Genomic DNA, 144,179 nt, shown 5'->3' with positions numbered 1-144,179 from the left:
TTGGTTGGTTCATTTGCCCTAATTACGATTATCTGATACAGAATGGATGTGACACTTCCAAACCACTAGCTCAAGCAGTCTCATTAGGCAGGAAACCCTGCCATTAGTCTAATTTAAATAAAAAGGTGTGTTTAACACAGAGCAAACCCAAGCAGCCAGCCACAGAAATTCTTTTCATCGGATCTATTTACTTCTCTTTGATATTCAATATGATCTTTTAAGCAACAGGCAATTATAATAAGAGTTAAATGGTCCTCTAGTCTTTCAGGTAGAAGTCAGATTTAGAAGGTGTTCGGTTTTTGCAGACCTGCTAAATTCCTAGGCTTACACATTTCAATAGTTAATCACAAAGTAGCTAAAAACTGTACTCCTTTTTGGAAATATTAAATAACTACAGAGGATGATTTGTTATTTAAAACCTTAGAAAACGCAGCAGAGAGAGCAAGCTCATGAATTTAATTCTATGGCATCATTTTCAAAAGACAGGTTAATAATCGAGTGGGTTGTCAAGAAAGTGGGAATATAGAGTGTTTGAATATATTTTGTCAAATAAACATTCACTATTCGTATTGGCATAAAATGCTGAGACTGGTCGAGTTTAAACAAGAACACGGAAAACAGGTGAGACTCATAGACAGTGCATTTTAGACTCACTCTCTCTCATTTTGTCACTCAGATATCTGCATGTTGAGGAATATAGACATTTCAGCTGCTTCTCCACACTAGATCTGATCTTCAGAACATGGGACCAGCTCAGTTCCATGTGATGGTGGTGAGGTGAAGGTTCCCTGCTAAATCATCTGAATCTTAGTGACACTTAAAAAGAAGTGTCTCCTCCTCTGATGCCACAGAAAGATTTTCCAAAATGGAGGAACTAAAACTAAAAAAAAAAAAAAAAGGAAAAAATATAGATAGCTGTGCTTCAATGCTCCAAATCACACACTTACTACATTCGATCAGAAATAAATCTGACGGATTCTATGAACACATTGAACCACAAACAAAGTCCCTACTTTTTTAATACTTTCTGACTTGATAATAACACACAGTTAGTTCTTGGATCATAATGTTACAACAGCATTCTTTGCTTTTAATGACAAAGTGGCTGGAGGGAGTCCCATAGTCTCCTTAAAAGAACCTTATTAACTCTATTTAGGATCACCAAGCAGATGTCAAACTGCTAGCCCCTTAGTAACACGGCAGTTATCGATGATGGGCCTGGGAAGTTTAATTTCATGTATGCTTTCATATTACGCTCGTTATCATTTGCATGAAGCCTGTCTTTCTATTTCTGACTGAATTCCTGATTTGGAGAGAAGTGAGTCTTCATTCCCTGATCTTTCTCACAACAAAACATGTATCCAGTTAATCTTTATTGGTAATTTTTTTCTACACCTCATACTTTTTTGTTTGTATCTCTCCTGCTTTCCTGTCACTAAAAATTGGGTCATCGATCTTCTTTTCTCTTTATATATACCAGCTTTATAACATTCTTTAACAATAAAAGGAAAGTTAGGGTCAGTAAGATATCATTCCCTTAGAAAAAGAAGGGTATTTGATTAACTTTTATACCAGGGGCCTGAAAATGGAAGAATTATAAGTACACATTCAAGTTTTCTTGAGAAAATGTGATCCATGCTTCTCCATTGCTAGTAAAGGATAGACAATGGCTAGCAAAATCTTTTATCTTTGGTGGGTTTTGCCCAATTTAAATGATAAAAATTTGATTGTGACCTAACCTGATTTTACAGGAAATTATTTATTCAGATGCAGATGAGCAATTAGGGCACTGAAACTTTGGGGTACAGATTTAATACTCACCAGTAATCGTAATAGAAAATACTGTGCTCTCACAGCTTATTTTTAATTGCCAGGATCTAAAATAAGTTTGATTTGTTGAAAAAAACAAAAATCCCCCTAACTCTCTAATGGCCCTCAAACTATCAGTATTTTCCATAGAGATTTAAGATATGCTCATCCTTATTCTTCTAATGAAATCTTCAAGGCAACACTAAGAACATCAGAATCCTTTAAATACTAGCATTAGTAGGACCATGCGACATTCCAACTAGGCCGGCATGGGAAGGTTCGGTTGCCATAAGCAGCCCAGAGCACACCTATTCTATTTGTGTCCCTGTTGTCTGTCTTGAAAACCAGTGCCCTTAAAATGAAAGATTAATGAGATCGTCTTCAGCCTTGCTCTAGGCAATCACATTTATCCCTCATCGTTCCGCTTCCCCAGCCCTGACATTTAGCCTCTCCTTACACTGCTGTCTGATATTACAAATTGTGCTGGGTAATTTCCCAAAGCCAAAACGGGAGATTTAGAAGCACCTGGGAGTTCTGGAAATCTATCCTGTCAGTCATGAAATGCTTCCTATCCTGGCTTAAAGCCCAAGGGAAAGAAGAAATGAGTCTACGTCAGAGTAGTGAGACCACCACTAATAATAGAATCGTAAGACCCACAGAAGGAAGAAAAGTTTTCTTTATAGGAATTACTATCTTGACACCCTATAACTAATAGAAGTTGAGAAATTTCTTAAACATTACTTAACCTACCTACCTTAATATGACAAGATTAGTTTCAGCAGAATTATTTCCTGGAAAAAAAAAAAAAGGTTTTAGCTGGTAATTGATACTTCTAACCTTGGTAGTAAAGAAGTTTTTGTCTTAAAATTAAAAAAAATAAAAAACGGCAAGTGTGTGGGTGGGAATTAGCTAACTCGAGTCACTGCAATGCAGACATAAGTGCATTCCTTACGTGCAGGCACCTTCGGGGTTCTATATCCTCAACTCACCAAATGCTGGAGGAAAGGGATTTATATTAAAAATTGCTTATATATCTTTGGAACTGCTTATTTTGCTTGAATCAAGGAAAACAAGAAAGGCTCCACTCACGTTTTATTACCCCACTCCCATCCCAACCTATCTATCTATATATTTGAGATTTAAGCTAGTTAGTAGCTTGGAAGAATTATAAACTTTTATTTTAACAAAAACTTTTTTGTAGATTCTGGTTTATAGTAAACTTGTCTGATTCTTTTCTTCAAGCAGATGTAGAAGTGGGAAGAGGGGTCACAGGGTGATTCAGAGTCTTGGACACTGCCAGGCCCCACCTCGGTTTGACCAGTCAAGTCCAAGTGTAGGCTTCTTGATTTATAGAATCTCTTCACAACTTCCTAGTGAAATATCTTCTAGAAACAAGCTGAGGACTATTTAGACAACCAACCACTCCCTATGCCTACTTACCAACGGCAGTGTCCCCAAGTGGCAGCTGGACAAAGTGAGCTCTTGGCCTCTAACATTTGCCAGCAGGTCTGAGCCTTACAAATATTGGAAAGTTGACCACTTTATCATTTTCTCCAGAAGCAAAGAACATAATGGCTCAAAGAGGTTAATGAATTCTCCAAGGAAACACAGTTATAAAGTAATATTCCATAAGAATGTACATGGGCTGGAACTCAAAATCTTAAGAGCAATCTCAGGGTTCTTTGATGTCTCCTTTCTCACCTCAAATTCAGAGTCCTTATGCTTTCAGACAGGGATCTAAAAATATTATTCACACTGACTCAGAAGTGATGGAAACTTAATGTGTCTCCCTTGGAATGGATTATCATCTCCTTAATAGATCAGGACTCAAACCAGTTAAATCTGTAAAAATGCACAGGTAGATAACAGGTGGAGAAGGGTCAGGAAAATAAGTCACAAAATCTCATGAAGCTGATATACCTTTTCTATATATTTGTTAGGAAGTGTCCCATGGAAGAGAAATCTAGAACAGGCTAAGCCAGCAAGCCTGTTTAGCTTCTCGGTTCTATCAATGCCACTCCCCAACTTCAGGTTTCCAGGTCTTCAGTAATGGAAAGTAACAATTGTCAGTCGGGTCCACAGGGTGTCTGGTATAGACTGACAATCTCTCTGCCTTTCCGTCTGTCTCTGTCTCTGTCTGTCTCTGTCTGTCTGTCTGTCAGTCTGTCTGTCTGTCTGTCTCTCTCTCTCTCTCTGTCTGTCTCTCTCTCTCCTCTTGAATTGCCTAGTTTCTCTAGCATTACATATACACAGTCTGGGCTACACTTTGCATGGAGGTCAACTTATTCTGTGAATCTTCTGTTTGCTTGGCAAACGAAAGCTGTGCTATCCCTTGGGATTTGGAGCCAGGACACATAGGATCCAACCCCTCAGTTCTGATACTTCATCACCTTTGAGAAAGTCATTTGACAAAAACACTGTCCTTGACCAAACTTCTTTGGTAGTCTCCTCCGAGCTCTCTTTCTGACTAGTCCTCAACTTTAGGGATTCATTTCCTTCTCTGTAGAATCCAGTTTCAGCAAAAATCCTGCTAAATCAGTTTAGCAAGAATCCTCTTTCTTGATATCTGATCATCCCGAATATCTGATCAAATTCCTCATGCCCCATCTTTGGAATCTCATCACCCTGGCCTGCCTTAATTCATCAAGTAGGTTTAGCCAGAATCTCCCTTTAACTCTAAACATCCCTCTCAGGAATTCTTCACCCGCTGACATCCTACCTACCTCCCCTGCTCCTCGTCCATTATTCCCACTTATCCATGGAATTGGACTCAGTTTTATACTGAGGTCTCTTTTCCCCTATTACAATAGTTTCTGTTTGTTTATTTGTTTGTTTTTTTTTAATAAAATGCACATTCACTGCTTTAACTTCTGTTCTGCTCTGGTTTTCTTTAATCTCTTGGAGCATCAGTGTTTTAACTTGTAAAACAGGAATAACACTCTCTCTAAAAATCTTTGGTTAGGCTCAGGTGAGATAATATACAAGGGAGCCCTTTAGAAACTAAAAGGCATTACACGGTTTTTAGCTGCTATTGTCATTGCAGGTCCTTTTAGAATCGCTCAAAATTCAGAATATTTTGAATTAAAAAATAATAATTCAGCTGTAATTTGCCAAGAAAAATACATGTTGAGTGTTCTCACCACACACACACAAAGTGGTAACTATGTAGAGTGATGGATATGATAATTAACTTGATCGTGGTAATCATTTTACAATATCTATGCATATTAAATCATGACAGTGTACATCTTAAAAAAATAAAGCTTATTAGCTCCTGAGGAGAAAAAAATGTAATTATGTACATCTGTTCATTATTAGATTCAGTGTAGTCTGGGATAGGATCTCATTATTAAACATATTTAATATTTGTGAAGCAAAGTGGACTGATATTCCCATTAAGTGGGATAAATAAAGATTATCTCTAGCTTCATGACCATTTAGGTTTTACTCACAACTGAAATACAAAGACTTTCCATATTAATAGCTTTTTATATTTTGGAATCAGCAATGAGAAATTGGCAACCTGCATTCCCATGACTTCAATATTTAATGTCATTCCTTCTTGGAGTGTCCATGCAGATTTGAAAGAAAGCAACAAACTGCCTTTTTTGGAGAGTGTGGGGTGTGGTCTACCTAGGATAGCTCCAAAAGTTTCAAGAGCAATATCATTTTCCAATTAGAAATAAGAGCTAAGGAATCTTTGGGTTATTAAAATCTGATTATTCTTAACTCAAATGTGGCAATATTTCTAGTTTATAGTAAGAAGTAAAATGATGAAACTAATAATAAAATAAAGTAAAAAGTAAGTCAGACAGAGTAAGACAACGTTATGATTTCACTTACATGAGGAATCTAAAAAAAGAAAAAAAGAACATTTGTTAAATGTCTTATTGCGAGGGGCAATTTGTGAGACCTGTTTGTCAAGTCATATGAACAATGAAAAGCAAAAAAAAAAAAAAAAGATAAATCAGACCTCATCAAAACATAACAAAACAACAAAAAAAACTTTCGTGCATTAAAGAACATTCTCAAGAGATTTAAAAGGCTCCCTACAGGAAGGGAGAAAATAATTACAAATTATGTATCCGATAAGAATCTAATATCAAGAACAATGGAAGCTCCAAGAGAGAGATCTCTGGAAAATCTGTATGTTCGGGCTTCTAGACAAATATTGAGTTGCCACAACTACGTTATAATTAAAAACAATAAAATTAAAATAAAAGAAAAAAAAAGAAATGCTAAATAAGAAATGTTTTTTATAGTTCATAATTTTTAAATGCTTTTACATCCCTCTCCTCAGTTTGTCAATTCCAGAAAACCATTGTTCACCTAACAACGATGGAAATATCATCGAATCGATGGGCAGCGCTCTGCTTGTGTTTTCATTGTTCCTCATTTAAGCATCACCCCCCACTTTATTCTTTCTGGCTTTTTGTGTCTATCGTGTATACAAAGCATTTCCAAATCACCTCTGAAGGAAGTAGTTTGACATGCTAAATTAAATGAAGCTCCAGAGACATTTGTTTCAGGCAGCAAAACAAACTCAACTAGACAAAAAAATGCCGAGCCCATCAGATCTAAAACCATATTTCTCCTTGTCTGCATGTTAAATGGCCATAATGTAAATGAATGTGAATCGCTTGGCGAGCTGTGAAGAAATAAGCTGCAAATTGCAAAGCTGGCGAATGAATGTGGATATGGGTGGAATGTGATGATAACGCAATGGGTGGGGACCTGTGCCTTCATTAGAGAATCTCATTTCTCACTCATTTCATTTCCAGTGATGAAGTCCACTGAAACGGATCTCAGTAATTGCCAACTTGATTGCTACATCAGTTTAAGGGACATGAATACTGCTATTACTTTTTTTCCTTTCTCTCTATCTCTTCTCTCTCTCTTGCTCTTTTCGTTACATCGATGGGATTTTCAGGGAGCTTTCTGAAACTATTGGGAGGATCAGACTCTTTACTAGTTTTGACATTTCTATAGCCTGAGGGCACCAGTGCAATTTTCTCTTTTTACAATGAGATGTGATAGCATCACCAGATGATAAACCAGAGCTGAAGCCTTGGTACCTTGGATGTAACAACTCTTCCTGCTGCCAAGAAAAAAAAACAAAAATGGAAACAAAATTCTACTTGTCTAAATAAAGGTTCTGTAAGAAAAAGAAGGAGGCAATATTTATTATATATTACTAGTGATAGGAAATAGTCTTCAAAAGCTTTCACATCAAAGTTTCAATGTTTTTTTTTTAATTAAACATATTACAATTTGATAACCACACTAAGTAGATTTTGTGGGATTAGTTCGATAGTCAGTTTTTCAAATTAAACCAAGAGAAACAGCTGTGCTAGATGTTGACATCTGTTTCCTGTCATGCTAAGGAAGTATGTTAAGAATTGACTGGTTCGTAAAACACAAGGTACTACTCACTTTTTTTATAAGAATAGTCAGATTTCAAAATGGCTGGGGTAGCCCTTTTAAGATCTGTTGGTTAAAATAGGGGATGAGCCAGGTGAAGAGGATGTGCATTGATTATGTCTAGTGCTGCTACTGCTAGATTTCTAAGTGAATATAGGGGAAACCTAACACAGTCAGCTTGACAGACTTCTTATCTGGGGCATCACATTCATGATCAAATTCCAATTTGTCTGTGGGATTTGATCTTGCATCCCTATTCAAAAAAGGTTAAGGTAAATTTCAGGATGAGCATTTACTATCATAACTCCAATTGGTTAGACAAAAGAACTTGACCTTGTTGGCTATAGTGATCAGGTTTAGGACATAGCAAAGTTCAGTAGGCTATATCTGACTTTACAGTCAAGAGTGATTCTTTCTTACCTATTTTGGTTTGCTCTGAATTGTGTGACTTCAGTCTCTAACATTTTGTTCTTTCTCTTCTTAGAGTGGGCTTCTGGTTATGAAAACTACATCATAAGAAACACCTGATTCATTCAGAGTCAGGCAATTTCTCTCTCAAATTCTGAGCATCTACAGTTCTATGGTGTGATGGTTAATTTTGTGTGTTGGCCTGATTGTGCCATGGGGTGCTCAGACATTTGACCAAATGTTATACTGTGTGTGTTTGGATATTGTTTCTGGATGAGATTAAGCAGCCTGCTATCCCTAATGTGGGTTGACCTCATCTGATCAATTGAAGATTTGGATATAACAAAAAGGCTGAGTTAGAGGGAACTTCTACCTGACTGATTCAGCTGAGATATTGGTCTTTTCTTGCCTTCAGGTTTGAACTGAAATCTTGGCTATTCTTAGGTCTCCAGTCTGCTGGCTTTTGGACTGGCACCTACACCATCAGTTCTCCAGGCTGCATCAGATGTGGTCCATGCTTTTCAGAAAAAGTTCTCTCTCTTTTTAGTCACCTTAATTTTTATGCTCTGTGGCAATAATTTGGTATTATAGTCAGAATGGACATCTGGCAGAATATATAATAGTGATCCATTGAATTCATTCACTTTGTAGGGTGTTTAACTGGTTTATCCGAATTGATACAGAGAGTTGAGGTAGATCAGAATCAGAACGTGGGTTTCCAGATCCTTAAACCATAACTCTTTTAACCATTTTATATTGCTTCTTAGTGCTTAACATAGATATTTATTTGTTTTTCTCTTAAATCTTAGACTATCAGAGAAATCAATTTATATCTCTTAGTAAGATGTAATTAAGGAGAGAATGAGCTTGGACTCACAGTGTCTGAGTCTGAGTCTGGCTTCATTAGATGCCCCAACCTCAGGTTTTTTTTCTGTAAAGTAGAGCTAATATGGTCACTTCACTGTGTTTTTGATGTAAGGATGAATGGAAAGCATTTTACATTGTTTTAGAAGATCCTGGTCCATAGAAAGAGTTCCATAAATGTTGTCATAATTATTATTATGGCACTGGTATTTCTTTGCTCTGTTCAATATAGTATCATGATCAAAGATGAGGGCTTTGAGATTCCAAAGGGCTGAGTTCCAACCAGGTGTCTTTCCTCTCTAGGTGTGGAAATACAGGCAAGCCTTACTATCATTACAGAAACAAGACATATAGAACAAATGAGTAAATTCATATTTGAAAATTTCACCACGCTCATTGTTGGAAAAATTTTACCCATACCTACAATGACTGTGTAATTCTGCTTTTAAAGTTTATTTTTTCTTTGACCTCCATAGTCATGAGCAAGAACAGATTTACATGTTAGACCGCGCCTCTCTCTTAAATGTCTGCAAGCAACTGTTGATTTGGTAAAGACACTGCTTCTCAGGTGCAAGCGGCACATTGCCTTATCCTTTCTGAATAAGCTTTTTATAAACAAAAGTAACAAGTGGCAAATGCCTCAAGACGACAGGATCCAAGGATGCTAAATGGAGAGGTGTGATGAGGGATGAGCATTGGTACTGAGGATTTGAAAGGATTCTGAGTAGCACAGCCTCTACCTCTATTACTCTTCTCCTGGCCAAAATATTTTTTCATTACCAAAATAATACTGAAAATTCCCTTGTTGCGCCAGGAGGTCATATGGCACTGCTGTGAATCCATGTGATAATTCAAATTCTTACAACAGACTCCTTGCACATATAGAATTTGTCAAAGGACCATGGTACCACTACACGGACTCCTCTGAAAGGAATATATTTCAAGTGTGTAAAGAATCAAATGAAAAAGAAATCCAAAGTTTCCTTCATTCGATCTGATAGCAATGAGAACTCAGATTTACAATGGTCCCATTTTAAGCACCTTGCAGTCACTAGCCAGTTTAATCTTGATTCACAATTCTATGAGGTAGAAGTTATTAGCAGTCTATTTTCCAGATGAGAAAATTGAGTTAAGGAGAGGTTAAGTAACTTGCCAGCACCAATAAGTGGTAGAACTGGGTTCTGCTCCATAGTACAAATCCTAGTTTCCTAAGTCTGAGTTCTGTCACGTTTTGCTATCCTCTGGGCTGCAGTTGACCGTAAAATCCAAATCATTTGCAACTGACATTTCTTCTCATTGGCTGATTTCTAATGGGTCTTCTGAAAGGAAAGTTGAATTTCACTATCAAAATCAAAGCTCATCAGAAAATATCTTTCCTGATGCTGATACTAGCACATTCAATTATTGGAGGTAAGATAGAGACAACTCATCTATTGAAATAAGTTCCAGATTCACTTTTGTCTCCTTAATTCCTTAACTTTCAGACAATGTATTCCAGACTCTCAAAATTACTTTAAAAGAGCAAAATAAAAAGAAATCAAAGAGCTAAATCAGGGGAAAATATTGTTTCGGAGCTTTGACTTTAAAAAAAAAAAGAGCTTTCAAATTCGTTTTCTGGACTTGAGAACTTAAAATTCTTTCCCAATCAGCACCACATCTAATAAAATGAAATCAATCAGAGTCACCCCCAGAAGAGCTCATTACCTCTCCTTCTCTGACACTCCAGAAAGGAACTTTTTTCACCAATGCCAGCTGTTTCAGAAGCCTAGGGCCTGCTTCACCTCTAGGGACATTAGTTTTAACCTTTCGATCTCTTTGATTTTATCACATAACCACGTAATTAAATTCCACTAGTCGAGTTTCAAGGGCAGGGAGGCAAGGGCTGGGCAGTTCCATTTAGCCTAAGCAGATGGCAGACACTGCTCCTGGAACAGCATGCTCAAATTGCACGTTGTTAGCAGTTAGCGCGAGTCCCGTTAAACACATGCAACAGAAAGGTAGTCAGTTGCCTTACAGAATGAAAGCCTCTTCACCTGCTTCCGTGAGATAAGGTACAATGTATTTTTAATGTATACTTTTATCTCTGCTTGGCAGTAAAGATGGTTTCCACGTGATAACTGAACCATAAGGTAAGCAAAGCTAATGGGTCTAATTTGTAGACAGCATATGGACCCCTAGGTTCAAATTAATACATTCTTTCTTCTTCTGTTGCCTAAAGCTTTTCAAATGCTGAGGAAGAGCTTTCAGGATTGAGTTTAAAGACACTTCTTCAATTTGTTTAACTGTTGTTAATAGCCAGGTGTTATTTCAACATCTGGTAGAAGTCTGTTTTAAGATTTTACCAAGAAGAAGACACCAGCAACATCTCCAGCCTTGTTAAACTAACGATGTGTTGGTGAGGCAAGAGCAAAAATGAGGTTTCCTTACGCTGCAAGTATATCTGGAATTAGTACAGACTGTGGAAAGGAGGTGATAATATGAAATAAAAGCTTAAAAATATTCATGTCTGCCCAATTTTCCCAATTATCTGAAGTGTTCAAACCAGAAGATATATATGTTGCCTTATGCATAATACTGAAAAAATTCATCTGAATATCCTTTATCGGACTGCTAATTTTAATAAATGTTGGTACAGCAATAAGATAAAATATTATGTTCTGAAAGAAAATATTAGAAATATAAATTGGGATCAAGCAGGATTCCAACCTGTTTAAATACATTATCCAAATTTTATTTTTTAAATAAAGAATATACACACAGATGTGAAAATGATAACATTAGTTAGCTCTGAATGGTGAGATATAGGTAATTTTTATTTTGTACTTTATGAGTATGTTCTTTAGATTTTCAATAATAAATATATATGGCAATTATATTCAGAGAGAAAATTATTTACAAATTAATATTGTGGCATTTTTATAGCTGTCTCAAATCTATGCTATTATTTAAATGATCACAGACAAAAAAGTAGGTTCTACTCTACATAGAATCTTTGGATATTCTTTATTGCAGTCATTCCATCAGAAATTCATCATGGCAGTATTTAGCACAAACATAAATGTCGAGATACTTTTTTTTTTTTCTAATGTCCCTTGCATTTAGTGAATTCATTTCTTCATCAGATGACTTTGAAAAACAAGGCAATGTATGACACTAAATCAGTTAATACAAAATAACATTAATATGAGATCAGAAATAAAATTTTTGAATCTTATTCTCAATATCACAAATGACAAAGGTGCAGGTTTTTTTTTGTATTTCATTTCAAAAGAAAAATAGGCACGATTTTTCTGAGTTCTTCATTCTTTTTTTAGCCTGCTACATAACTCAGTCCCTGGTCTTTCCAAGAGCAGTACACAGGGAAGGATTCATACGCGTGGACTTATTCTCAAAACATCCCTGCAGCAGAGGGTAAGTGACAATCAAAGTGACTCTGTGGTTGAGCTCTTAACAGTGGCCACGTCTCTGTAGCTCACGGCAGGTTCCCTCCAAGGTGGCTTTGGTGAGAACACAGCATACTTGGATCTGAGTTGATTTTTTTTTTTTCATGTGTTTCTAAGAAAAGGCAAGGACTTTGAATAGCACTGTGGAGAATACTAATAGGTCCCCTAACAGAAGCATTTTTAGCTTTGCAAGAGGTTTTCCTTAAATCTCCAAAGGATACAGTTAAATTGAGATTCTACAGATCACTTGCTAGGAAGTTTGGTTTAAATGACTTAATGGAGCATCCTCAGTGACTCTACATAGAACCTCCGGATATTCTTCATTCAGGCATGACTAGCCAAATGGCACTCTATTGATGCCACCAGAAGATTTGTCTTCTAGAATGACCAAGTTGGTAGCTTTCCAAATTACATGTGTTTCTAGCAAAACTATTCTGTAATTTTCCATTTTCTTTTCTTTCCTTTTCTTTCTTTCTTCCTTTTCAGCTTTGCTTAAAACGTTCCATTTGTATATGTGACTCTGGAAATATCTTCAACCTATCTATGCAAGTACTCAAGTGGATCACCAACTGAAAATGTTATTTTTTTTTAATGGTTTCTGAGTTCAGATATATCACTGTAAATGTCTGGAATTCATTTGCTTCCTCACTTCCTGTAGGTAATGACCATTATCCAAGCCATTGCACATCAACCAACTTGGGCTAAAACCTTGACCTTCACATAATTATTCTCATGTGGTTAAAGAAACTTCCATTTACATCATAGAATATGACATTCCTCAAGCAGACAAAATCAACATGCTAAAATCTCCACAACTTCAGAGTTAAATGATTTTAAGGTGTTATTATGTCAATTACTGGTTAAAAAATACTTAAATCTCTTTTTTCTCTTTATTAAAAAGAGTTGAGAAGATTTGGAATGCTGAAACTTTTCAAAATAATAAAAAAACAGAATGCATTAATAATAATTTCTAGGTTTTTATAAATCACGAAAAGTATTTTTATATTAGCTTAGTTATATATGCATTTTGAACAACTTAATTTTATATAACTTAACATGAACAAAAACACTTAATGTTCAACTCCTTCAATTGGCTCACTAATAGATGAAGATGTTATTTAAGTTGTAGTCTAATAAAATACAGGATTTCTTCTTCAATTTTATAAAAGTTTTATAATATTTCATTAGGAGACTTTTAGTCAGAAAAATAAAAATGGCTTTTTTTTAATTAATCAGATGAAGAACATTATAAGAATTCTCAGAAAATGTTTTCTATAGCAACAAAAAAACCTACATCAAGATGGAAAATGCACATTGCTTCCAAAGATAAAAGAAACTTGCTGTCTTATACATTCATGAATGAAAAGGAAGCGTGTCAGGAAATAGAAGTCTTTCTCAAACAATTAGAAAAAAGTTGCTCCTCAGTATAGATGTTACTTCTTGTCAGAGTAGCTAATAGTGCTATTTAATGATTCTGTAAGTAATATGTCAGCATAAATCATTAAAACATCTTCTGAGCTAATAAGGTCATTAGAAACAGAATTCTGATTGACTTTCAATGTTTATGAAAGAATCTTCAATAATTTCAAATATATTTTCAGTAATACTTTCTTTTTCCTCATATCTAAGGAATATTTGATGTTTTTTATTCATCACTTTCCTTATAAACAGCTAACTTAATGATAATTATCTAATCTAGATTATGTCTTTGGTGTTGTTTAGAATCCCATATTTAATACAGAAGTCTTTTCTTTGATGTAGTATATGTGAGCTTTCAGCCTTAGTGGGAAATCATATATATAAGAAGACAGATGATGAAGTATAATAGCATATTTGAAATTCCCCCTGTTATCCAAGAGAAATAAGAAAGTATTGATGAAAGTATTGAGTAATTTTAGACATTATGTCAAGTATGCATGCTGAGATTTTCAGGAAACCGCTAAAAGAAATAAAAATAGAACATGTATTTTCCAAATCAGTTGAGGAAAAAAGCTCTTAAGAGACACAATTTAAACATAAAAATAGATGGGCTAAAAGTAAAAGAAAGAAAACACACAAGAAAATAGTCAAAAGAAAGCAGGTATAACTATATTAATTGCAATCAAAACGGAGTTTAAGGCAATAAAACAAAATATCTCTCTGAGAAATTAAGTGGGTCGTACGTAATTATAAAGGTAATATCTCAACAAAAAACATATAACTATTCTAAAATCTACCTATTAAATATCATAGAGTTTAAATATGATATGACCAATGGAAATTGACCCATGCCAATCATTTAGCACATTATCCCAATGATTGGTAGAACAAACATACAAAAAAAAAGGGGGCAAGAGATAAAACGGAGGTAACTTTACCTCAATCTAATAGAGTTACATTGAATTTTATAGACAACTATCAGGAAAAAACATTTGTTTCAAGCAATTGACCAAATTTTACTAAACCATAAAACAAATCACAACAAATACCAAAGGACTGATATTTTGCAGGCCATATTCTCTGACTTAAGTGAAAAGAAATTTGGAATAAGTAATTAATAATATCTATCTATAAAAAATGAAGACATTCCAAATTTTTTCTGGATCAAATAAGATATGTCAATCAAATTAGAAAAGTTTTAGAGTTGAATATTAATTTAAAATTACATACTAAAGGTGGAGGGAGGCAGCTAACTTAGTACAGAGAGAAAAATATGCAGCTTTATATTAAGAAAAACAAAATTAAAAAAATCAATGTAGAGAATATAGCCAGCTAACATTTACTGTTCAGAATATGTAGAGGATTTGAACCAATAAGGAAATAGGCATAAAATTGATGAACGAATAATAAATAGTTGGAAAGAAGCTCAAATACAACAGGAATCAAGGAAATATAAAATAAAACCAAAATGAGACACCATTTTCATTCTCAAGAGAGACATTTAAATGCTTTACAACAGGAAATAGCAAGGATGTAGAAATGAGAATGCTCATATATTATTGTTGGTAGTTAAAATTTATATAAACACTTAGGAGAGCAATTTGGTAATATCTAGTAAAGCTAAAGATAAAAATTGAATGCTCAATTTAGCAATTCAAATCCTAGATGTATATGCTAAAGAAATTTTCATATGTGAGAGGAGATATTAAAAGAATGTTTAATGAAAGATTTTATAATACTGAAAAATGTAAAGCTGGAATGTTCATCAATATGCTAAAGTAACATTTAAATTCTTACATATTTGTAAAATGATTTATACAATAAAATATTATACTGTATTTATAATGAATTAATTAAAACAACCCTTCACAAACATACTATTAAATACAAAAAAAGCAAAGTGTAGAATTATTCATAGAGCTTGAAACTATTTTTGTATAGATTTAAAACACGTAAAATAATACTGTATACCACTTTACTAATTGATACATGTAAACATAGTAAATATTTGAGAAAAGGGAAGAGGCTGGTGTAATAGATGAGAACCACAAGGGCTTCACCTACATTTTTAATATTTTAATGAATAAAAGATCTGAAGCAAATTTAAAATAATACTAAGATCAGGTAAAGCTAGTTGATGGGTACATGAGTGTTGCTTTAATTACTCTCTTTACTTTCCTGTGTGGCTAAATAATAACTATTTCCTAAAAAAAAAATAAAAAATGAAAAAATCCTGAAATAACAAAGCAGCAAATTGCTTAACCAAGACAGAAATATTACATTTTCCCTCAGAATATGATAAAGTATTCTACATGTGTATAAGGTGTACATGAAAAAAAAGAAAGGTGACTTATTGCCTTTGCCCAGGCCTGTGCTGTCTTCTTTGAAATTGTTGATAGAATTTGAATAAAGATAAACAAGGAAATCAAAGTTGACACAAAAATATTAATGTTATGAGATTCATTAGATTTTACAATGAGGAAAAGTGTGGACAATATCAAAAATTCTGATAAAAGAATTCATCTTGAAATCATTTGTTTAAAACTAATATGGTATAAACATGATTCTGGTTTGGGCTCTGAGATTTTTGTTTGTTAGGATCAACCTGGCTCCATCCCTGCACATTATTCAAAAACTTAATCCAATATACTTTGTGCCACTGATAACAACTGTAGTTAAGGAGTTCATGTGACACTTTGTACAATTTTGAATTAAGCCCTGCCTTGACACACACATATCTAACTTGGTTCCGGATTAACCCCTTGTTTTGAAATACTGATGTATGCAAATCAGAGTTATAGCATTTGCAACAGATTTTGTTATTCATTTCAAGCTAGTTCTTTCAGTGAGCTATTAAGTCATCAAAATTTGGGTCAAGTGATTTCTGCTCAAGTAAATTATTTCCCAGAATAAATACATGGGACCTTTCTGGAGAAAACTGTAGGATATAAATTAATAATTAGTACATTTCCAGAGTCTCACATCATGTCTAAAATGTATACTTTTACATTCATGATTCTGGAGCCAAACTTCAGAATACTCATAAGTCACATTGAGGTAATGGGCCTGATGACGGAGACAATACCAAAATTCCCCCCGAGATATGGAATTTTTGTTTACATCCGTTATGCAGTGCTGTTTGTGAGCAAAAGATTCTACATAGGTGCTATGAATTCAGAGGAACTGGTAAATCATAAAAGATATAAATTCTGCGTCTACTTACAGATGTTTTAAAATCTATTCATTCAAAAAAAATTATTTAGGTTCTACTATGTGGATAGTCTCTCTGCTTGACTGAACTTTAGACTGTCTTCTCGAATCCTATGTTCAACTAGGCCTCATCTTTAGGCCATGTCCTGGAGCCCACTTGGCTCAGTTGAAGCAAGAATCCTACTCAGCCAGTTTAGAGAGAGAATTTCCCACCCTAGATGTCACTCTGGCCTGTCTACCAGAAGTAGTTTAGCAAGAATTCTCCTACTGTTGATATTTCTTCTTAATAGTTTTCCGTCACTAACCCCTCACCCTGCTCCTTGCCTATGAATCCCTACTTGCCCTTGCTGTATTCAGAACAGCATTCAGCAATTATGAGGTCTCTTTTCCTCTATTGCAATATTTTCTAAACAAAACTCTATTTTAACTGCTTCAACTACTGTCAGATTCTGGTTCTCCTTGACAGTGCCAAGTACTGTGCTAAAAACTGAACAAAACAACTGTTGTCTCTGCTTTCATGGATCATATAATTTAATACAAGATTGACATTAAACACATAATCACAGAGATAAATGACCACTTAGCGTCAGTGTCCTTGATATAACAGTGGTAGCTGTTAAGAAAGCAGATAGTATAATTCTTATCTCTATCTAGTCAAAGGTTCAGTTCAAGAAATAACACATATCCTAGATATTTAGATCAGAAAGGAAAATAGGTGCCTGGAAAACTGTAGGAAGAATTAAAGGAGTAGAGAAAGGGGATTGCCAATAGAAATATTAAGTTAAAGAGTGTGTCCAAGTGACTGCCCTCTGAGAATTGGGTAAACACTGCCACACTGCTCGGCCACCATCCCTGTCACGACTGCCCTGGATACTCATGTCTCGATGAAATTTCTAACTGACACAACATAAGAAGGACCTCTGCCTCATTTCTGCCTTTCAAAATGTATGAGTATATCTTGTGGTAAAACCTACTTCCCACCTAAGCCTCTAACATTTTCAGGAAATGTGTTTTTAGGCTTACAGCTTTAGTGCAGACACCCAGAAGGACATGAGAATGGATGCTGAGAGCCAATCAACTACATCCAGTATACCTTTTGGCTACTCAAGACCCATAACTTAAACTATGAAAAAAAAAAAACAATTTTAATTTTAACATTCACCTGCCTATCACATAGCAACTATTCCTTATATAAATAGAAATAGGCTTATCTTCTCCCCAAATTTTATCAGTTACTGCATCCATGGGTGGGTTATCACCCTTCAGGTCCAGTCATAATTTTAACCTGATAGTCTGTAATGTGAAAACCAAATTACAAACATCACAATTTATATAAAATTGTAGGGGACAAGAAAAGAGGTCAAAAGGAGAATCAATACATATATAACAGAGCAAAGAAGAAAAGAGAAATAGTTATTAATTCGGTATTCCGTAACTGAAATAGTTATTAATTCTTTATTCCATAATTGTTATGGCACCTTTTACCCTCTTCCCATGCCCTTTACTTTTGATCTCATTCAGTGCTGTGATTGGTCAGGGGTATTTTTGCCTGGTGGACTCAAATCCTCATTTTTAAGAGGTCATTACCCCTGGTGATTCAGCCTGTATAGGATTGTTATAGTCTTCCATTTAACTTTTGAGAAAATTTATATGGAAGTACTAATAGATGCTTCTCGAGCAAGGATCTCCAATCCCCAGGCCTCGGACCAGTACTGGTTCGTAGCCTGTTAGGAACCAGGCCACACAGCAAGAGGTGAGTGGCAGGAGACGGAAAGAAGCTTCATCTGTATTCGTAGCTGCTCCTGAGGGCTAGCATCACTGCCTCAGCTCCTCAAATCAACAGGCATTAGATTCTCACAGGATCACAAATCCCTGGTGCCAAAAAGTTTGGGGATCACTATTCTACAGGATGCCCTGGGTCCCACACGTACATCTCCTTGTCTGTGTAGAAAGAACTCTATTTCTCCTTGATAATCAGAATCGACTGTGCTAGCCAATGCAGTTAACTTCTTTGCCTATGTGGTAAGTGATGTGGAAAGATGAAATTATTCATTGGTAATATTGGAGCTCAAAGGAATCACTGTTGTATCTTCTTGGAGGGGCAGCATTCTCCCTTTGAGTACTGAGACCTCTAAACCATCACAGCGCAGAGTCATGTGGGTAGAGAGTTAAATGTTGTGGTCGGTCTTTAATGAAAGGTAAGTGTCCCCTCTTCCAGTTCTAGCTCTTGATTTCAAGACATATACTTTGGTATAATTTGCATATGTTATATTGTTAGAAAACATTAAATTCTTCTATAGAATACATGAAAACAAAACTCATATGTGTTAGGTAAGTCAATAACTTATGAGATGTATTAAACATAGATAAAGTATGTCTTGTCTGTGTTGAACATAGATATAAAGGGATGGGAAGACCAAGAATCATCTAACACTCATAATATACTACATATACACGAGGCTCCAAGTATTCTTGACACACTAACTGTACAGAAAGCATATAAGCTACTCAAAATTTATGAGGTTGTGGCTCAGTTACACATTAGTGACATTGATCCTGAACCCATGTGTCCTGTGCCCATAAATGCAAATAAAATCCATAGCTGTTCATCCAGTAATTAATAAGCTACAGATTGGACCAGGTGTACATGTCTCTGTGCTTCCTGGGTAGAGTGTGTTGGCCCCAGACACCTTTCATCTCATAGGGTCTCTTTCTTAAACCTCAACTCTGGTCCTCATAACCATGCCATGAAAGGGGAAAGCTTAATTAGTCAAGAGGCAGAACCTAGAAATGTGTTCAAATCAAAATTCAACAGCTCACTTGCACCTTGTTATAAGAAGAATGTTAATTGACCACAATTTGTCCCCCTTACATCTTATCGTTTGTTTTAATTGAATAAGTCATCTGATCTGAGCATCATAATTTGGTCCATGAGCCTCTGGAATAGCTAAGGTAACTCACCATATGACATCTTACTGTAGAATAAAAGTATCATGTATTGGTTACAGATTATATATCTTATTGAGAAAGGGTATCCTCAACCTCCAAGAGTGTCTTTTCCATGATGGAAAGAATCAGATAGATTACTGTACCCCTAGTGAATGGTGCCATGTGAGAGTATCAGCATTTGTTCCTGAGGTTGGCAGCTTGGGTGCTCAGGATTGGCTGTACCAAATAGCCATATTGTTGAATCTACGTTTAACCATCATCTTTGCTGTCATGAACTCTTTCTTTATGAATTCATTGAACATTAAGGTGAAAGTAAACCACTTCTGCGTTCTTCACTTATTACGATAAAAAGAAAGACACTTCTGGATGAATAGCTGTATATAAATGTCACAACATTGATTTTGTTCCAGGAGAGACCACATCTTCCACAACAGCAGTGACTTTGATTAATCTTGTTACTTGGTTAATCTTCCATTTATCTGCTATTTTCCAAAACATGGGTGAAAGAAGCAAGTTAAGTGGGTATATCACAGAAATCATCACCCCTACACCTTAACTCTAGGAAGAGTACATGACTGTGACACTCCATTGTGAGAATTTATCACACCTGGGTCTTTTCTTCAGTTATATAATTTAATATAAGTTAAGTTGGGTTGGTTGAACATCTATTTTATTCAGAAACTTATAATGAGTAACTATTCCCTCCTAAAAAATGAGTTAAACAATTTTCCTACTACTATACTCTTGATGCTTATTATAATCATGTTATCTGTGTACTTGGCCATAAGTATTGTCATTTGACCTCTGTCACTCCAAGATTCCATCATTCCCACTGAAACATGGAGCCTGTTTCAAGGGCAGCATCTACATCTTCATCTCTATCTGAAAGAGTGCAACCCTCATCAATGTATTGCTAAATGCCTTGAGGATAGACATACCCTCTGGACTTTCTTACGAGACATAATTAGAGGTTAAAGTGAGTCATATGATAGATGAATCACTCCAATGTTTCTATCCTCTCAAGTCTCAGATTCTACAATATGCCAAGGAATTCTTTGCAACTCAATTTAGTTTGACATGAGCCATCATTGGGTCCAGGTTTCAGTCAACCAATCCAACAAGCAATTATAATCACTCTAGTCTGTGCAAGCACATTAGATGCAGACTACTGGGTGTATCCATATTGGTTAATTTGGACTAATGTGTTTATGATTTTTCTTATCTGGTGCAGCTCCCTTCAGATCCACTGCCACACATATTCCCCAAGTTTCTACTGATGAATAAAACAACAAACTCTTGCCATTTTTAAAACGTTTTAGCCTTTTCCTCCCAGTTTACACTTTGACCTCTCCTGACATATTGGAAACCAGTTCTAACTCTAGGTCTAAATGTAGTCCATGAAGTGGTAAGGCTAGTCATGAGGTGATATGGCATTTCTTACACATTAGCTACCAAGAAAGAAAGAACCAACTTTATACAACATGAATGAGAGGCCTCTACTGCAAGGAAGGCTCAGTGGGTTTGGACGTTCAGTATAGTCACAATAATCTAAAGCCGCCTAACATTCCCATTTGAATTCTCTGGATTCTTGATCCTTCCCAATCAATGCCATAATTTTTCAAGAGATCTGGTGAGGCTGTGACTCAGTCTACATTATAATTCAGCAATAAACAAGATCAGACACTATGTATCATTTTTTTGGCCAACAGCAGCCCTGCAGCTATAAGACATAAAAAATTGTGAGAAATGGTCATGGATGTTCCTTGGGCCTCTGAATTGCCTTGAGCAAAGTATTTAAAACTTTAAGCTTGTTGTTTTGTTTCTCTACTCTTTTCTGTTCAATCAGAATGAATTAGCCTACCCCACGATTATTATATTTATATTCCCATCATAAGATTCTATTGAAGAAATCACAGTCCACTAAAACCTTGACTTTAATAGGTATTTCATTCCAGGTGACCTTGGATAATAATTTCAGTAGCTGATTTTTTTTTTTTTTCCACTGCAAGCCAAGAATTACCAATGTTCCATTATGGACCAATCAGAGTGTCTCCTCCTTCATACTCAACCAGGTTGGGCAACAAATACCAAATTCATATTCTCGAATATGAGACCTGCAACCAGTTTGGGTACCAACTACTTTTTCTGGCAAGATAAAATACAAAAAAAAAAAAAAAGATTCCAGTTGTTTTAAGCAGAAGAAGATTTAATACAAATAGTAGATTGCACAAAATCAATGAAATGGCTAAGGGAGATCTGTGGGGCCATCTTCTAAACTGTTGTTCCAAGGACATTCTGCTGTAGCTTTTAGCCAGAAATCAGGGCTCTCCTGCTGCTGCCTCTTGACCCCAGTGAAGTTGGCAACCAGACACTGGAATACCGATGATGTCTATCCCGCCTGACTGCCTCTTACACTTGAGCCCAAATATGAATTGGCAGATGTCTCTACTTCACTTCTGCCATGAAATTTTTGCACATATGCATATAATTGGCAGAGCTAATTCACATATAGAACCTGCAAAGGAGTCTGGCAAATGTGGTTGGTTCCTTCTAGAAAGAAAGGCAATATAGAAGGAATTAGAAAACGATGAACACCAATCAGCCATATCCAAGGCTTTGCCTAAGGAGTTGACTCTCACAGTTTCCACCCCAGCATTAAATACTGGGTTCTCTTCTTTTATTCTTGGAGGTTGTTATGTTTTGAAAAGCCCTATCTTTTGTTAGTTTTCACATTACTAGATTTAGGTAGAAGTAAGTCATAGACTAAATACATTGTAGGGGGAATTAGGTTACTGCCACCCACACTGTGGAGAACTGCACTTGATGTCATACATGCTTCACACGCATTGAAACTTATTTAGTGCTTACACCACATCTACAAGGGAATCCTGGCTACAGTTTAAGCAACTCGCCCAAGGTCATATGACTAGTAAAAATCCAGGTCAAGATTTCCACACAGGCACCATATCTGTGCTGCAAAAAAAGCCTAAGGTAGGATCTGTGCTTTAGAAATGTTTACAAGAATTCTCGCAAGCTATTAGGGAGAGAGAAGAAGAGGTGGCTTTTAATGAGTTTGCCAGGCTGTCTGAGTACTTTGCTATGTTCTTATCAAGGCGCTTAAATCTCTTTGTGGAGACACTAGACTCTAGCAGAAAAGATTGGGCCTGACCAGTGAGTATTCAGCACATGTATATAGACATAGTAATATTCACAAGTCACGCTTATTAAAAAGTAGGAAATTTATGGCAGCAAGTGGTTCTGTAATGACAGTGGTTCTGTAATGAGAGAACTTAGTCTTTATTATTATTATTATTATTATTAATGAATTCTGCCTCTTCTAATTTGCTTCAGAAGAGAAGAGTCTCAGTGGCTTTCTCAAGGATTAAAAAAAAAAACCTCTTAATTTATCTAATACTTGCTACATATACTTTATTTTATTTCCCAAAGGAGGCTGGGTCATGATCTGCATTAAAAACTGGTAATACCATGATTCTAAATGTACTCAGAAGATTGAAAGGGTATTTAATCCAATGAGTGCCGTGTTATCCTGGTAAAATATATATTTGGGGAAATTAAGTGCTCAGCTTGGTCATTTCCAGATTTCCTTGACTTTACCTGCAGCATGGTCCAGCACAAGCTTACAGCGTAGTCAGCACTAGGTAAGAGTTAGATCATAATAATAATTGCAAGAAAATCTGAGTGAAGCAGTATGCTGCACCTAATTTGAAATCCTAAACCGCATGTTTAAAGCTTACTCCATCACTTCTTGTCAGATCTTCGCTAATATTTGCAGGGGGCTTCAGTTTATCCATATTTTAAATGAGTGATACATTTAATGATAGCAAAAGAGTCCATAAGTATAAATTCTATTAACACACATTCTAATCCTAGCCAATATCATAAGAGAAAATTCAGCAGCTATGCACAGGGTTAAGACAAATCATTGACTGTTACCATTCTTTGGGCACATTACAAAGTAAAAAAAAAAGGAAAATCAGAGGTCTCAGAGTTCCTGGGGGAGCCCCTCCTGCCACATGCATTATAGAAAGTAAATCTGGCACCTTGAATACATGATGGCCTTACTACTCATCCCCTTCTCATTCAGTCGACAAAATCTTGACAGGAGTAAAAGAGAATTGAATTCTCTTTCTGAAGTTGTTTATGGTTTTAGTATAAGCAGCTTTTCTTGAAAGCGGTTTACCCACATAGACAAAAAGGCATGCTCATAAACGGCTTGCCAACTGTTTAACTGAATTTGTCCAGGAGTATTAGGGCTAGAAGAAGGAAATAGGGTGACAGTAAATGAGAGTCACCATTTTCCCCAATTCCAGGCAATGACTGAGAAATTCTGTGGGATCCTGCAGATATAGTTAAAATAATTGGTTCATGAGAAAAAATTGTTACAGAGTAGAGACTGCCTGCTCTGGAAATTCTTTTGGTTTTACTTCAGTTTTTATCTATCCACAGAAGATACTTGTCCTAACATATCCATCTTTTTCATTGTCTTTTTCTTAGACATTTTTATTTTCACATAGAGTTGATTAATTTGGTTTTACTTGGCTTCAAAGAATTGAATGTTAACTATTTTTTTTCTTTTTTTGTACTTCGGGTTTTTTAATTTTTATGTTTAGAGTATATTAGGGATATTAGAAATGTGATGTTCATCTGAGAAGAAAGACTAAATATAGATTAACTAAATATAGATTTGCCATAATATGCGGCAAAGTTTAGATCTCATGTGCGTCATAGAATTAAACAGTCTGAAGTTAAAACACAAAGTTAATTTTACTTCCGTTTGTTCGATAGTAGGGAAACTATGGGGCTCAGTCTTACATTTTCATATACTTGCAGTCCTGTCTCTGGTGAAGTTTAAGACAGCCTTGAGCAGAAGTACTGTGTAGGCTTTAGCAGCTTGGGTTCCCAGGGAAGCAGACTCTGAGACAGAAGTTACATTGCAAAAGGCTTATTAAAAAGGGCTTTTACAATTGATACCTGGGTAGAGGGAGAAGTAAAACCACTATGAAATCTCAAGAAAAGCCAGAACTGAGCTTGCAACCCTTTTGCAAGATAACACGGCCTTTTAGATGACCCCAGCTTAGGCAAGATGTCCAGGCCTTCACACTCCCATGCCCAGCAGTCATCAGGTAAGGGTGGCCTTGGGAAGAGGATAGAACCTTGGTGGATGCTCTCTTCAGCTTCAGACTTTCTACCAATATCACTTCCTGGAATGTCAACAACACAGGCAAAGCTTGCTCTCCTCGATGCTGCTCCCAAATTTAGGATCCTTCCTGGGGGCTGTCCATTGTAATGGCCTGTGCTCCAAACTTCCACTTCTCCTCCCTCTCTCCATACTCAATTGTCTGTTGTTCCATCCTCTACTGGTAATTGTTATATGTGGATAAGACACAAATTCCCAGCTCCTATAATAATGACTAGTAAACTCTACCTCTGCAAATCTAGGTTAAATGTACACGTTTTGGTAAGATATTAAGAATCAAAGATTAAAGCTACTGGTGGGAATCCCAAGCAGAGTGGAGGATGATAAAGCAAAAAGTAGGAAAAATAGGGAATTTAAGCTCCTTTTAAATGACATAATTATACCGGTATATATAGTTAACCCTACTATTATTAATATTGGCAGATTACATTATTAAAAATTTATAAAAGTCTGTGCCCCACCAGCTCTTCCAGAGACATCCACAGAAGCTCAAGAGCAAACTACTATGTTTTAAAACTTAATTTAAGTCAAGCAATAGATGAATGTACCCAAAGTATGATAGGATTGGCTAATCCATCCTCAGAGCTGTCACTCCATGTCACATGAAACAGCATCTCTCTCTGAAGATCTCATGAAAGACCAGACTGTGAGATGTTTGTACTGATTACAGAAGTACAGGAAAGCACGTAGTTCTACCAGGAGCGATAAAAAGGAAAGAGATGGGAATGATGGAAGAAATTGGGTGGCGTTAAGGCAGTGAACGACGGCTATGCACTAGGCACTGTGCTGGTAACTTTAAATGAATTCTCATACCAACACTATAATATATGTTTTTATTATGCAATTTTAAAGATAAGAAACTAAATATTAAAGAGGTTAGTTATTTGGATAGAAAACATAGCTGGTAAGCAAATATGCCGATATATGAATTTCAAAGGCAATGTTATTTCCACCATCTTATATACCATGGAGATTCTTGAATAACTTTTAATAACAGCCATTCAATTTTTTATTTGTTATTTTATATTTTATTTTAAATATTTTAAACTACTTAATGTTTTTGATAACTTCTTGGTCTAGATGTAAATTTTTTCATATTTTCTAAACTAAACCTGATTACTTAACTGTACTCATGCCACAAATGATTTGTGTGTTTAAAGGTTTTATTCATATGTCCATGAAACATGCTGCTTATTTTTCCCTAAAAATGTATGTTACACCACAATTTACTTGCCTGCACTTTGATCACTCTTCTGTAAAACATGTTTTTTGTGGGGTTTTTTTGAATAAACATTTTATTTATGTCTTTCTTTCTTATGCTACTCTTTTGTTATTTACTTTTCAAGTTCCATTGCTTTTTTTTTAACTCGCTAGTAATTCTTTCCTTAGTTTAAGTTTTCTTTCTTAAATTATTTCAAAAACATGTCTCTAAAGTTTTGAATTTCCTTTGCTTTAGAAAAATAGTTAAGGTTAATAAGAATGTGTTTTTACCCTAGGTGACTTGACTTTTGAATTACTTGTACTTAAGCTGTATTAGGGATGTTCCTAACTGCCAGGTAGAATTTTAATGTTTGAAAAAATACTATTGAATAATTTTATAATATATATTTTAATAAATGCCTTTTAAAATGCTATTTTGGTCCTTTATAGAGGTAGTTTAATACTTTAACTTTAAAAAAAATTATTTTACTAATTCGATTGTATTTTATTAAATTCTTCTTATAGAATTAATAAACATTTTAAATATATTATCACGAAGAGTTAATAAGTGACTATCATAAATAACAGCTTGTAAAAGAAGTGAATAGATGGTAACCTCAGTCTGAGTCCTGAGGAGCACTTTCCAACTATATGATTGAAAGCCAATCATTTAAAATATCAACCATTATACTGTTATAAATTATTGGAAAGTCTGCATTATGTAATTATCTTTAATAAAATAATGTTTCATTATTAAATTCAGGTGTATCATATAATCAAGTGAAGCAATTATTTACTGGCAGGAATTCTTAGGCAACAACTATAAGACTAAACGTTTTGAAATTAACATTCATTGTTATCTGTTAAGCAATAATTTTGTAAATGTTTTGAAAGTCCTGGAAAAAGTCTTTTCTAATTATTCTAAAAACTTGTCCTTTATTTTTTAAGACCATAATTGTATACTTTTTCAATGTTCGGTGATAAGAAATGGCAGAGTGTAGTGCTGAAATCTGTTCTACTCAAAACTAAACCACAATTAGCATTTAGCATTTTCTTGAATATTCTTCTAATTTCTTTTCTGTCAAATATTTAAAGTTAATAGCTATTACATAAAAGGCCTGCAAAGAAAGAAGATGCATTCAATATTTTAAGAAATGATTTTGCTTTATATAATTTTATTGTAAGGAAATCAATCTTTGATGCTTTTTATGGAAATAATATATTTTATAAATATGTCTACTTAGTAATATGGCTTGAATTTCTTTAGTTGAAGGAAAGGTAATTGAGTTAATAAAAATGGATTTTGTTTCACTTGCTTTTCTTTCATTCACTTGTAATTTTTCAGCCTTAATGGATTTAAATGAATCCCGGTCCTCCACTGTTCAGTGGATATAAATTATCCCATTGACTCCTCACAAGTATTAGTACTCCATTTTACATATCAGAAACTGAGGCTTAAGAACATTAAATAATAGTACACAAGTACAAAGTAGGAATTCTTTGTGATTTCGCAACTCCTTCTTTTAATGATTAGGCATGTTGCTATAACTAATGGAGAACATCTCAGTCTTTATAATAAAGTTAATGAAATGAATGTTTGAATGCTTCCTGTTGTCTATCCCACACCCATCTTCCTGAAATGTATAAGAACGTAGGACCTAAATCGGCCCAATTAACTAAAGCTAAACTTCATGAAAAATTAACAAGGATGACAGAATTTAAAGTCTAAAAGAATTTAAGAAATCACCCAAACTCTTATGCTTTTGACTAGAAGAAACAAACCAGAGAGATGAATGGTCTTATCCAAGATCCAAGGGAAACCAGAGCTATGAGGCTTAATTTTTTGGACATTATTTCCATATATTTTTAGAAAACAGCTGACATCTATTGAGCACTTTGTATGTGTCAGGCACTATGCTGTATTGTTGCTGAGGTAAGTTTTGTAATTACCCTTGTGCAGATGAGGAAATTGAAGAATAAACATGACCAAAGCCTGAGGTTAGTATGGGTTGGAGCAAAGATGAATCTAGACAGCTTTGAACTCAGAATTAAAGGGATTCATCATGGTCCAATAATTTAGCTCCCCATCCAATATAGAAACTGCTATTCTTTCTCAAATGTGATAACCTCCATTACAAAGCAACTGGTTCCCTCTTATGTCAGATACATAGGTGGAATATACCGTATTCCAACTATGAGAGCTGATATATAAAATATTTAACAATAGAGAGATAAGGGCCAAGCTATCAAAATAGACACTAGCTCAAATGAAAGAAATTGTCTACAGACCACCAGAATGCCAATATTGATTTAAAACTGCCCTGAAACCAGTTAAACTCTGTAGTCAAAGACTAGAAGAGAAAGTCTTTTTTTCCCCTAGCATTCAGATATCTGATCTTCTGCATTTATTGAGCAAGGAAATACAAGATAAAAATGGAAATAATGCTAGTATAGGCCCCAGTGAGTGAGCTGCTTTGAGATTATTTTAACTACCATTAACAGAAAGTATGCAGAAGGGGGGGAAAAAAAAAACAGCCGATAAGGGTGCATGCCTCTTAATTACAACTAGATTACAAGATTTAGAATGGTATTGATTGCAAGAAGTAACTGTGTGACAGCTGGTAGCCTATTACAGCTGCATTGCAGAGCCATTAAAATCCTTTTCCATTTAGTTGCTACCATCCCCACTTTCTGTCAACCAAATGTGGATGTAGATCCTATGTTTAGTTGTGTAGTAGAATGAAATAAAACTTTGTCATTTAACATTAGAAATTTTTGAAACAATGTCGTTACCTTGATTTTTTTAAATGCTTCAGTTTCTCAGTCTTCCAAACACTCATTCTTGGAGACTATTTGATACTCATATTTCCTGAACTAATTTTCAGCATTAACCACCCCTGTATGTGCTCTGCAGATCTGGGGGGAAATCTGCTACACCACAAAGAAGTCTATTATCTTTTTTTTTAAGTGATGTCTCCCTCATCAGAAGATAGAGGCCCTGGTACTATTCTGTGCTACCTTGTGGGACCTCACTTCCCCAACTTTTCTAGGAAAAAAAAATGAATTGAAAAAATGGAAAAAACCCCGTCAGACTTGTATTGATAATAGTTGTACAGATGTGAGATTTGAGATGCTAATTACTTTTAAATAGATGATTCTTACATATTATTTTGACCTTAATACTCAAGTTTGATTTCATCACATGAAGTTGGCATTATGTCACCCCATGTTTGTGAATTGGGTTTGGCTCAAAATTACATGGTGGTTGATATTATTTATTCAGTCCCAGCTACTGTGTTAAGTGCTTTACGTGCCTTCAATTCTGATAACCACCTTATATGTTTGACTTCACTGTCTCCATTTACAGTGAAATAAACCAATGACCATAAAATTTAAGTTATTAACTAGGGCAATTGGCAGGTCAATGGCAGAGGCAGGTTTCCCAAATAAGTCAGCCTGATTCAAGTCTGAACTGTTAATAGTCACCACTCTCCATGGCCTCCTTCTTTATGGGACTATCAGTTACAGAATAGAACTATTTATTTTCTTGATAATAACCAAGATAATACAATGTGAACCTTTAAATGACATATGCCATATTTTAGATATAAGATGTGACACAGTGAATAATGACTGTCTCTTTTGATATTGCTGATGGAAACAAAAAATAATAATCTACCTCTGCTTTTACATGTGAAGAATTCATTTTGACTAGCAAACTGTCAAAATGTTTTACTTTGACTTTGTGTTTACCCATACTTTTCATGATGGTGACATTTAGTTCCAAGATAATTCTTTAAGATATTTCTTTATATGCCTGGCTCAGAGTTTTGAGGTTGTCTTTAAAATGTGAAAAGGATGTTCTTAAAATCATTTTAATAGTTCTTTCAGTGTTCCCTGTGGGTGTAGACATATCTTGATTCCATCTAAAGCTTTCAAATCAGATTAATGTATGGCCAACAAATCATCACAAAAACAAAATTTCTATAAAAAATAGTAATGGGTGACCAAGAGATTTTTAAGAAAATGTTCTGCTTCTTCTCGTAAAATTCATATTGTAATGTTTAGTCAAGGCTTATTCCACATAATTCAGAATTTTAAAGCTCTTTCTGAGGTTTATTTTTAAGTCATCCAGCCATAGGGACAGACAAAGTATCTGTTACTTGAGCTGCTGCTGTGGATGGGGACTTTATTTCAGAAGGAGCCTTCTATGGGGCTCCTTCTGAAATATCACTGTGGGGCCTCATGTGCTCCATTCACATTTTCTCCAAAAGCATGTACTGGGCACCTGCTGGGGGTGGACATCACACTCAGCACTGAATGACAGAATATACACTGTCTCCAGGGGGCCCAGAGGACAGGCATAAAATAGACCCATGGAAAATTACAATACATAGGTACTAAAAATAAAAACATTTTTTAAGTTATAGTAACTTCACCAGAGGAGTCAGATGATTGACAAGTGTATTCAAGAAGATTTCTTGGTGGGAGGAAGGGGTTGAATTGTATCTTGAAGGAGGAACACGTCACCAGGCAAAGGAGAAAGTGAATGTCATAGAATGAAAGATCTTGAACAAAACTACAGCAGTATGAGGAGCTTGAGATCTCTTGAAAACAGACTGAAAACTTTGTGTTTGTTTATTCATTTTAAATATGTATTTAAAATAGAGCACATAATGACTGAAGAAATACCGCTAAGGAATGCCAGGGAGAAGTGTGTGGTATGACATATATGTCACACGAACAGTTCGAATTTTATCTTGAAAATCAATAGTAATGTTTTTGAAAACAAGAATGCCACAGTCAGGCATTCTTTATAGATTATTCCACAGTGTGTAGGAAAGTTTGAAGTGGGGTCAGACTAGGGGAAGGGTCGTAACCATGTCAGAGTTAGAAGACAAACGGAAGCACACACATGTGAGCGAGCATGTAAGAGCTGGAATTAGGATGGTTGACTGATTATCTAAATGTAGGAGGATATGTGTTCAAAAAGGACAAAGAGGTGGGAGCAGCTTAGGCCATGTGTTGAAAACCAGCAGATTCTTGGAAACACTTTTGATGATACTAAGTTAACTCTGCTGGAAAAAAGTCTTATTCGGCACCAAAACTTACCAGTCTCAGCAAATATTTTCTGAATGAAAACAAAACTAAACTAATACAGGCCCATAGCACACAAAGAAAGAGTTTAGCAGACTCTGGGCCAGCACAATTTCATATTTGATTAGGAAAAGATTTATTCAATATGAAAGTTTAATATGTCATTGAAATGATAAGCACCTCACTGAGAGTGTATTAAAGTTTTCATCTAGTTTAGACTTCGTTATCAAGAAAATGGAAAATGGTATCATCAGTTGGTGTGTGTGTGCTAAAATGGCATCTGGTTTGGAGTATAGCATTATACATTTTTTATCCTTAACTTTCTGTGTAACTAATGAAAATAAAGCTTATATAATATCCTCTAAAGCATAACGTGTAAAGAGTATAAATGCAGAAACCAATTTGCTAATGTCCTAATAGGTTCTGACATATGAGCATCTTCAGCAGTATTTACAAAATACTTAGAGCAGCCTCTCAAGTAAAAAACAAATCCAATACTAAAAATAACCTGACTCGAGTCATTTTAATAGTTCTCTCAGCTCACCCTGTGGGTACAGACATATCTGGATTCTATCTGAAGCTTTTAAATCAGATAAATGTGCACCCATCAAATCAAATAAATGTGCAGTAATCACAAACACAGAATTTCAATTTAAAAATAGTAATGGATGACCAAGGGATTGCAAAGACATACATATTTTGAGGTTTATAAAAATATTCCCTTGATTCGTCACTAACAATAATATATGCGTCCAGAGTGAAGTTGTGTTATCTCTATCATCAAAAGTCTTAAACATGAACTAAGAATTTGACCTAAAGGCTAGTCAGTCTTAAGGCTGGTCAGTTTACTATGAGGCAAGAAAACAGTTAAGAATCCATGGAGTCATACTTGGGATTAATTCCTGACTCTGCCATTAACAGATTTTGTGATTGTGGACCAATCACTTCACTCCTCAGGAAGCTGAGTTTTGAAATCTGAAAAATTAAGAGAATGCACCTTACAAGGTTAAAGACAAAATGCAATCACGTGTATTAAAGTATTTGAAATACAGTCTTACATACACATGGGTGCTCAATGATTGTCAGGTGCCATTATTATTATTTTAGATTAGTTTCCATTCTGGTGCACTGTGGAAATTTAAGAGGTGGCATGTGTAATTACCAAATACAATTCTTAAATTTTCAAATACTTGGCATAATTTTAAAAATTTAACTCAAATTGAGTTCTGATTTTATCAGTGCATGATCACTGTTTCACCTTTTAAACACCAAGATCATCTAATATATACAACAGATGTGTCATCAAATTTACCAACAAGTATGTACGTTTCTTTTGTGACTTTAGATACTCTGTTGAGTTTAATGAGAATGTAAGTCATTACATTGGCTCTGAGACTCTACAATGAATTCAAACATGAATTTATTACACAATCTGTGAGCTCCTTAGCGGTGGAGTCATATTTTTCTCTGAATTCCCAGTGGAATCTAACAGTCCTCTGTAGGAAATGGATGAAGAGCAAATACACTGAATGAACAGATTTCTTTAGAAACAGGGTGGAGGAGAAGGTATGCTTGATTTGGCTAAGACCGTTTTTTGTCTATGAGACCACTGAACTCAGCCCAGGGCCTGGAACAGAGTAAGAGTTTAATAGGCTTTCTTGAATGAATAATATTTCTTGACTAAGGGTCTGGTTTCCATAGTATAAGGTCTGTAATTCTTGGTAAAAATAACCAAAAATACATTGATATTATCTCCCAAGTGTAATATGAATCACCTGTTACCACTGTCTTTCATAGTTAATTTTCCAGCAGAGAGTCTACAAATAATATTAATTTACTGAAGTATCACAATTTTAGTTCTTGATTCAATCTCTGTCAAATATAGTAATGAAATGACCAAGAGGGGAAAGAAAAAAAGGGTTCTGGAAAATCTTGAGATTAATTCAGAGTCGAACTTGAGTGTGTGAATAGATACCTTTTCATGAGTGCTCACTAAAAGTATGAGTGGACGAGCTATAAACAATTCTGAAGTAGAAAAGAACCATGGGAGTTCTTAAGGAAAACTGATGTTTAAAACCAATAGCATATATTATGAAATAGGGAAAAAGACTATCCTGATAACTGCACTGATATTTATCTATATACTAAACAATGTAGATTTAACAAATACAATGCAATATACAGATGATGTATTATTGAATTATAAACCTGACACCTATAATTTTATTAACCAATGTCAGCCCAATATATTCAATTAAAAAACTTATGTGTGTATATTTAAAAACTATTCATAGGAACGCACAACATAGATGGGAAATAAAAGAGAAGACAAAGATTTCATGTAAACTCCTCACATGAAATGATCAAATGGTCTTAAAACACCTAAGTTGTCCTCAAAGTAGAAGAAAATGAAAAATTCTATTACCTCCTTCATTCCTGCCCCACCTCCTGCATCATTGGAAGCTTCTCTCGGTTCTTTTTAGCACTAACAAATACTGGATGTAACCCAATAAACTTACTCAGATAAACACAATATGTTTTTCTTTTAAAATAAGCCTTTACTGAATATATCAACAAGGTACTGTATAGTGTAGAGTGAAATTTGTAGTTAACAAAGTGTGTGACATGGTAGGTCTCAGAGGATGTGTGATGTAGAATCTTCCAGCCCCTTGCAGTTCTTTGTCAGCGAGAACGCACTAAACACAAACCAGAAGCAAATCAACATATGGTTCAAACAATAACAAATCATCTGGGTTAGTTTCCAGTGAAGATATACTGTTATTACGAGGGACACGCAGTGGCAACACCTTCACCTTTGTCTTGAAAAGGTTATAAATCTTACATCTCATAGATATCTTTACAAGCACTCCAGCATGTGTGTGTGTGTGGTGTGTGTGTGTGTGTGCACATGCACACACGTATGTTTCATACTAGCTTAGAAATGCCTGTTGCGATGGCCTGGCTTTGTGCTCTTCTGGTGGATGAGCTGCTAAAACAAAACAAAACAAAACAAAACAAAAACTTTAGCAAAATAATCTGATTTGTATAACAACAGTATCATACATGTACAAAACTTTCTCCACACAATCAGTGACAAGCATCCCCCATTGTTTTTCGATCTGCCTGAAGAAATTAGAGAAGGAGGTATGCTACAGCTTCCTAAAGTAGCAATTTGACTTAAAAAATAAGAGCATTGGCAAGGTCTGACAAAACTAAGAACTAGAGGGCTTTCTGTTTGTTTTCTGTACATGTCTCTCCCATTTAACCACTCTTTTCTGTTTTGCTTTCCCACGCAGCTGGAAATGTAAGTCAGGAGCAACACATTTATTCTCTGCTTCTAAAGTAAAAGTTAATGTCTCCTTGTAAAGATTAGAGAAAAATGCTATAAACAGAGAAGTCAACGAAAATTAACCACTTCACTGTCCAAAGGTACAATGGGTTCTGCAGCTAAAGTCTGCTGGTCACATGCCTCACCTGCTCACTGTGGGTGGCAACAATATCGCCTTGTGTTTGGAATGGATGCTCTGCTCACAACATGGACAGCATGTCCTCAGTGGGGAAGGAAGTTCTGACTCCGGTGAAATGACTAAGACCATTATGATCTGCAGTAGTAGGAAATGGAGCCGTATTATTAGCTACTTCTTCAATACTCTTTACCAGACTGGTCACATTATACATTTTTTTATCCTCAGGAAAAAAATGTCTACTATATATTTCAACCAACATCCAAATAATTAGAAATTGCATTATTTCTCACAGGGTAGAATATTTCCCACTTGTTACACAAGGAAAATAGGCAGAGGAACACAATCCTTGTCTCTACATGTGATCGTCCCATGTGATAGGCTGCTAATGCATTTGCCAGTTTTGAGGAAAGCCCAGGGTCTGTCCACGATCAAACACTTCTTCCCAAACAAGCAGGTATTAATGACAATCGTGGATATGAATGCCGTCAGTAATATCTGTGTGATCATGCCTACGTCTTTTCCTTTTATAATTTCCTCTGCATGGTGGTCACATGTGATCTCAAATCACCTCATTTGGTCAGAGAGCAGCAAGCTCTTTATAAGCCAATGAGCATGGCTTCATTCATGGTCTTGGCCTGCGCCTTCGACCTTGACTCTTGACTAAAGACTTCAAAATACATAACGCCAGCAAGAGAGGCCCAAATATAGGGCGGATATACCAACAAAAGACAGTCTCATGACTAAAAATGTCAACCAAAGCATATCCACCACTGATGATTGTTCAGTGGTTTTCCTAAGACACATTACAAAATCCCATGATGTGCTTTTTATCATGGTGTAGGTGAGAGCCTCAGGTATGCTATCACAAATGGGGGACTGATTTTCATTTTAGTCATGCTGTGCACCAGATCACAATAAAGCCTGTAACTAGAGTCTATCTCTTCAGGTACACCTTCTAGCAAAAGAACCTTTTCAGATCATCCTAACCATTTCATATGGCTAGGTCCCCATTGTGCCACCTAAGTCCCAAATGTTCTGTGAATCCCATAAGACATTATAGAAACCTCCTCTCTAACCTTGATCTTCTTGGCCCAGAGCAAGATATTTCAGCAGCCAAATATCCCATTGGGGGTTATACACATAATACAAATAAAATGAGAATGATTGTTTTGTGGATAAAAGGCGGGGGGAACCTCAAAAGTCAAAGTACCATCATTTGAACACATAGTTTTATCTACACAGCCAAGGGGAAGAGGGTGGAAAGGAATTATCCAGATAAATACACAAAACCCCATGTCATTGTCCTGAATTTTAGATGGCTTTACTGCTACACCGATCACCTTCACAGATTGTCTTATTCCTTCACTGTGTGGACTTAGCTTTAAAAAGCAACAGCCAGAACTCACTAGCTAATAGACTAAAATGGAAACCAAAATCACTGTAGAATTAATTAATTCAAATTAATTCATAGCTAATTTCAGCTCGACTGACTGCACGGTTTCAATTCTTGTGTCTACTACATTATATCTTCAGTTATATTTTCTGCTTATTCTGAGGGACAAAGAAGATTAAAACTTTTAAGTCGGGGGTATATTATTAAAGAAAATAAAGCTCTCACTATAAAGAAAAACTTGCATAGCATTTATACCTAAACTTTTACAAAGAAGACACATCACAGTTCTATTTTGTTGAGAAAGAGAGAGAGAGCACAAAATGATTATGATATTAACTTCATGGTTCCCTAAAATAATGGCCAGTGGTAAAGGAAATATGCAACAGAGAGTGAAATGCTTAAATTTGATTTTGAAAAGTATTTTCCAAGGATGTATTTTTTAGATAATGTATGTAATCTATAGCCCTTCTACATCTAAGGGATGAAAAGCGGTAAATTATATATGCCTTCTGAAGACTGACATTGCTTCAAAAATATCTAGAATGAAGCACAGACATCCCTCTCTTCTCTATGCCCTTTGCTCTGTGCCCTGTTCTGTCAAGATCAGGGGAACAAACCCTGGCTCTCTGACTTCTTCGTTTTCCATCTGTTATCCTGTTAATATAAGATTGATTATCCCTCTCCAGTTCCCAAAGTAGAGGAACATCCAATATTGAAAAGGAATAAATGAAATTTTGAAAATGGGACAGAGCCAAGTCAGTCCAAGGTGGAAACTTGATACTGCCTTTTACAAAAATACATTATTTCGGCCAGCTTTGATGTGTCCTTACAGAATTATTACCAGTGAAAATTAGTACAATATTTTAAAGTGTCTAAGTGTATGTGAATATTTTGTGCAACCAAGACTGGCATCCATAATTGAGCAGAGGGGGAGAAAAACAAACATAGCATAAACAGCTAATTACGAAAATATATGTGAGGTGATTGGAAGACAAGAATTTGCAAGGGGATAAAGGTATTCATTCAAGCTATTTCAACATGATACTAATAAAAGCATTTGACATAGTATAGCAGAACCACTGGTCACTTGCTTTTGTCTAAATGGTGTCAATAATGTTTAAGTAACAAGTTATTTTAGTATATTCCAAACATTGATGCCTTGTTGCTCTAAATATCATGTTGACATAGCTGCAGTGAATCTACCCAAATAATTCTCATTATCAAAAATAATTCCATTCAATATAATCTTCCCATTATTTTATTAGCCTCTTCTAAAAAAAGTATTCTAGAATATATCTCTGTTGAATGTGATTCAACTTGACATACAATTTGAATAGTAACACTTTTAAAGGGAGTTTTCTTGCTGGGACATCATACCTGTCCCCGAAGATGACTAAAATCAGACTCAAGTCTCTAACTCTGTTATCACACAGGGCCAGGGAAGCGCGAGGAGTGATTTTTACGTCCCCGGTCAGAAAGCCAACCCCCAGGTTTAAGGGTCTTTTCAAAACTCATCTTGATTTCTTGATTCTGCCAGGTTGGGTTAACTTATCTCACAGGAACTGACTTCCTCATGATGCTTTCTCCATTTCCTGTTTTGGGTCAAATCAGGGTAACTATCTCCTTTCTTATATATTGGAATATCTAACTTTTCTTCCAGACCAGGAAGTATAGAAATAGCATGAAGATATCTGGGCCATTCCTTGTTTGACCCCTATTATTTACCCTACTCCGATGAGTCCATTTTAATCTGCCTTTTCATCTGACCAGCTCTAGGAAAGGAAATTTATTCTGACAGCTTCAACAGCAAAGTGGTCAATGTGCATCATAAGGAAGAATCACTCATTCTTCTGACTTGGCGTTGGGTTCTCTTTGTACAACCCTGTACAGTACTTCAGCAACTATTTTTTTTTTTTAAGATTTAAAAAGCAAAGAGTTACAAAACTGTTTGTAATTAACTTGAAATAGAAAAGATAGCACTTTTTTTTTAAATCCCATTATATAGTACACCGTATAAATTACAGAGTATTCAAATGCACAAATGCATCTGCGTAACATTTATCAAATGTAATTCGCGTGTCTTTATGTGCACACACGTGTGTGTTCTCAAGAGTCTCACTGTCCACCTTTCTAACGCTGGACCTCTGGCTGTCACGTATGGCAGTGCTCTAGGTCTGGCACACTGCTGTTGCAGTATCGCATGTTGTTGGGGATATGGCAGTCTGTGTAATTAATGCCCCCGTTTGGGGTGTAAATGGGCTGCAGTCTGAAATCTCCTTTAAGGAGCTGATCGTTATTTAAGGAGACGATCTGAAAGCTGGTTTCTGTCATCTCCAGGATGGAATTGTCCTTCTTCGTGCCCGCCTCGCAGTAGTCATCTTTCCGCCGGCCTCGGTTGTATTTCCACTTCTGGGAGGTGTAGCGCCCCTTTTTGTGCATGTGCCAGCAAAAGACGCTGAGCAAGACCAGGAGCACAAATATCACTGCGCCCCCGATCAGGCCTGCCAGCAGAAAAGGGGAGCCCATGCTGTGGGAAGTCGTCTGCTCGTGGCTGGAAGCAGTGTTGCTGCCATTGTTCAAATAGGAGGCATGGGTGGTGGCCTCGGAACAAATGGTATCTTCTACAGCTCTGTAGTTAAAAGCATCCAGTGGCACCAAACAAATCCGATAGGTGGATCTGGGCTCCAGATTAACCAGGCTCAGATGCTGCTTCTCACCACTGACGATGCGTTCCTGAACGATGCCCCCTACTAAACTGTGGCCCATTTTCACCCACGTGAGTTTATACGCCATCACAGTAAAGAGAGAGAGCCAGCCGACTTGAATCGAAGTGTCATTCACAAAATGGACAGACAGCTGGATCCGTTCGGAAATGGGCGGAGTCACTCTTTCTCTGCCATCCCAGTCCGGAATCGTGGGAAGCCTCGAGGTGGTAGGAGTTGGAGGCGTATAGCTTCTGCTGGGGATGGGGACAGAGGCTGTGGGAGGCTGAGTTGTGGGGAAAGCCGTACTCGGGGCTGGAGTGAAGAGAGGCAGGCCGGGTGTCGTGGTGGGACACGACAAAAGATTCATATTCAGCTCCCTGACAGCCATCCCCCGGACTTGTTCAGGACCTTGGCACATGAAACCTCGCACGTTGAGAGATGAAGGGATATATTTGAGCCATTCCGTGACCCACTTGATACTGCAGTCACAAAACCAAGGGTTATTCCGCGCGGTGAGCTGCTTCAGGTTGGAGAGGTTATCGAAGACCCCTTGAGTCAACATGCGCAGCTGGTTGTTGGATATATCCAGCCGTTCCAGCTTCCGGAGATTTGCGAAGGCTGTCAAGGGGATGTGGTTTATCTGGTTGTCCTGCAGATAGAGCCGGATCAGGTGCGTACCTGGGAGGTCGGGTGGGGGATGGGAGAGCGAATTCCTTACGATGGAGAACTCCTTGAGCTTGGTGAGATGGCTGAAGGTGCCCTCCGCAATGCCCTTGTTGGTCAGGAGGTTCCCGTCCACGATCAGACGCTCCAAGCTTGTGAGGTTCTGAAAGGCCATGTCTGAGATGACAGCGATTCGATTTTCATCCACTCTCAGCTCCTGCAAGTCTACGGGAAGCCCAACAGGCACACTGCTCAGATGATTCTTGGATAGAAACAGCAACTTGAGGCTCACAGCCTCCCGGAAGGCCCCGTCTTCCACCCCCACTGTGGAGATAGAGTTGTCATCCAGGTGTAGCTCTTCGAGCTTCAAGAGCTGGGCCAGAGCCGCGCGTGAAATGGTCTGAATGTTGTTTTCCTGCAAGTGGAGGACTCGGACGTTCTTGGGGAGGTTCATGGGGAATTCGTCCAGCTGGTTGCCATAAAGGTAGACCGTATGCACCGACTGTACGTTGTGCAGTTCCGCAGGAAATCCAGCATTATTAATTTGGTTGTTGTGGAGGTAGAGCACGGTTACGCCCTCCGGGATCCCAAGAGGCACTGAGGTCAAACTTCGCTCATTACAGTAGACAAAGATCCTGTCGCAGCGGCACACGCTGGGGCACGCCAGGATTTTTGACACTTGTGAGTAGAGCCCCAGGGAAATGACAAGCCAAGATTTCAGGAAAAAAGCCCCATGGCTGGGCCACTGTGTGGTCTGTAGGCCCATTTCTGAAGTACGGAAATAAAAACACGATGTGGTGCGGAAAAGAAAAAGAAATAAAAAAAAAAAGAATAGATAGCAAAACCCAAATGACTGACTGGACCGGGTTCTGTCAAAGTCCAGAACTCCAATTACAGGAAAAGTCCCAAAGGCTCGTGGTAAAAGCCTCCTTCTGCAGTCTCTGGTCTCATCAGCCTGTGTTGTCCTCCATGTGCAAAAGAAAAAAAAAAAGAGAGAGAGAGAAAGAAAATCAGTAGAGAAAATTTCCCACACAGGCAAGAAATGAAGCCAAGTTATCAGCAGTCAACCGGGGCCCAACTGGGCAGGCAGAACTCTCTTCTTCTGTCGTAGGGCAGGTCAGCGTTGATCAGACTATGAACTTCTTGGTTAAGGGAATCTGTTGTAGGAAAGTAGAAAGAAAGGAATCAGTTAAGGGTAGTAGTGGAAGAAATGCTGATCTGACTATGCGACTTTCAAGAACCATGAGATCCGGTCTAAATGACTAGAGGCAGGCCGTTGGCATTAAGTGATATTTTAAGTAGCAATAATTTAGTTGAAAATATATTCAAGAAATGAAAATGATTATCTTCAAAAGAAAACCCTACTGCTACCACTCACTATTAATGATTGTATTGTGAATTTTACAGTCCTAACAGTACCTTCTGGTAAGTATCTATGTGCATATCCAAACAAGTAGATGCCCCAGGCACACTGCTGAATCCACTGAATCAAATGAGGATGATCACCTATAAATCCAACTGGTTGCAGCCTTGTTTCAAGACGGAACAAGTGACTGAGCAACTAATAAAATTTAAGGGAAAAGATGTGTAATCTTCTCCAGTTATAAATAAATAAATGCAAAATGGGGATCTACAAAGTCATTTGAAAAGTTGCAGCCTTTTGATCTGATACTATGATGAAGCAATATAAATCTAATGTGCAGAAGCCCGTGTGAAGGCATAGAGAATATATTTTTCCTCCACTCTTGCTTCTTCTCATCTTTGTCTTCTTCTAAAATAGCTTACGCCCGAGTTACCAAGCAGAATGACCAAACTCCAGTCCATGAAACATCTCCCCTTATCCCTCCTTTCGGGACCTCCGGACACAGATGAGATACACCACTGTGATCCCTTTGGCAGTTAGTTGCCAATCTCATGACAGGGAATATATTATTTTTAAACAACACAACCGTCTTCCCATCTGTGAGTTTTTCCTGCTTTTAAAGAAAAGCTTTCAGGAAACTTTGAAATGATAGAAGACAGAGTTGGGGAAGTAAAGGCAAACCACAGATAGTAATCATGCCTTCTTTCTCCAGAACATGTTCCATCTGTTTTTAGATTCGAGAGGTAAAGAAGCTAATTGAAAGGTGCCAGATTTGATTTTCCTACAAAATAAGCTAACATGATAGGACATGGCAAGCTATAAGTCTCTTAATTCTCACCAATACCCAGAGACTGAAACAACTTATATCTAAAAGCACAGAGAAACTATTTGAAATTGTCCCCTTAGTTATCTTTAGACACATAATTTAAAACGGGGGAAAAAATAATAAGTGCTATTTAAGTGTCAAGGATATTAGAAATTTGTTCTACAATTTAAAAGATTGTGAACCATCTAAAAAATGCCTTTGATGACCAGAATGGTAAAATTCATATTTTATTTTTCGGGAACATTTAAAAGGGAATTGCCTTCCGTGCAAAAACAGATGGATGTGATGCTTTATAAAAATCAAGCATTATTTAATTTGTTAAACTTACAAATGTATGGTTTGACATTGAATAGGAGCCATCCTGTTCAAAATCCCTATATGCTTAAAGAATAATTTATAATACAATTAAAGGTAGTATAAGAAAACTGAGTTTAATGCCATCAGCTTGATGCCATCCTTAGTTCAGGTTTCAAATTTTCAATCCATCTCAATGTTCCCTAATAGCTTGCTACTCAAGAGTGATCCTTGGTCCAGCAGCATGAGTTTGATCTCAGAAGTTGCTGGAAACACAAAATCTACACGTTAGTGAGAACCTAGAGTATGCATATTAAAATTTGAGAAGCACTGCCTTTAACACAGTGCCATCTTACTCATCCAAATGTATTAATTTATTAAATGTAAAATAAGTGTAAGAGTATGTCAAATGACTCTATTGTGAAGAATAAAGGCATAAGGCATACTAATCACTTCTGTCCCCAAGAGATAGTCTCAAATTACATCTTATATGTAATGACATCTTATAGGTATGGCAGTATAATGACTATATGAGTCACTCAGCCACAGTGGACTCTTGAAAAATGTTTGAATGACAAGCACTAATGTCTGGTAAGAGCTTTAAGAGTTAATTGTAATCAGAGGAGCCCACTTTACAGAGCATAATTTATTTAAGGACAAAATACTTATCATTTACTATTTGAAAGAGGTAGGAAAATGAGACTAAAATAATAGAACCTAATGTCTTCTTGAGTATTTCACAGAAATTTTCCAAGTGTGATGTGAATGGAATTTCCTAAGTGAGGAAAATAGCTGTTCCAGGGTCTCTAAGTAAATTCTTAAGTAAAAGAAATAGGTTCTTACCTGTGTTTATACCCCAAGTTTTTAAGGCCTGTAAAACAATACACTAGTACTTGAGGATTACAGCATTTACCTGAGAAGTTAGTCAGCTAACAACCTCAAAGCAATAATCACTGAGAGTCAACAAAGTGTCCCGGATGGACCTGAGGACTCATTATGTATCCAGATTGTAAATTTTCCACTTGCTTAAGCTGAATCCTCTGGAGGAGAGAGAAAGTCCCATCAGCCAACCCTCTGTCTCAAGCCTTGAGCTCTTGCAGGTATATTTTATTTAAAAGTGATTCTTTTAGATTATGTAAGGAGAAGATGTGGTCCTGAAGAAAGCTCCTCATAAGGTTACAAGGAGCAAACTATGACTGTTTATCCATCTTTATAGGAAAAAAGTATCATCTAGAAGACCGCAATGTATTGATTGGCTATGACGGGTACGATTTTTTTTTTTACAAAACATATTCTGTTCTTTTTCTTAAAGTTATATATGGCAGTCTCCCTCCCTCATTTTTTTACATCCATTGTATTTGCAAAAATGTTAAAATATACCTATGTACAAAACATTTATAAATATGATTATATTACAGAAAGTTGGACAATTTTGAATTTGAAAACAAACTCATGATTTTTTTGGAACTTCTTGGGAATACCACAAAATAACAGTGCACAGCAGATATGTTCTCATCCTCGGATCAACAACAGCCTACATATGATGCCAGCCAACATACTGTATCTTTGTTCAAATTAGTGCAAGTATAAAATTATGAACATAGAAATTTTTTTAATTTTAGTAGGTTAAAATTTCCTCTATATTTTCATCTCTAAATCCTACTGAATACTGAGGGCAGAAATACTTTAGGACCTTAAGTAGGAAACAGTATTTAAAGAAAAAGTTGTATAGTGTAATAGTCAAAATCCTAGGCCCTGAGTTTTCATCTCACTTCTGACACCTAGTAACTGTAGGGTTTTGGATAAACTATTTAGCCTTTTAGGTCTTAGTCTCTTCACATGAGAAATGAGGATCATAACAGTTCCTAACTCACAGCACTCTAGAGAGGTTTAAGTAAGATAATATTCGTGAAAAATTTATATGGTGCCTGACATATGGCAAGGACATAATAATTATAAACTGTTATTTGTGTTCTGATACTGTTAGAGATATTCAAAGATATTCAAAGAACTCCAATATGTAGAGCAAAGTAAAATCAACTCAGCCTCAGCACTGTTGACATTTTGGGCCCATTTATTCCTTTGTTGTGGGGCTACCATGAGCACTCAAAGATGTCTCTAGACATTGCCATATATATGTCCTCAGAGTGGCAAAACTTCCCCAAGTCGAGAACCACTGACTCGTACCATCTTCTAAGTACCTTAGAAGGTTAAGATTATTATTCTGATTTTATAAAGAAAATTGAAGATAAGTTTCTAATAAACAGAACTTACAAATGCTCCTTTGCAGGGACGCCAAAAAAGCATGAAAATGCAATATGTCGTTCATTCACTTATTCGACTAATGTTTCTTGAGCACTAGAATGAGAATACAGTCTTTTGTGGAGCTGATGTGGTTTTTGGCTTTGTGAAGTTTAAAGTTAGTGAGGGGAGAGAAATGAATGAGCAGGGAACCACGGTACTATGGGAAGAGATCTAAGCTCAGGGCACCAGGGAATTGCATTACTGTGTGGACAGCTCTAACTTAGTCCACAGGGTATCAAAGACACTGCAGGGGAAGGACTTTCTATGTGACCATCTGAAGGACAAGAGGGTGCAAGCCAAGGAGGAGATTTAAGATGTTCTGCATAGGGATACAAGCTGGCTGAAATGCGAATGAAAAGGTGAAACTCAGCCCAGCCGAGAGAAGGAACAAAACTTTGACTGCACGAGACTTTCCCCCAACTCTTTGCTTCGCACTGAAGTAGTCCTGATCATAAACAAGCTCACGTTTCATGTGTAAGTCTCTAACTGCTGGGAATAAAAAGATTTTGCTTTACAAGATGAATTTCAAATATTGAGAGCAAGTTTTTTTTTCTCCTGTTTGTTTGAATGCTGCATTGAATATGTTTCCTCTCCAGGAAACTGGAGATTATGAAGAATGGCTTAATGGAAGGTGCTAGGTAAAAACAGAAATTTTCATTTAAGAGCAAAAAAACACAGTTTCTAAAGTCCGAGTGTAAATCAACATGCAACAAATGCACTTTGGAGACAGCAAGATCCTGGCCCTGCCAATCTGTTACAGATGACAGTAACAGCAGCGGTTATTCCAGGCTATTTTAACTCTTTTCATAGGAACTGAGCCTTAAAGCACACAAATCATGTAAAAGCTTTCAGACAAGTGTTTCTCTCCTAGTGCTGCCTAAGAAGGGTTTGTTTGTTTGTTTTTTAAATTAATTCCAGGAGCCTGTATTCCAGGAGCGCTTAATAAACTCAGACTATAAAAATCACAGTACAGAAAATAGGAACTGTCAATAAGCACTGCCGATTGTATAATATAATGATACTAGGACAAACGTAATAAAATCTTAATGATTCCAGCATTGGCTGCAGTGTGACAAGACAGCACAGTGCATGAAGTGATACAAATGAGAAAGCTAACCATGAAGAGAGATTTTCCCAAAAAGGTATCTCTCGTAGGGCAGTGCTCTCCAACCTTTTTTGCACCAGTGCGTCTATGAAAATCCTGATGATCTGAGGTGGAGCTGAAGCGGTGATGCTAGGGCTGGGGAGAAGCTACAAATACAGATGAAGCTTTGCTTGCTCACCCGCTCACTCACTAGCTGCTCACCTCCTACTATGAGGCCTGATTCCTAACAGACCACAGGTGCAGGACTCCGGGGATTAGAGACTTCTGTCCTAGGGTACATCAGACTTAGAGCTTCTGGAGTTAGGCAGTTTGTGCTTAAATTGGGACACACACAGGTGCAGGATCCATAGGCCTAACTACATTACAAATGTCTTTGTTACAATCTGGAAACACTAAAGCAATTTATAGATCTCATACACATTTCCACATTCCTGAAGATAGGTTATAAATACTGTTCATGCAACAATCAGGAGAGTTCAGTAGTTAGCTGGCCAAGATGTGGGAACTGGCAGAGGAATTTGAGGAAAATATAACAATAGACACCCCTTAACTTGAAACCATTTTTTCCATCTCATTCACTGAACCTCAACCAAGCCCTTTAAAGTTTCTTATTAGGCAGATATTTTTCTTTGCTAAAACAAAGAGAAAGAAAGAAGGAAAGAGAAAAAGAGGGAAGGAAAGAAAACACTTTATTTAAATAGCTGACTATTTTCTGGCTCCAGTCCGTCTAGAATCGAAAACATTAAAATTGGACCAAAAAAAAAAAAGAAATGCTATTCTCCTGGCAAACATAAAACTCTCTAACATATTTAAAGGATTGTTCTCATAAGATTTCCAATGCAGTTGATTCGAATAATAGGGATAAGTTTAGAACAAACAACAAATGTTATAAACTCAAATGCATAAACTTTGAAGACACATTAATGACTGCCACAGGCAGCTCTCAATTTCTTAACGCAATTTCTAGGGCGCTCCCACTGACCATCCCTTTGGTCCATTAAAATCTGCATAATCTAAGACTGCTAGACTGGGCCTACAGTATGTTCAATAAACCCAGTGGGGAGCAGAAACTGAGAGAATTTTATTTAGACAGCACCAAAAGGATTAAAGGAAAAAAAAAAGTATATGGCCCATACAAGATGAACCCCCTACGGCTCATATCTATATACTTTCGCTGCTTTTTAAAGGGTTAATTGAAGTTTGTTCATTCACACATTCATTCATTTACTCAAACAGATAGCGAGCACCTCACGATTCTTAGACTCTTATTTTGGGGAGAGAGCTTTCCCATCATCTGATCCAGCAATTCTCCAACCCTGACGGTCATCCAAAACACTAGGGGATGGTGATGGAAAACGAGGGTTTCTGGGTCCCACCCCTGCAGGTTCTGGTTTGACAGGTCTTCAAACAAGATCAGGCGTGTACAGTTTGTCAACTTTCCCCATTTGAGCCTGATGATCAGCCACTTTAAGGTTCGATTCCCTAGACACTCGCTACCAGGAATTCTTTTCAGGGCATTGAGACGACCAGTCCTTCTTTCTTCTAGATCAAACCAACACATGAGAAGTAGAGTGTTGGCATGGTGGTGTGTAAAGAGAAAAGAATTTGGAGTCAGAATTTAGCTGGGACCTCAGCTCAGCCACTCATTAATGGCATGACAATGGTCACTTGACTTAACCTCTCTGACTTTCATTTTTTTCATCTCAAGAGAGGATAATAAGCTGTGCTAATGAAGTTGTTGGGAAGACTGGAGATAATGCATGCAAAGTTAACAAAGAATGCCAAGTAGTGATTAAATATGCTCGATAAACTGTGATTTAAGAGAGAAAGAGATGATGCAGCGAGCAAGAGCTGGGCTCTTGGGACAGCTGACCTGAACAGTTTTCCCACTTACCAGCTATGCTAACATAGGAATGTGACTTTACTTCCTTGTGTTCAGGTTAACTCATAGGTAAAGTGGAGAAAATGATATATTAATCTCTCACGGTTGTTGTAGAACTATAATCACTTAGACTATCATCTAACACATGAAAAACATAAATTAATTATGTGCTGGCCGTTCCTATTAGCAGCTTAAAAACAATAACAACAACAGTGGAATACTACTCAGGCATAAAAAAGAATGAAATCTTGCCTTTTTTGACAACATGGATGGACCTAGAAGGTATTATACTAATTAAGTTAAACAGTGGAAGACAAATACCACATGCTTTGACTCACACGTGGAATCTAAAGCAAAACAAAAACACACTCATAGGTATGGAGAACTTGGTGGTTAGGGAATAGGGTTGAGGGGGACAAAATGGGTGAATGGGATCAACTGTAGGGTGAAGGATGGTAAATAGACATTTGGTGATGATCACTTCGTAGTGTATACAGATGTCAAATTACATGTCGTACCCCTGAATCTTATGTTATATGCCAATTTCACGTCCACAAAAAATAAAAAATTACAAAAAGCCTCCTTCTCCAGGGAGCTTTTGTCCTTAATTTGGTAGAGAGCCAGTTCTTTTGAATCCATCAAATTTCACTTTCTTCTTTCATTTACTTTTTTGATCACAGTTTTTTTCCTTTGGAGATATCCACATACACCTTCCCACCCATCAACCCAGGAAATATGTAGGCACATTGATTGGGCTTCTGAGCTCTTTTCTTTTCCTATGTAAATGTTCCATTTCTTTCATTTCTTCCAGACTCTCAGCAATGCTGATGCCTTCTCTGGTAATGACTTCTTGATATGAGTTGCCCAGAATGGAAAAGAATCACAATGTAGTCAGACCAGCACCAAGGACAGCCCAGCAAATGATTTAGGGGGTTGACGGGGTTGCCCATTCCTTTCTAGGCATGGAGTTACTAGAAAGATAACTATGGCACAGCCCCAGGTGTTGAGTAGAGGTTCATGTCGGACCAAATAACTCTTTGCATAAAGCTCTTTACAATTCCAAAAGCATTTCAATATTTCATTTCATTGAATCCCACAAGAACCCATAGGAAATATGTCTATCGACCTCAACTGAAGTCCACAGAGAAAAAACAATTTTCCTGAAGCCATAGAGATAGTTTGGTTAGAAGACGGTATTGTAAATTTTCTCTAAGGAAATACTAGCTTCCATTATGACATTATGAATGGTACTAAAACCAACACTCACTTCACTAAGCCCCTCCCCACTGCTTAAATTGATAAAACTAGCAATCACCTGGCACTTGGGTGACATACTCAAAGCAGACTGACACACAGGTAAAGGGTAACTAGCCAGGGACCCATTATCCACTCTCTCCACGTCACGGCACAGCTCGGAGGGAGTTGGAAACCAAGTGGCTGCCCAGCTGATGGGCAGCATCAAGGTGTCAAGAATTGAGAGTGTCTGAAAGACTTGACAGCTACTTACAGGATGGTAGCAAGACAGATGACAAAGTTTCTTTGCCTTCTTTGTTGTCCAGCAGTGCCAGGTCAGCTGCCACCACATTGTACAGCTTGGGAAGGTCTTCATGTGGGGCCATGGTGTGTGTGTGTGTGTGTGGTGGGGGTGGTGACTGTTGACAGTGAAACTAATCATCAACTGCCCAAACATGACCACTAGATGTATACTAATAGCTTGGCATGAGATGACTGGTATCAAGCGTTCCTGGAATTCTATGGGAGAAAAATCTACAGAAAGTGGGGTCAGTAACCCACCAAGCAGTAAATTTAGGGAAAATCTTGCTAGATCTGCTTTTTTCTACAAAAGATGATGTCCAGGCAATCCCATAACAGCACTTAACTCTAGAAAGTCTGAGAGGTTTCTTCTTCCACCTTCCACTCTACAATTCAAACTTGCAGTGCTCATCCTGAATGTGTGTGGTCCTTCCCATGCTGCCCTCCATCCTGTCTGTCATGCACCCTGAAGTGGGATAAGAGAGGACAGTCATCCTCTCTCCTCCCTTCTTTTCTCCCTTTCTTCTTTGGAAGACAACCTAAGCTGAGATAAAACGAGACATCTGAGCACAATGTTCATACAGTTCTTGATAATTTAAAAGAAGGAATAAGCAAATAACTATACTCGAATGATTCACTGCTAGACTCCTGTATATTTCCAACCTGAAATCAGATGCAAGTAAATATTCAAATATCTATTGGGCATTAGCTACTGCTAGTATTGTGAAATACTCACAGAGCTAAGACATCATTATCCCTAATTTATAAATGAGGAAATGACCTTGGACAAATGTGACTTACTCAAGTTCAAATAGTAGAGATAAAATTGCAACTCAGTTTTCCTTGTTGAAAAAAACCAGTGCCCTTCCCACTATACCACATTTCTCTCCTTTTTAGTTTAGGGTTTACAATCTATCATTTCAAAAATTCTGCCAACACCCCCGGTTCCCTGTTCTTTCATTGCACCCACGAAAGAGCAGAAGGCCAGGGAATCTCCATGCTTGCTTTCATTTCAAGCAAACATCTTCCACCCAATCACAAGCCCAATCTCCCCCGTGCCTGCCAGAGTTTCAGATTCCAACTCGAGAACGTCATCTAACAGCACAGACCAGGTCTACCTTATATAAAAAATCATCAACCTAAAGTGAGACCTCATCCCATCTAACAATCCCATTGCACTTTACGGGGGTCAGGGGGGAAGGGGGAACAACTCTCTTCCATTCACCTCAAAGGTGATGTCAATCTTCCCTCTCCTTGAACTTCCAAACCTTCTCCCCTCATTCCCAATAGACAACCTGATTTTAATGTGCAGATAAACAGAAGACATCAGACGGGATGTCCCATGTTTTCTATTCCCAGCCATGTAGTCCACCTGCATCTGCTCCCAATTCTATTCCCTTAAAGCTTCACCACATCATCTCTTCCTTGGAATGCTCGCCCTACGGGCCTGTCTAGAACATACTTCTCTATCTCCTCCTTGCCTGTGTATGCAACCTCTCACTGTCAAACTGGGTCCACTGAAACATGCTCCAGTATTTTCCACTTAAAAAAATCCTCTTGACCCAAAATCCCACCCCCACCTCCCAGCTGTTGTCACATTTCTCTCCTTTTGCCAAATTCCTAAAAAAAAAAAAAAAAGTCTGTCTTCAATATATCTGTTTTCTCACCTCCCATCCATCTCTCACCATCACACTCCACACTGGTTCCGGCCCTGCTTTTCTACAAGCATCTCTCCCTGATGTCAATAATCAGCCCCCGGATGCTAAATCCAAAGGACTTTGCCTGTCTTCCTCCTACTTAACCTCACAGCATCATTTAGACTGGTTGTGCGTGCCCTTTTAGAAACATTCTCATTCCTTGGTTGCTATGACATCAGTCTGCTGGTTTTCTTCCTACTCTTCCTGCTATTTCCTATTCTGCAGGCTCTCCTTCTTCAGTTCTAGCCATTCGGTGTGAGTCCAGTAAGCTCAGGTCCAGGCACTGGTTTTCTTTTCCCTACAGAAGGGAATGGCATCTAAGCCTTAAGCTTAAATCATCATCTCTATGCAAATGAACCACACACTTAAATCTCCATCCGACACTGTTCTCTCAACTTTTTACTTGTATATCCCAACACCCACTTGACTTACTTCGGTATTTCAAAATCACTTATAATTTAGTATTTACAATTTCCAATACTTTCTGAGAACTTTACATGCACTGATTCATAATAAAGCAATGCATTTTACACTGCCATTACCCCTGAAGAAGGATTGGGTGCTCCATATTCAGTAGTTTCTCCAGGGCCAATCAGCGGATAAGTGACAGGGATGGGATTTGAACGTAGGCATGAGCTGGAGAGTCTTGCTCCTAAGCCATGGCCTGCCTTCCTGTAAGCTCCACACAGCCAGAGATGAGTCTGCTTTTGCTCAGTATTGTTTCCTCAGAGCCCAGAGCAGCATGAGGCAGGGACGCAACAGTGTTTGTGGAACAAATGAACGAATCAAGGAATGACCTTCAGATGATTATTTTGTTTGAAGAGGCCTTCTGTAAAAACTCTTCAACATCTTCAATCTGAGGTCCCACAAAGGAATCACCAAGATGATATTTCAGAACAGGCTTCAAGGGGTTTAGGCTACACTAACCTATCCAGAGAGATTGAGGGATAGATAAAGAGGTGGATAAATAGTCCCCATACACAAAGAAGCTCGATGATCTTAGGAAAAGGCATAGAACATGCAACCAGAAAATAATTGCAATTACAACAGCACTCTACTTGTTTTACAAAATAACATCAAATTCTGTGCTCTTATTGACTGATAGTACTACTGAAATGGGGTCAGCCTGACCCACTGTTACAAACTTTGTTCGTTTGATGAAAGACATGTCTGAGCACAGTACAAAACTAACACTTCAGTTCTATGACGGTTATGACCTGAATTCAGGTAAAGCCTTTATGATCTACCAGAGAAAAAATATACAGTTCTGCTCACCAACAACTTATAAATATTTACGTAAATTTGTGACTATTCGACTGTGCTTTAATTGTGCAGCATTTTAACATTCCACAGTTAGAATCAATACAAAATAGGCCAGCATATTTGAGAGCTATAAAAATGCTTATGAAAAAATAAACTGAATCCTAAACCATAAACATGGCCTATATTCCCACCAAAATAGTGGACCATATATGTAATATGCATAATGAAACAGAAAATTTGGTGTCTTCTTCACAAGGAGAATACAGATTTCAGTCAGTGATACTGATTAGCTCATGGAATGAAATTACAAAGTGTGTATTTCCAGATGAGTTACCTGGTTTTGACTTTAAAAAAATGAAAAATTCATTGCTGAAGCCTATTTCAGTATTAGAGAGATGGTTCTGAATGTAAATAATATAAAATTTCCTTACTGAATAAATAGGTTTTACAATGCACCTTCTCATCTTCAGAACACCTGTCATGCCGAAGTATTAGGCTACGTTTAAGGGACTATTTCTAGATTTAGGGGATGAGAGGGAAAAAGAGACAAAATAAAGATGATTATTTCTTATACTTGACCTTCTCTCCTTTTCTCAAGGACATTTCTCCCCCCATGAAGCATGATCATATGAGGGTTAAGATAAAACCAAGTGATTTCCAAGATCTAAAATAAAACCTCAGATGGCAAGCATCAGTATCATATCCAGTGTAGCTACACAGAGCACATAACGAATAATTCAAAGGAAAATAGTGAAAAACACACAATGGATTTGAGAAGCTACCTTAAATAAAATCTATACTGGTGGCCTTTCTCACTTGAAGAAATTTTGAGATGTGTTCCCCAAATGCAGAGGAATTTAAACATACGAACGGATCTTTTTAGAGGTTTATCCACAGATGGAATACTGCTTTCATTTACGGACACTGCAGGTTTCAAACTTTACCCCAATGCAAGAAGTTTGTATTTTCTTAAATATATTGTTTCTCACCGCACCAAAAAAAAAAAAAAAAAATCAAGAGAACGTAAATTTTCTTTTGCTTTTTTTTTTTTAAGATCGTAAACTACAATCCCTGACTCAGCCATACCACAGGCCCATGTGCATAGCCGCCACCAGAGAGAACAACACGGATTAACACACACACACACACACACACACACATACACACACACACACACACACACACGGCGGCACGGCACATGAGAAGACAGTTTTGACAGGTTTTTCATCTTTGTCTCAGCTACTTGATGGTTGTCCAGAAAAAAAATTCTGATCTTTACTTGCAAATAAAATTTAAAAGCCAAGTATTAAAGTTTGGGATGATAATAAGCACATTTAAAATATTAAGATTGCTAAGGGGAGCATCATACTTTTGAAATCAGATCGGGTTGCTCATCCTTTCCTTAGCTACACTCTCACAACTGGTTGAAATGCAGGACACCCCAGTCCGCAGGAGGATCGTGGCAGATCTAATGGGGCTCATCTTCCGAAGTATTACATGGAAATGGCAGATCCGCTCTCTTAAAACACTCAAGAAACAGGTTAAGGAAAAGTACACATGAGTGGCCAGCCACTTAATGTGATGTGGATTCCCAATGGCCCTGTTTCCTCTAAAACCTTTCCTCACCAGTTCCCTGCTATTTAAAATTTTATAATTATAAACCAATTCCTTTGGATTAGAACACTACCCTCTCTACACAGGCAAACATTCTTAGCAGACATTCTCCATTGAGTGAGGAGTATCAGACCATTTCCAAAAGTTAGTATCTCTAAGACTATACTTTCAGGGATCATTTCTATAGTTTGTTCATACAAAAGTTAGTAGTTCGCAGTCACTCATTCATTCATCAATTGTTGAACGGCTATTTTGTTGCCTGATACGGTGCAAGATCCTTGTGATGCAAGCTAAACAAGGCCGAATCCTGACAGTCAGCAAGATGATGTGTTTAGAAAGGAAGACAAAAAAAAAAAAAAAATCAAGTAGAAGCTACAAACGTGAGACTTGAAGTAAAATTGTGAACCATGTCATGAAGGATGTGTCAAAGTGTGACAGAGAATATTGAGAGTCTATGGGTGTAGGTTCAGATATGGTGATCACAAGTGGCATCTTGAAGAATGGGATTCCCAAAGGATGAGGAATTGTTATGAACGGGGGATTCAGGACAATCAGAGGAGGAAGGAAAGAGGCTAACACGGTGGTCAGGCCTGAGTACGAGCAGACACAAGCGTAGAAGAGAAGGCCAGTCTGGCTTCTTTCAGGAGCCGAAAGACCAACGTGGCTGGAGATGCTCTGTGAGAAATGGGGCGAGCGGAGCGCCAAGGGTTCTGAGGAGCCTGGTCAAGCAAAGCCTACAGCGTCGGCAAGCCATCTGGATTTTATTCTGAGGGCGATGGACAGCCTACATTAAGTGGACCAGAGCAGGGAGGGCATGGCGAGAGGATGATCTGGAATATCTAATCACTATTGCTGTACACCTGAAACTAATAAAATATAATATTGAATGTCCACTGTGATTGAAAAATAAAATTAAAATAAAAAATAAATAAATAAAAGGATGATCTGAATCTGTACAGCAAAAAGTTGGAAGATGATTTGGGGGAAGGGAAGTGATGATGAAGTAGAGCAAGAAATTTTATCAAGGAAAGGAACGTGTGGAGGAAAAGCAAGCTCCAAACTTCTCCTATCAGAATTTTCTCTTCGAATGTTCCATGTCAAATGTCCCATGTCAGAGGGCCTCCTACATACATCCTCCCACACACATTTTTTACCAGCTGTCGCAAATTCTCTTTGGAAGTAGATGATGCATGAATAGCAAATAAATAAACACAGCTTTGACTCAACAAGAACACTGACGACAAAGTGAGATGCCCATGCTGGGTAAGACAACCACATAATTAATTAGAAGGGTCTCTCTGCTTCTATGGTGAGCACTGGAGCCTGCCACCCTGCTTAGCATAATGTCCCCTCCACTGGGAAAGGCGCAGACCACCCGCTGTTCCCTAGCGAATAAATTGATCTCTACCTATAAATTATTCTATGTGAAAAAAAAAACACTGGCTTTTTTTTTTTCTTTCCTAAAGCTATAAGCACAGCCTGGCAAACAACCATAGATAATTTGAAAATGAGGCTTTTAGTGACTCTAGTGACAAAAACATTGCTAGTGCAGTCCAAGGTTTGACAGGGCTGCCTTATTCATGAGTGGCTGTGCTGTGTCACCTGAGCACAGGGGTGAGAGCTGCTGCCCAGGGTTGCTGCAGGTGAAGATGGGCCCCACTTAAGGGGTGCAGGAACCTCCGCATTCTCTGCTTCGACCTGAAGTATGTTCACATGTTTCTAGACCCAAGTCTCCTCACAAGCGGTGAGATGGTCTTTTGGAGAGACTCACAGGTGCAGAAACTGTAGGTACTTAGGGTCATGTCTTAATGAAGTGAATTCCCAGGTGAAACATCCACCTCCATTAGCTACTTCTGGGTGTCACTAAGCTCTGACCCCGGTGTTTTCTCAGAATGTTCCGTCCTCTTGACTCTCCTGCTCATTCTTCAGGGAAGTCAGATCATGGGAGGAATGTTAAAACTAGTGAAGAGTTCCTGAAGGAACTGGAACTGACCACGGTACCACCCTCAGCCCTGCAGCCCACAATCTCCCATCAGGACAAGGTGTGCACAGGGCCAAGGGCTGTGACTGTCTGAAGCCTGGACAGCCCCTTCTAGGCTATGATCTGAGAAGACAGGTTCCAGAATTTCCTGCCCACCTTCTCCCAGGGCCGGGGTGGGCTTCTCCACTGAGTGTCCTCCCGGGGTTATGACACCTCGAGGCCCGTTTATCTAGGGGGAAGAGAGCAAGGGTGTGGGGTGTGCGTACAAAACTTAGGGTTCAGGATGGAACCCCGTGGGAAGAGAATAAGCTTCTCTGTCCTACCACCTTCCACGCAGAACTTGGTAGGGTTTGAGAATTCTAAAGTCAAATCCACTCGGCCTTCTAGAACATTCCAGAAAGCAGATCAGTCACAGGAGAACTGTACACACTTTTTAAACAATTTACTGATAATAAAGATCACACAGCTTAGATACATAGTAGCTGTCATATCTGTAGCAGAACGTTCCTTACCAAAATTCCACTTAATAAATATACCAGAAAGCACTGTGCTCATGAAATACGTAGATAGGCCCCATGACATACTGGGCATTAGAAGCTGTCCAGGTATTCTTCTAGAACCTTCGCACATACTCTTGACTGTCAAGCTCTAGGCTTAACAAGAGTCTCAAACCACATTATGCCAATTATACTTTTATACTATATATAATAAAAACAAATATTTTGCAAAGCAATACCATAGGCGTACAAAAAGGGAGTTACTCATATGAAAATCTAGTTAAGTGGATTAGAAAAACATTAATGGCAAGTCAGTTAAATTTGCTTGCAAATTAGGGCAGGGAGTGGGGATGGAGAAGGCAGAATCTAAAAAATCTGTTATGATTCTACATTCAGATTACTCTCCAAGTGCTTATTTTTCATTCTACTGTAAGAAAGTGAACAGGAAATCAGAATTGATGCATTTGGTGGAGAAAGTAATATTAATGCAATCAGTGGTTCCATATGCACATGAAAGCCTGGGCAGGCATATGAAAAGCTTGGAAAAATCCGTGTCCATTTAAATTTTTTTTTTGCGTCTGTATGTTATTAAATATTTTATGATTTCTTAATTTAACTGAAATAACTTCCTAATCATCCTTGATTGATATTAAGTGACATGTACACTATATAAATTTTCAAATGCGTACTATGGTTCTATCGGCCTTAAAACCTGGGAAACCTGTGGCTTATTATCGAGGCATAAAACTCACGCTAAAATGCTGAGCACCATCCACTGGACAGAGCTACCATAATGCTCTATATTTCCAACTATAGTTCTGATTTATCAAAAGCAAAATGTACCTGAGAGAAAATAAAACACTGGGCTCCCAGAATGGTCTTTCTTGACAAAAGAGAAAGAGACAGAGACAGAGATAAAGATTTATTAACTGCACTGTAGTTAGGCCCCAAAGGGCTATGGATTCTTAGCATCTTCTCTGTGACCTGTGATGATTTCGAACCCTCCGTGTCAAAGGGTCAAGTCTTCCGTAACGAGCACTGACGGCCAGAGGCTGGGAAGCCATTGTGCGATCTTCACATTTTCCTTCCTAACCTCCACATTCCACCTCTCTGTGCACATGCACAGCAGGAAAGACTAATTTCTTCCCTTTTGCTAAACCCTCTTTGAAGATATTTTTCTAGCACTGCTCTGAACTGAAGCTATTTAGAGCAATTTCGTTTATCTGCATCCTTTTATTCCCTCTACCATTAGTCCAATTTCAAAAACAGTAAGAACAAAAAAAAATGTTCTCAGTTTTAAAAACAATCCTTTGTCTTATTTATCTGGTTCTGATATTTCTTTTTCTCCTCATTAGTAGAGTTTTCTAACTATCTCTCAATTTCTTCACCCACAGCAATTTGCAAAAATAATTGCTGCCCACTGCTGTCATTAATCCTTAACGTGTGACCTACAATGAATAATAATGTTCAAAGACTTGGGCTTCTTTGTGAGTCATCAATAGAAGTCAAAGATATGATCGGAGTCCTTGAAAATTTTACAATTTAGCTGGGTAAATAAAATATGGACATTAGGGAAGATTACCAGATATCATATTAACCTGCGGAAAATAAACTAAATAAGGTATAGTAACTAAAGGAAGACCTGGGTAAGGGTTTGGAAACATTTTATTCCTGAACAATCCACTAACACAGGCATGTCATTTAACTTTCCTGGGCATCATGCCATACGTCTTTATGGAAGTAGATGGATTCGATTATATCTAAGCTCCTTTTCAATTTTTAAAGTGACAATTTTCAAACTCATCCCATCTCCCAAAATCAACAAAAAAACACTCCACAAAAAAATGGTTTTAAAAACTAATAAGATAGGGTGGGGTTAATTTAGAAAGGATAGCATTTAAAGTTCTTGAGTTCATAGAAATATATTAAAGAAAGCAATATATGCAGGCTTCAATGAAAGCAGTACGTTTTAAAATGTCAAAACGGTCCCACCAAGACGCAAGGAAAAGTTATTCTTTTTGTTACCCAGAAATCTGTACAATTTTAACTTTGAACTCTTCTCTATTCTTAACCCAGGTCTCTTAACTCAGGTCTGCCAAGATCTGACCAAAAAAAAAAAAAGAAAGAAAGAAAGAAGGGACCCCTTCATCTTCTGACAGAAGTTATTTATCTGTCCTTATCTTGTGCTCAGCAGAGAGCTTCACTCATCAATGAACAATAAGACAGGGTCATTCTTTATATGCCGGTTTGAGCTCATCAGTTATTCAGTCAATGACATTATTCTAGAAAGCATTATGACATGTTCTTTTTTTTCCCCTTTAAGAATCGATGCCTAGTCTACGGCCATGCCACCCTGAACGTGCCCGATCTCGTCTGATCGCGGAAGCTAAGCAGGGTCGGGCCTGGTTAGTACTTGGATGGGAGACCACCTAGGAAGACCAGGTGCTACAGGCATTTTAAAAAAAAAAGAACCGATGCTCAGAACCTCAACTTTCCTCTTCTCTATAGACACAAGCAAAGAGGTCTTTAGCTACTGTTCTCTGGCATTTACCTCACTGAATAATTGCCACAGTTACCAAGCACACACTAAGTGGAGGGCTTCATATGAAGTGCCTTCAGGGAATTCAGAAATATACCAATTCAAGCCCTTGCCTACATGTTACTTTGGAGACAGGAAGACAAGGAAAATGGACAGATGAACAGCTGAGGGCAGAAGGAAGGTCATAAATGCCATAAATGCCAAAAAATTATATCAAGGCAGAAAAGAGAGGGGTTATTTAATGGAGACTATCTGAAAGATTTGAACAGAAAGTAGCATTTGAGTTGTAAAGAAGAAAATCACCCCAACATCTCTCTTAACTCCCTCCCAAATAAACCTGAGAACAGAGATGATCAGTAATCTAAGGTTATGGCAGATTTTCTCTAATGGTCTTCCTAATGGTCGTTAGTTTTATTTTATACAAGAATAAAGGGTCCCCACGCAGAGCTCACACGCATCAAAGGATGTGCCACCTACTTACAACCTTATGGCAACTTGGTCCCTAGTAAGTAAATCGCCAGATCCACTCGGCTACCAGGCAAACAAGTCATTGGCATGAAGGAAAAGTTCTGAAAGCAAAATTACACCTACCCTTTCCATGTCATGCTTCACAATAATTGCATCTTTTGCCAGATTATGGTTTTCTCTACCGAATGCAGACCCCCCTTAAGCTTCTCTCACTCTGCAAACTCTACCTTGGCTTTGAACAAACTCTGACGAAGGCAAAGGAAGCACAGAATGTAATCAATTCTGATTTTTCCAATTTGTTCTCCAAGCTACAAAGTGCTTTAATGAAACCAGAAGTGGCATCTTGCCTTCCAATGGAGAAGCTGCTAGGGAGAGGAGCCAGGAGCATATCAGGAATGATTCTGCAATGGTCATTCCCAAACGCAGCACAGGGAATAGGTTGTTTTAGCAAGAAGTTTACATTGAGAAATTGAAATAAATGTATCACCATTGGAAAAGACAGTTTTGTTAGGAAAAAGCAAAAAAACAGAACAACAACAAAAAAAAACACCCAAGGTAGTTATACATGTATTTATATGTAACGTACATATAGATTTTTATATGCAATTACCGGTGAGTATGTGTATTACATATATATGCAAGTACTTTTATACCTACAATACACATTTCACTACCTTTTATCATAAATTATTATGTACTGACAAATTTTAGATATGGTTTAAAAAAAAGTGTCTATTGTGAAAAGGACTGTTCCTCCATATAGACCATGAAACGTTGTCATAGACAATGAAATCTTCTACTTGACCTCCAAGAGTGACCGCTTGTACAGCCTGTTATACAAAATATTCAATGGTGGACACAAGGACAAACCTCCCATTTCTGACTACTGTACACCAGATACAGGGCAATCTTTCTGCTAGTACTTAGCCATCCACATCTCTGTGGTTTTACCAATAAAAATGATAATTATTGCAGAGCTAATATTTGAATAGAATTTACAAAATACTCACCTATACACCTCTATAAGGCCAGTCTTGCCATTGGTCTTATTTTATAAGAGAGAAAACTGAGGCTTAGGACAGTTCCACAGATTTGCTCAAGTTTATCTAGGTAGTGGGTAGCAGAATAGGGGTTAAGTTCAAGGGTTCTGATTCCAAGGTTTTGCTCTTGCCTTTGAGGTGAGAAGACCTTTAAGGCTTTTCTCCCCAGGCCGTTAATCCACTACATCTTGCCCTTCACCAGCTGCTAGGGCAGCCTGCTGTCTTCCATTATCCAGAGGCCTGTAGGCTCTCTGGGGAACTGGTGATGTTGGGCATGATTTTAGTCCTGGCAGCCTGGCTGTGCTCCAGGACCTCTTTATTAGGATCATGCCATGTCATTTAAAGTTCAAAGGTGCTTGTAAACATTGCTGACAAAACGGCTCAACAATAGTGTATGAATACACGGCAAATTCAGCCTGGCCCTGAAGGGTTTGAACTGCCAGTTTCCTGCCTGCCCTGGCATTCTGTCAGTTGGTCTCCTCCATGTTTTGCTTCCCCTTCAATCTCATCCTACTCACCCTTCATCATTTCAGTATCTATCTCTGCATCCTCACTGCCTTCCTGAGCCTTAGCCCCTGCCAGGCCATCAGCTGAACTTTCTCCCTTATGAAGTTAACCCTATGTTCTTCATTCAACCTTCTCCTATCCTCTTGTCTATGACAGAATGTGGCTTCCATCTGCTTATTTGATTCCATGGTTTTTAAATATATAAGACGAGTATAATATCTATCCTTCTGAATTGATGAAAGACTAAATTAGTCATGGGACAAACATCTACTGAGCACCCGGAGTAGATAAGGTGTGTAGCATGTGCAAAAGTCAAAGACTTGACCTCAAACTAGGTCTTCTCTGATGACAAAGATGATCAGGTCTTCACTATACCAAAAACTCTTTCTCAGCACTAAAGTCCAACAAGCTCCTACTCCATCTTCCTCCTTGTATTCATGGAAATTATATTATCTCTATTTCTTACCCTCTAGCTCCTTATAATCCATTTTACACTATTCTGAAATACTTTTGAAACTTCTTTCTAAAAAGCCTACGCTATGATTTCAAAATTCGAAATCTAATGGCGTCTTTCGATCTTCATTCGTCTTGACTTCTTTCTAAAGATTGATACCCCTGACCACTTTTCCTTTCCCTAAACTCTCCCTTCCATCAGTTTCTCTGATATCCTGTCAGTCTTCCTCTTACTTTTCTGATTACATCTGTTTTCTTCCCAAACCCTAAACATGGACAGACCTCACAGTTCTATCCTCATGTACCTTCTCTTTGATACATGATGAAATGTTACTTTAATATTACAAGGCTAGATCTCAAATCTTCAACCCAGTTCTAGCATCTGATCAGAAATTCACATGGACATGAGCAGACATACATCCATCTAGAACTTCAAACCAAATCTCTCTGGCTTGCCTTCTGACTTCTCCATTTTGACCAATGGCACTGACATCCTCTCAGTTACCCACAGGGAAAAGGTAACCACTCCTATGTCCTTTTAACTTACCACCCAAATGAGTCACTAGTGATGTCAATTCTTTCTTTACAACTTCCTCTTCATATATTTACTGCTTCTCCCATAAATGAGCTAAACTGTACTGTCTCATACCTCATTGTCTCCAGTCTCTCTTTTCTAATCACCCACAACTACTTGCAGATAAACATCCTGAAAGTATCATTGTACTGCCCTGTTCAAAACTTTATTTCTAATGCCCGTCAGGATAATGTCATTTAAACTTTTCTATTGCTGGATGCAGCCTATCTTTTTTCATTTGAGTCTAGGATTTAAATCCCAGATTTACCACTTCCTAGCTATGTGACCTTGAGGAAGTTACTTAATCGTCCTGTGACCTGTTTCTTCATTTGTAAAATACACATGCATTTGTTAACTCACTGATGAAAGAAAGGATAAATGAATGAATGATTGAACTAAATGTCTAAAACGCAACGTAAGAAGGAGATAATTTTGTTGTGCATGGCATTTTAGACTTACTTGATAATTCTTCAACTTTAATTCTTTGACTTTCATTTTGTTAGTCCAAGGTGGTATAGAAGGAAACATGTAAGCTTTACAGTTAGAGAAACCAGTATTCAATTCCTGAATATTTGAATGACTAGCTGTATGACATTGTTAAAGTCATTTAACTTCACTGAATCAAAGTTTTCTGGAAAATAGGGATAACGATCGTATCTTACAAGGTTACTTTAAAAAGTAGAAATAGCAGTGTGTTGTAGAAATAGCAGTAGCCACCAACTTGATGGTAATTATTAAGATTATTCTTGAGAATGGTCTGGAGGCAGCAATCAGAACATAGCCATCTCTGACACTGGAAAATTTTTAGCTTATTGGGTTCAAGAGTGCTTTATGAGGCTAAAGCGCTTGTCATTTGAAATCTAAAACAAATTAAAAAAAGAAAAAAAAAAAACATTTCCCTTATTTCATCTTAACGCATAGCTGCATAAAATATGTCGTATATGATTAAGCCCATTTTCAATACTACTTTGTCTGAATAGTAGAAAGAGGTAAAGCCATGGTTCCTGAGACCCGAGTCTTTGTCTGAGTTTTGTCACTAACTAGTTTGTGGCCTTGGGAAAGTCATTTCATTTTTCTGGGCCGAGTATTAAAAACATAACAGGAAGAAGGTTTTTATAATGCTTAAGATCTCTTTCAGCCTGAACACCTCATGAGTTCTATGGATGGAATGCCACCATTGGATTCAACTGAGAAGTGGCTTCAGATTTGAAGAACTTCTCAGAGAATCTGAATGTCACCATCAGAAGCCAAGCTCTATGATAAATAGAGTAGACATCATGTGCTGATGAGGATGACAGAGAAGATGTGGTTTCCTGAACCTGTTTCTAGTATCTGGTTTCTAGTATCACCTGTGCATTACAACCCAAAATCACTTGAACATCTAAATAACTTTAGAATTCCAACAGAACGACTTTACTCAATTAAGAAATCTGTTTAATTCCAGAATGAATAAATGTAGTCAGACAGATTTGCATGTCCAAACATTTTTTCTGCTATTAATGAAGTGTAGGCACATATTAAGAAAATCATTTAACTTCTTTAATCAAAAAGTTCCTTACAACATGGTTGTAAAGATTACATGAGGGCACTCACGCAAAGCCTTTACTTAGTAAATGGCCTGAATGCAGTAAATGCTCAATAAATGGTAATCATCATTTTCATCATTAGACTTAGGCTGTGTTTCTATGAAGTAACTAGATTAACAGTTTTTGAATGAAACAACTGAAGTGAAATAGTGACAAATGTAGACAAGCCATTACAGAGTCTAAAACTGAGGAGGTTAAGGGTTTATTTCCCAACTGCAGACAATTATGTTTATGACTGTAAATAAGTCGATTTTACTTACGTAAAAAGATACCAAGAGAGCATATCATCTTTGCGGTCCCACTCGGCTGTAACATCCTATCAGTCAGTATATAATTTTAAGCCACACATCTTAGTGTATAATTCACCAATGCCTTTAGATTTCTGCAAAAGCAAAAATGACCGTACTGTGGAGAAGCATGGTGTCTCTGTGAACAAACCGGATTTCTCAAAAATTCTTTAGACCCTCTAAATGTCTTAAAGTTGACTGCATTTTGTTATTTCTGTATTAAGCTTATAACCATGAAAACAGTGCAGTTTAAGAAAAAATAATCTCATACAGTTTAGTTGGTTAGCTGAGAATAACAGTCAACAAAATCTAGTAGATTAAATAAAGAAAACAAACTTATAATGGCGCCTACATGATGTCTTTCCTTGTAGAGAAATAAAGTATCTCCTAATTGCTCACCTCATAATTCACATATTTCTCTTGGTTAATAAGAGACTATGTACTGAGTAATATACATAAATGTAGTTCATGCCTAAATAGCTAATATTTCTCTTCATCTTTCTTTCATGCCTTAACACATTTTCTCTCATTTTCCAGCTCCTTGAACTACATTTTTCCTTATTATATTTTAATTGACTTTTCATATTAAATTTTACTTGAAAGGATGATTTGAGTTCAAAAGCACCAAAATACTCTCATACTTTTTGAGCAAAGCCTTCTGTCATATTTAATTTGATCCAAATTTTGATAACAAATTCTGGTTTTCCTCTTTATTTTTTCCTATCACCACAATAAAATCTAATAAAGGCATAGCTAAAAATAATGGAGAGAAGAAATAGTTTCTGTCATTCAAAAACTCTGACTTCACCTTGACTTTCACTATCATGAAACTCTATCATTTTCAAATGTTTGCTTGCCTTCTTAAAATTGAATTGTTAAAGCCATATGCTATCTCCCAGCTCTGCGTTCTCATTACCATTTAAAGTGTGCTTAATATCAATTGAAAGTCAACACATCACATAACAAGGCACAGTTAGCGTGTTCTGATCTCTGAAGTTACATGGTAACTGCTCACCTATGAAACATTCGAATTCTCCCACATATCATGTTGATAGGCAGAAACAGTTTAAACTTTAAAAATGTTAGAAGGAGAAGGAGGAGGTGGAGGAGGAGGAAGAGGAGGAAGAAGAGGAGGAGGAAGAGGAGAAAAATGTATTTCAAATGATGATGTGTTCAGTTACCTTAGAATTTCTAAATCTGAAATTCTTCTATCTTCTTGAACACTGGACAAATCCAGAAAATAAATTCTCACATTGAAGTCCCTTTTCTACATTAAAACAGAAAAAGAGACTTCAAAAAAAGCCTCTCTCGTGTTCGTGTCTAATCTCTAGTTTGGTCCACGATTCTACAAGGCATAAGCATGACACATAGCAAACAAAGGTGCTGGAGCTTCTCAAAAAAGAAAAAAAAATCTACACGAAAAGCATGTGTTCAACTGTTTAAATATTTATAGAAATGCTTGATTCATGTTAAGTTTCTCGTAAAGATTAGGGCAAGTGGTTATTTAGTTGACTCCACCTAAATCTGTGAGGACAGGTTCTGTGTCATCTTCAGATCTGGAAGAGAAGATAATGTGTGGAAACAAACCACTGTAAATGATCAGAGAAGGCTGTTTCCTGGCCCCTGTGTGAGAGGCCACCTCCCTGCCCTGTGCAGGGAGGGAGACTGTTTGTTTGTTGGACACCAGGATTTTAAAAGGCGTTTCCTGAACAGTCAAAAAACGAACTGTAATTTCCTGAGAGATGTAGCCACAATCCTGTCCAAAGATGAATGAAAACGAGCCCAAACCCAACCCAGAGATTTCAAATACCTACAAACCCACCGTGGGGGACTTGTGCAGGTTGGCTCTGAGCAACAAACCAAGCAAGAAACATGCTCGCCATAGTCAAATAAACTGTTCTAAGCCTTCTTCATGGCACCCAGAAAATAATATGTGTGAGGACAGGAAAATAACGGCGAACCAGAAATGGCCTACTTTTCCCACTAGGTCTCTTATTTGATATTGAGAACTTATGCAATGGGTTTTGCTTCCAGGGTTTTCTATTTTAGGACTTCAAAGAAAATTCTGAATACCAATCCTATTGATGCCCTTTGAACATGGTAGACACTTATACCTCGGATAAAAGCAAGACATTAATTCCTAAGCTCGTCATATAGACTTCAAAAGGTTATTCCATATCTTTGAAAGGAATCCATGATGTCTCAAAGCTATGTGCATATTCATGTACATAATAAACAAGCATAAATAAATATACATTCAAAATATGTGCCCACCAATGGCTGAATGCATTCTCGGTGCCAAGAACCTTGTCAGGCATTTGTTTACACCCTATCACGAATCCTCACAAAACACACGTCAGTCATTAATACTAACCCATTTCTGAGATTTCCTATTTAAATTCAGCTTTAAGAAAAGTCAAATAATTGGCTCAAAGTCACACATTGTAAACATCAGCTCTTGAACCTAAGATTATGCAATTCCCAAAGCCCAGAGTCACTCTGATGTATTATTCAATTTTCATATAATCCTGATAAGAACTAGATTTTCCTTAATAGTTTCATACACACCCACAGTATTAGCCAACAGGAGATACACAGTATACGTATCTCCTGTTGGCTAATATGTATACACATTATACGTATCTCCTGTTGGCTAATACTGTGGGTGTGTATGAAACTATTAAGGAAAATCTAGTTCTTATCAGGATTATATGAAAATTGAATAGGGAAGAATTTAGGATCAGCTAAAAATGGCTGAGATTAGGACAACTCTAAGGCCCAACTCCTTTCAGAACTCAGGAGAAAATTCACAAATGTTTATTGAGCACCTACTGAAGTAAGAATTTAGGCTTTGTGATGAAGAGCTGAGTAGATGCAGTTTTAAACAGGGCATTTTAGCTGACTTGCAGAGCAAGGGAGCTGGGCACAAAAATACACCTGGAGGAAGCAGTTCAATGAAGCTCTGCCCCACACACACACACACACACACACACACACCGCACGCACACGACGACATATATACATTGACACAAATCTGCAGACTCTCCCAGATTTAGTGATCACAGCCTACATTTCTCTTCCCCTCCCATCCCCGAAGGCAAACCTGAAATACAGATAGGACCTGAGCGAGATAGTTACATGCATCTTCAGCCATTCCATCTCGACCTGCATTTCCAACCTCCCGCTAAAGTGCCACTTCCTTTTACAGACTTGTCACTTTCCTTAGGGTCAAGCCTCTGCCTCTTGTGTCTGTGGAATTTCCTCCATTACTTCTTTGCTGTCCCCTCCTTGAGTCAGATGGTTTGTTCCATTTGTCCTCTCCTTTCTGTAGACACCTATCCTGAACCTATTCTTATTTCAAGTTAGAAGTCAATATCCTTTCATTGTAAAGGCTCATTAATATTAGGAGACCCTCTCTGATCAAGATAAATTATTTGAAAATGTATTCTTATCTGCAGAAAAAGCCCTGGGGATTCAAAGGAAGGAAGCCATGCTGATGGGTAAAAGACAGGGGGGACTGGTGTTTGAGACCGAAACATATAGCCCACGTGTATCCTCCCATGAGCACATGCTTCACATTCTCAACCACGGGAAGACACTCATCTTGGACATGTCAAGACAGAGCCTAATCTATTTTTCACGTGGCTGCTAAATTGCCTGGGTCTACCAACTGCAATTTGATTTGTTCTAGAGAAAGTAGACTGAAGACCTGAAATTAGAGTTGGTTCATTAAGATATTCAGAAGACCACAATTTGAGCAGATTTAAAATCTCATTGCTGTTGAAAATATAAATTTTAGCTTAGGTACATTATTTTACGTAAAAATTATCTGTGGTCATTCAGTGCCAAAAGTTTACTTGTTTGTTTAATATTGCTTAAATAAAAAGTTTATTATATACTTAACATTAAATAATACTGTTTTTAGATAAATTTAGAAACATTCATAGCAGATACTTGTGATCTTAATATTCTAAATTAGCAGGCGAATGATAGGATCCACAGTATGTAAGTGAACAGAAATTTTTAAAATAATTTTTTTTTAAATCAGATGCTAAATACCTTTAATGCTAAGAGCCAAATGTAAAATTATTTCAATTCAAGGAAAACAAAACAAAACAAAACAGGAAACTAAGACATATGTTAACAATGCTAAACAATCAAAAGAAATTGTTAGGGCTGGCAATGACATAGAGTCCAGGACCTATAAAACATTAATTGGTTCCCACAGAGACTATAAATACCTAGCAATATCCCTTGGTTCCAGACCCCAAAAAGTACATGACGAATTTAAAATCCTACCAGCTCTTACTGATTTTGGCACAACACGTTTTTAATTGTATCATATCAATAGGGTTTAACTAGTATTTAAAGAGAAATCATATGAAAGGTATGACAAGTCTTAAATTAACCTACTGGCCATGTAGCCAGGAATTGAGATATGGAAAAAGAGCTTGAATATCATGAGGAAGAGGCAGCCATTATCTTCATGGATTTAATAAAAGTAACACAATGGAACTCCAAAGACGTCACAGAAAAATTTAGAAATTTCAGGAAAAGTTTAAAAATTCATTGATTAACCATTTCGAAAGCCAAGCAAAGAAACAAAAAATTAACCTAGAGATATTATCTAGCCATTTAGTCAAATAACCTTTTTCTCCTTTCTCCTGAAGTTAACCTAAATTTTCTTAAAGATGATCACAGTATAATCCAGTGGCAATTATATAGTATAAGAGGAAAAGAAAATGTTATCCAGATGTGAACCGAAATGTAGCGTATAGTAGATGAAGATATATTTTGTGTATTTTCCCTACACTCATTTGAAAATATGCAAAATACTATGTAATTTGAAAATATCATGGACTGACTACAAAGAAAGCCCTGTGCTCATGGAACTGATGAGGGAGCATGTTCTCCAGCTGAGGATTCCTCAGAGCACATTGCATGGTGTTCTGTGTGAACAGGTGCAGAACTGATGTGTTAGTTTTTGACTGAGCAAGTAATTCCAACACTTCTTTGCACATGCCAGGCTCTATGCATTCTCAGAGGTGATACACTTTTCTCAACAAAGAGAAAAGAGTGCACCAGTTCTTCTTACCTGGTAAAGAAGGAAGGGAAGATGAGGTTCTCTACTTACTGTGTCCCCATTTGCAGCTCAATTGCTACCAGATTGGGAGAGAAGCCAGGATGTGGCTGTTGGGATGTGAAGGGCTAAAAAAAAAAAAAGAGGACCAAACACCTTCCTTCTCTAGAATCACTTCCTTCTTGTCCTATTTAGTCTTCCATCATCACAGATTACACTGACATTGAGAAATATGGAACATTCAGAAATATGAAAGCCATCTTCATCCTATCACTTGACATTTTTTCAGCTTATAAAATATTTTTGTTCTCTTCTCGCATCTATTTTAATGATCCATCTCAGGTAGGGTGAAATCTACTATGTAGAGAATGTTTTTTTTTTTTAATTTGAAAAATCAACTTATAATTTACTTTATTTCAATTTAGTGGAGTGAGTCATTCATTTCTTAACTGTTACATGTGTCTAAAACAATAAGATAAATGCATATTAAATTTATATAGCATTCCATGTAAGCATAATGGCTCTTTATTCCCCACATCCATAAGAGTCAAGGCTTAGCTCACAAAATGTTTATTAAGCAATAAGAATGCTATATATTCAACAGACAAAATTTCAACTTATTTAGACAAAATTTCAACTTATTTATAAATTAAGTAGCCATGTACTCCTGTCACTCAGTAACATAAAACTAAGAAGAAACATTTAGCTGCCTACTAATGTAGAGATACAAGGATTTATTTTATGTTCAATGAACTATTTGTTTGTGTTAATTGGCAAAAACAACTAGATAGCTAATTTGCAAGCCCAAGGTGATGAGATTTCTGATCACCTGAGCATGTGCCTCAGTTATATTTCAAATGTTTAATCAGAACCTGCCTCATAACTTCCTCAAGCAAAGGGCAGGGCTGTGTGGTCTGTCTGTCCCCTGCCTGTGCATTTTCAGATGTTCAGAGTCCAAGCTCTTTTCCATTGTAGATTTTCTAACCTGGAGAGTGGATTCCTACAAGACAATGCACTTCAAATACACTTGCACTGAGAGAAAGCAAGATGTGCCCTCAGCTTCTGGAAGTGAATGGATAACAAACATCAACACCAAGATGCCACTGATGTACACTTTCATTCTGTTTTTCCAAAACAGTTTTGTATTTACCCAGATGCTCAGGGACTACAAAGGCTGAGAAAGTGTATACCGCTGAGAACCAAAACTAACTTGAGGATTGCTTGGGAAAGACTTATGATGCTCCCTCTTGGCTGTCTTTCTGTAGTATTTTACATATCGATGGCTGACAAATGGACAATTTCATCTTGGAAAATTAATTCAAATGAATAATGCTTTGTTTTCAAAAATTAGATTTACTTTTCAGTAAACTGAATCTCTTAGAATTTCTTTCAAATTTTTTTACAGTTAATATCTTACCATTCTCCAAAGTCAAAGGTAAGAGGCCTTACGACACAAAGATGGTTCTTATTTTGTCAAAAGGAAAAAAAAAAGAAGTAACACAAATGATTCAGTGACTTACTCAAGGCCACTCAGCAATTCAGAAGAAATAGATAAGAATGAGAAGTCTGTCTAAGGGAACACATGACTGTATGACCCAAGCACACATTCAGCAAGGGAAGGGAGATGAATGATTAAAAAAATGCTCACGGTACGGTTCCTCATGCATGCTGCTATTTCTATGTATTGACTTCAGCATGCCATTTTTAACCGACTATACACTCAAAGAGAACAGGAAGGTATTTGTCAATGCAGTGAGGGGCTAAAGCTGTCTGTACAGGAGAGAGAGTGAGAGAGATAGAGACAGGGAGAGAGAGAAAGGAAGAGGAGGAGAAGAACTGACAGCTGCAGCTATGCGCTATATAAATGGGGAGAGACAATATAATCCAAGAGTTAAAAGAAGGAGAGTTAGTCTGAGACGTTCCCAAACTCTGGCACGTAACTAGCGTGTAGTGGTTCTCAACAGGACGATTTTGCTTTCCTCCCTCACGGGATGATTTTAATTGCCATAACCGGGAGTGCCACCAGCATTTAGGGGTAGAGACTCTGGATGAGACCATGAATGCTGCTCGATCTCCTACAAGGCACAGCACAACTCCCCACAACAAGGACCTACTCAGCTCACACTGCCAAAAGTACTGCAGCTGAGAAACTCTGAACTAGTGATATGACATTGAACAAGTTCTTAACTTTCTGGAAGCCAGGTCTCCTTATCTGTATAATATTGATAATTATACAACAGAACCTACCCTGAAGTGCGGATGAAGGTACCACAAAAGATAATTCAAGGAAGCACTTCATTCAGTTCCTGGAATGCTGATTGAATAGGAAGTATGTATTCTTATTTTTACGACTAATAATGCCCATGCCTTTCACTTAACAACACATGAAGAAAAAAAGGAAATCTAAGAATAACCACTCATTTTACATTTACGATAGTTTTTTAAAAAAAGTCAGTACTCAAATAGTCACATTTGATTAATTCTACAATATTTAACCTAATCTCAGTACCACCAATAAAAAAGGAAGTTACATTAAAAGCAATCCCCCAGAACAGGCCCTCATCATTCAGCATGGGAGAGCTCCAGCAATCTGGGTAGGATGACTAAGATAATACGGCCCTGTGGGTAGAGTTCAATCAGGAGAAATGTATGCTAAAAGGGGGTGTTAAAATTATTATCATTTTAATATCATCTTTGAAATAGGAGCTCTTATTCCAAGGATAAGTTTTTATTTCAAGTCTTAAGGGTTTAGATTTCATTCTTTTGAACTGTCAACTGTGAAGACCACATCTAAAGAGAGTCTGCATTTGCTGGACGTGTGGTCGCGTTTGAGTTAACAACAGCAAAGTGCTCACTTAAAAAAAAAAAAATTCCACACTCAGGTCCTTTAATTTGTTGAAATAGTTAGAACTTGAAGAGCAAGTCCCAGTTCAAAAGACCTACGAATCGAATATGTTTTTCTGCTTTAGGTGGTGAAGAGGGCCAGAAACCACAAGTTTATACATCAAATGAACAAACAAAACAAATTGAGAAAAACTCGGACGGCAGAAGTAGCTCTTCCACAGGAATTGTTGGAACTGTTGGCACACTGGTGTCTGCTGTCGGTGCCAATTAGAGTGACCAAGACGAGCTCTGCTTTTTTTTTTTTCTTTCATTCCTTTAGCCAGCTGCAAACTGATGACGAAGCAGTTTCACAGCTAAAATCTACTTTTGCTCATTACCTGAAATGCTGAAAGAATGTAAATGTGGTAAGTTGGAGTTTTTTTTAAGATCTTTTTGAAAACAGAGTAAAACTAAGCTTCCTCATTTGATAGTAAAACTGGAAATTACAACACCTTCTCTAAGACATCACCAAGATACTGGTTATATATAAAAAGTGTAGATTTCCCTTAGGCCAAACCAGAGATAAGTGATCGATAAATTAGGAAAGCCAACTCCGAAATTTTTTTTAAAACTCTCAACTATGTTTAATAGTCACATGCTCCCTGGGAGTTTCTTTGACTCACTAAATTCCATGAAAACTAGCTTACCTTCTTGTGTTGGCCTTTCAGATATGAATGTGTCTTTCTTATGACTTTGAGAAATATCACAGCCCCACTGTACAAATGATGAGATCATTACTAATTGATTCCATGTCTACCAGGGCCATGAAAACTTGCCTGACTGGTGTTCTACCTTCAATTGTTTCAAAATAATTTAAGCAAATACATCTTTTCTATCTTTTACTTATATATATATATATATATATATATATATATATATATATATATATATATATCATCAGAACACCATATTATCAATTCCTAAACTGTGGGAGAATTGGCACATGGAGGTGAGTTTTATCAGAATTATGAAACACCAATTAATTTTGAGTATTATCTGTTTTCCTTTTTTTAAATTTTATTTTATTGTGGTAAGAATAACGTAGTCTACTCTCTTAAATTTTTATGTTTACAATGCAGTACTGTTAACTATAGGCAGAACTTTGTACAGTAGAAGTCTGGAACTTATTCATCTTGAGTAACGGAAACGTTCTGCCTACTGATGGAGCATTATTTCTTACGCCAGCACCGTTGGTGCAGTAAGCAGAGCAGATAAAAGCACAAGCTCAATGGCCTGGGATGGAAGCCTGGCTCCGCTGCTTACTGGCTGTGTGAGTTGCAGGCAAGTTACTTAACCTCTCCGCTTCATTTTCCCCATCCACGAAAAGAATTAAATCATATGTGTTACATGTGTGTATGTGTACATAGAACATATATGTGTATGTCTACATATCATATTGTATATGTGTGTGGTATGTAAACCAACGCCAAGGAGGTAAATTACATAAAAATATCTGCTATCATTATCACTGACAACTAGCAACGCTGAAGCTTTTTTCTCCTGAAGAACATTAAGAAAAATGTGTGTGTGTGTGTGTGTATTTTTTTTTTTTGGTACAACTACATTTGTCAATTATTACTCAATAAAGTTGACAGGGAGATAAAAAGAAAATATGCCACTCGTTTTCCATCTCTCAGCTCTTTACCTAGAACTTCTGGAAGGTTCCAGGACCAGAAGGAATTGTCAGATCTCTTGTGATTTAGATACACCTAAATATAAAGAAAATAAAATCTATCCATCCTCAATCTTGATGAACTTCGTTTTGAAGAATCCAGAATGCTAAAGAACATATTAATTATACATTAATTAATATAATACTATAATACATGATAAAATACATGCCATATTAACTCTTATGCATATATAACATACACACAAGCACATGCACGCAATGATTCTTTCTATGTACTGAAATTATAATTGCCGGTTATTTCACTCTTTAACTTTGGAATTTCCAAATTATCTACAATAAGCTTGTCTTACATTTGTGATCAGAAATTAAAAGGTTTGCATTTTTAAAATGTTAATACTTAGGAGATTTTAGTATTCTCATCATGGCTAACATTATTGAGTCCCCTTTAAGTGGGGAAGGCAGTATGAGCATACTGATAATATAACTACTGCCTCGAAAAAGGATAGTCTGGGATAAACCAAATATGAAAAAGATTAGTAAGAGAAATAAAGCATTTGGGCAAACAATCTTGATCTTTCAACCCAGAGGGCAGATACTCAACTTAGTAAAACCTGAAAGAGAGGTGGCTTCAAAAGGCTTAATGACTAGGGACACTTATTGAGTGTTGATGACAGATGACTTGACAAGCATCATCTCCCTTAATCTCATCTCCTCTTTGGAAGGAGCCATTTCACAAATAAGGAAACCAGGGTTCAAGGTCACGCAGCCAATCAGTAGCCGCGGTTGAATGCCAACCACATTTCCTGGCTCTAAGTTAAATATCCTTTCACCATGCCACAGAGGGCCTCATTTGCGTCTTGCCTTTCCTCAGCCCTCTCGTATCTTTATTCATTGCCTCTACCACACTCCCCACTTCAAGCCAATCCCTTTCTACGCTTTCTGGATGCTGCCCCATCTGCAATGAAAAGTAAGCAGGAATACAAAAGCCTCATATAGCTCCCACACTAAGGTGGGGCCAGCGATGCCTGAACCCACCAGTATTCTCACAAATGTGCAGCTGCAGACATGCACACCGATTCTGCAAGGCTCATAAAGCAGCTTTCAGCACCACTTAGAACCCTGTGTTAGCGGGCATCTGTAGCGGCGGCCAGCTACTGCACAGTAAGTAATTCTCTGCTGAACCCAGGCAGGACTGCTGTGTGAGCAGATAAGCGGGCCTGGGAGCCCAGAGAAGAATGTCTGTCCTCTGTGGCTCTGGAGGGCATATTGTCAAGTCCTGAAAGGCAGGAAGGAGAGAAAGAGCTGCAGAGATATCCAAGAACTTCCAAGTCTGACTGTCTCAAGTCACCCCACCTAGGCACTCAATGTCTACTGCTTTACACAAATACAGAATTAAGACATTGTAAAAAAAAAAAAAAAAAAAAAAGGGCCGTTCATGCCTTTCATTGGCCCCCACATTTTTTCTCATTTGTACTCTTCGGCACTTTTTTTTCATGTAACTTCTTCTACTAATTATTTAAACAAGGAAATAAGTGTGGTGCCCTGAATCAATACTATATGGCCTGGTATATGCACATCTCATTCATAAAAGGCATTTTCTAGTCCTGTGCAAATATTAATCGACTCTTGCATTTTGTAAGGCAAGTACCTAAGGAGCCCTAGTTCACCGGTGCTTAAACAGAGAGGTTAAGACAATACTGCAATTTAATTGCTGAGCCTTCCAGAGACTGGAAGCTCCCAGGTGAGAGAAGAGAGAGCCCATATTCCCTGAGGGATGAGTAAATAAATCTATTGCAGGGATAAAGACAGTCCAGTGCACCACAGGAACCAATCAATAATCAAAACCTAATGCCAATCACCACAGATTCTTCAAACACTCATCTATCCATTGTCAAGTTCTGATTAGCTTAAGAAAGCTCCATTTTCTCTGCCTTCTCCCTGATTTTTCAGGAGGCAGCTGCTACTACCTCCAGAGCATCACAATCAACAGCAGCTCTCATGTTATATAACGCTAAGTTACATTTTCTTCCTTGCACAATGCCTTTAAGTGGAAATCACCTTAAGCAGACCAGGAGTCTGATCTTGAGTTTAGCCTGACAAGGATGTGCTTGGAGCTTCTCCCTACAGCTTCCGCTGCCTGATTCTGGGTTTATCCGGGGCTTCAAGTAACTGCTGCCAAAACAGGAGTGTTCTGCTCTTAAAATTTATTGCTTTAACCCACATTTGAATTCTGCTCATCGGACAGAGAGCCCATTAGTTGCACAATGGATTAACTCCTTGATTGTTACCACTGAGGACATGTCCCCACTCCAGGTAACCAGCATCAGGGATCTCGAATGGGTTCAAAGTGTGTCCTTAGTTTCTGATTTAACAAATCGGATGAACTTTATATATTCTTTCTCATTACCTCTGTTTCTTTAAGCATTGTGACAGAGCATAAAACAGTAAATGAATTAAAATGTATCATCATAAATAAATAAATGTCCCTTAAGCATATACTATCAGAAGTACTGGGAGACACAGTCCAATTCTCAGGGCTGATTCCTCTCCGTAATTTTCATCATCTTACAGATATTATCTTTCACTGATTTTCTGCACACAGTTTCTTGAGCCTTAACCCTTCACAAGGACAATTCCGTTCCTCATATGGGATTTTTTTCTAGGTTTTTCTCTAGAATGGCTTTCTATTTTAGATAAGGACAGGAAGAGGGGAGTAGGGAGGAAGAAGCTTAACTTTAACCTCCAAAACTGTGCATTGAAACAATGTCAACATTTTTTTTCTGAAAAATTATAAGAATATTATAGAAATACATAGTAAAAAACTAAAATATATCTACCATACACAGAACCCTATAAAACAATGTCCTTTTTCAGAGCTTACATCTGTCAAAATTTGGTGCTTTCATCTCAAGTTAGTAAAAACAGCTAGACTATTGAGCACTTTCTTCACAGGGCAGACCTATGTGTGAATATTTCATGTAAATCTCACAATGACTGCATAAGATAGGGCTACTATCCCCATTACACATATTGTAGTAATGATTATAATGACAGCTAAGATTTGATTATTGAATGCCTATGTGCCTGACACCTCACTTAAGATGTCTTCATTTAACCTGTGCAATACATTAAGAGGTTGGTTCTCCAGTTACTCCCATAATACTGATGAAGAAACTGAGCCCACAGAAGTTAAGTAACTTACCTAAGATTAATACTAAGAAATGCCAGGATTTCAACTCAAATTGGCCTGATTCTAAACTTCTTAATGACTTTGTTATACTGTCTCAAACAAATACCAACTACAAATTAAAATCAGTAAGTGGGAAAAGATCTCTAAGAGTTATTGAGCAAATAGTTTCTACTTTTAGGTTCCCAGTTCAAGCTTTCTATCCCTCTCATAGAGGTTCCAATATTGAAACAATCCACAACTAAACCTTACACACACACACACACACAGACACACACACATCCCACATATTTTATAAGGCTGTATCAAAATAATTCTCTGGCTTTAAATAGAATGATACCAAAACGCTTTATTTTGTCTACCACCAGCGTGTAGATCTAAGAGCAGGACCTAAATATACCCGAAACTCGGTATATCACACACAATATGGAGTGGCAGCTGTTATTAAGTACCCTCCATTGTTAGAAGTACCATTCCCTATAAATATCCTCTCAGTAAACTTCATGCCAAAAAGACTTCTCATGTCTAAGTTAGAGACATGAAAACCTAGATTCAGAAAAATAATGGTCAAATAAATATTTAAGACTAGTTCTTCCTCCGAAGCCTGTGCTCTTTCCACTGAGACTGCACCGCATTTGCCACCCCCTCAAGAAAAAAATAGCCCGCGTACACTATGAGCATCATAAAAAGAAAGCTATAAACACAGAATTATACTGTGACACATAAAAAGGAACACCTACATCAATGCCAACCTGCGACCATCTTCGCAGGTGTAGCTGTCATTCACAGCCAAGACTTCATCTGCTCCAAGGCTATGCCTCGAGTTGGAATGAAATGACAGAATCACATTTGTCACACATCCTAAGGACACTGAAAAATGATCCCAAATATTTCCATTCAAGTGAAATGTGGAAAAGGAACTTTGGAGTAGCATCCTCATAACTTCCACAAACACACACATTTTTTTTTCCTGCATTAAATTCTTTTAATTACTTAAAATCTATTTCTATCTATTTTTAAAAAACTGATACTGTGAAATACACTTTATAAAATGTGTGTAATGTCACCATAGCATAAGGAGAATTTAACACTTTATTGCAGAAGAACGTGGTGTCTTCACCCCAAAATCCACGTCTACTGTGAACGCCCGTGAGGACTGGGGATTTAAACCCAAGAGAAGGGAACAGCTGTCATTTTGTTCCAAGAAGTGGAGACGTGGTAGAATTTTCTGAATTTCCTTGAACTAGGACTCTATGGTATTGTTTTCCTTTCTTTGACCACAAAATATAGAGGCCAGTTTTTTCTGGAGATAAGTGGCATCCTGTAATGAGCCATGGGAAGCCACGGGCTTGTCATTCAGAGCACTGCTTGCTCTGTTCTAGAATCCTGGAATACTGGATGAACTGCTGCTGCCCCCGGACCACCTCCAAACAAATGGGAAGCTGATTTACATAAGCCTCATTTTTATTTTATTCATCCTCTGCCCAAATCTAGATCAGGATGTTTAATATCATCCCACTGTGGGAGGTCGCAGGAATTTAAAAGGCATTGTGGTCAGTGATTAGAAGGCCTAGGTTCCAGAGTTGAGTTTCTATTTGAAATTAAAAGCTGAAACAAGAGAAAGCCTGGGCCAAAATACAAAGGAAGAAAAACAACAGATCAGCTAAAGTATAAACATGAAAGAAACCAAAACCATCGCTATGGCCTTCTATCTCCACTAATGAGCTAGAAAGCCAGCATTTAGGGAGTGCCTATGATGTACACCAGACACTTTACTTGCATGTCCACGTTTAACCTTGTTTTGCTTTCTGAAAAATAAGTAACGACCCAGAGGAAAAAGAAAGACAAAAGGCAGACAAAAGGCAGGTGATTTTCTCAATGTGAAACATCTTCTGAGCAGCAGAAGCAAGGTTCACGCAATAGTGTCTGGCTCCATTCCCATCCCCTTTACCCACCACTCCAGGAGACCTCCCTTCCACTGACCTGCTGTTTTCTGACATAAGCACTTCATGTAACAGGAATGTGTCCCAATAAGTGTAAACAAAACTTCAGCGATTCGTTCACTATGTGTTTTCTTCTCCTCGAACATTAAACAGGCTGAGACAAACTGTTAGACTAACCTCCATTTAGGTTTATGAGCCAGATTTTTAGGTAGTATGCATGAATATTATTTTCCCAAAATAAACTGGCTCAACGTCATAATAAACATATACACACAAACACAATCACACACACGTGCACGTACAGGAACATATATTTCTTGAGCAAACATGATCGTGTTAGAAGAAAACAAAATTACTTTTGAAAACTCTACAAAAACGCTGCCACACAGACAGCACCTTCCCCAGCTCATTAATTCTGGCCTAAATTTGCTACTGTCAGGCAAATTGGGCGCACTGGCCAGCAGACACCCACCTGCTATTAGGCTGAATGTTCCTGGCATCTTGACATCCTATTGATTCCAACCCCAAGCTTATGCAAAAAAGGCTACTCAGAGTCCAAAAGAAATTTTAGCCATGAATACTTTGGGAGAAATCCAAACAACGAAAAACAGAAAGAAAGACAAGATGCAAATCTGAGTGACAAAATCGAGACAACCCAAAGCAGACTGGTGAATGTTCAAGGACACATCTACAAAGGACCCAGACATCCTATTCTCTTTTGATAATTACTTATTTTAGGAAATTCCAATAGCCTATGCATTGAATGACCACCCCCTCCTAACCTGGACTATCTGTATATTTGTTTATAAGAGTACTCGTTATTATTCTGATGCATTGCTTTTAAGAGGACTCTGTCAATTTTTGTTCTATAGACACCTATACATATGCAGTAGAAATGTTCTGTACAATCCTAATCTAAGCAGTTAAGATGAAGCAGTTAAGCAGTAAAGTGCTTAAGAATACAGCATCCTTTAATCTTCTAAACATCCCTCCCAGCTGAGAGTTTTCCATTTTATAGATATGGAAAATTGAGGTTCGGGGAAGTAATTTTCTTTAGATAACTGGGAAATGAGATCCTAGGGAAAAGAAAGCATCAGGATCCATTTATAAATTTTCTGACACCACCCCGCCCTCCTTCACCCCACAAATCACCTAAACCTAAATTAAATGGGTATATGTCCAATTTCCAAGTCCTGGAACTCATGGCTTTGGTGGCAGCTACCTGTCACAGTCAGCTCTGCATAAATAGACTGACTCTGGGGGTGTTCTTCAAAACCAGAGCAATTTTTTCTGTCTTACTGTAGCCAAGAGAAGGTGCATATTTCAAAATAAAAGTGAACATACATTTTTTTTTTTTAAGGCGGAGAAACAGAAACCTATAATCCCATCCCATCGAGCAGCATAAATTTCAAATGGCCCCGCTCGTCCCCTCCAGCTCCCCACTCACACCAGTCACCACACAGCTCTCACCTACTTCAAAGACAGCTCTGGGAGAAAGGGGCACGAGGGGCATCAGTGCCAGCTGGAAGGAGGACCTTATGCCTGAGGGAGGGTGGAAGAGGAGTAGAGATGCACTGTGGACACCAGCCATCTCAAAAAAAGGATTTCAGTGTTTCCCAAGAGCTGATTTCTATCAGGGCTGCCGGGGAAGATCAGAAGGTATGAGCTTCCAACTGGGAGGGATGTGTTTCTGCTGCAGAGACATTTCCCAGCTTTGCAAGATAGTTCCAGGTTTTTGAGTGCCAGTCTGGGTTTGAGGAGCAAAGGCAGCCATCTAGATGTCAATTTGCACTCAATTTACCCCTTTTACCATGACAAGGCGGCAGTATTTCACTCTCCAAGAGAGAGCTTTCTGTGACTTTGTGCATTTCTAATATTTGAAGCAATACTCTCTTTATAAAAGAATGCTCCTGAATTCAACTATACGTCAGATAACCAAAAAGACTTTTAAAATAGTTTGTTACATTCCCCAACCTCCACTTGCCCCCACATTGATGTGTTATTTTCTTTGTCTGTGTCGCGGCTTGGAGGGTCTGCGTGGAAGTCAGACCAAGCATCCTTCCCTCTGCTCTGCCTCTGATTTACACGGTGACCTCTCAGAGACAGACACTCAGCCAGCTACTCTCCGTTTATCATCCATCCGTTATCATTGTTACTGCCGCTGTTATCATTCGAAATGATTATAGACTTATAAAGATGTTCTCGTCTGATAATAATGTTTGCAATATGCTTTAACGCTGCCGAATTAACATAGTGCATCCGTGATTTTTGTTCTGGCACAAGTCACAAAAGTTGCTGCAACGGCATGTTTAGCAGTTTTTGAACGGTTACATGATGAACTGGAGGAAAAAAAACGTGTCAATGCATTTTTTTTAAACAACAAACTGGGTGTCCTGCTGTGCGCAGATGATGCCAAAAAAAAAAGCAGCACTGCATGCAACATTTAAAATATCTGGCCCTTCCCTTCTCAACTCAACAACAAACTCTTGAAGGGTAGTGATTGCCATTTGCTAAATAAGGGCCAAGTCTGTCCCTGACTCAAGTCCTATCAACAGTAGAGAAAGTAGAACACACAAACAGAAGCAAGGCATGGTCCTCAGATGTTAATGAACTGACTAAAAAAACAGTATACTGCCCAGAAAGTAGAATATTAAAGTGGAGCGCCGCTGCAGGAAATGAATAAAAATCCGAGCATCTCCTTTTAATGACAGCGGCAGTGGGCTTGTGACTAGAATTCTCTTCATGCATGCACTCAACTCTCCTTAATGTCAACAGGAGTTCAGTAACAGCACCGCAGGAGAAAATGGATTTATATGTCACTTAAAATGAATCATTTCATTTCCTCTCCTCCATTTTTATCCATATTGACAAAATATAAAAATACATTTTTAAAAAATCGATTCCGCTTTGTAGTTTTCTACTCCAACAGCAAAAAGCAGACATCGAAATTATAAGATCCAATAGCCTCTCAATAATTACTGAAATAGAGTTGCCCACAATGGAATTCCAAGACCTCAGTATCGCCAGCCCAAAATGAGAATTGCAATTGGCAACGTGTTACCAATAGCTCCTTATTTATTTTGAGATTTAAATTTCCATTTTATTTTTAACAAGAGCTTCACAATTCACTGACAAATGTCCTGAGCTATATTTAGAGGAGTAACAATATTTAAGGTCAAGAGCACACAAAGGCAGAGCTGGCTCCTCCTCACTCTTTCTAAAGAGAAGTACAAAGCATGTGCACATTGGGTGAATTTCATGTCAAGGATTTGGGTCTACCCTTTGAATTTCTGCCCCCCTCTGAGCACAGGTGACAGTGCTCTAGGGGGCACATCTGGAACGCTTCCAAGGTGTGTCTGTAGTGCCCTGTCTCCAATGCCATTGAATATTTCCATCAAGCAAGCAATTAGTTTTAATATGGAGAGGCTACAAATCCGAAATGAATTTGAAAACAGAAGAACAAATGGCTAGTTAACCTACCCACAAAAGGTACAACTGGTTTGTACTGACATTGCTTTAAAAATTCGATTTTCAAAATTTGGAAAACACAAGTCTTTGGCTTTTCTTGAAAAAATGCCAGAGGCAAGGAATATGCTGATTATTTTTCAAAGGAGGAAAAGAAAGTGTTGAAAGCTCTTCATAACATATAAAGTTCCAAGTTTGCCAGCACCAAACTCAAAACATTGGTAATGTTTTAGCGCTTTGTAAAAATGTAAGTCACTCTGTCTACTGTTTGGAGATAAAAGATACTTCTAGATAAATTATAATGCCTCTGCCTCTACCCCTAAATAGAGGAAAACAACCAAATACTTTGAGGCATCAGAAGATAACCATGGTGATAAAAATACTCTAATTCTATATAATTAAAATAGCAACAAATATGCAAGAAACCTGAACAACTGAGCATTTGGCCAGGAGTTTGTGAGGCTGCCTCTGACAGCCAGAATTTCAAATACAGCATAACAAACTTCCAGTTATAAAACAAATAAGTCATGGGAATATAATAGACAACAAAAGGAATATGGTCAATATTCCAATGTTTGGTGCTATTCCATGGGAATGTAATAGACAACAAAAGGAATATGGTCAATAATATTGTAATAACTTTGTACGGTAACAGATGGTAACTGGACTTAGCGTGGTGATCATTTCACAATGTATATAAATATTGAATCACTATGAGGTACACCTGAAACTAATAGAATGTTGTATGCCAGTTATGCTTCAATAAAAATTTTTAAAAGAAATGTGTATTACAAAAGAAAACATGTTATTCTTTGTCTCTGGTAATAAAAAAAATATAAATAAAAAGCACAGATTTTGAATAAAGGAAGATCGTTTTACCTCAAGTTCGGTCACTGGTGAACTCAATGTAGATTATCAGTCAAAGGAAGAGCAGAGTCTAAGTAAACAAGTCCATGAATAATCTCCTAAAGAGTTAGTGCAGGGAGCATCCTTTCCCATTCTAGAATATGCCCTCACAAATGGCATTTCACAGGCCAGAGGGAATTAAGGTTTACTGGACTCCTTAAAAGCCATGTCCTCTCAGACATTGTGTTAAGCACTTAACATACACTACCTGCTTTAATCTTCTGGATGGCTCAGCTAAGTAGGTAGTATTATCACTTCTTTACAGATGAACAATTTGGAGCTCAGAAGTGAAGGCGCTTAGCAGCGGAACTATGGCTAGACGGTGGCTGAGGGGGAAGAGAGGCAGGCCCATCCTGTCTTCCCTCCCATACACCCATCCTCACCCTCTGCAGCTTGAAATTGCTGCCGCTGGTTGCTCATTCATTCGCCCACTGGACCTATGGGAAGAAGTACCGTCTGGGACAGTGTTTTCAACACTTGTTGTAAACAGTGTTGGTTTGGGCCCTCAGGGATCCAAACCGCTCATCTCTCATCACTCTGTTTAGCTTCCCTTAGCAGGAGATTACCGTCGGCAAGGCCGATGTGCCAGTCAAAGCAGAGAACTATCTCATTACCCCAGTTCTAACCTAGCATGCACTTACTAAAAAGGTGAATCAATGTGGAGACACCTATTATTTCTTTCTTGAGCTGTGAAACCCTTAATCCACTCTAAAACCATGTTTTGAGGGGGAAACGGAGGTAATGGTAGATATTTTTGAAGTTTGAACAAATCTTTCAATTAGAACTAATCAAATTGTCATCAGCACAGAACATGGGAAATGGGGTTCTAAGTCACACAGTCTCTTATTCCACCCACACTCCACTCAAGGTACTGAGAAGTATCAGATATACATATTCAGTATTTACGTGTAATGTAACATAGTGACCGTTTTAGGAAAAAGGATTGCGAAGGACGATCTGGGTCCAGGTTGAAAGATCTCAGTGAGATGGTAAAAAGCAAAGGAGAGCAAAAGTTGGGAATAAACAACCATCGGACAGATAATAAGGCTGGGTCCAGTTAGCTGAACTTGACAATCATCCAACCTATAACAGGTTCTGTGCTAGTATCTACCATATTCACAAAAAAAGTGTGCTCACTAAGTGCATAGAAAATCACATCTGATAACTTATTAATAAAATCCAAAGCAAAAATATTTGCTTATCTGTTGGCCACAGGCCTTTTCTGCTGAGTCAGTTTATAATCGATGAGGTCGGTACCCAGAGGTCAATTTCAGTGAAAATAAATCTTGGTTGGTGCTGTTTGCGCTGACCTGGACTGCTCTTAAACAATGGTCAATGCCTTCGTTTCTTACCTTACCTGGTATGTCCTGGATAAATGTTTCCAAAGGAGACTAAAGAAATGCAGCTCAACACCAGTGGAAAATATTCTATTTGGAAGAATAGCTATTTGAGAAGACAACAAGTTGGACAATGGGGAGGTCTTCGATGCCTCACAAAGCCTCACATCAAAATAGAGTTATGCAATTTAGGAGAAGGTGGTTAGACCCACATGAGAAATGCTGGAACAAATTTCCATCTGAAGTGATGGCTTAATAGGAGCCATGTGGCTAAATGCTTTTGCACTCTAAAAAAACAAAAAAACAAAAAAACAAAACTTCAAGAAATAATGAATGCAGCACTGGCAGAAATGCAGCATAACGGGAAGAAAACAAATGAAAAATACAGAAGGCATTTTTGAATTTCTTTCTAACATAACTGTCCTCAAAAGGATCAAGATACAAATTAAAGGGCAGCACCAAAAATGCCACAAACACTTTTTTGTCTCAGGACCTTTTGACAGCATCCCTACTCCTTCCATATTAACACACCTGTGAGACAACTAGAAACTGTCCTGGCCACGTACAGCATGGAAGGTTGCCAGGTGAGAGAAAATAAGATTCAAACACGGCATGAGACGTGTGTATGCAACAAAATATTCACTGTTTATCAGGAATTCAAATTTAACTGAGCATCACGTATTTTCATTTATTAAATTTATCACCCCTATAATAGAATGATCAAGCAGTCATGAGCAAATTTTGAATGAACTATTTTTAAGCTGGTTAACGGTGCAACCGGAAGTCCTCGGTCACTATTGTGCTTCATGATTTCCTAGGAAGCTCTTTGAATATGCAGACTCCTGGGACCTTCCCTAGAGATTAGTTCTCCTATGGTGCAAATATCATTATGTTTATAAGCTCCCAGGTGAGTCTTAATGCACACGCATTTGCGAATGACTGTTTTAACCCAGCATAATAAAAAGAAATGAGGAAGACAAAGAAGCCATATTTCTCTGATGGCTCAAATCACTCCATTAGGCCTTTAATGGTGACTCAGATGTCTTAAATCTTAAGACAGTGTTAACTTGAGAATGTCAAAGAGAGATCATGTAAACCCAAATACTGGTTAAGAAAATATTGTCACGGACCACTTCTTCACTATTCGGATGAGGACACTGAGGGAAAGTTACTCGCTCTAAATTAGCAATCCAGAAGCACAACCAAGAATAGAATCTCTGATACCTGATGCCAGAATTTTCCCCATGCTGTCATTTCTAAACAATTCTGCCTTACATCCTGTTTCTTGAACAGCTGAAAGAGTTGGCACACCCAACAGAATGAGTTGAGACATTTTTCTACCCTGAGCTAATGTGTAAACTCCTTTGCTACAAAGTCACTATCCAATCAAAATATAACAAAGAAATCCACATTTGTGTCAGGACTTTCCCCAACAGATAGATATAAGCTGCTTCTTCATTGTATCAGTAAATGCTAATGAAGCATTAAAAGTAAGTAAATCAAAATCTAATTGTAGTTCAATGAAAATAAAACATTACTTTTTGCTTCCAAGGATATGTGTTATATGTGTGTGTGGTGGGTGAGGGGAGCGGGTAGGAGTTATAAAGTAGAGAGTGTTTCCTTCTCTTATCATCAGCAAAATTTCTTGTCCGTGATATACTGGCCATTTAACATAACTCCCTACCACCCTTCAATTTACAATTGCTGAGAACTTCCCTCCCATGAAGGCTCTATTTGACCATTCTGAGTTTCTAACACTGAGGTCCAAATGTCCAAAAGGATGATTCGGCCAAGGGAAGATGTTAACACAGAAACTATGGCTAAACAGTGATAAAAATGACCAAGAACTGCAACGGTGATACTGAAGCACAGGAACTACTCTATGTGTGAAGTACCTACCACAGGGCATGGGGCATGGCTTACTAGATGGTGAGAATGAGAGGCAAGAGTGTCCACTTCTGCGGGCCCAGTGGGTCAGCAAGTCACCATGTATTTGCCAGTACTTAGGTACAAACCTGCTCCGTGCCTAGCAACGTGCAGAACAAATGAGCTATAAAAGAACATCAAGGCCTACTTACTGTCTACTCATAATTATCTTAGAATCAATTAACCATATAATCAATGAACCAATGCATGCTTAATAACAACGCCTACCATGAACATGGGACCTAATTTATGTAGGTTGAGAAGCTAATAAAAATGACAGTTACATAACAACAAAAGAACAGCACAGAAGTATGAGTGGCAGGTGATGAAACAGCTGATGAATAGTCGGAGAAGTAGTATAACTGGTAAGACCCAAGAGCTCAGAGAAAGTGGAGCCGCCAGGAGTTAAAGCAGTCTGAGGATTCCTTATGGAAGATAAGCCACTGAAGACTGGTCTCAAAAGGAGTAGGATTTAGATAAGCAGAGAAGAGGAAATCCTAGGTTTATGACCCCAGCCACAGAAATGAGAAAATAGGGCTAAGTGATGACTCAGAGGTATATTGTACAATGATCCATGTCCTTTAAAGCATGGAATGCCAGACACAGGAGTTGGACCATTGCTACTTAGGCTCATGGTTCTCAACATTTTGTTTGTCTCGCCACCACAGAACTGTCAGATAGACAGTAACAGTGATGGTTATAGAAGTTCCACACGAATATTTAGGGGGGTTGCATTAGGTTGGTTGTGGATTATATAAAATCCTAGTAAACTGGCACTAACACCCTCCTCCCCCAAAACACACATACACACATTTCTATTTCACTGAGTGCAAAACAGTGCTGTGTCTCTTGGCTGCCTTGGGAAACGAAGCCACTAAGAGCTGCGACAAGCTGAATGGAGAGACACTTGATAAGGAAAGAAAGAGCTAACTGTGGTCTTCATCAAATGCAGAGTCAGAGAAGGTGAGTCCTTGTCTGGCTCTGCGTCAGTTGACTCACCTCAGCCCACCTCGTTACGACTCCTCTCCCTGCAGCTCAGTAAGAAAGCCAAGAAAATGTTCAGTACTGATGAATAATGATTACTTTTGATTCTCTTTTTTAGAATCAATCTTTGATCTAACCTTCGGACCTGTCAGTAAAAGGAAGAATCCAGAGATTAGACAAACCATTCTCCCTTTTCTTATGCAGACATCGACCACCTCATCCGTTGGGTTATACGTTTTTAAAACTGCCAATTTTGAACCATTAAATGAAAATGTTGTAATATGCATTATTTGGCCACCTAATAATTTCATATCCTCGCTACCCCACAATGCTTTTATGTTTATAGCTTGTTAAAGTTTCAGAAACTAATATATGAGTATGATAATTTCCATCTTAAAAGATATTCTAGAATAGAAAAAATTTACGGTGAATCCGAATATGAAAATGTTACAGCTGTCAACCTAAGAAGCATCCAAACCTGAAGAAAATTTTTGAGTTTATTTGAGCCAAACTGACAACATATTCTGGGGACCAAGATCTCAAATGCTTCAGAGAATAATTTTGCAGGTTCTTTTACGCATTTAAACTTAAGTAGGGAACGTAAGGAAGATTACATGGAAGTGGGAGAAAGCAAGGCGGGGATCAGATTATAAAACAGTTAAGATTTTCTGCTCTCTGGAAGCTATTCATGCTTTGGAAAGAGGGGTCTCAAACGGTGGTCAGTATTAGAAGGATGGGTCTGAAATGAGGCATTGCAAAGGTATGTTAGCCTAGATGCACAAAAATAATGGACAGGGTTTGCTTTAAGCAGACATATAATTTACTAAAGAAATGATATGCCTAAGGTATGACTGCAACCACCATGACCTGCCCAGTTAGGAGCTTTTTATTACAGCACCCCTTCTTTGTCCACGAAGCTGACCCAAGCTACCATCATGGTAACTCTTAAAATGATGCACTCTCCTGCAGAAACACATTAGCAGACAGCATCCTGTGCTGAAGTAAAGTATATCCATTTTAAACCACTTCAGCCTTGAGCAAAACAGATGAAGAAAAGCTCTGGGTTTCAAATCCTCAGGATGTCACCAGCGCCCAAAATACGCTATTATCACCTGACCCCACTCAAAAACAATACCACTGAGAACTAAAGACACTTTAAGAGACAAACACTTGGCGCAACAAATGCTTTAAAATCTAAAGTCTTGACTCAGTGTAGAATGCAATGAAAAATATAATAGAATTATACATTAAGCTACTAGAAATGTTTTCAAAGAAATAATGAGACTTTAAGGGGAAACAAAAACAGAGAATTCCTTAGAAACCACACACTCCACTCTTTTGCTTCTCCATTAAGTATACAAATTAGAGTACATCTATGCAATGTTTTAAAAAATAATTGCCCTCTAAATATGAATTCATTTAGCTCCTTTCAAAACTGCAGTCAGGTCAAAGAAAGTAAAATTATGAATCTTAATGGCTAAAATGAAAAGGAGTTGAATTACTACATGTTAATTTTCATGAGTTATTTATGATACCCTCACATAAATTCTTCTTGTAATATTTTTTTTATTTTTCAATTATAGGTGACATACAATATTACATAAGTTTCAGGTGTACAACATACTGATCAGACATTTATATAACTTACAAAGTGATCACCTCGATAAATCTAGTACCCATGTGACACCATACATAGTTATTACAATATTATTGACTATATTCCTCATGCTATACTTTACGCTGCCATGACTATAACTACCAACTTGTATTTTTTTTCTTTGTTTTGTTTTGTTTTATTTTTTTTTTCAATTAGAGATGACATTCAATATTATTTTATATTAGTTTCAAGTGTATAGCACAGTGGTTAGACATTTGTGAAATTTATAAAACGATCCCTCTGATTAGTCTAGTACTCTGGCACTACACACAGTTATTACAATATTATTGACTATATTCCCTAATTTGTACTTCACATCCCCATGACTATTTCGTAACTACCAATTTGTACATCTTAATCCCTTCGCCTTTTTTCACCCAGTTCCCAACCTCTCCTCCCATTTGGCAATCACTAATTTGTTCTCTGTATCTTCGAGTCTGTTTCCATTCTGTTTGTTCATTTATTTTTTTTCCTATCCTCACATAAATTCTAATCTAGAGTTGGAATTTGAAACCTAAGAAAACCAAGAGCTTTCGCCTTTAATACTCAGTGCAAACTTGGCAAAAGAAGGAGTAACCATCTTTGAAGGAGCCAAGGCATAATTTATGTGTCAAAATGACAACTCTACCCTCTTGGGTGATGGCTGATGGCTGTCAATACCAGGAGCTAGAGAATGAGGATGGTGGAAATACATAGTCTTATTTGGTATGAAAGCTTGTCACTTTCTGTTCCTGATCTTTTTCCTTAAGCCTAAAGATAATATGCCCATTTGTTGAAGCCTGTTTAAAGAATACTATGGTAAATAAAATAGACATACCGACATCTTTTAAATGTCAGTAACACTCACTGTCACATCTAATTAGCATGATCCCAAACTGAACTGGCCAAAACTTATGAGAGAAAACATCTTAGCAATGACAACACTTGTGATCGTTTTTATGGTAAATGCAAAATTGCTCCAAAAGCACACACAAAAAAAGTGCTTTAATAACATATTTCAAGATTGGTATTCTGCCATTGTCTCATTGGTATTTAGCAAGACAAACACATTTTTTTAGTAGCTCTGATCAAACCAAAACAAACTATGGTCACCAAAGGGTTTAGGGACAAAATAAACTTCATCTGAAATTCTTCAAACACAGTTCTTACTGTGACTGTCTGCAGACTTTCTTCAGAACTCTAAAGTGAACCCAGTGTCCTGGTTTTAATGGTTCCTTGTTGCTAATGTTTCTCTAAGGGCCAAGTTGAATGCATCCAATGAGGTGTTTGCTGCAGGAAATGACCTCCTGCCCCTGCTGTCCTCGCCCCGCCCTGCTTCCACAGTCCCAGCACAGAGGACTCCACACTGGTTTCCAAAGTCCTTGTTGCTCCTGGTGCCATTTCCTGATCGGCCCCCGGAACCAGAAGACCTCAAATTTCCCCTTCCCTCCATCCCAGGCTAGAAAAAGGAAACCTGTGTGGGTGATGGTAGCCTTAACAAGGTGGTCAGCTGCCAAGCATGTGGGTACTGGCAAAGCTGCTTTGGGTAGAAACAGTTCCTCTTTTCTTTCTAGGGGAAATCCAAGCACGGGGCTCAAAGGCAAAAAGAAAATCACGTGTAGTGACTGACGTGTCCTCCTGTCCATCCACGGAGCTGCCACTACTTTGGCTCAACGCCCAAAAGGTTCACTACTCATATCGCCCTTTTCAGTGAACACTGTAGCTGCTAGGAAATTACTGTTAAAATATTACTATTTATCATGAAGGGATTTACTAATCAGTTGCTACCATAGCTGGAATTACTGAAATGAAAGACAGACTGACATGCAAATCCTTAAGAGAACAGGAGAGTAGTGAAACGAGATGGAACGAATGAGAGGCAGGAGCAGGTGACGAATATATGCCAGGCGCTGTGCTAGACACTGACACACCATGTCCACTGACCTGTGAGGTTGGTAATGACTTTTCCATGTTACAGACAGTGAAACCAAGTTCAAAAGGTTAAGTAACTGAGAGGAAAAGGGTAAAGATCTCAAGGATAGAAGGAGAGAGCCGCCACGGAGGGGATCCACGGTGAAGTGTCCTCATTAATGAGGAGGGTATGGGGGGACAGGATCTGGACATTGGGTCTCTGAGACAGTTCATGGAAATGAAGGAAAAAAACAGCAGGTAAACAGAGTGTGATGCTCGATCACCACCTTTTTGACCATTTGGTCCACGGCTGCTCCAAACTTCCTGGATGTGAGCATATATTTAAGGAAAATCACCATCTGCGTTATATAAAAGAAGGAAAATTAACGTCATTTGTAAATGTTCATAGCAATGACCGCTGTCTTAGTACTGATGCTTCACACATGGCCGTTAGGTTTTCCTATCGTCTTTAAATGTCAGTATCTGTTCTCCTTAAAATGATCCTTCCCACTGCCCAAGCAAGTCAGAGATGCTCTTCCTATCTAGTGAGAAACTGAGGGATTTGCCTGGGACAGAACTAGAAAAAAACATGTGCTCTGCCTCAAAGGCCCATGTTTTTCCCCCAGCACCTTCTTCCCGCAAGTCAGCAAGGTTCTATGAATACAAAAAGTCCTTACTAACCTTTCACTGCTGTGTCTTTATTTGTCCCCTTATAAAACAGGGAAGGGGCCAAACTCTCAAGGGACCTACTCTAAGGAGAACAGGGACAGCTAATTTCCAAATAAGTAGCAAGACTCCTTGCTGGTGGTTCTGTACAAGCTTCCCGTAACTCATCTGCCAGAAGTAAACCGGCTGCTCCTAGAAGTTAATTGAGATAAACATTCCCCTTATCTCTATAGGAAAACAGAATGTGTCTGTAAGTTATTTACTAGATGACAAGCCCTATTCTAAGCCCTTTCCAGATATCAACTCATTCAATCCCCCCAAAAAGCCTATGAGTAGGTCCTCTAATTATGGGCATCGTACAGAGAACGATACTGAGGTAAAGTGACAAAGGAACATTCTCGGAGCCCGAGCTCCTAAATAAGTAACTGGCAGAGCTGAGGTCTCAGCCCAGGCAGTCTGGCTCTGGAATCCATGCTCTTAATCTATACAATATGGCAACAGAGCAAACACACATGGCATATGCAGACAGTATATGTGTTCCTAGAAAGCTCCATTTTGGTCTAACAGAGGAAGTGTGCGAAAGGAAGCTTAGAGGTTCCAACTGCCTTTGGGGTTGCCATTATGTGCAAATATCATGCCAGTGCGGAGAATACCTCGGTGTTCGAGACACCGCTCAGGTGCCCACCGGGTTCTGAGGGGACGTGTCAAATGTGGCGGCTGAACTGGGATGGTTCCAACCATTTCTGTAATGCTCAATGCTGCTATTCTGCTCCCCATTTATGGATGTGTTTGCACACACCATTCCTGATGCCAGAACTTTAAAAAAAAAAAAAGACCACTGAGCACAAGCATCATCACATTTTTCATTTAAATAGGTTCCAATAACTGAGTCCTTCCTTTGACTTTCGACGATACCTGTTGAACCATGAGGAATTTTGTGTGACCTGTGGAAACTACTTTCATTACTTTTTCGGCACAACACAAATATCAATTCTGTTTGAACGTTCTACACTGCATTACCCTGCATCTGGCAGAAACGGACTGTTTTTTCATCATGAGTAATTCACAAACGATCAAACTGAAAAAATATTTACGCTTGCTTCATTCCGGGGAAGCTGATACACAGAAGGAATATGTTCCCTGTAATTTTGTGCCAAAGATGTGATAGTACTCAATGCTGAGACTATTTTTCAGCCACCAGATGACATTCCCTTTTCCTGCAACTAGGCCACGAGTATAAACGCTGTGTATTCTACCACGCGCCTTTGGATCAACTACGGAACAATACCAAATATTGCATTTTCCAAAATGCTTTCACCAAAATATCAGCTGAAATTTCCAAATTTCCATCACACACACACACACACACACACACACACACACACACACACACACACATACACACACACACACACAGCCTTTAGGATTAGACTTGGTAATTTACCAAGTGCGAGTGATCTTATGGGCTGAAGAATCAAGATGGTCCTCTGGACTCCTTTAAGAAGCCGTTTTGTTCTTGGAGAACGGCGCTTGATTTCAGTCTTGAATGGAGTAATATAACATGTTACATGTATTTCTCAATAAAACTTTCCTTTGTAAGTTTCTATTATCAGACTCAATAATTGCCCAGTGAACACCACCTTCCCAGACCCATGCATGTGTGGCTGGTGCATCAGGGGACCTCAGGCCACAACGCATGTGACTTGTCTTCCCTCTAACACATCTATAACAAACTATAGTTTGAGGCTGGTGTTCACTCTTGGAGGCTCTCCATCAGAGTGAATTAGGCAAGTGCCAGTATGGAAGTAGATGTCCCAGGTCTACCCTACTTTGTCCTCCAGTCTCTATTGTATAAATCAGGATAATTCATGAGAAAACTATTGCTGGCATAGTAGCATTTGCATATTCCCCTAAATGTGTCGTTTTCCTATTCTGGTTTATCTGTTAGCAGGGCCTAGGTTTGGCAGAGAACAAAGACGCATCTTTCTCATTTTAACGATTGAGGGTAAGGGAGACTCATAAAAACTGATACATTTGGCTTGTTCATCCTCTGCTGAAAAGACTCTCTAAGCAGTGAAGTTTCTGTCTGGAGGACTAAGAAAGAAACAGCTTTTCTCCCTTAAGATATGGCTTGCTGGTAGGCATTTTGCAATAAATTCCATTATAGGTTCTAAACCTTCCCAAGGCCCCATGGATTCAATAGGTATGAATACATCAGTGTCACCTCCAGCACATTTTCCCTCATGACTTGCAACAGCTCTTTCGATCTAGGAGCCTTTTTATGATATTTCCAAGTGTCTTTCAAGCATAACAACCCAAAATAGCAACTCTTTTTTTAAAAGCTAACAATCTACTTTAAAACCAATAACCTAAGCACAAAGATTTTCAAGCATGTACATCTAATACATCTCCATGTATTTGGTTTCTAAAATCATTTAAAATTAAAAAATAAATAAATAAATTTAGGTCACTAGCCATGCATGTACTAGAGATGCTAATAGTTCTGTGAATAAGATTAAGAAACTACTCTGGTTCTAGATGCTACATATTACTCTGAATAATTCCATCAAGGTCATTATTTTTACACCCAGTCCATTAAAACAACTACAGAATCCACTTGTCTCGTATCTGCATTACAACTTAAAATGAAAGTGACAGATTTCTTATGAGAAAAGTAACAGCACACAAGAGATATTATGACAAGTTATTTTTATGACTCCATACATACTGAGGATATTAATATCACTCTTCCTATGCAAAAACAATATATGACATGCCAGCTTGCATGCTGTTTGGGTCAGAAAGACTTTCATTATCCTTATTCTATGCCCTCCCCCCAAAAACAACACTTTTTAAAGTAGGATATTTCATTCAGTTTTTCCTAAAATCTCTGGGAAAAAAAAAGGAAGATGACAAAAATGGAAAATCTAATTTAAAATAAAACTTTAGGATTTGTGGCTTTGTACATTGACTATTATGCATAGTATCTTATAAATTCTGTTCCTATGACTGACACTGCTCAAAACACCACTACTCTTTTCTTGTTGTCATAGAAAAGGTAAGACAGAGACAAGATAAAACCAGTGATCATAATAAATTTCTTCTTCTTACTATCAAATGACCAATGCACAGTCAACAGCTTTCCTTTTAATACTACGTAAATTAAGTGGAACCCATCAATTCAGGACCTTAAATTCTATTTAATATTAAGAAAGCAATATTTTAAAATCCCAAAGACTCGATTGCATTATAAAATTAAATTGTTTGGTAGGTCCAGAATCACACTTGAGAACTAATTCATGATTATACAGAAAATATGAGAGAGTAATTTGGTGAAACGAAAGGAAATAAATTTAAATTTAAATTTATATACACTTAAGGTATGACAAGCCACATAAAATATGGCTTAATGTATGAACTATCCCATAGAATCGGAATAATAATCACCACTAGGATTTACACATGAATAGTACTCTTCAACTTGCAAATTACTTTGAAATATAGTCTCACAACTGATCACTACAAAAAAAACCTTTGAGATTAGCACTATTATAATCCTCCCCGTATAGATGAAGAAGCTGATCTGCAGAAAAAATATAGAATTGCACAATTTAAGAACTATTACATTAAATTACATGTCATTTGTTTCAATCATGATAGGTGTAGTAGTATTTTTCTGTAATAGTGTTACCCATGTCTACGAAAGACATAGAAAATGGCTTGCATAACAGAACCTTACTGTCAAATGCTTTCTTTTATGTTATCTATGAATCTGACGCACTCAGAAAACCAGCACTTTCTTCGAAAGTCAAAACGTCTTCACATAGATCCTCTATAAATACATTTGGAATGGTCTTCGTTGGCCACACAGAGTTATTATACTTTAGGTTTTTAATTACCTAAATATATTTCTAACTTAGGTCATTAGTGATGATTTTGTTTGTTCAGTATTTTATAATCCTTTATTTTTCTAAGATATTCACTTGTACTAAAATGAAGGAAACCAATGTTTCTTTTAACACTCCCAAATTGCTAATCACCATAAGAATTAAAAAAAAAAAAAATCACTAAAGCTTGTAAAACCTATCCATCCAATTCAAGCAATACATAGTCATTGGTGATATCAGTTCATGAAACGTAAAAATAAAAGTCATTTGGTATAATATTCTCCATATACAGGCAGTGAAAAGCAGGTAGCCTGAATGTAAACATTGAAAATAGAGCCCTTGCCTGCCCAATACTTCCCTTAATAAGATCATCTTATGGATCAATCAAAAGAAGGAGATCACGCCCTGACTTCCGGCTGTCCACTTAAGTGTAAAATGTAGGACTGCCTTTTTAAAAGGCCCTTTTCATTTGTACTCATATCAACACCTTCTCCCTACTAACTCTAGTATCTTCAGTGTGAGTTAGAGTCAACTATCGTCTATTAAGTTATATATAAACACCAGACACATCCATGCTTGCCACATAAGACAAAATGACAACATTTCACATTTTTTGAAAAATAAGTCTACTTTATGTGTTTGTTTTTTTCCCAAAGATCATATGAAGTACGGAGGTGGAGGGTAGCAGAGACTCAATGCACCTGGCATTTGATAAATTGCATAAACTTTGGAATCAGATACAGCGGGTCCTATTCCAATCCCATCACTTCCTGGTGGTGTGGCCCTAGTGACAGAGGTAACTGCTGTGGTATTACTTGGTCATAACTATGATAATTTATACTTTATAAGGTTTGTGTAAAGATTAAATTGAGTAAGGCAACACTGCCCAGAAAAACCATAATTCTCGAAAATGGCATATGTTTCTTTTAAGGAGTGAATAGCCTATTGATGCATCTGGATGTCTAACTTTACGGTATAGAAAAAAAAAAAAAGAGTGAGATTTAAAAACTTCATTTCTTTAGTAGTCATCTTTATATTTAACACTGTGGGATCGGTCTTGGAAAAGCAGAATAAGCAGCCCAGGCTCTAGGGCACGGCCTCTCAAAGCCTCTCGGATTCTGTGACCCAAGAGCCTCGTGTCTCCTTGCAAGGTCCTGTTACAATCCATTGATTTTTTTTTCCTCATGGTATAAAATTTCTTTTGCTTAATTTCATCAGGCTACTCCCCCTGGGTCATTCTGACCAATTATATTCCTTGTTGTTTATACTGTTCAACCATCAATAGATTTCATTTTGAAGAGCATGATGCAATCATGTGATGGCATTCTTTCCAGTTATTGAACTGTTGTTGCCTGAAGAATGCCCTAGAAAACAGGAAAACAATTGATGTTCACAAACATCATAACCTTTAAGACAAGAATGAAATAAATTGGGATAATTGGTAACTAGCCTAAAGTCGCTCACATTATATACCCATCTACTCTCTCAAATGATATATGTATCATCATCTCATATGATCCTCAACGAGTCCATGAGTTAGTACTGTTCATCTTAGTTCACAGAGAAGGAAACTGCATTTCCAGAAAGTTCAATAACATGCATTAAATCCTCACAGTCAAAAAATGGTAGAAAGTACGCTCAAACTTGGCGTTCTTGATGCCAGTTGCCACACATCCTCCATGGAAAATCTAGAAATCACAGTAAGAAATTTAAAATTTTAAATAACATTCCAATTACTTTTGGTTTGAACTGAAGATATATCTATGTCCTCATAAAGTGAAATGTCCTTTTGGAAACCTAAGTCAGATGGACTCAAAAAGTGGACCAAGTACATAGCAAACCTCCAGAAGAATGTGAGGCCCTTCCTCCCATGGATATTCTTCTCAGTTGTTCATTAGCTGTTGAACATCCCATGTCAGAGACTACCTGCATTTAGCCCAAGGTATTACTTGTAGTTGGAAAATAAATACTATCAGAAAACTAACATTTAGCATTGGTGTCAGTCACAGACCCTGGAGTGAGAATCAGTTTCCGACTTATCTTGAGACGGGTTTTATAGCTAAGACAGCTTGAGGACAGAAAAAAAATGTGGTGACAGAAATGTCCCATAAAAATGAGGATGGGGAGCTCGAAAATATTAGGGACACTAAAACTAAACAACAACAACTAAATACAAAGACAACAATAACAACAACGGAAACAATTCCATAATTTTACCAAGGCCAGGGGTGTCTAAAGAACTGCTGATTTTCAGGCCTACGTTATTATACATTGTAAAAGAAGAAAAATGTATCATTCTATTTGCAAAGGCTGTTTTCTCTAACTCCTACTTGATTGTTATATACTGGGCAGCTATTCTGCAACTGTACTGGTCATCAACAACACCATCTCTGGTGATAATGGAGGGAGTATTTCCACGGAAGCAAGAGCCATGCATCAAGATGCTGTGTCGTCCACCTGTGAGTGTTCTAGTGTATTTCCAACACTCATTCTGTACGACTCATAATCTAACAGATGGCACCAGTAAGCAAGTGTCCCTGGGAGTCAGTCTCTTCAAGAACGAAGGCAAAGAAATGCAGAATAAAATTAAGTTGACTAGAATAATACACATCCTCATTTCTTACTATATGTTGACAATGGCTGACAAATTTCTAGCGGATACAATCTTACAGAACACACACAGTAACGTTACATAACAACACAAACTGAGATTGTAAGATATCTTGATAAATAGCTACTCTCTCACCCTAAGCTGTGCTCTCTCCCGATGCATGCACAGCTCCATTACCAGCAGACAGCCAGGGGAGAACTACATACTGCTCAAGAGATAGCTTCTGAAACTGTGAGATGTTAAAAAGTGGCATTCAGATCATGGCCTGGTGGAGCACAAGCATGTTGTACAGAATGTGATATCAATTTCTGAGGCAAAGAAATATGCAAGACACTGTGCAATAAAAAGGAAAAGGGGGAAAAAACGTGCCGTATTTTCTGCACTGACAGTGAGCTGTTAAGGTAAAATTACCAAATATTGGTGTAATCTGGAGCTTGCCTTTTCTGTTTGGGGAATTATGATAATGTGACAAGGTTATCGTTATAATTAGGAGAGTAATTAAAGTAACGGAGTAATTGCTCTTCTGCATTTTTCTTAGTCAAAAAGATATAATTGTAGATAAAAAAAAAAAGAGAACATTCTTTTTATCTTTAATTTCTCACGAGCATCACAGAACCCAAAAGCAGCTAGACTAGTCACATTGGTACGTAGCAGCTTCCGATTTTCTTCTCATGCACTTTTTTTTTCAGCTGTTACAAATTCCTTGTCACATAGCATGAATTCTACATGTGGAGACTGCTTAGTAGGAGTCAGTCATTTTTAATTCTGATGGGTTAAAATGCTTTTCTCCTTCATGCCTCCTGATTCTGGACTTGGTTTCAATTAATTGTATGTTCACACCAGGTCACCGATAAAAATGAGGTGAAACAAAATTGTTTTACCCAGGCAAGTATAATTCCACACATAGACAAGTGAAACATCTTAAATAAATAAATAAACCTATCCGCCCCTGAAGAGTGAGAACTGGGCCAAACGTGGTCTCTCTGGCAGAAACACTTTGAAGTACAGAAATGAGAAAGTGGCATTAAGAGATTTGTTTAGATTTCTGGGGGAAGAAGAGAGTGGACCCGGCAGAACTGTGACAAACTCAACATTTTTACTCAAATCCTATGGGTTTCCTGAAACAGACAGAAAGCTTTGCCTACTCGACATGAACTGAGAGTGATGGACACAGGCCCTGGAAAGTGACTGACTGAAGGCTGCTAATACCAGGGAAACCCTGGGGTCAGAGATCTAACCTGTAACCTGCCACCTCACCTCTGGGTGGCGACAGGCAGGACAGACCCAGGTCAGAGTGGCGAGTCTAGAGAACATCAGCGGAGGGGAACTGAGCCACATGACTCTGTGCAAGTGACACCACTTCCGTGAGCTTCCCTTTCCTTACCTGAAAAAATGATCCTATTCGTCTAACTTGCTCAGTCGCTACAAGGTAAAAAGAAAAGAAAGTGTAAAAGGGCTTTATAAACAACATAGATATTACACACATTTGTATATACGTGTCTTATACATATATTGCCAATCGCATGTAACTGTTACCACAAGAAGCTGTGGTTTATTCCCTGGCTCCCTGTTCTCTGGTCAGTGAGACCAGTGCATTCAAAGAACATTTGGACTATTTGGGAACAAAAGAACTCATTCATTTTGGTGTAAATTTAGCCCTGAAGTGATTACTTACTGCACCTAATAGACCTTTTTTGCTTATCTGCTTATCTCTGTTCTTTTATCAGGGATCAGCTCAAAAGTCACCTTCCCAGGGGCCCAAAGCCCACTTCTACCCTGCTCCAAGTGGCAACCTATACCCACTCCCTGTTTACTGCCAGACCGTGAACAACTCAATTTGAGACAGGGGCTGAGTCTCCTGTACCTCTGCACTTCTGGGCTGAGCACATGCTCAAAAAGTTTGTGTTGATTGGGCTGAATAACAAAGTTATTCATACACAGTTAGTTATGTGTGTATATAAGTATACATACACATGTGTGCACATCTACATGTATGCAAGCGCTTACGTGTCCATTCACCTATGCATATAAATGTATTTTGAATACAGCTTCCTTCGACTAGGATACTAAACCCTTAGTAAGTAAGCCACTAGCCACCCACACTACCTGATCCAGAAAAGATGATGTGAATAACTCTTTCTTTAATTCAGAATACATTATTTCCTGAAGCTTATTATCTGCACTGGCAATGGCAGAATCACAGTAATCACTCTAAAGAATCACTGTGTCCAATATGCATGATACAAAAACACTGGAAAAACGAAATGGAAATCTAGAAAGGAATCATGTAGCAGGAACTCCCTGGTGAATAAACACCTCGATGCTGATGCTACGGCTGCTATTCCTCTGAGCAATTGCATCTTCCCCTCTCTTTTGTGATGTGATTTTAAACTGAACGCATTAGGTAGCAAGGAGCACTGTAATTAAAGCTTCAAACAGAAAATGATTGAATACTGAAAGAGACTTCTCCTTTGAAAGTGCATTTCAATTCTCCCTGTGTCTCTAGAAGAAAAATGCTTCTGACAGTCTATATTTTATCCGTTTCATTTAATAATGCATATCGACATTTACCCAGGATCATCGGTCGTGGCTTTCCTTCTGATTTTAAATCAGCTAAGCACCTGCCCATCTTCATAACACCAACTCTCCACACCCCCGCACCTACCCACTTTGTTTTCTCTGTTCTCCTTTACTTGTTTTTCAAATTAATTTTTGAAGCAAGGATAATTCTTGCAGGGTGAAAATACAAATTCTCTGAAAATCTTAAATGTAACTCTGGGGGTAAATGAGAGCCTTTCGCCTCTTACTCTGCTTGCAAAATGACAGTGTCATACATAAACCAACTGAAAAGACATACACACACAGGACATATATATTCTAAAAGCAAAAGAGACTACACAAAGGCTTCATTATTCTTGTGATCTACGAAGTCCATTACCCACTTTCCTGAAAAAGGCTGCAGTTTAATTATTTTTACAATATCCATTTTCCTTCTAATATGAACTAGTGCTATACGCAAAATAGTTCTCAGTGTTTTTTGTTTGTTTTTTGTTTTACTGATTTTTATACCATTCTGGTCTGTGTAGGGACACCACAAAGTCTAGCTCTTCTTTGAAATTCTAGGTTCCCTTCTCATAAAACTTAATATTCATAATGTAAACTTAGGGAAGAAGTAATTCAAGCAGATTTATTCATCACTTCATTCAATACTCAGTTAGGACCTGTGGAGGTATTACAAAATGAATATGATATGAACCTTGCTCTCATGGTATCTGCAAACTAGCAACGTAGCCACCTGGTAAAAAATGCTTTAAGAAAGAACTGTAAATTAGTTACGCCTTTAAGCTTCCTACTGAGTAAGGGGGTCTGTATTTTTTGGTTTATCACTTAGAAAACAGGAAGTGTTCACAAAATCGTTTACTAGACAAATTATAAATGAGACAAATTGTGCTAGTACAGCATTATTTCTAACAGCAACAGCTAATACTTAATGTGCACATACTACATGCCAGGCCCCATTCGGAACACGTTGTGTGTACAGACTTGTTTGATCCTCTCAATAATTTTATAAGGTAGATGTTACCTCTGTGTTCTAGATGAGAAAACTATGGCACAGAGAAACAAGTTAACTTGTCTGCGGTACCTGAGGATGAGCAAGAGATGGACTCTGGCTCTAGGACAAGCTTAACCATTTTCGGCCCCTGCCACCAGCACAGGTGTGCCCTTGCAGGCAGGGCAGACGCAACCTTACTGGGCTTAAAATGGACTCTCTCCAAGGAACATGGCTGATCTCCCAGACCTAACTCAGGCTCTGACTCTATTTTTAAAGCTAAAATATTTTTAGTAATAGAATTTTATCACTAACTTTTTGAAATAGGGAACCACTTATAGGTGAAATTTGGGGCGGAGGAAAGCAAGGTACTAGAATGTAAGATAGAGCTTCTCAAAAGGTAAATAAATATCTAAAATAACGCCCTACCAATAAAATCCCTGTGCCTCGCACAGACCCCTTGCACAACTCAGTGGGCACTGTCTCAGAAGGACGAGTATTGCAGATGAAATCTATATAATTGTCTCTAGAATACCGAATTTTAAAAAATTTTTTAAATGTCCAGACAGCACTGGTTATTACCATTGCTTTAACTTAATTCTAAGGGACCCATCTGTATGTTCTGGACAGTTTTATTTAAGTACAAAACATCTACATTCACACTACTGAATGTATCAACTTAATGGAAAATTTCTTAATGATATGCCTCTATCCATACTATATTAACATCTCACTGCTAGAAAACAGAAACACGTGTACATCTTTATGCTTATTCCTCTAATGTTAAATGTTTTAAGTCATTTCTTTTCTAGTTTTTAGCAGCTGGCTTTCTCCTCATTTTCTTCTCTCCTTACCAGATTCATTTCAAGATTTTAGATAGGAGAGAAATAGTTATGTTGCCGACCTGTAGCATCTTGTAGAAATCTAGGCATATTCTGACATACTGATTGGTCATTTCTGATGGTATAGCAAGATTATCAGGGTGGCTAACTTCCTTTGGCCTTTTACATCTGGATATCAATCTACTATGAAATTTGATGTGAAAAGCCTACAGTACCTTTCCACCTGTAGACTTTTCAATAAATATAACTTTACACAAAGAGTAAAATCAAATTTCTAACTTGCATACCAAATCTCTAAGGACTCTGGTAATTACATTACCAGAATGATGCCTATCTCCATTAAACGAGCATTACTAAATGATGTTACAGATCTTTAATTCACAGCAGTTCCTTCTGCCAGGTGTGATGTATACCCCAGGGTTGAGGGAGTATGAAGCTGGCATGTGACAGAGCATCACCTCTGACTATGCAGGACAGAAAAGCACATTCAGGGAAAAAGGACCTCAAAATCAGCCCTTAACGGGCATTTTGTAGTGATATTGAACTGTTCTCTGAACCAGGCCAGGTTTATTGAAATTTATAGCAGCAGCTCTCCATTTTTACATTCAGAAAGAAATGGCTAAAAGGATACATCCATTCTTTGAATAATGTTTAACATTTTAAACACCACACCCATATTCCCAATGCTGTTTTGGTCAAAGTCAATAAGTTAAATTTTATAGATAATGGTTCAACTAGAAGTATCACAGATATAAGAGGGTGAGATTCTCAGTTCTATCAAGTGAGCTGAATTTGTTGTCAGCTTTAACTGGAACATTAGGTATCAGTTAAGAAATGGGGTGGGAGGATTCAAAATAGGTACTCGAACTGCAGAGAAGTGGTCTGATGGGAACTCGGAGTCATCTGTATGTCATGGGCAAGTTCAAAAAAAATGAAAATGTTGTATATCCTAGACTGTATTTCTTAGGTATACTAATATGTCAGGAAATGAAGCACATACTACTTCTACTCTGCAGGAAGGGCATTTGCAGCCTGTGATCACTCACTATCAAATGTTTACCCTCTACAATGTCTTTTTGCAAGATGACAGTTCGTTAAATCCCCGAGGAACACTACTAAACTAGCACTTAGAACTTCCTGGTCTTCGAGACTTCCATAAATACTTGTTGATTGTTGGCCCAATTATGAATCTTTTTTTAAATTAAATCTATGTGGTGTCCTGCAGAGCGTGATGAAGGCCTTTAATAAGTTAAGCTCTTTGAAAAGAATAAAGTAAAATGTTTTCCTCTTTCTTCTACATGGAATGAAAAGAGAAGGGAGGCTTGGCTTTCTATTCCTGATGAGATTTTCTTTCCAATTGAAACCTTCAAAATCACATTTCGAAAGTATCCACCCTACCTTATAAGCTAATGAATATAAAATTGAATCTATTCTGTTTTTATAGTAATCTAGACAACTGTGTCAAGCACATAGGCAGAGCTGTTTAATACACATAGGCAGAAATAGCACTCATCCATTATGCTATTTCTTCAATTAGGACATTAAGGCTTTGTCCTCTTCTGAAATTACAATGCAGAACCACAACCACCACCATCAATAAAATTATTTACAATCAATCATTGGACTGTAATCTGAAATCTTTCCTTTTTCTTTCTCCCCTGTTCCCTCTCTACTTCTTTCCACAAGTATTTATTGAATCCCTGCTGTATACTTGATCAGAGCTGGAATCTGAGGATAAATGCATGAATCAGATGGCCGTGGTCCCAAGGGGTTCGATGAGAAGAAATGACCCTTAGATGATCCCAATGGGATAGCCTCTTGAAGTGGGTAGGAGGAGGGCGGGCTCACATGCATTAGTGGGGCAAGGCATTTAAAAATTGGCCACTACTGAATACTCTGTTTGCATTTTAAGATTTTATCATCACATCTATCCTGATTTCATGCTTCTTGGCCACTAACTAAACCTTTATTGCTGCACTATCCATTGAATCCTTTTACTCTGTCTGAATGGTGCAAAGGAGAAGGGTTGTGCATTTCATAACAAAGACAAGTGCAGATCACTGTACAATCTTACCAGAATCAAAAGAGCCAACAGGTGGGAGGTGGCTGCTCTCTAAGTATCTCCTACCTTATTCACTGTTATCTGTTATTACTGCCAAGTCTCTAATTTACAAAAATCTGATAGTTAAAGTTTAATGTCAGTGTCCTCGATTGAACACTGCATCAAAAATTGCCATTACCCCTGTAGTCTTCTAAAGTTGGATCCTGGAGGTTAGGCTGGTAAATTTTTCAGAGACTTAATGCAGTGGCAGGAGCATCAGATATATGAGCAACAAGATCCATCAGTTACAGCGATTTAAGCTTCTTAGAAGGATTTCTGGAATAGCTTCCTCATATCAAAGGTTTCACAATTAGCCTTCCAAATCTAGCCATAAACCAAAAGGTCTTCGTGTCTTACCCATCCGCACCAGGAAACTCTACACTAGGACAGAATCATCAATATTATCATCATCAAACATTCGCTAAGCTACTAGAAGGACTTAGAGGGACCTTATCTTTCTTTGAAGAGGACTTTGGGATGTTCCTCTGTGATCATTCTCTTGGAAGCTTTAAAGGGCATGATTTAGGCTGTTGGATCAGTAATACAGGGACACGTTAATTAATGTCTATTGCTTTCTGAAAACATCAGTGATACTCATCTTACCTATTTTTGAGTAAACCATGTTGGAATACTTGCTAATATTTATTGAGCACTTACCTGTACCAGGTACTATGCAAATGCCCTACAAGTATTACCTCCAGGTAACTCTTTAAGGAGGTTTTGATTTTGCTTTCCCCAGTGCACAGATAAGAGAAACGTGAGGCTTATATCTTGCCAAGATGCCCGAGCTGTGAAGCAGTGAAGGCAGCTCAAATTCAAGAAGACGAAATCCAGAGCCAAGCTCCTAAACACTAATACTAGCTCTCTAGATTCTGATAATTAGAAAACTACTGGAACTACCCAGTCTTGAACAGATGAAGAAACTGAGGCTCAAGAAGGTTGTATAAATTGACAAAAGTCAAAGATTTTTTAGAGACAGAACAAAAACTAAAACTCAGACCTTCTGTGAGTATCCCACATTGCCTGTCCAATTCAATTCATGGCATCGATTGGTAAGGTGACTATTTGGCACATAGTTCCATAAAACAGAGATGGACAGGTCCTGCAGCATTTCATTTTCCTCTCTGGGAATAAGATAGGAATTATTACAGATGCCCTACTTACTATAAGAGATAGGAATGTAAAATGATACACCCAAACTAAAAGCTTTAAGAAATAAAAAGAAACACGAGTTACAAAAATGGAAAGGATTATGAAAAATGGTCTCCATCTTCAAGTTTCTCACGTCATACCATCCTTTCTCTCTGGTAACAATTAAATTAGATCTTCAGTTATTCTATTACTGTCTATTGCAATCTTAAATAAAATAAATCTTTTAGGCAATTTAGGGCAGAATCACTATGCATACTCATCTTTTCCATGCAGCTATCCATGCATGTATGCGCTCATCCATCCATTTACTAAAGAATTTAAGATTCAGCAGTAATTAGCCCAATGCACAAAAAACTAACAATATACTAAGATCACACTAACCATAACACTTTGCATAACTTATTAATCTTTATATTAATCTTTATATTAATTAATCTTTATATTATATTAATCTTTATATTAATCTTTATATTAATTCTGTAAGATATTAATGTTTTTATGTTACAGAAGAGGCTGGTAAAATTTATAATTTGACCAAAGTTTCACAGTCAGGTTAATAGCAGAGCTGGGATTCAAACTCAGATCCACCTAATTCCAGCACTGAAAAACCACACTACATTTGAGATTCCACATATCTGAAATCATGAGTGGATGTGCCTATGACCACAAGGTACTGATCCTCCCATAAGACAAGTGGAGATGACACTGGAGCCTTTATTGCTATCATTTGTGCTTTACAGAGTTAAGACATGGAGGGACGTGAAAAAAAAGAACCATTTCATTTTTTTTAAATGGACTCCCAATAAATATCCATTGGAGAAGGTTAAGAGCTACTGCATGCAGAAAAAGAGATTCTAGAAGGTCATTTCTACCAGTGACATGCTTGTGCCCTTCTTAAAGCTTCTTCCTCACCCCCATGTACTAATTTTTCCAAAAAATCTCATTGCTTATATTATTTCAATTATGACCTAATAGTCCCGTTCACCACATTTCACACAGATACCAACTATCATTTTTCCATCAGCAACGTGTTCTTAATTTTGAAGACAGAAGAAAATAGGTCTTGAAGTTTAAATCCTTTCATCTTTCTTCTTAAGAGTTCAGTAAAAAGATGGTATCAGAATCAAACCCAATTACCAGTTAAATTAAATTAGGGATTGCTCTCTAGATTCATAATTTACAAGTCTCTCTATCACTTAAGGACAAAGAATTATCTGAACATTCATTTTTTTCTTTTTTTTAGGAATCTATTTGCTATAATTTTTATAGAAATTCCATTAATTACTTAGAAATATAGAATCATATTTAGAAATATAGACCAGGAAAGGGCAATGACAAGCCAGCTTGTTTGTTGTAAAGACCGAATTTAAGCTAAACGATCATAATTATCTCATTCTTTTAAAAATTATTAATGAAAGCAATGCTATGATTTTCCCATAAAACCCTTTTCAGATTTCCAAAGCATTTTGTACAAGGAGATCAATATTTCCACACATAAAAATGTATAATCAAAGGAAAGCTCTAATATGTTTGTTAAAGGTCAAAAAAAAAAAAAAATCACATCATATAGATCCTTTTTTCATCTTGTAACATTGTGTTTCCAGACCTGTGGCTAAATCTTTAAACTAAAATCTAAATAAGGCTAAAACAACACTGGCTTTCATCAAAAAAGAAGCCTATAAGTATAATTGTGTGTGACTGTGGAGTTTTGATGTGCAAAACACCTTCATCACTTTAGATGACACTAATAATATGCTGAAAAAGAAAAAAATGTTCATTAGTCAATTATAATTGCATTGGTCATTCATGCTAAATGAAATGTGTCTCATATCACATATTTTCCACAATGCAATGAAATTATTTACTTGATTTGCCTTTTTTAGCTTCCCTCTAATAGCTTTTCACTTGTTTGCCTGTGTCTTAACAGACATTCCCTAGGGTTCTCTGAGAGTAAATGTTCATTCTTAGAAACTCTTACTTGAGAATTTCACCTTGTGGAAACACAGCATTGTCCCCATAGAATACATAAGAGCGATGCAATTTTTATGTTTACAGTGACAAGCTGAAATTTAGTAGAAATAATTCTTTTGTGCCTGTTGATAAACCAGACTCCTCTGCAGGCAGCTTTTATTAAGAGTACTTTCTTTGGGTAATTCTTTTCTAATAATCCATGATCTCCACTGTTTTTGAGGCGATGAGACTGCTGGAAAGACTTCCTTTTTCCTGCCCCCCCCGCCTCCGAAGAGAAGTGATTTTGAGTTCAAGAGTTAGTGTCCTAATCAAGACAGAGCGATGACTATTTCTAAGGTATCTTATCCTCTTCTACACCCCAGAAATAAATGCTGTTATGGAGAAATCGGGCAAGGGGCACTGTGACCCCATAGAGAGCTTATTTGGGAAAACAGAGGCACAGTATTACAGAAATGCCTTATCCATGAAAGGAAAACTGTCATTTATAAGTTATAACATCTGTATTATTTAAAGTTGGACAGCAAAGGAAAGGGAGCTAATGCTTACTCGTACTTAGGCATCATCTAATCTATTTGTCACAGTGATTTTATGAGATAAATATTATTTTTCCTCTATTTAAAAATTGAGGAAATAGACACGAAGATGAAGAAACACGCTTAAGTGACCCAAGCTGGTTGAGGCATAACAAATCCAGTCTGCCTGAATCCACAAACTCCATGGCCTTCCTATTTCCCCAACCCTAAATCTTAACGCAACTCCCTTTTAAAAAGAATGCAATTATGGAGATAATAAAAAACATGTGATTGTTGTATTTTTCAAAACATCCAGATGTCTTTAAAGATTCCAGCGAGCGGGAGTCTATGCTTTTGCAATGTTGCAAGCATCTCTTTCAGTATGAACTACCAAGCCACTAATTTTGGCTATCGACCCTCCCTTATAAGAATCCAACTCAACATAATCAAGTTGTAATGCCTCTGATTATTTCTATTTGCTCTTGCCTGGAGGCCTGGGAAGACCACGGGTTTTACAAATACAAACACAGGGCTTGTGATGCTGTTGGAATGCTCCACCTTCCTAACAAGGGTGCACTGTGCTTTAACACAGGATTCCACAGAAGGAATGAAGTTTCCGCTATTAGATAACTTTAAAATTCAAATACATTAAGAGTTGTTTGTGCAAACTTTGTTATCTTTAATTTGCTCACCATTTAAAATTTGATGGGAAGTAGGATAATAAAGAGGAGACACAGACTTGTGCTGCTTGTAAGTTTCACAGAGGTATATCAGGGTCAGATACCTGAGTTCAGTTTATTTCCTCAAACATTTATTGAGCATGGCTTTTGACCTAAATGAGTTCACAGATAGTGGAGACAAAGCATTTGGTAAAATTTTACACCACAATGAGACTACTGTAAAGATAAAAGTAAGGACACACCCTACATTTAGTTCCTAAGAGATTAACTTTGGAGAGGAAGATTAGGGAAAGCTACAGAAAGACCTTGAGTGTCAAGCCAAGATGTTAAGACTTGATCTTTTAAATAATGGAGAGTAATCTCGTCAGCACAGGAATGAGATAGAGTAATGCAACTGTGTCCTGAAGGTCACAGGGGTGGAAAAACACACATGAGCTTAAGTACCAGGGACACAAAAGGACCAAAGCGAAAGGGCAAGGACAGAATTTTAAAAAGATGCATAAAACTAGTGATAGAACAGTTGAAAATGAATGAAAAGGAGTAATCGAAGATAACTCAAAGTAGTGCTCCAAGACAGGACATCTCGTTTAATAGAGGAATATGAATTAAGGGATTTTGTTCAGAATTACCAGTTCACTCTAAAACACACTGACACTTTAGTCCAGTAGAAAGTACAAGGAAGTCCAGCACCCGCGAGGGAGAGGGCAGGGTGACATTGAGGCACAGGCTGGTTCTTTACCCGATGCCTGTGGTCCAGACATACCAGGCAGCCTTTTCTAGTAAAAGTGACAGTCATGTTTAGGTTTCTTTCAGATGGCCTGATCAATTCTCAGTTGCTAATTGCAGAGAACAAATGTTTTGTTCCATCCAATTCAGCTATATTCCCACTGTCGTAGACAGAAACACCACAAAATTCACCAGAGTTGGTGTTTTCATGGGGTCTCAGAGCTGGCTGGCTATGGAGCCATTTGCCAAACTGCTACCACACCTGTGTAGAGTCTGCTTTCCTAAGCAACCACATTAATGAGCCCATCTAGACTGACCTAAATCAGCAATAATCCTATGCCACCCTACCCACAGTTGTCTCATGACAGGTAATGGGCATAAGATGACAAAAGAATGTAAAAATAACAATAGCCGTGGTCTAGCTGTTTAAGGGGAAATGAAGAATTTGGAATGGAACACTAGACAGTATCAATAATATTTACATGGAACCAGGAAAGGAAAATAATTGCAGAGACTTAATTATAATTTCTGAAGTCATAAAACACAACTTTGACACATACAGAGCTGAACGCATCGACAGAAAGTGGGAAAGGGAGTGGTCAAAATTCAAATTCAAGAGGGTGAAGACTTGCAAGCACATACTGCGCTTATTTTCAAATCATCGAAGTGGAACAGCCTTTCCCAGCCCATCTATGGGTCATTTTTTTCACCCAGTAATGTCTACTGCCTGAGCAATTACAGATTTAAGGGAGGAGAGAATCTGACCTATTTATAACACAGTCGATTCTCCATTATTTCCAGGCTCTCTCAGAGGTCATTCACTTTATGCTATTATCTGACCTCTGGTCATTCCCTTGTCCATTATCACCTCCACAGGGAAAGATAGGTGAATCTTAGATCCATCCATTTAACTATTTATTAGTAGTGCTGGTAAAAGGATAATGGCAAAAAATAGTGAGTGTTCTCTACAATAAATGCACCCTTTAATCATTAGTCACTCATCCACAGACTTTCGTCGTTTCAGTGGGCAATTGCCCTAAATTTGATTTTCAGGCATGAAAAATTTTAGGGTTGATTTTGGAAATTACTCATTGCTCACCTATCCTATAAAGATAACAATATCTACAAAATAAGATAAGCAACCTGAAGCAATTCTCTCTACTTCAGTTTCCCTGTGCGTAAAATGAGGTTACTATTAACATTAACTAAACAGAAGCCACTTTGCAGGGATTTTCTGAATATTTAAATGTGATAATATACATGAACTGCATAAGCAGCACTCTAAATAAACCTTACCTGTAATCAATGCAATCATTAATGTTATTAATTATTATTATACATTATTAATTACTCTGGATGAGAATGTGGCCTAATAGTGTGATTCAAGAATCAAGAAATACACTATTTCTATAGATTATATGATCTTCTGGGGAGGTGTTATAAGCCCCCAGCATTAAAGCAAAGTGGCGCATCAAAAATCATCTCAGATGTTATTTTATGTGTTTCCTATTGGCATAGAAAGTGTTGCTAACATATAGAAAGCCCAGAAGGGTCTGAGGGTTAAAGTAGGAGCATATCAAAATGTATTCTTTTTAGTCACTAAATATTTTGCTGAAAAAAGTGGAGGGAGGGACTGGAGCATGTTTATATGTGTGCACGCACCCACCACATGCATGCAAGTCATCTGTGTCCATCACTGGATAACCCGCCATGAAAGCAGCAACGTGTCGTTAGAATGGCCTTTCAGCCAACAAGAAGGATTTAAAGTCCAACTTCAGTCCCATCATGACCACACTAAATCTTGTAAATTGAGAATTTATTTTAACCTTCACATGCTCTTTGCTGCATTCAATGTGCAAACCATGAAGACTAAGGTGGCTCCTGCTTTGTGAAGACAGAATGAATAAGGACTTATGATTCTAGTCGTCTTTTCTCCTCTCTGGAAGGCCCTGGCTCCTCAGATATCTCCATCAGCAAATAATGTGCCTAGGATAAAATAAACAAAATGAAGACAAAGAGCAAAAAAATGAAAGAGAGCAAACACACAAAATTTTTACAAGTCCTTTGCTTTGCTCTCTTTAATTATGCCAAGAAAGATACACAAAGTTAACGTGATGAGTTAAACTTCTCATTCTATGGAAACCACATCTGTGTGAACATCTCTCTACTCAACTGATGATTTTACTTGGTGCCAAGAAAGATATATCATCAAGTGAAATTATTTCTTCTCTAAACAGGTCTTCCACTGTGGCATCTGAATTGCCTCATGTGTGGTTTGGAGAGCTTCATGCTGATTTGGGTTGAGTTAATCAGCAGACATTTACCTGACAAACAGGCTTAGAGTAAGGTAGAGAGGTGGTGGTTTTATTTTTTACCCATATGGGACACTAAAATAGCACGTCTGAGGAAGCATTCTCTCTCACTAGATTATGAATCTTGTCTTCCAGGACTGGCCAGCACAATTATCCATTCATTCACTTAATTACATTTGTGTAGAACCTGGTGCATGGGGCACTACTGTTAGCACTAGGGAGATGGAAGGAATGAGCCACGGTTCTTGGAGTCTACTGGGAGAGACGGACATGTGAACAGACACATTAAAACACGACATGAACAGGAGGCTAATAAAGGTACAAACGAAATGCTGTAGAAGCCCAGAGAAAGGAATGATTAATTTTGACTGGGAGGGAAAGTGACATTCATGTGGGTCTTACAGGAAAAGAGTCTGCCAAATGGAGAGCAGGAGGGTAATATTCTATGCAGAGGGTGTACAGCATGAGAAAGGCTAAATATGAAGAAGAACATGCCTTACCATCCTCGGAACATGGATGCAGAGGATGAGTGCTGGAGAAGAATAAGGCCTGAGTGAAGGTTTGAGACCCAGCTGTCATGGAGCTCACACGTCACACTCGGTTCGAATGGGCTTTAATCCAGAGGGACAGGGAATCGAAGCAGTAGGTGACTAAAGTAATATGATATGATTTGTCTCTTTTGGAAATTAACTCCGGGACACCAACAGCAATACAGTACAATGGTTTAGGGGGTACTGAAAGATGGTGGAAAAATCACACAGCAGGCTGTGGCTACCAAGCGTGAGGCCAGCCCTGACATTCAGCCCCTCTGAAGGTTCTTTCTAGAAGAGTAGGTTTAAAGCGAGCCATATTTCCTATGCAGCAAAATAGATAGGAAAAATACTCAGAAATTCACAAGTGACTGTAAACCAGATGATTATAAAACCACTGAGTCTCTGGGTCGGAAAATTTCTAAAAATCATCTAGGTCAGTAATCTCCAATCTCGGGCACTTCTGAGCACCCATATTCCCAGGCTTCATCATAGACTTAATAAATCAGAATCTCCAGGCTGAGGGAAGGCCCACTGACCTGTATATTAACCACTTCTTCCCGTTAACTCAGTCGGATGACTCAAGTTTGGAAAAGGATGAGTTTAGGCCAACCCATCAGATTCCTTGGTGAGAAGGGACAAGTTCTTCTTTGAAAGAATACCCCAAATGTCCTGTAGGAAACAACGTGGTGCCTGGCGCACAGTAAGAAATCAACCTTTGTCAGATCCCCAGTTCCAAGCTCGTGACTTGAACGGATGTCTGCCTTGCATTCCTTTGGGACTCAGATTATTAGAATTGAGTTTTAAATCCCATTGCTGTCAGCACTATTGGACTTGTTCCTTACCTATTTGGGTAAAAACAATTTTAAACCATTTCCCAAAGAATTTTAATCTCTCGTACATGTTCTAAAGCAACACAACAAGGTCTTATTGTTTTACGGTGGATGGAATGTTGGTTCAGGAGCTACTTACTGAGATGTTAACAGTTCAGAACACACGCTAGCATGTGCTTCTCTCCTCTCCAATCTGATTAATTGTATGTATATACATTACATTATATATTATGTGATCTTAACAGGAAAAGCTTCTGTATCTCCAGAAGTGGAGGTTTAGGGTATGCTTAACATCTTGTTAGATATTACTTTCCTACATCAATAAATGTACAGATTCATAGTGTCAAAAACAATATCTCAATTGTTGAGTAGAATGCAAACATCATACTATGTATACGTGCAATTATAAATGAAAAATAACCTCAGCATTGTATATGTTGACCAGTGCCTCTAAGCACGCTATTTGTTCAGAAGGAGCTGCTGTAGAAGCAGTAAGAAGCTCTTTCACTTAAATTAATTGGAAATTACTTTCTTAAAGAAACATTTTCACAGTGAACTGATAACCCAATGGCATCATTCTGATTCTAGCATCTATCATTACATAAGCAAGGTATAATCATTTTTTAAGTACAGAAAAACATTATGTAAATTTGACAATAATTTACATGTTCATCTTCTACATGAAAATATTTTCATGATTCTGCCAAGAGTCATGTGTGAGAAGAATTGTGTGAAGAAAGTGTTTAAAACTCATTTTGATAAAAATCTCTGAACAATGGCAAAGACGTAACCACAGCTCACTGTGCCTAATGTCACAGTCTAGAGAACTTGCTGCAAGCTGCCAGTATTGGTCACCCATGAAAGGGTGCATGGAAGTGAGCGGGAGTGCATGCAGAAGCCCTCCTTAAATGCCAAAGGCTATGCTTTCAATGGTCAAAAAGACTACTCAACTGTCATCACTTTCTATTCCCCGAACTGGGACAAGTCCTCATTTCTGTCTTCCGTCCCTCCTCTGCCTCCTCTCTCATCAGCCTACACTACACACCACCAGCTATGAGCTCATTCTGCCACTGTGTGGAGTGCATATCTCCTTTGCTGTCCTTTCATGCTCCGTTACACGCATAAATAATGACATTTTAATTTTGCAGGAGGCTGTATTCTGTTAGTGAACAGGTTCAAGGAGTCAAAGGCTTTCTTGGGATTCCAGAGATATGGCAAAAATATTTGTAGAAGGAGAGAGTATCATAATGGAATCATTATTTTGAAGACAGAGTGATCTGCAGTCAGCATTTATTAAGCTTCTACTGTGTGCCAGACAGGTAGACATTTGACATAATTATCTTAATCCTAAGAACAGCTCTGTTTGAGTAGAAAGTTATTTCCTCCCATTTTATACTTAATGACACAAGGACTAAAAGACATTTAAAAGTTTCCCCAGGTTCACAAAATTAATGAGTAACAGAGCCAGCATTAGAACCCAAGACTCTTTCCCAAGGTAAAGCTTTTTTCATTAATATCATGTATTCCCGGCACACTTATCGGGGTTGACGGTACTGTTTTCAACCATGTAGAAAACTTCAATGCAATGAGGGGTTGTGACTCCCTCTTTCCTCACCAGCCTGGATGTTTTAAGGAGAAGGATCCAGCATCACCTCTGTCTCTCAAGCCTTACTATGTATGGTACATAGTATATGCTAAAAATCATCTCCTGAAAGAATTAAAAAGCTTTCTTCATCATCTAGTGTATGCCTTCTGCCTCCGCAAGAATATCTACTTTATGAGTGCCAAGATATTCACACAAAAATATGTGTACTCACTGCATTCCGTGTTTTTCTTTATTTAGAGTTTTCCTAGGACTTAATTGGAAAAGAACATCTCCAATTAAAAATAACTTGGGTTATCTCATTATTCTATTATTTTAGGAACATAAGGGCTAAATTAGCACCACCTAGCTTAAGGGTATAACAGTATTCCTACTGGGTAGTATCTAAGACTCAGATTTGTTTGTGCATTTGAAAGATATATAAAACCACACACTAACTCCCCAAATATATACCTATAGATTCTTCTTGTTTTATTAGAGGAGTAGTATACATTTTCCTTCTTCAAATATTGTCATTGTATCATTCAGCACTGCCAGAACAAAAGGTATTCAGATTCTATTAAAGTAATGTGTCATGTTAAAATATAGTTCTATGGCCAGATACTTAAACAATGTACTACTCAAATACTAATCAACTTAAAAAAAAAAAACAGCAAGTGTCAGACCTCTAGCAAATAACAAATCAGAAACTGAAAAGAACATTGTTAGATACAGACTGTCATATATTCAAACAAACCGCTGATAGAAATATTCCTTCTGACCGAGAATCATGACCTAACCACACATTTTTTAAATACACACTTTATGTATGGGAGTGTTTTTTTTGCAAGCCTCACTTAAGCAACCTTAAAACTATTAAAAATTAAACTTTACAAAGGCCTACATGTATATAAATTAAGAAAGTAAAATCAACATGCCCTTGAAACACTTAAAAGTACCTCAGATTTGGCAATTATAAAAAGAACTGAAAATATGGAGAAATAAGTTGTAAAGAACTGTCCCACAAGGATTCTGTGACATGTCACAAAGTCAAAATAAGGCCAAACTTTGGAGATTATGTCTGTGTCAGAATAAATCAGGTCTTTCCATTTATTGGTAATGTGCGCAGGAAGTTTGCCAAACTACTGAAAAGGCAGTCCTTTGCACTAGCCTGCTTTATTCTGCAAAATGAAAGTTTTAAAAATCATCATATATTCTATTAATGACTGTGTTTTTGCAAAAGGTAACTTGGATGGCTGAAGTATAAGCTCAGCCAAAAGGGGAAACAACTTTGCTTCAGGGAACGCTGGTGGTTTCTTCCCAAAAGAGCCTATGAAATCCATCCGTAATAAATTCAGTTTCCAAAATCAAGCCAAGCTGTCAGGAAAGGAAAGTTTGGCCCTCGCACCCAACTCACCCCAATTATCCTTGATCTTTGAAAAGAATACTTGTATCAAAATAGAGCAAACTCACAAAAGGAGACAAGGCACCCTTAAATGAATGGAAGAGTGAAGAAGTGGGTCACCAGACACTTTACTGGTTGGGTGACATCCCACGGTACCCACGAAAAGGCTCCTGGAGGGCAGAGCATTCTGACTTGGTACCATTTTATTTATATGAAACCTGGAACTCTCCTAGCACATGATAATCATGAAATGATAAATGTTATCAATTTGAATAATGCCTCTTTATGGGAATATAAAACTGTATTGTTATCAAGGTATTTTCACACACATTAATCTTATCTGACCCCGAAACAACCCTGTTGAACTCTGCAGAGAGGAAATTAAGTCTCCAGGAGATTGAGTAATTCGTCCAAGGTCATAAATGTAGAAAGGAGTGTGCTGACATGAGAATGTAGGTTTTCTTTATAGAAATACATCTTTTCTTTCCCCCAAAACAGCCTCCCCACTGCTCATTCCCCACCACGATTAAGGTCCCAAATCATAATACCTACATCATAGAATTATCCTCACCCAGAACAGGCAAACTTGTATGTAATATAATGTTGGAGAGAGAGTAAAATTCTATTTTTGAAATCTAAATATTTATGATGCCTATTTTTTTTTTATTGTTTTAGTTAAAAAAAAAAATCCAAATCTGATCATTTTGAGGTGGGTTCATAAAGAAGGAAACTTCTAAACTGTATTTGGAGAATTCAGCATCTTCATAATAGAATGTAATGTCTATCCTTTTGTATAAAGTCAAATGGTTTCAGGGAGAATTCTGGGTAGCCTTAGGTAGCTTTCAACTTCTTTCTGGTTCTAATTACCCAATGAGAGGCTAGGCGAGCAGGGTTTTCTCATGCCAACTCACAGAGCAGTTGTGAGGAATAAATGAAATCTTGTACGTGAGAATTGGAAAACGTAAAAGAGGAGGTCCAGAAATGCTAGGTACAAATGTGTTTTAAAATCAATTTCATTCCTCAGGGCCTAAAGAGAATTTCCTGGAACCTCTATGGCCAATGCTTAGCCAATCTACTCCCCTACCTTCACCCTCTCTTTAATATCTATGAGGAATGTTACTATTCCTTGCAGTAGTTCCTTCTTCAAAATATTTGAGTCCAAGTTCTGGAGCAAAGTGAGAGAGGAAACTCTCACAGAGGCTATTTTGACACTGGATTTCATAAAAGTGATGCCCACAGGCAGCTGAGGCTAAGAGTGACACCAACACGTGGACCTATTTTGGGACTCCTATGAGTCTAATGTTTTCCATTCAGCCACATGACCTCTGTTGACTTCGAAGGACAATAAATTTGTGAACTGACCTTAGGAGCCACTGTTCTTTTTACTCCCTGTTGAAGTAGGTTTCAGTGTTTTGAGGCCTAATGGCATCTGTGAACTTTGGTACCTGATGTTTTTTGGTGGGTTTAAATCCAAAAGCCCTCAGGTTCTTAAAAGGTTCAGAGGGAAGATTCTTTTATCTGTGTCTTGAAAGCTCTAATAAAGAGAAATGAAATATAACGTATGACCTGTGACCTGAGGGGAATAGAAGACCTTTTGCCAAGTTTCTTGCACGTTTCCTTAAAAGCATCTTGGGAAGAAAGTGAGAAAAACAGCTCAGTTCTAATGAACACCTAATAGGTAGGAGCACCAGAGATTTATTGTGTGAATGCTTCGAAAAAATGGCTGAGGTCTTTAACCACTGAACTTCTAGAAAATGTTGCCCTTATTGAATATCAGCAGAATAACTGGCCAGTGTTTGAGAATCATGAATGTGGCCTTTTGACTTTCAAAATTGTACAAAGATACTTTCTTTGACCTTCCCTTATTACAGATCTGTAAAAAACGACAATGCTTTGTTCAGGCGACTCAGGACACATGGTGCCGCGTGTGTCTGCAGAAACACATCCCACATTAAATTAAGTTAGAGGTGGTATTTGAAAAATAAATAAATAACGAAGTTCCAATTCACTGCAAATGGTACAGGAGGCCAGTAAGTGGGAAGCCTGCAAGAAAAGGACTTCTTTTAGAAAGATGTTTTACAGGACTTTTTCTGCATCATTAACTCTTCTGGAATCCTGAACATAACATGATGGATTTCCCTAAAGAAGTAGCTACTGTTTAATTTTGAATCACTTCAAAGAGCCACAGTAGAAGAAATCAAAGAAAACCAAAAAGACCAGTAGATGTGAAATTCGCCAAAGGGAAAAAAAACCATGAAGGTCCTAACAGATTTTGACCATGTACTGAAAATACCACTGATTATTTTGCTAATACAGTGTTTTACTGTTCCATGCGACTGAAATAAGTCTCTGTATTCATCGGAACACAGGATATTTTTATTACAATATTTGTGTCATAGCTCTTTAAAAAGGAACATATTTTAAAACCTTGAAAAGAATCTCTGTCTTAAAATGGTTCTTGATGTATATGAGTGTGTGTTTTATTATAAACAGATACTTAATTGGCAGTCACATTGCTGAAAACAAGAAAAAAAATACTGATAGTCTTACTCTTATCCTTAACATGTAGTTTTTAGAAGAAAAATAAAATTGAAAAAAAGCAAAGCAATCTGGAGGATGGAGAAAAATAAGAAAAGTTGGCCGGGGCATTATAATGGTTGTTTGACTTTAAAATAACAATTGGTCTTTTAAAATGTCTTTTGCGTAAAACCCGCCCAGGGGAAAAGAAAGAAAACCTCCTAAAAATTCCATATCCCCAAATACCACTACATCAAAAACCATCTGGAAAATGTCCGATAATGGTGTCCACCCACCTAAGAAATTCAGTAAACTTCGTTTTTAATTACTATTTAGGATAATCAACTCAAACTGAAATTTCGATTTGAAAACCCTGAGAAGACAAAGCTGGATTAGGAATCAGATTTTAAAAGTCTCCTTAAAAGACCATCTGTTTATAGACACCCTTCTTACACTCCACCTCGCCCTTGATCTGTACCATAAGTTCACAATAGAAGCACAGCTGAATTTAAAGACATACACACACTGCATCTATGAAGTCTAGTTACCACATATATGTTCTGAGCGTGAATCAAGTTCCCCATGTTATGCAAGCACTCGGGGACAATAAAATTTCACTAACATCCAGCAGCACTGTGAGTCTCAAAACACGAGTCTATCTGACTGCACAATCCTCGTACTGACAGTGGATAGCACTAGTGTTTTCTTTATGTTGATCATAGTGTCAATGCCCTATGGAAGAACAAGTTAGGAACTTATTAGCCTGTAACATTTTTATTACTGTTGTTAAATATCATTCTCCATACTGAACTCTCTATGAGAAAAATCAAGTGGGAAAATCTAAATACCCAGAAAGAGCTATTGGTTTCCCCACTCCCCCACGTACTCTGTAGACTGATGAGGAGAAAAAACAATAAGCGTTCATTTCTGGCAGACAGAGGTCACTAATGGACTGAATTTGAATCGCGGTGGCAGTAACCACAAAGTTATTAAAGTAATCTAGTGAAAATTAAACTTGAATTGAAATGAAAGATACCAAAAGATGATTATCCAGGAAACTCTGACCTGAACAGAAATAAAATGACCCCGCCTTGACCTTTTTGGAATCTTCTAAACAGAGAGCAAAACCAAGGGCCACCACTGTCACCCTTGCTATTGTTTTTTTTTTAACTTCAGATACTATGCTGATTATGGAAGCAGCAATTTTCTCTTGTAGAATACAAAGCTGAAGTCAAACTAGATCAGATGTTCACTCTGGATCTCAACAGACTAAAGCTTCTGGAACTGTACATGTCTGAGCCTTTCTTGAAACCACAGCTTCAAACTGGGAAGATATAAGGTTGCTTTAGGGAGATATGTCTAAATCCTAAATCAAAGTCTCCAGCAGGCCTGAATATAACTATAACAGGCATCAGAAGAGGTTCAAATTAGATCCAGCCGATCAAAGTCAAACTCAGATTAAGGGCACAACATCTGAAACCTAGCATACGGCGGGGAAAACCATGGCAGTCTTGGAGATCCCAAGGTGCCCATCACGGTGTCATTTGGGAGTCTCTTCTCTTCTGTTAAAAACATCCTCTAAAATGGCAAAGAAACTACTCAAGTGTTAAGACATGGGCACTAAAAAACAAACAAACAAACAAAATGCCAGCATTCCTCTTAAGCTGACTTGTAATAGCTTCTGCTACAGTACAGCTAGCTCAATTCTTTTTACAATTTCTTGTACCTACTGGCAGAGACATGGAATCATGTTTAAAATTTTGTATTCCAACCTCCTCCAGTCACAGATATTTGCAACTCAACATGACAGTATGGTGTTGCACTGTCAACTGTGATTATTAAAAATCCTTAAATGGTTTAACCCTCTACTGCTTGGGGCTTTTGAGAAGAGGAGGAGGAAAAGTTGTATTTGAGGGAGCGAAACGTTGTGGGGAAATAAGCAACTTTTCATGGTATGTATCACCCAACGATTTGATCTATTCTCTTCTAATATGGTGGCCTGTCGATCTTATAGATCTGGTGCATGTTGCTTAGTGACAAAAAAAAAAAAGATCCAGGTCTAACACTTTAGATACTGACCTAAAATTTTACATTCATACTGCAACCACCAAATATATCCCTGGACAAATGCCAAGCTGCATTCTATTTACCTCAAAATGTTTGGGGGATCCTTTCATTGGTGATTTAATAAGGTTACACCGCTTAAGTCTACAGATAGTATCTTCCCGATGTGGAAGCTACCTTCATATTAGCTTTTGGCTGGGAGAAGTTAGACATAATAAATTTAGCAATAAGCCTGAAACGAGTGGACATGCCCCCAAAGCTCCCTGAAAACCTGCGGGATGAAAGACTCCCAGCTGAGTGGGGAGCAATAGCTCTTATTTAAAAGAGGCTTTGCATAGCAAATGCAGCAGGCAAAGAAATCTAATCAGCACCTTGCACTCCTGCGTGAGCATTTACACGGCTTTGTGCCTTGCACTTGATTAGCTTACTGTAAGCTTTACAAGAGATTCCCTCTACTAAAATTAATCAAAAGCTCCTGGAGAGTGATTTCCATTTACCAGAGAAGGCACGATGAGTTTCCAGGTGAATAAATAATGATCATAATAAAGATGACAGCAGCGGCAAACGTGGAGCCGCTCGGAACCCCGAAACTCAGCTGGGGGAGAGGGAACGTTGGGGAGTTGGGGCTGGAATTTTTCGTTCTCTGAGTGGAAAGCAGGAGCTATTTTCTTAGTTAGCCTAAGTAAGGCTGCTGTTCCAGAAAGGAGAGCGTCTTCTCTCCGCTGCCACCTCCTCAGTGCACACATGCTACCTACCTCTACCCCCCCCCACCAGATGCATCAGGCCACCAGGGAGGAAAAAGCAGAAGCCTCTCTGCAGCACCGACCCACTTACACATCCCACGCGCACACACATACGGACACGGACAAGCATTGCGAATTCACGTCGCCAATGGTTAGTGCGTTTCATCTCACCCTTCAATCAAAATGTGACTTCTAAAGTTCTTATTTTATGACGCCAGAAGGTGAATGGAAGGAGGGAGGGAGGGCCCCGGGGATGTCAAAAAGAGGAAGGATAATTTCCCCCTTTCCTTGACATTTACACAGGCACCTCTCTGTCCCCATTTGCTTCCCTGCACTGACTAAACACGGTGGGCGAATGCCAGTGGGCTCATAGAATTTTAAAAGATGCCAAACAAGAGTGAGAGAGTGAGGGTGGGAGTGAGTGAAATCCATGCTTTATTTCTCAGGATTGAAGAATACTAAAAGCCCCTGAATCCACATTCTAAATTTCCAGCGAGCTACAAGACGAGGCACCAGCTGGAGCCGAAGGTTCTCATCCATTCCCTGGAGGGATTCGCCTCCCTGCACAGCTACCCAACCGACGCAGAGAAGCGCCACGGGTCCCTCTAATGTGACTGTAGCTCTTCCGGCGCTAGGTGCCGGTCCCCGGGATCTTGAACTTCGCCTCCCTCTTACTTTCGGCCAGAAAAGGCGCTGGAAGGGAGCAAGAGCCCAGCGGAGGGGCATGGAAAGATTGGGTTGGGGGTGCCTGTTACCTGCGAAGGTTCTCGAGGTCTCCTTCCAGCCCGGGTGGTAATCCCGCTCAGCTCCGAGTACTCCCCCAGATCCAAACTTTTGCTCAGTCCTCCGGGTGGCGGCGGCGGCGACGGTGGCGGCTGCCGGATCCCGGCCCTGTCGCCCGCAGCGTCGGGGCGCGGGGGTGCGGAGGCCGGAGCCTCAGAGCTGCACGCGCCTCCCCGTAGCCGGCGGGCGCCGGGGCGCCCCGCTCGCCTCGCTCGCTCTCGCCTGTCTCCCCTACGGAGCCGCGGCATCGTCTTCCCCCGTCCTCCGCCACCTCCGCCACCAGGGCTCGGGCATGCCACTTTCTCTCGGCTCCGGCCGCCGCGGCCCCCGCCTCCTCTCCTGCTCTGCCTCCCCCTCTCCGCCTCTGCCACGCCAACGAGTCCCGAAAGAAGGAGCGCGAGCGGAGAAGGCGGCGGAACGCGGACCTGCAGCGGCGGGGTTCCTCGGAGACGGAGGACCCTGGGGGGCGTCTGGAGAGCCAGGCAGGCGCGCCTCCGACGCCCAGGGGTCCGCTGCGCGGAGCCCGGCGCGGGGCGCTGCGCTGCGCGGGGCTCTCAGAGTGCTGCTCCGGCCCCGCGTGGGTCGGGAGGCTGCTCCGACCTCACTGCTGCCGGGATCCGACGCGGCCCGGCTAATGTAGGAGCCGCGGCCCCCACCCCCACCCTCCTGACACCCCCGGGAGATGTTTACAGTAATGAATTCGCGGGATCGCCTCCGCTGCCTCAGCTGCTCCCGCTCCTGCGCTCCCTCTGTCCCTCGCGCTCTGGCGCGCTCCCCACCACGAGCCCTCTCTTCCTCCCTCCCTCCCTTACTCCCTCCCTCTCGGAGTCCCTCCCACATTTCTGGTTTAAAGAATGCTTGGGAGGCGCGGCCGCAACCCAAAGCTTTCCAAGAGGCAAAGTCAGACTCGGCTCTTAACCCTGTCCTCCCTGAAGAGAGTAGCAGAGCGCCCGGTCTAACGCCGCCGACGCCACAGTGACCATGCACGCCCCCTCCTCTCTCTACCCCGCACCACCGCACCCACCCCCCAACTCTTAGGAATAATGCCACCATCTAAACCCTGAAAGTCGATCTCACCGCCCCCCTTTCCGCTTGGTGTTGTACGTCCAAGATCTATTACTTAGACACTGAGAAATGGTCGAAACGTGAGAATAGAGGGTAAAAATATGACAAGTCTCTCAACCAAAATGGCGTTATTTCAAATGCAGGCAACCTTGGCGATTTGCCCCCCACCCAAGCACCAGTTCCCTGATCCCAGACCTTCTTAAATAACTCTAATTGGAAATATAATCCAAAATTAAATACAATTATCTTAAATACCCCCGTTTTCTCCCTTCACCCTGGCCGCTGGAAAGATCGTTGTTCACTTTCCCCATACCTTACAATGGACAACCAAATTCAGCCTCAAAGACTTAGGAAACAGGCTTGACAGCTAAAGAAGCCTCTTTGTACACAGGCAACATTGCCACTTCGCAATCTCTTTGCAAAGGTGAAAGAGTAGTGTAAGGAAACCAAGTGCACGTCCCTTTCTAGCGAGGGCGGGAGGGCCGGTTCTGGTTTTCTCCTCTCATTTCATTCCCTCCGCTTATGCCTCCAGTAAGTTGCTGTCATGTTCTAACAAGTCTGGAGAGAGGCCGAATCTGAACAGAAGAGGGAGAGCGAGCTCACGCCAAGCGCTGGGCTGCTCTGAGACGCGCCGTCGGTGGGGCCAGGCCAGAAGCCCCCGAGAGCCTGAAATTAGCTCAGGACCAGCTCCCTAGGGAGCCGCTCAACTAGCGCGGCACAAGGGCTGGGCAGGGGCTTTGGCCACGAGATGATTTCCCGTCCTCAGTTCCAAGCCTGAGTCACTTGGCACCACTTTCCCCAATTGTTTTTATTTCCTTAGCATCCCTGTTGGTTCTACCGCCTTCACATATTTGAGCGCCTAAGTCGTGTTAAGACGACTTGGAGAAACGCCCGATTTGCCTCCCTAGCACAAATCACGCACGGATACACCCAGACGCACGCCCCAGACGCACGCTGGCACACACGACCTGGTTCTTGCCCGCGACTCGCTGCTCCTGTTGCATTATGCAAAGATGGCTAGGAAAATGCTTTGTCTTCTCCCCAAACTCAGGGTGTGACTAATATCCGGAGGAGGAAGGGGTACTGCTGGGGCAGTTAATTGGACTAGGATAGACAGTGCCATCTTGCTAGGAGGTTCCAAGAGCAAAGCGCCAGGGACGACAGCAACGGTGGCCTCCGCCCCCACCGGCAGCTGCTGCCGGCCGAAGCCCCAAGCGCTTCAGGAGTTTCCCGGGCATCAAGTGTGGGTTCGGCAGGCCCCAGTCACCCTCTTTCTCGATACTTCCTGGTTAGTGCCCAGACTTGGACTGGCAGCCTTGATCTCATGCCTGATTACAAATGAGAAGTGACCGCGCGGGCACTGAAAACGTGGGGACGAGACCCGAAGTGGTCAGCGCAGCGGAGGGATCTTTCCAGCGGGGCCTAAGTGGCAGCTGGCAAGGTTCTGCTCCCGCCCTCATGATCGCGTAGCCCCTGCATTCAGCACCTGGGGGCGTTATCATCCCCCCTCCGCTCGGCCCACGCATGCGGCGCAGGGAACGCAGTCTGGGTTCAGCCTGGTGTGCTACCCACGCCTTCACCGCCCCTGCTGGTGCGCAGAGAGGACGCGCTCGTCCTGGTCCTAGCTCAGTGACAGACCACAGATGACCAGCAGGGCTGGAGAAAGACTTGGTTTGGGGAAAAGTAACACCCTCCCAAACTCGAAGGAAAACGAACTAGCACACCCTGCATCTTCTTAGCCACTAATCGTTCCGGGTTTGGGGTCAAGGGGCGTACTGGCGGCTTTAGACGCCAGCTTTTGATAACGCTGGTAACATTAACAGCAATTGGAGCGGGCTCGGGGTGGGGGTGGTAGGTAGCGGGAGGATGTTACTCCTAGAAGTAACAGATTCATTCTGGGGAAGTGAGAGGCTGGATTCCGGCAAGTTTAGTGGCTATGTAAAACCCCAATTTAAGATTATGCTCCCAGCAGGCTAGTAAATTTGCGTTTTGACTCAGAACTCAGTTACAAAACTCCTTAGAGGAGGTGGATTCCACCTGCAAATAGACCTCCCTAAAGTCGGGGGAAAGTTAAGCAACCCATTTTCTCTCAAGACGAAAGATAAAGACTAAAACATCCCACCCACCCAATGACCACCCGCCGCTAGTTAAAAAACAACGCCCCCCCCGCGCCCAAGCGAACGCATGGTGCCTGCGTAGTGGCAGGCCCGGCAGCTACCGGAAACTCCACCTGGCACCGCAGCCCCTTTACCTGGCGGCGCGTCTCTTGGCAATGGTATCATCCGAATCCGACAGGGTCGGGGAGATGGAAAGGAAAGAAGCTGGCGCGGCAGCAGCGGGACTCCCGGGGCATGGTATTGTTTTAGGGGTCGCCGCCAAGGTCCCTCCTGCCCATCGTTGAGAACTGCCAACTTGGTCCCGGAGCTGGGTAGACACGGCGGCGGGCACAGAGCCGCCGCCTCGCCGCTGTCTGACACCCGGGACCGAGGTCCAGAGACGCACTCCGCGCAGGAGCAGCTCAGCGCCTGGCGCGGAGATTGCGGCCACTCGATATCCCAGCGCTGGTTCCTCTGCGGCGAAGATGGAAGATGCCAAACTCGCAAGTGACGGCGACAGGTTTCGGACGTACAACTAACTACAAGGTATCTTGCCTGAGACAGTTTGCTACTTTCCCCCTCCTCCTCCCCTTTCCCTCCTACAGGGGAGGGAACTAACTTAACCCTGTGTGCGCCCTACACTCCCCAGAGAAGCTGGAATTGACTAGGAAACCGCAGGCGGCGGCTCCAGCGGCGAGAGCTTTGTTCACGTGCGTTTCCAGTGGGCGTGTTGCGTCTGGGGGCACTCGCGTGGCAAGGCGCCAGTGGCGGGCTTCCAGCACCAGACTCCGGCATGGGAAGGAGCCCTACCTAGCATTCCATCCGGACCAGACCCAGCCCTCGGAATCTATTTTTTGCCTCTTGTTACCAGATTTATTGAAGTTGCCAGCGAAGTTGGGTTTGATTCCTTTATTTCTCTCCTCTCCGCCCCGCCCCCCGTATTATTTCTTTCCCTAGCGGCGCTTTGAAGATGTAGAACTCTCTGCTCTTTGTAACTCTCTCTTTTAACTCTTTTGCGTGTGCGAAAGGAATTGTGTACGGAACGCGCCTACCCACGCCAAATTTAAATGAAACGGCAAGAAAAGCTGCCTCCCAACCACGTATCCGGTGCCCGCATAAGCCAAATGACGACGTGTTCAAATAAGACTAAGACACTTGAAAATGGCAAGGGTCGGGTTTGAGGGAGTTTGAGGTGTAATAGTTAGGTGGAAGGGCGGGGGGGGCGGAGAGAGAACCTTACAATGGCATAAAAACGGGGAACAAAAAAGAATGACAATGCAGAAAATACACGAGTTTCAACATTGAAAGCAGCAAGTCATCTTTAAGCGCCTGGATTTCGATCGTCATGATTTCCCCAGTTCCTTTGGAATCAGTAAAAAGGGAGAGAGAATGAGACAGAATGAATGAGAATACAGGAGCCTCTGCCTTGGCTATCCAGATGCTTAGCATTTTGTAAACGGCTTCGACTAAGTGCTCTGGACTCCCAAGAAGTTAACTGGAGTTGGAGGAGAGTCATCTCGTGGACATGGAATGTAAGCTTAGACAAGAGAAAACGGCCACAGTGCGCCTCTGCTGTCACCGTCACACCCAAATGAGCCAGAACGTCGTTCAGAGCGCAAACTCAGACATCTGCAACCGATTCGTCGTGCACCATCTCCATTCCGGACTAAAGAACGAAAGAAAGAAATGCCGAGCCTTTAAAAATAAGTCAGAAGGTAACACGTGGCTTTTGCGGAAACAGAGTTATTTTAAAAAGAGAAAATATGTTTCTCCACCGGAACGATATTCTAATTTTTTCTCTGCAACATACCCAAGCCAATGGGAATCTGTAATGGCCATTTCAAAAGCCTACCGAGCTAGGCCAGCCCACGGAGGCAGTGGGAACGCTGTTTCCAGGCCGCCTGGCGCAGAATTCCGTTGTAAATCCTCCTAGTTTGCCAAGGGGGCAGCAAAGCATAGGGATAGCTCGTCAGGCTGCAGAATCAACACAGAAGACCACATTGTAGGACAAATACTCATCTACCTGCTTTGAAACATCCATCTTCGTGTGTGTGTGTGTGTGTGTGTGTGTGTGTGTGTGTGTGTGTGTGTGTGTAAGTTACATAAATATCCACACGAGGGTCTTCTTTTGATACCTTATCTGAGATAACAGAATAATTCTTTCATCGTTAAGAATACATTTTTGTTTAAAGGCAAAACAGAACCCTGTACAAGTTTAACGTTCTGATTTATGCTCCCGGAAAACGAGGAAGACTGAAAAAGGGGGAGGGCTTGCTTGCAGATGTACAGAATTTGTGTTTTATTATTGTTGTTTCTAAATTATAAGAAAACAGTATCATGTGGATGTGTTCTCTGTTCAAGACTATTGGTGCGATTATTGTAATCAGAACAAGGAAAATTAAGTATGGAAAAATATCACACCAAGTATATGAACAGAATCCCCATAACAAATTTCTTATCCACATGACCTATGAGTCACCTTTAGAAATACGTGATGGTGGGGCCAGAGGAAGCAAAAGAATAGTAAATGTAATTCTGGAGCTCCAGAGTTATAATAATTTTGCAGACTCACAAAACTGTGATAAGTTTATTTTTATTGAGAAACTATCACTAACACATAAGGAGTAGGGAAGTATAGAGACAAAAAAATAAATGTGTGAGCTTTGAAAAGCAGAAAGTCAGTTCATTAGTTATTCTTAGGCCTTCAATCCTCAATGGAGTTCTCACTTTAATTTAAATTTGGCAACCATCTCAAATCCTTTATCACCCCTTCTCTGTGTTTCTTGTACCCTTTCCCATCTATACATGAACATGTATATTGGCCTGTCTTTCTAATACTTTGTGAGAGTGAAAATAACACAGGATTTTGATTCACAAGATCATGGTTTAAGTCTAAGGCACTAAAAATTTTTTTTCTTGGATAAGTTAAGTTTCGAGCTACTGTTTACTCATTTATAAAATGGGCATAAAGATACTTGTTCTACCAGCCTCATAATATTGTCACATCATGAGTCAGTATATGTGAAAATGCTTTAGAAATTTGAGTTGCTATTGCTAACGATATTATCTTTGCATCGCATAGTCTCAGCCTTCAAAACAGGAAAATTTCATCAATTTGGACATAGTTTCCCCTAATGTTATCATTTTACATTACCTCAGAACATTTGTCAAAAAGAAGAAATCAACACTGCTACATTGCTATTAACTAAACTCCCGACTTTATTCATATTTTATAAGTTTTACAGCAGTGTCCATTTACTGTTTCAGGATTCCATTTAGGACCCCATATTGCCTTTAGTCACAATATTTCCCTTGCTCTGTGCCAGTTCCTCAGTCTTTTCTTGTTTTTTTTTTTGTGACCCTGAGAGTTTCGAGGGGTAATAGATATTTTGTCTCTCAGTTTCAGTTTGTCTGATGCTTTCTCATGATTAAACTCTAGTTATGCGCTTGGAGGAAGAATATCATGGAGGTGGAGTACGTTCTCATCACATCATGTCAGGTGGCACAGGATGTCAGCGCGACCTCACTGACGAGAACATCATCACTCTCTAATGCATTGTGTGCGAGTTTTCTCCACAGCGTTTATCCTTTTTCATACCCTATTCTTTAGAGATGAGTCACTAAGTCCTGCCTACCCTCATGAATTTAGAATTTTAAAATGAGCCAAGTAAGCATTTAGTGCAATTTTTGAACACCACCCCAACCCTACCCCAGATATGTAATTCATCCAGGAATAACCTCCTAGGAAATTCCTCCTGTACTCTATATCCTGAGAAAGGTGTTCGCCAATCTCCTCTTGGCTATACATTTTGAATCCATCTTTACTGTATGCTTTACAATCCCCAAACCCAGTAATTCTCCAAATCCTATTGATTCTTTTCTGAAATATCTCCTTTCTTTCTAATCCTCATTGTCACATCTTGTTGGTTCAGAATTCTAACTTCTCTGTGAAGAGGTAACATCCAGGACCTCTTACCCCTCTTTCTCTTTCATGGTTTTCTGACAGTATGGTGTTCATTTCATTCTCCCTTAAAGTGACAATAGCTATCTATATGTTTTTCTCTGTACTAGATCTAAGTTTCTCAAAGAACGCATTGGTCTTAGTTTTCTCTTCTGGTAAATGTTTAAAACATATTTGTTGACTTCATAAATAAGCTTCTCCAGCAGGTAGAGAGAAACGAATCCTTTCTTCTAAGATGAAAATTTTTGTAAGGAAGTTCATGGCTAACACTCTGGAGAGGTAGCTTTCCATTTTGCTCATGAGTATAAAATACTCCTAAGGTCTGATACCATTTTTGTAAGTGTGGCTTGATGTGAATTCATGACATTGATGTACATACTGTTCTAATTGTGAAACACCATGCTATACTGTATAATTCACCCATTCTTCTAATAATCTTTTGTAGAAAACATGTGTCAGGACTTTGGTAAATATAATGATTCCCTATCTTGTTCACACTGTCAGTCTAATGGAGTTACATAGACAAATAATTATATACTCATTAGGTAAATATAACAATTTAGATAAATACAATGTACTTCAGCTCCCCAAAATAGTTTCTCTCTCGAGGGAAGATCTGTCTCATCCAAATGATGATGAGGATGTCCTTTGCCAACGTACTGATTTTACAAGGGACTTTGCAACTGCATTTTTTATATCCAGCCTTCTGTATATAGCAGCCCCAGCTACTGACCGAAGTCCTCCATCTCATGGAGAGCTCTTTGGGCCAAGAATTGAAAAATCAGTGTGGAAGTAATTGCTTGAATATCCATTTCGCCAAGCCTTAGTTTCTGCCTTTCCATGAAAGTTACAAGATGATTGTGCATGAACAAAAACAGAAGGTAATATACTGACAGGAAACAAATGCACATTAAACCATGGAGATTTTCTCTTACATGAACCTGCCGTTTGTTAAGCAGTTATTGTCTGTTCCAAAGGGAAGCTGGAAAAAATTTGAAGCAAGTATTCTCCGACAGCACTGGGGAAGAACAAGTAAGAAAATGCTTGTTTAAAAGGGCATAGAGGTGATATAAAAATCTAAGCTATTTTAAGAAGAGATGAATGACCTACCCAAGGACTTATTCAAACCTAGACAAGACCATTGTAGAACTGTTACTGAGCCTTCTATATCTGATCATAGTTCTGATGAAGAGGGAGGTGCCATTTTAATCTGAGAGAATACATTTATTCAACTGAGTGTATATATGGAAATATATATATATATATATGAAATTTCCCACTGTACTATACACACGCACACTTCCCACTGTCTATCAGCATATTAGAATCATAAAATTGCATTATTTGGAAGGTCATAGATAGTTTTTGAGACTGACTCTTATTATGAGAACAAATATCTTATCCATTAAACTTTGTGTAGTTGCAAGTCCTGAACTTGGACTTGGAAGATGATACTTCAAGTCTCCACCACATTATCAGGGAAATCACTAAGCTGCATGAAGCTTCAGTTCCTCTTCTATCAAATAAGCAAAGCAAAACTATCTTCCAAGGTAGTTGAAGATATATAAAGAATAAGTGAGGTGACTTGTTTCCAAACTCAAAATAAGAATGAACTGTCATTATCTGTACAATCATTGCATTTTACATCATTTAATGTGAGATATATTTTACTCTATATAAACTCAAACCATGAGTTTTTTTCTTAGGTTGCTATTTCTTGCTTTTCTGGCAACTTTGTTCTGCATAATGTCTCAAAACTTCAAAGTTACAGAGCTGCAGAGTTACTCTGGACAATACTTTCTTTGCTACCGAGTTCTGAACTGCAAAAAAGATAAACTTCCTCAGCATAGAAAATTCTTAGTTTATCCTCTTACTGTATCGTTTACAAAATTCGTATAAATTGCTGCTGGCTAACTTCTTGCACAGTTGCTCCACTTAGCTTAATAGAAGTAACTGAAGTTTTTCAAGTGATTCTTTTATTTTATTTTTATTTTTTTGTTGGATTATTTTAGTGCTTGAGTTTTCTGGATTTAGTAACCTCATTTGCTTACTCAGTTGAAACAACTTAGATTTCATGTTTTCCCCTTTCTCTATTTGAAACATTTTTGAAAAATAAAATTAACACTAAAATTTAATAATAAAAAAATTAAATAGATAGTTCCTCTCAGATAGTGTCTTGTTCTCTGTCTTTTTCTCTCACATTTGAAACTTTCTGATCTGGGAAAGATGATAGAAAGTCATATACTGTGCATGTAACTGAGCTGATTAGCATTTTTAAATCAATAATACAGGGACAGGAGTTAAATTCTTCTTCCTAAACACTGAAAAGCCACTGTGGGTCACTATTTTTTTAGTAAGATGACAAAGGCTATGGAGCTCCTTTCTCTGAAGAAGTCATTAAGAGCTTGATTTTGAAAGGCCGCCTTATTTTCCTTGCTGTTTTGAAGAGATGTTTAATGAATCCCAAACATAATGTCAAATCACAGAAAGAACTGAATTGTTCTGTACTTGGATTATGTATTTATTTTTATTTCCAGGGATTCTGTGTTTAATGTTTATATATTGTGGTTTCCTCTCTCTTTCATGTCAATGCTTTATAAATGGTATAGTGTTAGATTATTAAGTGTAGCAGATATAATAATGTGGATTATAAATTAGAGTTATTAGAAGGTCAACCAGTTAACATTTTAAATACCTCCATTTGTAGAGCCTTTATTCCTTACATCATTCCTAAATGAATTACTTTATCTGAGAGCTCCCCATCCCAACCCACATGTCCCAGATCATAGAAATGAGCAGCAGCTAGTTGTAGATGCCAGATCTCTAGCCCTGCTGTACATTTTACCCTCTCATCAGTAGAAAATTTTTTTTCCTTGTCACTATGAATAAAATCAAAGATATTTAGATTTTTTTCTAAATGTCTACAAATGAGAAGCCAGATTCCTTCAAGGACACTGTGTATTCTTCACATGTCTGTCCTAAACAGTAAAAAAATTACAGAAGTAAGTCTGTAAAAGCTAAGGCAGCTTCAACATTATTAGAGGAATGCAAATCAAAACCACAAAGAGATACCATTTACTCCCACTCGAATGGCTATAATAAAAAAGAGAGACAATAACCAGTGTTGAATAAATAGAGAAATTGAAACCCTTATATGCTACTGATGAGAATGTAAAACAGTACAGTCACTTTGAACGACAGCTTGATGTGAAGTTTTCTTAAAAAGTTAAATATAGTTATCTCAAGCTCCATCCATGATTTTATTAATCGGTCTCACCTGAATAATTTTTAATAAAAAAAGTTAAACATAAATTTATCATATGAACCAGACAGTCTACTCTTTGGCACATCTACCTAAGAGAAATGAAAACATATGTCCATACAAACACTTTTACAGAAATGTTCTTCGCAGCATTGTTAGTAGTGTCCCCAAATTGGAAACAACCCAAATGTCCATTAACTGGTAAATAGATAAATGTAGCATTTCTATGCAATGGAATACTATTCGGCAATGAAAAGGAACAGTATAGATACATGCTAAGGCACGAATGAGCCTCAAAAATACTTTTTCAAGGAAAGGAGCAATTTAATTTAATTTATAGAAATGTACAGTAAAAGCAAAGTTTATGAAGACAGAAATGATTAGTGGTTGCCAGGGAGAAAATAAACTTAAGGATGGAAGAAGAAATAAGGATTAATAGTAAACATGCATAAAAGATCATAATCTGATAATGAAAATGTTTTAAAATTGATTCATGCTGATGGATGCATAATTGGTAAATTTACTAAGAGAATTATTGGATTATACACTTGAAAAGAGTGAATTATGTGATGTGCAAAATATGTCTAAATAAAATTACTTTTTAGAAGCTAAGAGGATTGGTGTCACCTCTGTGAATATTTAATCTGAGCAATATTAGAGCAATGTTAGAGCCTCTACATGACCAATAAATAGAACCTGAATTATCTTATGATCGATAAATAAAGAATATGAAGAGACATAAAAATAATAAACTAATATGCAAGCCTGAACAATTCTTTTTATTGCCTACTTTTTCAGAACAGCAGGTCATTTGCAATCTAATTAAATCCACCCACGTGATCTGTAAAATTCAAAAGTAAAAGAAAATACAAAGTGACATATTCTTTTCATTCCATTCTCTCTCTCTAAAAAAAATAACATTTTAAAAATGCCTGTGAATCAATAGAGAAAACAAATTTTCTGCTTTTTTATTAAGTTCTTTGCTCACCGGACTCTTCTGCCAAAAGATTCTTCTATTTTTACAACCCATTGTACATTTGTTTACTATAGCTCAAGGAAACATGATGTTTTATTAATAAAAATCTATCTCTGATTTGATTGTTTTGACATAACCCTTGAACAGTTTAATTTCTTCAGATATTCATCAATTAGGAATCTTCTTTCTTTCTGTCCATTTAGAACAATATAAATATCATTTTGTGGGGATGTCAAATTTTTATTTTTTTTCTAGAAAAACAAGAAAGCACAAGACAGATGGGTTAAGAAGAAAGTCAGACACGGTATCAGTTGCCAAAAGAAAAAAAAATAAAGACAACATCTTGTCCATCAAAGAGCTAAGATCAAGAGTCTTTCTTTTCTCAAATGATGGCAGCTCCAGAGCTGTGAGCGACCAGAAAATAAATAAGCAAACCTAACGAAGGTGTTTCTCCATGCTTTCCACTGCAATGTCTGGTATAGGTAAACATGTCATTTTACTAGGAAGATTATCTGAAAATAATTAGCTACAGCAGGCAAAGAAAAAATAAAATTGAATAAGGGCAAGTTGTGTTTATCACACTGGGTGAACTGTAATCGTACTTTTCTGGGTGCTTCTGATGAAAATGCCCAGGAAAAATAATCTACATCTATCTTCAACAAAATAAAAGGATCCAAAGTATAGAGAAGCTTCAGGACAACTGATGTTGTTGCCCTCAGTTGAAAATAGGTCCTGGTTGGTATTCTGTGCTCATTTTTCTCAAACAGGAGTTTATCCACTAGACGTGGTGAAATCAAGTTTGCGTGATCTTTAATGGCCTTTATACAGCCAGGAAGACCTTGTTTTTCAGGCCTCAGGAAACTATTGATAGAATGAAGGAAGTTAGAACTGTGAATGGATTTACTGGACCCGTGAGTCATCCATCACCCATTCACAACAGTATCCCAGATGGGAGAGAGATCAGGATGGGCACATTTAAATAAGGAGGTGTGAGCTTCGAATGCACAGAAAAACACAATTCTCAAGGTTTTGCGATCAACTTCTTAAATTAACTCACTGAAAAAATATTTTATCATGGATATAAATTACTTTTTTTTTTCTTTTTTCATTTTCCACATTACTCTCGGGCTTTAGCATAAGAGCAGAGACTAGGTTTGAAGAGATTGAGAAAACTTGCTAATTGGTCAAGTTCTTTGCCAATGCCTTATAGAATGTGTTTAAATATAAGAACATGTTGCAGTTTATTTGGAAGAGAATCGGGATGAGTTCTGGTATCAAATATGTTCCCGACTGTGTTCCTATCCTTATGAAAGCCACTCAATTTTCTTAGGCCCCAGATGTCTCATCTCATAGGTGATAATAATTTCTGGCAAACTTGCTCTCCATCATTTCATAAGCATAGAATAAAATGATAAATGTAAAAGTAAGTGAAAAGCATTTCTCTAAGCAAAGATGTCATTCTTATTTTAAAAAAAATGAGAATGTCTCCTCGTTAACCCCTTAGCTTGCTTGAAGATGAAAGCCAGGGTAACTCCTCTAGGAAATGATCAGGTTCTGGTTTACATTTCTTATGTCGTGAGGGCGATAAAGGGCTGATCTTTAGATGTGACAAGTACAAAGTCCTATGCTTGGGCTGGAGTTTGGAGAGCCTCATTAATCATGCTCCATTGTGTTACATGTTCTGTAAACATTGCGAAAGCATAAAGTACAGCCTTTCTACTAGTGACATCTTTCCAGCCTAACTCCAGGAAGCCTTTGAGATTTCCTTAAATGACTGGATTTCATTTCAGTCATTAGTCAACTCTGCCTAGTGAGTGACTCTGAACCCCACCAGGCAGGAGTAAGGGGATATGTATTCAAACAGTACAAACGTGGCTTGTCCCAGTCACATAACCATTAAGAACAGTAGGTGGGCTTTCCTTTCTCAGGATAAGTCAAATCATTTATGAGAATCCTATAATCTTTTTTTTTTTTTTTGCCTTTGGAAACTAACGTTCTGAAGCTATAGTTAGAAAAAGAATGCAGACAGTCCTTCATATGGATATTTTAGGTAAGATTAAAAGGCAAATATTTCTTATGAAGTTATGCATTCTACTGGAAAATTCTTTTAGGTATGAATGGGTCACTCTAGACAACTACGAAGCCAGGCCACCTTTGGAACTACTAATTAGAGTACATTTGGTGTTCACCAGAACTCATCTGCTCAAGGTTCTTCCTTGTATTTTGGTGACACTTAACTTCTAAAGGCTTCAAAACCCCCGCATTTTTGAGGGGTAAATATTTTATTATTTATTTAATAATTAAGATTTTATTAATATTTTCCTTCATGGAAATGTTTTAAAGTACATCTCTCAGTTGGACTATAGTTTTTTTGTTTGTTTTTTTTGTTTTTAGTTATTATAACAAAGATCACAACAGAATTAATGCAAATGAGACTGTTTAAATAACTGTGGGTAGAATTTGTACAGAGACATATCAATGTATATTTTAATAGTATTAATTTTAGAATTTAGTTGAAGAAGAGTATATTAAGTCTTGGTTTAGAATTTGTTTGGGGAGTTGTTTTGCTTTTCTTGCCTTTGACCTCCTTTATTCGTTTACCTCCCAGGAAAAGCCATGGATGTTGGATGTTGGTCTAATAAGATAATTCTTGGCATTTATATATAGTAAGTAAGCTATCTTCCTTCCATATAGATAACAAGGAAAACTTCATGAGTCTCACAGTAAGATGATATTTATACACAAGGAAAAAGCATATGACTGGATCTGAGACATATAAACAATTCTAGATGTAGGACATACAATGGGTCACAATTAATATGATATTTATGGGAAAAAAAAACATGTATTTCCTATGCCTGTAACTTTCTTGAGATTTGTTGATGATGCAAATATTTCTCTATCTTCTAAAAGTTTTGCCTCTTTCATACTAACAAATATTTTTCATGTATTTTTAACATTTTATTTTTTTTTATTTTCCCTCTCCCGTCTGATAACCACTAGTCCATTGTCCATGTTTTCACATATTTTTAAATAGTGAAATTCTAACTAAGCAATTACTACTACTTATAATAATTAAAATGCATATCTAAATAAAGGTAGTGGGTAAATGAGAATCATTAAAAACAAAATATGTGGATGTAATGTCAGCATCCTTCCAATAATGGACTGAGCAGCATGAAATACAGTTGTGCAATTGTTTCCTGTTCTTTGCGTATCATAATCCAGTAAATATGTCAAATTATTACATTATCTTTCTAAGAACTGTAGCATATTACCTAGTCAAGTGTAGCTAACTTCTCAACAAAAATCCACATTCTTTCTACCATTCTTGAGCCTTGTTTATCTCTCTTTAAATTTGATTATCTTCCTATTTTTACAAACTTCATATGTAGATTTTTTTTTTTTTTTTTAGTATGTGCATGGTATCCATGTCTTATTGCTTACATTACTAAATATTTCTGAAACAGTGCTATGTGCCAGGCATTATATTTAATACGGGTAAAGTAGAAGCAAGAATTAGATTATTGCCGAGGAATAAACGAGTAAGTACAATTGTAATAAGTGTCAGATTATGGGAAATATAAAGTTCTATAGAAGAACATAGAAGAGGCACCTAACTCAGTCTTTTGGAGTCAAGAGTCCTTTCTTGTAGGATATGGAATATTACAGAAACTTAAAGTTGTCGAGGAAGGGGTAAAAAAGAGACAGAGGTAGTAATGGGAGTTTGTGAGTTGCGTTTAAAAAATTAAGCTTTGTACTGAGGGAAACTGGAATCATTGAAGTATTTTAAATAGGGGAGTATGAAGATCTATTTTGTGCTTTTTCTACTCAACTCTGCCATAGACAATATGTAAACATGAGCGTGGATATATTCCAGTATAATTATATTTACAAAACAAGGCAGCTGGCAGGACTTGACCCACGAGCCACAGTTTGCAAAACTGGAGAGCTGCTGATGGGATAAAATGGCAAGAGTCTGGTAACCGGCTAGAAGTAAGGGATAGGGACATGCCAAATTTCTGGCTTAGTCTGTGTGTGAGATAACTACCAATGGATGACCCTAAGTCTGATTAAAGGTATATATATTTATATATCATATAGAATTTTGTAGAAGAAATCAATGACACAGTAAGAGAAATGATAATAATTTGGAGGATATTTTTAAATATACAAATGAATTAGATTAAGCACTGTAGAATCAAAGAGTGTGCTGCTCATCCTTTAAAAAAGAAATCGTGATACAACTTTATACCAGTAAAATGAACAGTCATTTTTTAAAACATAGTAGTTAGGAAGACAATATCTGTTTGAACACCACTGAGTTCTAATAATAAAAGGTGCTAGATACAGGTAAAGTATTACAATGCAGTAACATGGAATATTTTGAAATGCTTAACAAAGGGTCACACATAAGCTGCAGAAACAGGGAGTAAATATGGAATCATTTAAAGGAAGGAAGTGACTCACAGGAAGAGGGCCAATCTGAAAATTTAGAGAAATATAGGGAGGAGACCGAGGAAAAATCTAGAGTGAAATGAAGTAACTGTTTGGGGAGCAGATGGTGCAATATCTCATTCTTAAGAGATAAGACGAATGAAGAATCTGCCTTTTCTCTTCAAAAAGTTACATTAATTATATGTGTATTTCATTTTTATTCTTCTGGGAGTCATTTTACCAGTAATTTATCTTTATTCAATATTGGAATTTTACCAATTTCCCATTGAACGTAACTACTTTCACCTTAAAGAGCTAGGATGCTCATGCCATTTTTTTCCTACCCTCTCCATCTCCAGTTTTGCTTCTATCCTTCATCTTCTGTGGATGAACATGAAATCGAGTGAGGCTGCACCCTAACATGATGTTAAAATATTTTGGCAACTCCTAATTACTGGTTTCTGCAAGACATTTGGGAGATATTATCTACAATGAGGAAAGGGAATCCCTTCACCCCTCCTTTTTGGCATGCTTCTCTTAGGCTCTCAGTTAGGCCATCAATGAGAGAAGATATAGCTTTTAAAGTCTTGGCAAATATAACTTGGAACTTCAACCTGTTATTGGTTTTAGCATCCACAATCCAGACATCCTGCCACATGGCTCCCCCCATCCCCATTCCCTGAAAACTTGGTGTCAGTGTCCTCAGCGTCTGGAAACTTTCGACTTGGAAACCACCACCAAACAATGAAACGTTTCCCTTTCGTGTACATTGAGTCCCACTAATGTGCTTTACATCTTGAGAACTCCTCCCAGAACTGTCTAAATGCCCCCATTTTAAAGGAGGGCATTGCTACAAATGTCAAAAAAAACAATGACAGGAGGGTTGATGCCATCCCTAGTGCTTAATTCCAACATGACAAGCCCTGAGTACGTCCAGATGTATGTGGATAAGGTTTCGTTTAACTTGCCCAGAAAAAGAACTTGGAGGAATACAATTGAAGGCTGTTTATTTAGAGCCTATATATATACACATATAGGCCATATATACATATATATATATATTAGGTTACATCTCCAGAGGGAAAAAAATCTATTGTCCAGGAAGTAAAGTAAAATGCATGGATTCTCTATGTTCCAAAAAACAGATTCTAAGGCTTACTATATATATATATATATATATATATATATATATATATATATATATATAGTATATTTATATATATATTTATATATATTTATGTATGTATATTTATATATATATTTATATATTAAAAAAATATATATATATATATTTTTCCTATCAACTTCAAAAGATCCTCCTAGTTAGACTGTTTATCACTTGGAAACAAGTACACAGGTCTAACGATACATTCTGGGGCTTCTTTCTTTAATGACGTGGTTCATTTTAATGAAACAAGGCTACGTTAAAAAAAAAAAAAGTGCTAGCTTTCTACCAAGTATATTGTTAGAATGAAGTTGCATCCATCCAGGTTTAACTCCAAGTTCCCTGAAAATAGTTTACTGTGTTCAGTGAAAAGAATATTCCCATTCTATCTAAAATAAAGCTATAAAGAACCTTACATATGTTTATCTGGAGAAGTCTGAAGATTCGTATTTGACATTGTTTTATTTGTCTTAAATTACATTAATATATCCATTACTCTGACTAAATAATGAAAGTTAATATAGTTTAATCCTAATTTAATTTTCTCTCAACTAAGTATCTGCAGAGATCAGACAAATTACCATATGTCTTTATTAGGCTCATTAAACTACTGAAAGGTGATATTTACAATTAGTTGTAAAAACTTATATCTTTGGCTGAAACAAATCCAGAGTAGATGATGAAGATTGTAATTCTTCAAAATGACATAGACACAATGCACGGAATACATTTTAGGTCATTCAAAACACAAAATCAATGCTTAAAAAACATTTTAAAAAGTTGTACTTCAGGAAATAACTACCCAAGTCACTGCATAATGTTCAGAGAATCACTGATTAAATCACACTTATTAATCTATATTACAATAGGTTAGAATTTTTAATGTAGCAAAAATGACTCTATCCATGTCGATTTTGCTAATTATACCAATCTGTAGATAGAAATGCATTTCTACCAACCTCTTACCTTTTTGCTCAAAAAAAATGTCAGAACGCATAGTTTATATGTGCCTCAGACTTTGCATCTACTTAAATCTAGGTCTCACACCCTTCGAGAGCCCTACAAGTTCTGGGAAAAGAAGACAGAAGTTTTTCATTCTCTTTCTTGTTGGAGCCTCTCAGAAGTAACATACCTGTTGCAATCGCACATAATCTAAATACTCTTAAAGCAATAACTTTACATCAAAAAATAACTTACTACACATGTGCCAGATGTCTATGATTGGTGTTGGTGTGCAAAGCCGAATGAAAAGCTCTCCTCGCTGATCCTTCAGAGTTCGTTTAGTTAAAACTGGAAGGGAGAACGGTAAGTTGCTTTAGTTAACAAGAAGGATATGTATGTATCAGATAAAACCCATCAATTCAGGCCCTGCTTCAAATTATTGGTTACTGTTGTTCTAGATCTAACTTCTTTTTTATTAAGCAGGAATATGCTAATTTCATTAGCAATCTCAAGCTTGTCAAAGAGACAAGTTATTCTTGTATTTTTCTGCTGGTTTCAAAACAAAAATATGGTTTTAAAATATGTTGTTTCTGTGATTTGCACTTCCCTGTGAGTTTATAGGACAAACCATTAAGTTAAAGACTGAAGCAGCAAAGAAACCATTCCCTAGTAGTTAAAATTTAAAATCTCTAAGATTCAGAATGGATAACTAACTGCCAGAGAGAGAGAGAGAGGACATGGTTGCCTCTGTCTACCATAGTATATCTTTCTCTTAGGGCAGTGGTCTCCAACCATTTTGGCACCAGGGCCAGTGCTCCTATGAGAATCTAATACCTGATGATCTGAGGTGGAGCTGAGGTGATGATCCTAGTGCTGGGGAGCAGATGCAAATACAGATGAAGTTTCCCTCGCTCACCCTCCACTCACCTCCTGCTATGCGGCCCGGTTCCTAACAGGCCACAGACTGGGACCAGTCTGCGGTCCTGGGGTTGGGGAACCTTGTCTTAGGGTTTCCCACTTTCAATACTGCTGCCAGTTTACCCCCAGCACCCCTCAACTGTAAACTCCAACCTTTTACCTTAATGTTTATATTAAGGTAAAAAGACCCAAGTCCTTCCATTTGATTGTCTGTTGGTCAAACTTACTCTGGAAGTTCTCGAATCTTTACTGAATGTTAGTAGAAAACAAATAGGAACTGAACGTAGAAAAGGAAAGAAAGAGAGACTTTACCTAAGCGTTTCCATCTTCCAATATCTAGCTTCTCTTAGCATCTGCCAGCCTTATCTTGTTTAACTACTTAATTAGCTCTAGAAGCTATAGTGGGTGCTGATGTCAAAGCAGAGAAAGGTCTGGAGTGAGAATAAAGTGGATGGAGTTTCTAGGCATTACTTAGCTTTGCTTTTATCTATTCTATTTACATTCCTAGGTGAGGATTCCTACAAAGAAGTTTTTCAGAAGCTCAGAATTTTTAAAACTATTATACAAATCATATTGAGCTACCTACTTTCTGGTCCATGTGTGACAAACATTTGGCATGAGGACTGCTTATTATACCTTGCTTCCATGGAAGGTATCATTACCTTCATGCAATTCTCACTGATTCCTGACAGAGCTTCGGAATCCTACATGATCCAGCATTTCAGACAGCTATAATAATTGGTCAGTATTAGCGCATTAGTTTAAACCAACGCATCATCATCCCTGTTCTAGCTCTTTTTGGGAGTTCCTTACTTTTTAGCTTCGAGCCTATTGTGGTGTGTGCAAGATGTTGCTTCCTAAGAGTCTTTCTTAAGGGAATCATTTCTCTGCTTCGTGTCTGAAGCTGGAAGTTGAAAAGTTACTAGCTCTTAGATTAATCCGTCATTGATTTTTTTTCTGAATATTACTTTACATTTCTTATGGAGCATTCTTTGAAGCATGATTCCTGTTGTATATGCCTTGAAAAATATTCCTTAGGCAAATATACTTGGAAAATGTCACATACTATTGTCTGCCCCCCCCATCCCTGCCGCCCAAAGATTATAAGAAGGGAGAAATTAGAGAACTCCGTGAGCTTCAGTTTAACTAAGCATTTCTCAAACTTATTTGCCCAAGAAAACATTTATCCAATGACACTTTCTAACAAGTCTGGGAACACATTTTGGGAAATGCTCCAACAATTTGGCCCATTTATTTGCTCAAACTTCCCCCTTTGAGCCATCTAACTTTCCAGGACAAGATTTATCTTTCTAAAATTATATGGTTGATCAGATTATCCCTGAGTACAAAAACCCTAAATGGCTTTACCTGAGCTACAGAATAAATCCAACTCTTGACTATTAAGTTCAAAGTTTGAGGTTCCCTCTGCAATTCATCTTTGTCAGTTTTTTTAGCAAGGCAGAGAGTATGACTTTGCACATAGTAGGCTCTTTATCAATGAATCTGCCTTTCCTGTCTCCAGGACTTCCTGTTTGTCATTCAGCAGACATTGACATTCTCTCTTGTATGTCCTTCTGCTTTGGATTAGTTCATTCTCTCAGCCAGGAATAGCCTTTTTCTTTACCTGTGTCAACCAAAATTCTTACTTAAATTACAGTTAGAAGATCGTTATAGGTGTGAAATACTTCCTTTACCTTCTCCATATCCTTAAAAGAAACTAAGCACTCCTTCAGGCATGTTGTCATTGTACTCTGAATGTCCATCTCCACCTGCTTTATTTGTGTAAGCAGCTGGAAATTTCTTTAAAGGACTAGTCCAGAGTTTTTCAGCCTTAGCACTATTGACATTTTGGATCAGAAAACTCTGTTGTGTAGAACTGTTCGGTACATTGTAGGATGATTATCACCATTCCTGGTCTCTATCCACAAATGTCAGTGGTATCCTTATCCTCCACCTTGTCATGACAATCAAAAATATCACCACATATTGCCAAATATCTTTTTGGGGTGGGGGGCAGGTAATAATCGCCCATGGTTAAGAACCACTGTTCTAGACCAAACTTATGCATCACCCTGGCTTTATCCCCATGCCCACTAAATAGCCTGTGGGTGGAAACGGGTTCCTAGTGACCAGTAACCCCAGTGCTAGGATTGATGAATTTAGTGAATTCAAGGAATTGAATTGTTCTTATTTGCCCCTTAAGCATTTGATTGTAGTTGACAAGGAGAAAAAGAAAGAAAAAAAGAAAGAAATAAGATATTCTAAAATGCTGTCATTTGGAAAATCTGAGCATCATTACATTCTAATTTTAGATTTATCAAAGTCAAACCTGAGGGGATGCAGGATGGATCCTCCCCATTCGAAGATTACCCAGACTTTCGCAATCTATTTCTCTTTTCTAGGATTTTGTTATTCAGAAGTTGTCTTTTGTTTTGTGTCCTCTTGAGTGCTCAGATTTGGTGAAGTGAATACACAATTGAGCCATTAAGACTCGTTAACTGCATTGATTTGCCTTTTCTGTTTCTCTTCCATTGATGACACAGAACGATTTGTCTCCAGAGGTTTTTTCTTTTTTTTTTTAATCCTTTAGAAAAAAAATCTCATATTTTCTTACAAAGAGTTGTCTTATGGCGTGAAGACTCATCAAAGTCGTGATTACATTTCATTTGTCTGCATTGAGCTGTCTGTCATCTGTAAGCATTTGAGCCTGGCCTGCATCTTTCTGCATTCTTACTATATTTTCTGAGTTACTTACCAATCTCAGTGATTCTTCAATGAGTATAAACTACTTTTGGCTCTCTCAGCCTTTAATTTTTCTGGCTACATAACAAGGTTGTTTATAATCTTGTAGGTGTCCTGAAGTCAAAATAATAATGATGCTATTTGTTTTTTATTTACAAAAATTGCTAAAAGATATCCTTTGTCCTTAACCTTGATGTTTGTTATCCATCTGCGCCCACAATTTCTAGGCTTTATTCACAAATAACCAACTCTCGCTTTAGATGGATGGGATGAATTTGAGATATTCCAAATACATTAAAATGTTAAGATCTTTATTTGAACCTTATATGAATGATCTAGGCTTCCTGAATCTCAAAGCTCAAATACTGAGCTGGATATTAGAGAGCAACCTCTCTCTAGGCTTCTTCTATTTCATTTAGGGGAAATTGCTACATGCAGGGAAGGTCTGTTCCAAAGCCTCTGGTATTTAATTAAAATTACAACAGACACCTTGTCAATTGGCTTTGTTTAGCATGACAAATAATTTTGGACCCAGAGGAATCTAAATTTAGGATGCATTTGAAAGTCTTCCATCTGAAAATGGGGTAACCCTGGTAGGGAAGCATTAAGTAGTTTGCACTTTCAAAAGAATGATAAAAATGAAGTTGTTAAAAGGATTAAAAATATTTTTCACTCCTCTAACTTGACTTTCTCCAAGTTCAGGTTGAGATTTGACAGACATTTTTCATTTCATCTGATTGTTCCCACGGCAGATGTACATATGTGATTTTAAACTAAACACAAAATAACGGCAAAAAAATTGACTTAGAGTCAGTCTCTCTCCTCCACTCTCTGATTTCTCCTTTTATTTTAATTTTTATATTGTCCATTAATTTCATTGATAAAAGCCATTAAATGTATCTTCACAGGCATCCTCCGTCCTTTCGGGTCTTACATTCACTAGAAGAAGAAACCATTAGTTGTAGCCTCTTACCACTAACCTCCACGGTTGTACACTTAGAAGTAAAGATTATCAACTATATGGGTTCCCTATTTGAGACTCGAAATGCAATATTTGCTTCAAGATTTCCATTGACTTTTTCTAATTTAATTGCATTTCTTCCAAGAATGCTAAAAATTTTGAAAATGTCAACCCTTCTAGATCAGTGTTTCTTCAAGTGTGGTTGTGTAGATCATCT

General features: G+C 38.1%; 2 protein-coding genes, 1 long non-coding RNA gene and 1 pseudogene across 3 annotated transcripts; 3 read left to right on the top strand and 1 right to left on the bottom strand.

The window, feature by feature from the left end:
- Positions 1-33,575: 33,575 nt before the first annotated feature.
- On the bottom strand, positions 33,576-40,317 carry FLRT2 (fibronectin leucine rich transmembrane protein 2). The gene has a single exon (XM_039883972.1). It carries the CDS (start codon positions 40,030-40,032, stop codon positions 38,050-38,052), a length of 1,983 nt encoding a protein of 660 aa, XP_039739906.1. The 5' UTR covers positions 40,033-40,317; the 3' UTR covers positions 33,576-38,049.
- Positions 40,317-125,109, top strand: LOC120619771 (wiskott-Aldrich syndrome protein homolog 1-like). The gene is made up of 3 exons (XM_039884350.1): positions 40,317-40,423; positions 121,410-122,337; positions 124,702-125,109. The coding sequence occupies exons 1-3, from the start codon at positions 40,401-40,403 to the stop codon at positions 125,107-125,109; spliced, it is 1,359 nt and encodes a 452-aa protein (XP_039740284.1). The 5' UTR covers positions 40,317-40,400.
- Positions 57,961-58,079, top strand: LOC120620033 (uncharacterized; annotated as a pseudogene).
- A 279-nt stretch (positions 125,110-125,388) lies between the features above and the next one.
- On the top strand, positions 125,389-132,433 carry LOC120619580 (uncharacterized). Its single transcript, XR_005657562.1, has 2 exons — positions 125,389-126,313; positions 128,038-132,433. It is a non-coding gene; the product is annotated as an uncharacterized LOC120619580 (long non-coding RNA).
- Positions 132,434-144,179: the final 11,746 nt, after the last annotated feature.

This window comes from Pteropus medius, unplaced genomic scaffold, assembly GCF_902729225.1.
Source record: "Pteropus medius unplaced genomic scaffold, Ma_sr-lr_union100, whole genome shotgun sequence".
NCBI lineage: Eukaryota > Metazoa > Chordata > Mammalia > Chiroptera > Pteropodidae > Pteropus > Pteropus medius.
Note: the sequence above shows the minus strand (reverse complement) of the source record. Positions and strands in the feature narration are given on the sequence as shown.

Bases quoted from the DNA above. Each gene is read 5' to 3' on its own strand.
- FLRT2 (XM_039883972.1), bottom strand. From the start codon at position 40,032: ATGGGCCTACAGACCACACAGTGGCCCAGCCATGGGGCTTTTTTCCTG.
- LOC120619771 (XM_039884350.1), top strand. From the start codon at position 40,401: ATGAACTTCTTGGTTAAGGGAAT. The intron at 40,424-121,409 runs CTGTTGTAGGAA...GGTGCCTGTTAC, and splicing joins AACTTCTTGGTTAAGGGAAT to CTGCGAAGGTTCTCGAGGTC. The intron at 122,338-124,701 runs GTCAGACTCGGC...GTGCCTGCGTAG, and splicing joins AAAGCTTTCCAAGAGGCAAA to TGGCAGGCCCGGCAGCTACC.